The 144,179-nt window shown below is 46.8% G+C and overlaps 1 pseudogene; it reads left to right on the top strand.

Moving 5' to 3' along the window:
- Positions 1–139,679: 139,679 nt before the first annotated feature.
- On the top strand, positions 139,680–143,633 carry LOC146754506 (uncharacterized; annotated as a pseudogene).
- The last annotated feature ends 546 nt before the right edge of the window (positions 143,634–144,179 follow it).

Here is a 144,179-nt window from a genome sequence, read left to right as displayed (position 1 = left end):
CTGCCACTTTCTGCCTCCAATTCGTTTTGCCTCAGAACAGGAAATGGGAATCCCCTGCCTTGGATCTCCTCTTCCAAGGGCCCTAGAAAACAGAGTTGTGCAATGGATCTGTGATCCCCCTGCCCCAGGCAGCAGCTGTGGCAGCACAAGACCTGTTGGGGGGCTCCTTCCCTGCTCACGTCTCCCCGCAGCGCCCTGGGCAGCTCCCCGGGCAGGCTGAATGCTGAGCCTGGCAGGCAGCAGTGTCCCATACCCGGCACAGAGCCCCTGGGGCACAGCACGGACCCTGCTCTGCAGGACAGCCCTGGGCACCTGCCTGCAGCCCCCGCTGCACATCCTGCAGCCGTGCTGGGACACGCGGCCCTCAGGGCTGTGCTCTGACACAGCTGGAGCAGACGGCTTTTTCTGCCTGCAGCCAGATCTGCTACGGGATGTCCCAGATTCAGTTAACCCTCTATGAAAAGCAGCTGCATGGTCAGCAGTGAGACTTACCTTTTCATGGTCTGTGAGCAATGCGCCTGCAGTGAGCTCACAGCCTTTTCATACCGTACACATCCTGTAATCTCTCTCCAGTTTCTCTCCTCTCCTTCTGTCACTTGCAGGCTGTGCTGTGCACAAGAGCTGCTCCTGGGCACAGCTGTCTCTCTGTAGCACTGCCCACTTGTATGAGCTCCCTGTGTCCCAGGAGCTCGGCCCAGCTCAGCAGCAGAGGATGTCATGTTTTATCCTTCCCACTCGTCTCCCCTGACATGTCCCTGCGTCCTCTTGGCCAACAGATATTGAAAAACAACAGCATCATGATTGCACTTTGAAATCTGATGAATTAAACACCAAATGTAGGGTGATCAGTGACTGATTCCAGACCTGATACCTGAGATCCTGTGATGAAACAAAATGGGCAAACAGGCAAGGACAGAGAGAGGTGGACTTCCCCTGTGCGGGGCAGTGATTTAGTTGAGGCAGTGCAGGTGTCTCATCCCTAATGGGAAATCCTGGGGCTGAAATGGGATTCAGCTCCCCATGGACACACAGTATCATTGGGATTCCTCTGGTTCAGCTCAGAAGTGCACAAGGAGTTGCCTGCATGTGAGCTCCTGCTCTGAGTCCTCAGTCCTTCAGCGAGGAGGCAGTTGCTCGCACATAGACACTGGGTGATGCCCAAGGTGCCTGGGCTGCTCCCGATGTGTGCCAGTGCTTATAAACTGTGTGGGAAATCCCTGGGACAGACACCTCTTTCCTGAACATCAGCTGCGGGGCAGAGAAGGAACAGATGTATTCTTGACCATCCTAAATGACAACAGACCCCAGCGCTTTGGGCACTTTATGGTGCCTTTGTCTCCAACTCCACTGAGAATGCAGAGTTACACAGCTGACTAAATAAATGAGCTCACAAAAGAAGAGCCAGATCTTTCTCTGTTCTCCATCCGAGGCATATTCTGGAGCTCAAGGCAATACAAAGATAACATATGTCTTTATTCTTCAACAGACATAACCTCAGTTTTCGGTGGGCTCTCAAGTGAATGGCTTCAGAAGCAGCCTAGTGTCTCTGGGCTCTCCCACACACTCACATGCAACTGTAAATGCAGCACAGGGCCTTCAGGGAAGCCATGCTTGAGGTGTGTCTGTGCTGCTATGTCAACTCCAAGACCCACAATGGATCTAATGCCTGTGTGCCACCTTCTGCACAGTAATGCCATAGATGAGCTCTCCAGTCAGACTCTGTCCAGTGATGCTTTCCAATGAGGATGTTTGCTTCTGTATTTTTGCACTAATGAGAAAAATAAAACTGGAAGAGCTAGAAATCTTTGTAGAGTTACATGCCTGAGCTCCTGTTTGGACCACAGTGGCACAGTTGAATGGCTTCTACAACTGCACTGTAGCACAAGGAGTATACAGATTCTTTATGACAGATTGGCGAGGAGACAAGGAAGGGCAACTGTCCTCTGTGAGAGTGCACTGAGCTGTGCCTGGGGACTGCAGAGTAGCCAGGTCACGGCTAATGGAAATGGCCAACAGAGGAGACCATCAGTGTCTGTTCCTGGCTTCCTGATCAGGGAGAGCAATTGGAAGGTGCCCTCTGCAGACACATTAGAGCCTGATGTTGTCAGGGCATTGTCCCCTTTGGGAGCCTTTTTCACTCCAGTATCTGCTGCAGGGACAGCACAGCATGGCATGTGCCATCCAGCAGATCCGTGGAGAGCACAGATGGGAGATTCTTGACCAAGCCATGGAGGAACCAAAGAGGAGAGGTTCTCTGCTGGATCTCATACTCTCTGGCAATGAAGGTCTGGTGGGAATTGTGAAAGTCAAAGAGGCATCAGGCCAAGTACAAGACGCAAATGGATCTCTTCTTATTTATTTATTTATTTATTTATTTATTTATTTATTTATCTATTTATTTATTTTGAGGCCGTAAGCTTAGAAGATGTTCATAAATGTCAATAAAATTGAGACAAAGGATTGAAGACAAAAATCGAAATCAATGAGAACGTGTTAACCCTTCTCAACATGAGAAATTCTCATGAGTCTTGTTCCATTTTAAGTTGTAAATATGAATCTTTGAGGTGATTTGATGCCTTTTTCTTCTTTTTTTTTTCTTTTTCTTTTTCTGAAACTATGATGTTTTCCAGAACTGTGTTTGTTGGACACAAATGCCTTCAGGTTCAGGGACACAGACAGCGGTGCCAGTGCCAATGCCCTGTGACTAAATCTTGGCGCCCACCGCTGCTCTTCCCTGCTGCCTATTTGATGTCCCTCATCCTCCAGGTGTCTCCAGCTCTCCTAAATAAATGGCCGTGGTTAAGGGCATGTTTTCAGCAGGCCGTTTAGACACACGCTCCTGCCACAGCCTTCCAGATTTCCCCATCCCTTGCTCTTTGTTCAGTCAGATACCTCCCAATTATCTGTCTGATTTCTGACTTTTAGGGGGATGACTCAAATTTGCTCCATCTTGCCAAAGTCTGATGGACTGTGTTGTCAACTCCTTCACCGTGATTCTATCCCTTCCTATCTTTTCATTTTCTCTTTCTTTTTCTTTTGCTATGCCGTTTTCTTCTTCTTTTCCTTTTCATTTTCCTTTTCCTTTTTCTCTTTATCTTTCTTTTTTTTTTTCTTTTTCTCTTTCTCTCTTTTTAATTTTTCATGCTCAGTGTGTGAAATAATCACGAGTCCTGTTCAATTTTACTTTGATACCTCCCAACTCCCTGGCTTATCTATCCCAGGGAGATTACTAGAATTTGCTCCATTCCTCAAAAATCTGTTGTCAAATCCTTCACCGTGATTCTATCTATCCCATCCTATCTGTGTCTAACTCATTTCTTGTGCAAATATTCCCTATGAAAGATAAACCTCAATAAATGCAGCTTGGACGTGGTATGCAATTGATCACTGTGTTTTTCTGTTCATTCAATTGCATCACCTTTCCTACTGTTTGTTGGCCATAAATAAAGGGAATTCTTTCTTTTTCTGTGTGCAGCTGGTTCTCTGTGGAAAGCCAGTGGGAGTTGGTACAAAGGAAGTTTAACACTGAGCGGGTGAGAACAGAGAAGAGTGATGTGAGGAAAAGTGGTGCAAGTCCCATGGGGCCATTGAGAGTAGAAGAGGGGTGGGGAGGTTGAGGAGGAACTTTGTCCACGCAGAAACAGAATAGAACTCATAGGGGACATCCTGGATTGACATCAGTTGCAAAGTGCTTCTTTAACTTTTTGTATAAAACAAACTATAAATAAATAGACAATAAATGCATTTTGGATTCTTGCTCTTTAAGCTCTCTCCATTTTGCTGAACACGTTCTGAAAACCTGAAGAAGAGAACAGGAAGGCACAAGCCACAAGAGGCTCTTTAGTTTATAATGGGCCCCAGGGCACATTTGGTGCTGAGTCCATCAACCTCCAGTGCAGAGAGAAGTTTGCACAAAGAACTCAGCAAGATAAAGGCAGAAGTAACAGTGAAGATTCTTGGAGTATTAATGGGCCCACTGAGGGCCATTAGCAAGCAAGCTTCCCAAGGCACTATTTAGAGCAGATAATTGGAAGAATTGCAGACGTGGGATCAGGAAAGCCAAGGCGCAGGCAGAACTGAACTTGGCAAGGGACGTGAAAAACAATAAGAAAACCTTCTACAGGTACATTGGCCAGAAGAGACAGGCCAAAACAGGCGTACCTACTTTGGTAAATTTAAAAGGAGAAATGGCTTCAACAGATGAAGAGAAAGCTGAGGTGCTGAATGAGTTCTCCACCTCGGTCTTCACTGGTGGCCAGGATTCTAGTCTTTTTCATGTCCCTAAGTCTTGCACCCCCATACCTCTGTGTGGGGACCAAGGAGGTAAATCCCTCCCCACTGTAAGGTTAGAGCAAGTCCGAGAGTGCCTCCTTAGACTGAATGAGTATAAGTCTATGGGGCCAGATGGCGTGCATCCCAGGGTGTCATGGTTCAATAATTTTGTAATTTTGCTATCAGTATTCCACATCATAACATCATATAAAGCATGAATAATTTTACTGAATCTGCAACTTATAGAAGAAGACTACATCTCCCAGAGAACAACACGATAAGTCACGGGACCTGGACTCTATATTAACTCGGTCGCAGAACAGACTGACGTCTTTCGAGTTCTGGAGTTCAGGGGAGTGTGTGGGAGCCTTCAGCCGTCTCGCCTAGATTTTACAGTAGGCCTCTCGGTTATGGGACTCATTCTCTCTCCTATTTTGCTTGATTCGTTAGCTCAATTTTCAATTATATTGTATTATATTGTGTTATCCTGTATTTCGATATAGTATTTAGTAAATAAGTGTGCCTCCTTAGATCGTTGCTGCTGTTTTCTTTTCCTAATTAACTTTTTCCTTTCAGCCTAGGGCCCCTCCGGGGCCCAAGGCCCCTGTCATGGACACAAGTGGATTTTTTGTTAAACCGTGACGGATTTTGGTGGAGAATGCGGGCAAATTGAGTTGCTGTTTTTTTGTGTTTTCTTCTGTTGCTCTTTTAGTTTTTAACAGAGCTACAAGTTTTTTCCCTGTTAAGGAGCTATCTTAGGTTTGCGATTCTGCACCTGCGAGCTTGACCTTGAAAGTCCAGGCGGAATGCCAATACTCCGGTATATTTTATAAACACTGCTGAGCTTTGCTTTTTTACTTTTTTTCCCTCTCTATTGAAAAAAAATAAAAAAAAAAATTAAAAAAAATGCTCCCTCTACTAAGTTTGCTTTATAAGGTACTGCATTTCATTAGTTCCTTTTTTATAATGCTCCAAAAATATTGGACCATGTTTAAGCTAGCCTTTTTTTCCTATGAAGTTATAGGAATGTATATTAGATTGAAAGCATGGTTAGCAACGCTTACTTGGTATTTGCATGCAGCTCCAGAGGGAGCAACTAATGCAACTAATGCAACCAATAGTACGGAAATGGTGGGTTTTGAGCGTGCTCTTCCTTTTTTTTTGCATCCTTTAAGCAGTCTTTGAATGACCAGTTGTCCCAGTGGACCACACTGCCAATCGTATTAATCTCCCTGAATTTACTGTTGGTTATTGTAGTGATCTCACTCAGTATCTGGATTTATAACATTAGGAGGAAGTCTTCCCTAGAATCAGAGAATACTGAGTGGCAGGGAGTGTGGAGAGACTTTGGAGAGACTTTTAGAGGGCAGACATCTCTAGTGTCATGGAGCTTTACTCCTGAACACTTAAAGAATCCTGAGTGTTTGACCGCATATTTGAGACAGGAATGTTGTGGCTCAGGCAGATCTAAGGAGGCACAAATGACTTGGGGCCTAGCTAATGCTTATCGGGCCTTATTCAATACCATTCCCGAGAGGGAAGATTTTGAGGTTGAGAGAGAGAGTCTCAGGGCCGAGAATGAGAGTATGCAATCCAAACTCGACACCCTCCGGTCCGAGCATAACGCCCTCCAGTCTGGGTACAACGCTCTCCAGTCTGAGCACAACGCCCTTCGGTCAGAGCACAGTGCCCTTCGGTCTGAGTGTAACATCCTCCGGTCAGAGCACAACGCCCTCCGGTCCGGGTACAACACTCTCCAGTCCAAGTATGACACCCTCCAGTCTGAGCGCGGCACCCTCCAGCCCGAGCACAATACTCCTCAGTTTGAGCATAACGCCCTCCGGTTCGAGCACAACACCCTCCGGTCCGAGCACAACACTCTCCAGTCCGAGTACAACACTCTCCAGTCCAAGTATGACACCCTCCAGTCTGAGCGCGGCACCCTCCAGCCCGAGCACAGTACTCTTCAGTCCGAGCATAACGCCCTCCGGTCTGATGATAACACTCTCCAGACTGAGGACAATGCCCTCCGGACCGAGCACAACGCTCTCCAGACTGAGCACAATGCCCTCCGGACCAAGCACAACAATCTGCAGACTGAGCACAATGCTCTCCGGACCGAGCACAACACTCTCCAGACTGATTTCTGACTTTTAGGGGGATGACTCAAATTTGCTCCATCTCGCCAAAGTCTGATGGACTGTGTTGTCAACTCCTTCACCGTGATTCTATCCCTTCCTATCTTTTCATTTTCTCTTTCTTTTTCTTTTGCTATGCCGTTTTCTTCTTCTTTTCCTTTTCATTTTCCTTTTCCTTTTTCTCTTTATCTTCCTTTTTTTCCTCTTTTTCTTTCTCTTTCTCTTTCTCTTTCTCTTTCTCTTTCTCTTTCTCTTTCTCTTTCTCTTTCTCTTTCTCTCTTTTTAATTTTTCATGCCTTAAAAAGCATGAATTCTGAAAGATGTTCATTAATGTCAGTAAAAGTGAAAAAAAAGAGTTGAAGACAAAGATAGAAATCAATGAGAATGTGTTAACCAGTCTCAATGTGTGAAATACTAACGAGTCCTGTTCAGTGTTAAATTGATTCCTCCCAACTCCCTGGCTGATCTATCCCAGGGAGATTACTGGAATTTGCTCCATTCTCCAATGTCTGTTGTCAAATCCTTCACTGTGATTCTATCTATCCCATCCTATCTGTGTCTAACTCATTTCTTGTGCAAATATTCCTTATAAAAGATAAACCTCAGTAGAAGCAGCTTGGTCATGGCATGCAGTTGATCACTGTGTTTTACTGTTCATTCAATTGCACCACCTTTCCTTCTGTTTGTTGGCCATAAATAAAGAGATGCCAGTAGGGCATCCTTGAAGAGCAGCCAGCTCTCCTCAACGTCCTTGTCTTTGAGGGCAGTACGCCAGGGGATCTTGGCCAGCATTCCATTGAGTAGCTTGAAGTCTGCTCTTCTAAAGTTCAGCGTCCTGGTCCTGCTCTTTGCCAGGCCCACATCGCTTGAGATCACAAACTCAACCAGGGCATGGTTGCTGGAGCCCAGGCAACCTCCAACCTTGACGCCTTTGATGATCTCCTCAGCGTTGGTGAGCAGCAGGTCCAGCAACGCTTGACCTCTGGTCAGTTTGTCCAATACCTGAACCAGAAAGCTATCATAAATGGATTCCAAGAGACTTCTGGAGCTCTTGCAGCTCGCCTTGTGGTTTTTCCAACAAATGTCCGGATGGTTAAAGTCCCCCACCAGGACAAGAGCCCGTGAGCCAGACACCTCACGCATCTGAAGCAAGAAAGCGTCAGAAGCCTCCCCTTGATCAGGTGGCCTGTAGTATACCCCAAATACCAGCTGACCTTTATTAGTCCCATCTCTAATCCTAACCCACAGGCTCTCAACCTGTTCCTGACAGTTTCTCATACGGAGCTCCTCACAGTTTATCCAGTCTCTGACATAGAGAGCGACTCCCCCACCCTTCCTACCTTGCCTGTCTCTCCTAAATAGTCTATAGCCGTCGATGGCAGTATCCCAATTGTGGGAGTCATCCCACCATGTTTCTGTGATAGCAACAAGGTCATAACTTTCCGAGTGCATCACAGTTTCCAGTTCCTACTCAGGCTCTGTGCATTAGTATAAAGGCACTTCAGCCGGGCTGTCCGTTTCACCACCTTCATAAGGGATCCAGGATCCAGAAGAACAGCAGCATCCCCAGCATCCCCCTGCCCTACTCCCTCCCTTTGCACTCTGCCATCATTGCCCACGGAGTTTGGTACAATCCCTCGAATGACGCGTTCAACCCCAGTAGCCCTTATTTTACCCCTTTCCCCTTTCGTTCCTAGTTTAAAGACCTGTCAATGAGTCCCGCTAATTCTTCAGATAATACCCTCTTACCCCTCAGGCACAGGCTGCTTTCATCAGCAGCCATCATGCCAGGTGCAGTGTACATCGCCCCATGGTCAAAAAAGCCAAAATTCTTTTGTCTGCACCAGCTCTTAAGCCAACTATTTAAGAGTTGGGTTTTTTGGATCCTCCCTGTACGTTTTCCTGACACCACGGGCGTAGAAGAAAAGATCACCTGCACCCCGGCTCCTTCAAGTATTCGCCCCATTCCCCTGAAGTCTTTCTTGATAGACCTCAGGCTTTCCTTGCCAACTTCCTCACCGCCAGGCTGAATTATTAAAAGTGGATAGTAATCTGAAGGCTGAATCAACCTAGGAATTATCTTTGAAATGTCCCTGACCCGTGCCCCAGGAAGGCAGCACACTTCTCTGCAGGTAGGGTCGGGCCGGCATTTAGGGCCTTCTGTTCCTTGCAGAAGGGAGTCACCTATGACAATCACCCTTCTGTCCTTACGGGTAGAAGCAGTCTTGAGGCTTGGGGGCGACCGCTTCACCTGAGGCAACCTCAAGGGTGAACCTGTCTCCACCCTCTCACTAGTCCCCCCCTCAAGTTCCAGGGCCTCAAACCTGTTTCACAGAGGCATCTGGGGAGCCGGGGATGGTCGGGATGGGGGATGCCCCTTCTGCCGAGCAGGCACCCATTTCCACTCCTCCTCCCTTCTCAAATTGCTGCTGGGGGGAAGAGAGAACAGGGGGCTCGCTGCAGTGATGTCATTTGGCTGGTTCCCCTTTACCTCCTGTTTTGAGATGGCAGGTGCTGACATGCTCCATTAGGAGCCTCGGCTGTATGCTGAGAACTTGAGGCTGAGAGGGACTGACACCACCAGTCAATCTCCCTCTCACACTCTTTTATAGTCCTCAGCCTCTCCACTTCCTTTTTCAGGTCAACTACGAGGCTGAGCAAGTAGTTAACCTGGTTGCAGCGAACACAATCACTGCCTCCTTCACCCAGCACTGCAAGGGCCAGGCTCTGGCACTCAGTGCAGCCAGAGACCTGCACACCAGCATCATGGGTTGGGGGCTCAGTCTGAGTCTCCTCAGACATTTTGGCAGCAGCCTTCCTATAAGGCATGTGCAGGACCTCAGTCTGGGTCTCTGCAGTCTTCTTGGTTGCTGCCTCCCGTTTCTGAGAGATCGGGACCCTTGTCTTGGCCTCCTCAGTATTTCTGGCAGCAGCCTTTAGCCGGGGAGCAACCATGTCGATCGGAATACTTACCAGAACTGAAACAGGAAGTCACGAGGTGCATGAGCTTTGCCTCCTCCTGTCCGTCTCCTTGTGCCCGTTTAAATCTCCCTCCGTAGCCGGGGACGTCCACACTCTGCGTCAGCGGCTGCGTCAGCTGCTCCCGTGAGAGCTGCCGGGCTTCTCCTCTGGCCAGGGGTTCCCTGCTTGAAGGAACCGCCCAAGATCCCCCTTGAACCATGCGGTCAGTTGCTGCTGATCGGTCTGGGATGGCTCCGAGTCAGGCGACTTCGGCGATCAAAAGGGCGATCAAAAATCTTTCACATTCTGCCCTGTCCCTTTTATCATACTCACCACTCACTTCAATGAAGCCATAACAAGCAGCCTTCATACACCACAAGTGTGCACCTACTTATATCACATTGGTGTCACCAAATGTTGCCGTGACGCTAAGGACCTGCATTGATTAAAAGGCAAACCAGCTAGGCAAACCTCCTATGTTCTGGACATCCACAGCCCAGGGCACACAGAACAGACACACGCACCAAGTACTCATGACCCATATGTCCCGCACATGTGTCCGCCCACTACTGCATGCAGGCACCGACCACCACTACATCCCACCTGTGTCCACTCGCTGTTGCATGCAGGCACCGTCCGCAACGCTGCAACCCACTGGGACTGGACCTGCGCTGCATCCCGGTGCCCTGCAGCGTTCCACACAGTGATCTTTCCAGATGAGGCATTCACATGTCTGCTAGGCAAACACAGTCTGTTAGGACAACTTGATATAGTAAAAGAGTTCATCTCAAAGTTAGAAGTTATGAATGTGAGCCCATAACCAAGTAGGATGTGCGATTACGATAAGGGAAGAGCATCCTGCACACTAAATGGAAGAAGCCGGCCAGAACCAGACTACTTCCATCAAACATTACAGAATAAAAAGGATGGAGTGAAGAAGACTTTTAGCCTTTGCAAGCAAGATGTCTGATTTCATCCCCACAACCACTGCAGGAAGAACCCAGTTACAAACAGCACATGTGCCAGAGGGAAGGGTGCTGCTGATAGGGTTCACTGTGTGATTGTCATCGAATGGGGAAGCAATACGAACTCAATATGAGTGATCAAGCTTCAACTTTATTGTGACTCTTACACAGCTTATATAGTGCTCCTAATACATGTGTCATTTGTTCACTGGTGAGTAGCTTATAGTTGCCAGACAGAATAGCCATAAGAAGCTAGACGAAAAAGCCGTATGAAGCAGTTATCAAGCAAGACCCATGTGTGGGCTACTGCAGTTAGGACACTTGACAGCTTCTTTAGATTAGTGGACACAAATTCCATTTTTAGTTGTTTATAGCTTGCTTCAAGGGCATTGTGTCCATTGCTTACTGCCTAGTACTTTTCCATGGGTACGCAGTCTGTATTGCGATACCGGCTATGTTCATACACATCTTTGTGGCTACCATTTTCGTGCAGCCATTCTGCAACAGAGGGGCAGAATGTAAATGAGTTCCTAGAAAATAATGAATATGTAGATGAGTTCCAGGAAATTTGTTGAATATGTATGGGCTTGGCTTTTAAATATATAACACTTCTGCTTGCTGGTGCGCAAGATAGGAGTGACCCGTTGTGCACCCAGTGCCAAATACATTCATTCCTGCTTTATAACCTAACTCCGGGTTATAGAGTAATTCTGCAACTCAAAAGAATCTGGAATCAGTATGTCCACTGTTGAAAAATTCATATGATCTCAAGTGCCTTTTTCAGAGATGACCCTGCTGTCTGTCTGGAGCTTTCAGCTCTGGATCCCCAGTGAAATCTCCAGAGGAAGCAGTGAGGAAGATAACCTCAAATTCTCGGGTGTGCTGAACTGGGTCAGGCTCCTGGGACACAGGGAGCTCATACAAGTGGACAGCGCTGCAGAGAGACAGCTGTGCCCAGGAGAAGGTATTGTGCACAGAACAGACTGCAGCTGAGAGAAGGAGAGAAGAAAAAGGGGAGAGAGTTTCCAGGATGTGTACAGTGTGATCAGGCTGTTAGTTCACTGCAGGAGCATTGCTCACAGACCATGACACAGTAAGTCTTACTTCAGGCCATGCAGCTGCTTTTCATAGAGGGTTAACTTAATCTGGGACATCTCGTAGCAGATCTGGCTGCAGGCACTGCATATACTTTTACTGTGTTAAAAGCCTTCTGCTCCAGCTGAGGGCTTCTGTGCTGCAGCGTCAGAGCACAGCCCTGAGGGCTGCATGTCCCAGCACAGCTGCAGGCTGTGCTGCTGGGGCTGCAGGTGGGTGCCCAGGGCTGTCCTGCAGAGCAGGGTCCCTGCTGTGCCCCAGGGGCTGTGTGCCGGGTATGGGACTCTGCCGCCTGCCAGGCTCAGTATTCAGCCTGCCCGGGGAGCTGCCCAGGGCGCTGCGGGGAGACGTGTGGTGTGGGGGGAAGCAGCCCCCCGGCAGGGCTTGTGCTGCCACAGCTGCTGCTTGGGGCAGGGGATCACAGCTCCACTGCACAACTGAATGTTTCTGAGGGCCCTTTGCGAGATGAGAGCCAAGCAGGGATTTTCCATTTCCTGTTCTGAGGGAAGGAAAGAGGACTGGAGGAAGAAATCTAAAAGGACTTGTCAAATTTGAAAACAGCTCTGAGACTCCCAAATATTTCTTGAGTCCTTCAGTTGCTTTCTGATCAGTCACATAGAATGTAGTTTCATCCTCTCCTTCCTAAAAGGATAAAATCAGTTTCAATTCTATTGGTTTTCTGCAGAAATTATGAGTTCACTAATCCTGCAGACAAGCTGATTTCTCGAACACAAAGTGAAGTGTACAGAGGCTGGGGCTGGGGGCTCAAAGACCAGTTGGAGTAGGGAGGATAATATCCAGGAGGCTGGGATATGATTAGGAAATGAGAAGAAAGTAAGAGCTCCCTAATCTTCTACTCATTAAGGGATGGTGCAGCTCATGAAAGTCAGTTCAAGTTCTGGAGTGAAATGATTATTTTCCCATGAGAAAGGAAAAAATTATAGTATACAAGGAGGAGAGTCTCTGAGAATGGTCTTGACCTGTCATTATCTTCTGCACTCTGAACAGGACTCCAAGCCCAACAACAGCAGATGCCCAACAGCAGCTCCATCAGCGAGTTCCTCCTGCTGCCGTTGGCAGACACGCGGCAGCTGCAGCTCCTGCACTTCTGGCTCTTCCTGGGCATCTACCTGGCTGCCCTCCTGAGCAACGGCCTCATCAGCTCAGCCGTAGCCTGCGACCGCCGCCTGCACACCCCCTCAACCTGGCCCTCCTCGACCTGGGCTGCATCTCCACCACTCTTCCCAAAGCCATGGCCAACACCCTCTGGGACAACAGGGCCATCTCTTACACAGGATGTGCTCCATAGCTCTTTTTCTTTCTCTTCTTTGCATCAGCGGAGTATTCTCTTCTCACCATCATGTCCTATGACCGCTACATTGCCATCTGCAAGCCCCTGCACTACGGGACCTTGATGGACAGCAGAGCTTGTGGCACCATGGCAGCAGCTGCCTGGGGCACTGGGGTTCTCAATTCCCTGCTGCACACTGCCAGTACGTTCTCACTGCCTCTCTTACTACGGTAGCAGGAGGAACTCGCTGATGGAGCTGCTGTTGGGCATCTGCTGTTCCTGGGCTTGGAGTCCTGTTCAGAGTGCAAAAAATAATGACAAGTCCAGACAATTCTCAGAGACACTCTTTCTACAGTGTTTTCATTCTCCTATGACAATGTTCATTTAGCACCACAAATAGAATTTCATTTCATGAAGTTCAGCATTCTATAAGCAGAATAAGCATATGGAGCTTTAACCTTCCTTTCATCTTCTTATCTTATCCCATCTTCCTGGATTTTACACATGGTGTAGGGAGCCTGCTTTGGCAGGGGGGTTGGACTCGATGTTCTCTAGAGGTCCCTTCCAACCCCTACAATTCTGTGATTCTGTGATTCTGTGATTTCATCTGTTTTGTGTCTCATAACTTTACCCTCACTGCTCTTAACGCCCTCAGTCCCAACCTTTGTGCCCTTCAATTTCTGTTCAAGAATCATTCGTTGTAAAGAGTGTTTTTTACAGCTAGTTAGCTGAGAAGGGTCGTAAACACGGTGCAGCTAAGCAAGCAGCCATAACACCTGCAAGGACAGCAAGAACAACAGAATACCCTGGGATGGTGAGAAACTAGCCATGGTTCTGGGAACTCAGCAAGGGAGTAGCTTTCAGTTGATAACAACAAGCTGTTAAGATACTCGGGGATGGTATGTAATTGGGAACCAATGATGAGCTCTACTTTTGCAATATGTATGAGCTAATTATCTGTATTATAAAGGTACACGCAGCCAAGGAATAAAGGAGAATAGCTGATCATATGTCAATGACAGGTGTGGTCGTCTGCTTTTCTCCCGCCGTTCTGCAACAATTGGTGACCCCGACATGGCCTACCAGGAAGGATCGAAGCGGCGAAGGTGTTCGGATCCTTAAGCAGCAGGGATAGCATGCGCCAGGAAAAGAAGGTGCAGGTGCTCTACGTGACATTATAGAAGGGCCTAGCCGATACGGGCCGCCGACATCCTTTAAGGCTGCAACAGCGCGCTGACAAATAGGTATGGGAAGGCAAGCGGTTTATGAATTATTTTCTTTCTTTTTTAAAAAAAAGTGTCAGGTATTTTCTTGCTTTTTGAAAAAAAAGAGTCAGGTTAAGGGGACAGACTTGCAAAAGGAACTCCCCGAGTTATTAGCTTATGGGTATGCTAAAGGGTTATTTCAGAATCCGCATTTAGTGTACGATCTTGCTGAGTGGCGTAAATTTGGAGATGCAATTTTTCAGGGAATATTAGATGGGGATAAAACAGCTAAAAAATGCGGGAAGTGGTGGCGTGTGGTTTATAATGATTTGTTGCTACATCAGGCAGAAAAGGAAGCGGCAGAACAAGCTAGTGCTGTGCAGGGGAGGAATAAGAATTATAATGAATGGTCAGATTGCCCGGTGCCCCCTGCTTTGTCCACCGTAAAGTTGCCGCCAGCCTCCGAGCCTGCATTGCCGGTGGCTCCGGAGCCGAGTGCCCTGTCTCCGTCTCCCGGCACGTCTGTATCAGACAAGCCGCCTGCATCGACCATGGCGCTGCAGCCAGCCCCCTCGACCCCCCTTTGCAATGAGCCACTCCCTGGGGCACAGAGTGACCTGGCGGAGGCCGTCACGCGGGAGCGGGGGGGGGCTTGGGCTGCGCTGGCGCGGGCTTGTTTAGAGGCAGGAGACGGTGAGGCATTGGAAGCGGTGCAACAGATGGTGCTGCCGGGGGGGGTATTCGCCTAATGCTGCAGGCGGGACACAGGCTGCTATCAGTGCTTTAGATTGGAAGTTGTTGTCACTATTGCGGTCTACGGTCAGTCAGTTTGGAGTAAAAAGTGAGCCAGCGAGACAGATACTGGATTATATCTGGAATACTCAGGTTTTGTTGCCATCTGATTGTCGGGCTATAGCTAGGTTGATTTTTTCGCAGCACGAACAATTGCTATTTAATGCTTATTGGGAAGAGATGTGCCAACAGAGAGTTGCGATAGTTAGGCAGCCCGGAGATCCCTTGTATAATGTAACCGTTGAAGAACTTTTAGGGGTGGGTCCTTTCATCTGGACGGAGGCCCAGGCTTTATTAGGACCAGCTAAATGTAGGGAGTCAATGTATCTGGCCAGGCAGGCTATGGATAAGATCAAGGCACCAGGTGGGCTGCCGTCTTATATGGGAATCCAGCAGGGAAGAAATGAGGATTTTGGATCGTTTCTAGATAAGGTAGCCAGAGCCATAGAGAAGGCTGGAGTACCAGAGTACATGAGGGAAATAATGCTAAAACATTGTGCACTTCAGAATTGTAATGCTACAGCTCGTGACATTCTAAGTACTTTGAGGAGTAACTGGACAATAGAGGAGGCGTTAGGCAGATTATCGAGTGTGCCCACGGGGGCTCAGGCTTTCATAGTTGAGGCTATTAAAGAGCTAGGGGCAGGATTAAAGGCACAGGCTGAGGCTTCCCAGAATCAAGTGTTAGCAGCTCTTGCACCCTTACAAGCGTCTGCAGTAACCAGTGCAGGCCCAAGCACCTCTTTTAAATGTTAAGGGACATTTGCGACGGAATTGCCAAGCTGTCGGTGTGTGGTGCCAGATCTGCCGCTCGGACAACCACAACACCGTCACCTGCCGTCGCCGGTCAAGAAACCTCCAGCCGAGCGCAAGAAAGAACAGCGGCCGCGCTCCGATACAAGCTACCGTTCCCAGCCAGCGGCCGCCTGCCCACCCGCACACGTCCCTCGCCGCGTTGTCGGCCTCTACGGCGCCTCCGCCCTCTGCTTCGCCCACGTCATTCTCTGCGCCTCGCCATGCCGCCCCCCCCTTGTCGTGCGCGGCTGCGTCTGTGCAGCCCGTGTATAACGTGGTTAAAGATGCGGATGGACCGAAACCAGAGGATCGTTGTGACCCCGGTCCTGTAGATCCAGAAAGCGAATCGGATGCATTTCCTCCTGATGATACTTTGTTTGGAGCAGGAATGACAAATTTCCCTACAGCGTACTGTGATGTCTTAGAGCAATGCAGAAAAGAAACAATATTAAGGGGTGATGCTGACACGTTGCAAACCTTTCCTAATCAGGTCCCCCATTTGGAATCCCTGCCTTGTGAGGCAGTGAAGGAGCTAAGGGAGTCAGTGAGAACATTCGGAGTTCAGTCAGCCTTTACATACAATCTTTTGGTTGCAAACAGTGACAGTTACTCTATGACCCCTCACGATTGGAAAACTGTGTTAAGAATGATCCTCTCTCCTACGCAATACACCGTGTTTGTGACTGAATACCAGCTACATAATTTGACTGATACCTCTTTGCCTCAAACTGGGACAAATCCATGTGGCACAGCACCTCTTCAACTGTGTCAGACAAATGTCACTCACGTTCCTGAATTTGGCTGTCTAAAATATGCACATATAACGATAGATACTCATTCTTCTTATGTATTTGCCACAGCACATACAGGTGAACACAGTCATGACACCCGTAAACACTGGTTATCTGCTTATGCTGCTATGGGAATCCCACATACTACAAAAACAGATAATGGGCCTGCATATACCTCTAAGGCCACTCAAACTTTCCTCCAAGAAGGGTGTGTTAAACATACTACAGCCATTGCTCATTCTCCCACTGAACAAGCTATCACTGATCACATTTATCAAACACTGAAATCCATTCTTATTATTAAACAAAAAAGGGGGAATATGGGAGACACACTACAAGAAATATTATGCAAGTTTTTGCTTGTTTTGCTTGTGCTGAATTTTTTGAAAATATTATGTAAGGTTTTGCTTGTTTTGCTTGTGCTGAAGTTTTTGAATCGTGTTCATACAGATGCAGCTTATGTGGATCGTCATTTTGAGGCTTCCCCAATGCTAAAGGAACAGCCTATGGTTAATGTTTGGAATATGGCCACAGGACTTTGGGACTGTTCCCTACCACTGACAACTTGGGGTCATGAATATGCTCGTATTTCCACAGGGACTGGCCCTATGTGGGTTCCAGCATGATATCTTCGGTCTCATCTGAAGGCAGAAAATAGCATCCAGCCTTTACAGTAATTGTAATTGTGTGTTTCTTACTTAGTGGTATTGCTTTGTAACTTGCTGTGTTACAGATAATATTAGTAATAGTTTGACATAGTGTGTGATAGTGATAGAACTAGAGGGAATGGTTTTAAGCTGCATCAGGGGAGATTCAGGCTGGACATTAGGAAGTATTACTTTTTCGGAAAGAGTAGTCAGGCATTGGAATGCACTGCCCAGGGAGGTAGTGGAGTCACCGACCATGGGAGTGTTCAAGAAACGCTTGGATGTGGCACTGAGGAATATGATTTAGCCAGGAAGTATTGGTAATGGTTGGACTAGATGATCTTCTAGGTCTTTTCCAACCTTGATAATTCTGTGATTCTGTGATTTTGTGTTTTACCAGTGCAGTCTCAAGATTTAGAGTTTAAAGCATTAGCTAGGATGTTGTGTGCTTCTTCTATTTTAGTAATAGATCAGATGTGTATTAAACAGGATTTAATCTAATCAATGCTAGAATCTACAGGAATAGCTCTTTTAATGTTTTAGTACTGTTTCGTTATGATGTTATTAGCCTATTAATTAGCTTTTCTTAATTTGCAAAGACAAAACCTGGAAAGGAATCCCAGGCAAAGAGATGACCCTGTATCATAGAACGGATACCTCTTTTACATCCAATTAATTGGGATCTGAAAATAAAACCATGCATCATTTTAGACAAAAGTGCATGCTAATAGAACTAAATTTGATAGTTTATTCTGTTTTCCAAGCAGGTGTTCCACTTGGGCTCTATATCATGCACTGACCATGCAGATATGGTGTACAACTGGAAGAAATCCTTCAGACCCTGAATGCAGGAGAGAATCTGTGATGGGTGAGAGAGGAAATGTGCACCTTGAATTTTCTTGAAGCAGGGGACGCCCTGCTGGCACTACCTGTTGCATCCACCACCAACATGGCTTGCTGTTTCTCAAGGGTCAATAAGTAATAATGCCCCTAGCGATACTTTAGTACATTTGTCCTCTAAAATTGGTTCTATTTGACATGCTATTCCATTAAATTGTGCGATCATTAATCAATTATTAGCCCGGATAACTCAGTTGGTAGAGCATGGTTATGAGCATCCTAAAATCATTTATTGCACAAATTTTAGTGGTCATTAAAATCAATATATTAGAGTATATGAAAATTGAAGACTTTTCCTGATCAGTTACAGATTAACACAATGGGACCCTCACGGATTTATTTTTAGGTTGCAGAAACTTAGGTTGCAGTACAAACATGTTTGTTCTTTTTAGTAGGTTTAACAGTAATGTTGTTAAGTTGTATTTGACTTGTCTCTTTTTTCACTTTTAGAGAATTGTCAATCGAGGCCTTGATTGAGTTATAATAGTTATGTTATTAATTGTAGTGTTGCTATTCTATAGGCAGTATTGTAAGAAGGATTCTACGGAGCGTCAGTCATGGATCCAGATGAGAAGTTCACAGAACAGCAGCTACGAAGCAGTATAAAACTACATGAGAACTGATTGAACAAATGAACTGAACTGCTTGTTAAATATGATTAATCGGTCGTTAAATCAAACCCTTTTTCATCCTAAAAGAAAACGGGGGAAATGTAGAGAGTGTTTTTTACAGCTAGTTAGCTGAGAAGGGTCGTAAACACGGTGCATCTAAGCAAGCAGCCATAACACCTGTAAGGACAGCAAGAACAACAGGATGCCCTGGGATGGTGAGAAACTAGCCATGGTTTTGGGAACTCAGCAAGGGAGTAGCTTTCAGTTGATAACAACAAGCTGTTAAGATACTCGGGGATGGTATGTAATTGGGAACCAATGATGAGCTCTACTTTTGCAATATGTATGAGCTAATTATCCGTATTATAAAGGTACACGCAGCCAAGGAATAAAGGAGAATAGCTGATCATATGTCAATGACAGGTGTGGTCGTCTGCTTTTCTCCCACCGTTCTGCAACAATTCGTATCTGCAGTATTACTTCCTTATTCTTGTCAACAAAAATTGATAATTTCAACTAGTTCCATCCATGGAATGGCTCCTTTCCATGAAAGGAGAGGCTGAAAACACTTCACATATGACAGTTAACAAAACTAACAATTGACTGAAGAAGAATTGGGAGTCTTAGAGCTGTGTTTATATTTGACAGAATCACAGAATAACAGAATCACAGAATTATCAAGGTTGGAAAAGACCTAGAAGATCATCTAGTCCAACCATTACCAATACTTCCAGGCTAAATCATATTCCTCAGTGCCACATCCAAGCGTTTCTTGAACACTCCCATGGTCGGTGACTCCACCACTTCCCTGGGCAGTGCATTCCAATGCCTGACTACTCTTTCCGAAAAGTAATACTTCTTAATGTCCAGCCTGAATCTCCCCTGACGCAGCTTAAAACCATTCCCTCTAGTTCTATCACTGATTACACAAGAGATGAGGCCAACCCCCAGCTCACTACAACCCCCCTTCAGGAAGTTATAGAGAGCTATAAGGTCTCCCCTGAGCCTCCTCTTAGGAGGAGACAGACCCTTTTAGATTTCTGCTTCCAATTCTTTCCCCTTCCTTCCAAACAAGAAATATAAATTCCCTGCCTTGGCTCTCCTTTTTAAAAAGAACCATCAGAAACATTCAGTTTTGCAGTGGAGCTGTGATCCCCTGCCCCAGGCAGCAGCTGTGGCAGCACAAGCCCTGCCGGGGGGCTCCTTCCCCCCACACGTCTCCCCGCAGTGCCCTGGGCAGCTCCCTGGGCAGGCTGAGTGCTGAGCCTGGCAGGCGGCAGAGTCCCATACCCGGCACACAGCCCCTGGGGCACAGCAGGGACCCTGCTCTGCAGGACAGCCCTGGGCACCTGCCTGCAGCCCCGGCTGCACAGCCTGCAGCCGTGCTGGGACACGCAGCCCTCAGGGCTGAGTTGCAGCACAGAAGCCCTCAGCTGGAGCAGAAGGCTTTTAACACAGTAAATGTATGTGGAGTACCTGCAATCAATTCTGCTACGGGATGTCCCGCATTTTGTACCTCTTTGAAATGATGTACCTCATTTTGTACAACCCTCTTTGAAAAGCATCTGCATGGTCTGCAGTGAAACTTACCTTGCCATGTTCTGTGAGTAATGCTCCTGCTGTGTGCTCACAGCCTGATCACACCGTACACATCCTGGAAACTCTCTCCCCTTTCTCTCCTCTCTTTCTGTCAGCTGCAGGCTGTGCTGTGCACAAGAGCTGCTCCTGGGCACAGCTGTCTCTCTGCAGCGCTGTCCACTTGTATGAGCTCCCTGTGTCCCAGGAGCCCGGCCCAGCTTGGCACACCCAAGGATTTGAGTTTCTCTACCTCACTGCTTCCCCGGGAGATTTCCCTGGGGCTCCAGGGCTGAAAGCTGATGATAGACAGCAGGCTCATCTCTGCTAAATGCACTTGGATGTCAGATCAGTTATTCACCAGTGGAAAGACTGATTCCAGAAGCATGGCTTTGAGTTGTGGAATCAAACTCGATAACCCCGAGTAAGGATATATAGTAGGAATACATTTATTAGGCACCTGGTGTAAGGGGATCACTCCTATCTTGCATACCTGCAAGCAGAATTATTACATATTTGAAAGCCAAGCTTATTCATATCCAACAATTTTCCTGGAACTCATCTTCATATTCATTATTTTCCTGAAACTCATTTACATTTTGCCTGCTTGTACCAGGGGGCGGACACATGTGCAGGACATATGGGTCAAGTGTACTCGGTGCATGTGTCTGTTCTGTGTGCCCTGGGCTGTGGATGTCCAAAACGTAGGGGGATAGCCTAGCTGGTTTGCCATTCAATCAACGTAGGTCCTTAGCATCATGGCAACATTTGGTGACCCTTACGTGATTCAAGTGGGTGCACTCTCATGGTGAGAGAAGGCTGCTCATTATGGCTTCATTGAAGTGAGTAGTGAGTATGCTAAAAGGGACAGGGCAGAATGTGAAAGATCCAGTCCATGAAAAGGAATTGAAGCCGCTAATACATTGGATGATGAAGAAGGGGTTTGGCTCAACCCCTGGGGAATGCATTAGTAAAAGTAATTTAGAGAAGGTGGGAGGATAACTATTCCAGAATTATTCTTGCGCTGGTAGTAAGGAAGCAGCAAATCTGCTTCCAGCCTTTGGGTCATTACGTCTTTTTTCCTGGACGAAGGAATCACAACAGATATGGCAAGCAGCGCATTACTGCTTGTCTAATAAGGTTTGTCCTGAGTCCAAGTCTGACAACCTTGCCAACCCCTCAGACGCGGCACTAGACAAGGGGAATCAGATGGAGCCTGCGGCTGGTGAAATACCAAATACTGATGCCGAAGAGACTTTAGATCAGGAACCATCAACAGGGGTGGGAGAAGTCAAAGAAGTCGGGCGAGAACAATTCAAGAAGAGCCATGGTGGTTGCTGTAACCTCAGCCTTAATGTATCCTAAATCCCTTGTGGATAGCAGTGACTCCCTGGCACTTTGCATTGTCATTGTGTTTGCAGAATCAGACCAGATTGGACAGCCAGGGAGTCCTATACTCCAGACAAAGATGTTTCAGTTCAAGACTAGATTTGTTAAATCCTGAAATACGCTCTTCCAGGAACTCTAGGGTAAGACCTCTACAGTGCCCATCCTTTCTTCTTTCACTTCTGCTCTACCATGTGGCATCTAATTTCTGGAAAGAGTTGGCCACTCTGACTTCCCACCAGGAGAATGGCATGATATGCCTGGCCTTATCATCTGTAGGAGACACTTTCTCGCTCAGCTCATTTGGGGTTCCCCTCCCTGGGTATTTCTTGAAGCCAGGGAACTACAGTGCAAGACTTAATACCTCAGTTATGACCTTCAGTGCGTTGGTAAACACAACCGACTACCTGACATGCCATGACACATCGTGAGCGCGAGCCCTCATTTGCACCTCCTCAGAGGCCATGTCGTGCAACATTCCAGGGGTGTTTCGAATACTGGCAGATGATGAGGATGAGGAAAAGGAGGAGCTTCAGAGGAGTTGAACCCTCCATTGGCCACTAACCAATGTCACCGGGATCACGGTAATGACTGAGGTTCTTAACACGCTCAAAAGGAATAGAACCTCCGATGGGGAAAAGTACACGTGTGCCCCAGTGGCGCAGTGGTTAAGGACGCCGCCTTGCAACACTGGGGCCCAGAGTTCGAATCCCCCCTGTGGCGCAAGTGGTAGAAGTGCCGCTCTGCTACACAGAGGCTCGAATCCCGGGGGCTGGACTCGATGATCTCTAAGGTCCCTTCCAACCCGCATGAGACTATGATACTGTGATAATGATGATACACCACTACCTCCCTACAGCAAGTGAAGGATGCTGAGCAGAGGCTCTTAGAAAAGAAAGGGTACATAAATCGCGACTGGTGTGGCAGCAAGCTGGGTATCTCTGACTTCTGGAATTGGTTGTGGTTCAGTCGTGTTCTCTGCACTGTGCTCACGTGGCTGGGAATTGGCTCTGTGATCTTATGCTTTGCACCAACCAATGTCCGGCTCGTCCAAGGCCTCATCAGGAAACAGATGATGGCCGCGCAATACGTGCTACTTGCAAACCAAGAGTCATAAGTGCTATAGTTGAAGCTGGGACATTATTGTTGTGTTTTGTCACGGAGTTCTCTCTAGAGCTCACTCTGTGAAAGCAGGAACAAACCTGGGGAGAGAAGGAACAAAGTACCTCCCCTCTCTATCAATGCTGTGTGGCGGCCCAGCCACGTGCACTCCAGAATGTGGTGGGTGAACAGTTGGCCAGTTGGTCAAGACCAAAGGACTAAAGTCATTGGGCTCAATGAGGCTGGTAGATGGTCCCTATCAGGAGTCCCCAGGGCATTTTAGGGCCACTTCTTTTTCATGTTTTTGTGGATGACTTGCATGCAAGACTAGAAGATGTTCTGAGCAAGTTTGCTGATGAGACCAGATGAGGAGGTGCTGTTGCCTCGACTGAGGGTGGACAGGACTTGCAGAGAGATGTGGACAAGTCAGAGAACTGGGTACCAGTTGGTACTAAGCACCAAGTGCATAAAATATAACAAGTGCCTGATTGTGCACCTGGGTAGGGGCAACCCTGGACATAAACACAGAATGTATACAGGACACTGGAGAGAGGTCTGACTGAAAAGGACTGGGGGTCCTGGTCAACATCAAATTGAATGTGAGTCAGCAGTGTGCCCAGGCAGCCAGAAAAGCTAACGGTCCCCTGGAGTGCATCAGGCAATTTATTGCCAGCTGGGTGAGGGAAAGGATCGTCCCTGTCTTCTCTGCACTGCCGCAGCCTCACCAGGAGCACTGGGTGCACTTCTGGGCACATAAAGGACATAAAGGACATCAAACTATGGGTGAGTGTGTACAGGAGGGCACTGGAACTGAGAGATCTGATGTTCAGAGTTGCATTGGGATTGACTGCTTGTTCAGACTGGGCCCTTCTCACATCCCACATCCTGCAATGAAACACAGGGTGCATATGGGACATGAACCTCAGAGCGTCCTTGCACCCCATGCAGAGCCTGGGATCTTCTGTCCCCATGTCTTTCATTTAACATAATACAGACTTCCAACTCACTGCCCCAGGAAGAATCCTTAGTCAGCATGAGGTCCTGCCTGCCAAGGGTCTGGGGATCAGGGCTTGGCCTTTCTGCTTCATAAGGCAAAGGAGGGATTTCTCAGCATCAGAGCCACCATGCCAGTGCCTTTGCCTGACTGGAGTCATGGCTTCCAATTATCTTCTCTAACAAGTCCCTTGGGAAGCTTGCTTGGTAATGTCCCTCAGTGGCCTCATTCATACTCCAAGAAACTTGACTGTTACTTCTGACTTTGTCTTGTTGAGCACTCTGTGCAAATTTCTCTCTGCACTGGAAGTTGATGGACTCAGCAGCAAATGTGCCCTGGGGCCCATTATAGCGTTTAGAGCCTCCTGTGCCTTGTGCCTTCCCATTATCTTCTTCAGGTTTTCAGAACTTGTTCAGCAAAATGGAGAGATATCTGGAGAGAGCTTAAAGAGGAAGAATACAGCAGACATTTATAGTCTATTTATTTATAGTTGTGTTAAAACAAGACATTAAAACAGCACTGTGCAACTGATAGTGATCAGGATGTCCCAATGATTTCTATTCTCTTACTGTGTTGACAAAGCTCCTCAACATCCCCACCCCATTTCTACTCACCTGTCCCCATGGGATTTGCATCATTTTTTCTCACATCACTCTTCTCCTCTGTCACCCGCTCAGTGTTAAACCTCCTTTGCACCAACTCCCACTGGCTTTCCACAGAGAACCGGATGCACATGGAAAAGGAGTGACTTCTCTTTTTTTGGCCATCAAACGGAAGGAAATGTGATGCAACTGAATCAACACTAAAACACAGTGATCAATTTCATGCCATGTACAAGCTGCGTCTATTGAGGTTTGTCTTTCACAGGGAATATTTGTACAGGAAATGAGATAGACACAGATAGGATGGGATAGATAGAATCATGGTGAAAGAGCTGACAACAGAATCCATCAGACTTTTGAGGAAGGGAGCAAATTCCAGTAATCTCCCTGGGATAGATCTGTCAGGTAGTTGGGAGGTATCAACTTAAAACTGAACAGGACTCATGAGTTCTTCACACATTGAGATGGGTTAACACATTCTCATTGATTTCTATCTTTGTCTTCAACTCTTTTTTTCACCTTTATTGGCATTAATGAACATCTTTTAGGCATTGTGCTTTATAAAAAAAGTAAGAGAAAAACAATAAGAAAAAGAAGAAGGAAAAAAAAGAAAAAGAAAAGAAAAAGAAAAGAAAAAGAGTAAGAAAAAGAAAAAGAAAAAGAAAAAGAAAAAGAAAAAGAAAAAGAAAAAGAAAAAGAAAAAGAAAAAGAAAAAGAAAAAGAAAAAGAAAAAGAAAAAGAAAAAGAAAAAGAAAAAGAAAAAGAAAAAGAAAAAGAAAGAAAAGGAAAAAGAAGATAGAAAGCGATAGATGGAATCATGGTGAAGGATTTGACAATGCAGTCAATCAGACTTTGGAGAGATGGAGCAAATTCAAGTAATCTCCTTGAAAGCCAGAAATCAGACAGATAATTGGGAGGTATCTGACTGAACAAAGATGGGGAAATATGGCAGGCAGTGGGAGGAGCGTGTGCCCAAATGGTCTGCTGAAAACATGCCCTTAACCACGGCCATTTAGTTACAGGGCATTGGCTCTGGCACCGCTGTCTGTGTCCCTGAACCTGAAGGCATCTGAAGACACCAAATCCTCTCAAATACTCATATTTCTAACTTAAAATGGAACAGGACTCATGAGAATTTCTCATTTGAGATGGGTTAACACATTTTCATTGATTTCGATCTTTGTCTTCAATTCTTTGTTTCATTTCCACCGACATTAAGGAACAGCATTTAAGCTTACAACCTCAAAATAAATAAATAAATTAATTAATTAATTAATAGATCCATTTGCATCTTGCACATGGCCTGATGCCCCTTTGACCTTCACAATTCCCACCAGATCTTCCATGCCGGAGAGTATGAGATCCAGCAGAGAACCTCTCCTCTTTTGTTCCTCCATGGCTTGGTCAAGAATCTCCCATCTGTGCTCTCCACGGATCTGCTGGATGGCACATGCCCTGCTGTGCAGTCCCTGCAGAAGACACTGGAGTGCAAAAGGCCCCCAAAGGTGACAAGGGCCTGAAAACATCAGATTCCCAACAGTCTGCATAAGGCACCTTCCATTTACTCTCCATGATCAGGAAGACAGGAACAGACACTGTTCTCTCCTTCGTTGGCTATTTCCATTAGCTCTGACTTGGCTGCTCTTCCATCCCCAGGCAGAGCTCAATGCACTCTCACAGAGGGCAGTCGCCCTTCCTTGTCTCCTCGCCCATTCATCCTAAAGACTCTGTATTCCCCTTTCGCTACAGTGCAGTTGTGGAAAACATTAAACTGTGTCCCCATGATCCAAACAGGAGCTCAGGCCTGCAGCTCTACCAAGATTTCTAGCTTATTGTGTGTTGGTATTTGCATTAGTGCAAATCCACAGAAGTAAACATCCTAATTGGAAAGCATCACTGGACATAGCCTGACTGGATAGCTCATCTATGGTATTAGTGCGCAGAAGGTGGCACACAGACATTAGACCGATCATGGGTCTTGGAGGTGACACACGGACACACCATGGGCATGGCATTGCTGAAGGCCCTGTGCTGCTTTTGAAGCTGCATGTGAATTCACCAGACAGCTGGTACTACCCCCTCTCTGGCCCTCAGCTGATGCCCAGGAAGGAGGTGTCTATCTCAGTGATTTCCCACACGGTTTACAAGCACAGGCACACATCAGGAGCAGCCCAGGCACCTTGGGCATCACCCAGTGTCTGTGTGTGAGCAACTGCCTCCCAGCTGAAGGACAGAGGACTCAGAGCAGGAGCTCACATGCAGGCGACTCCTCGTGCACTTCTGAACTGAACCAGAGGAATCCTGGCTCCTGTGGGTGTGTAGGGAGCTGAATCCCATTTCAGCTTCAGGATTTCTGTCAAGGGTTGAGACTCCTGAACTAACTCAGCTGGATCACTGTCCTGCACAGGGAAAGTCCAAACCTCCCTGTCCTTGTCTGGGTGCCCTTACTGTTTCATCAAACGATCTCTGGTAGTACTCCCCATATGTCTCCAATCAGTCACTGACAACTGGACATGTGATGGTTAATTGAGCAGAATTCAAAGCACAGTCATGATGCTGTTGTCTTTCAGGAGCTGTTGGCCATGAGGACCCAGGGACATGTCAGGGGAGATGAATGAGAAGGATAAAAATGACATCCTCTGCTGCTGAACTGGGCCGAGCTCCTGGGACACTGTGAGTTCATAAAAAGTGGGCAGCACTGCAGAGAGACAGCTGTGCCCAGGAGCAGCTCTTTTGCACAGCACAGCCTGCAAGCGTGTCACGGTTTAAACAAAAAATCCACCTATGTCCGTGACAGGGGCCGTGGGCCCCGGAGGGGCCCTAGACTGAAAGGAAAAAAAGTTAATTAGGAAAAAGAAAACAGCGGCAATGATCTAAGGAGGAACACTTATTTACTAAATACTATATCGAAATACAGGATAACACAATATAATACAATATAATTGAAAATTGAGCTAACGAATCAAGCAAAATAGGAGAGAGAATGAGTCCCGTAACCGAGAGGCCTACTGTGAAATCGAGGTGAGACGGTGAAGGCTCCCACACACTCCCCTGAACTCCAGAACTCGAAAGACATCAGTCTGTTCTGCGACCAAGTTAATATAGAGTTCAGGTCCCGTGACTTATCGTCTTGTTCTCTGGGAGATGTAGTCTTCTTCTATAAGTTGCAGATTCAGTAAAATTATTCATGCTTTATATGATGTTATGATGTGGAATACTGATAGAAAAATTACAAAATTATTAAACCATGACATTCCATCCCTTATTCTACATCATTACATTATGTTTATACATACATACATACACACTCATACGTATAGTTGTGAACAATCAGCAACCTTATTTTCTCAACAATTTATATTTATTCCATACAAATCCCTAAGTTGAGAACAAAACTCTATAACCTAACCTACTATTTATTAATTTTGAGAAAATGGCAAAACTGCCAGAAAAAGGAAAACATGTCAGTGGTGGTAGAGAAAGGCAGCGCTAGTAGGGCGTCCCCCACATCAAGGTGCACTCATCCCTTCCCAGCCACCACAGCAGATTTCCTTTTGACTTATACTTCTTTCCATGTGTGCTCTACACATGCATGGCCAGAGCACGATATAGAGTCCAGATGGAAAACTTGCTAACAGAATGCCTAATTAATGTATATAGAAAAAAGTGTTTCCTTAACATTCATCCGCTCTATCTTAAGTCCTGTACCTAATTGAACATTCGTCAAATATTTTCTGAGACTCTACCTATATATCTACAAGAAATCATTGGCTGCACTCCCCCAACATCAAATTCCCTTGTGGTACACATTGAACATTCCCGTTTTTGTCCATCACCCACCACGTGCATCCAGGTCCCTGGGCAAAGACAGTACCCCGGAGAGGTTTGCCCTTTCCAGACGCTGGAAGGACCCAAACCGTTTTTCCCAACACGCTCTTTATGTGTACAACAGGAACCTTATCTCCCTCCATGGTACGTAGGGAGCTGGATTGGTTAGGACCATTACGATTACTAGATCCTCGAGTGTTGACCAACCAGGTGGCTTCTGCTAAATGCTTCTCCCAATTTTTATATGTTCCGCCACCCATTGCTTTCAACATAGTTTTCAACAACCCACTGAATCGTTCAATCTTACCAGAAGCTGGTGCATGATAGGGAATATGGTAAATCCACTCAATGCCATGATTTTTGGCCCAAGTGGTTACAAGAGAATTTTTAAAATGGGTCCTATTATCTGATTCAGTTCTCTCCGGAGTGCCATGCTTCCACAGGATTTGCTTTTCCAAACCTAATATGGTGTTTTGGGCAGTAGCATGGGGTACTGCGTATGTTTTGAGCCACCCAGTGGTTGCCTCCACCATGGTGAGTACATAACGCTTACCATTGCGAGATCGTGGCAAGGTGATATAATCAGCCTGCCATGCCTCTCCATATTTATACTTTTGCCATCGCCCTTCCCCTCAAAAAGGTTTCATCCTCTTGGCTTGTTTAATTATAGCGCATGTTTCACAGTCATGAATAACCTGAGCAATAGCGTCCATAGTTAAGTCCACCCCTCGGTCTCTGGCCCACTTATATGTTGCATCCCTTCCTTGATGACCTGAAGTCTCGTGGGCCCACCGAGCTAGGAATAATTCACCCTTGTTCTGCCAGTCCACGTCTATTTGAGCCAACTCAATTTTGGCAGCTCGATCAACCTGATGGTTATTTTTATGTTCTTCAGTAGCCTTACTTTTAGGCACATGAGCATCCACATGGCGCACCTTTACAACAATGTTCCTTATTTGGGCAGCAATGTCTTTCCACAGTTCAGCAGCCCAAACAGGTTTACCCCTTCGATGCCAGTTATCATCTTCCCACTGCTGCAACCACCCCCATAAGGCATTTGCCACCATCCATGAATCAGTATAAAGATGAAGCATTGGCCACCTCTCCCGTTCAGACACATCTAAAGCTAGCTGAACAGCCTTTACCTCTGCAAATTGACTTGATTCTCCTTTACCCTCAGTGGCCTCTGCAACTTGTCGTGTGGGGCTCCATACAGCAGCTTTCCATCTGCGATGCTTCCCTACAATACGACACGATCCGTCTATGAATAGGGCAAATTTCTTTTCGTTTTCTGGTAGCTCATTGTATGGTGGTGCCTCTTTAGCACGTGATACCTCTTCTGTAGGTGGTGTTTCAATTTTTTTACTCTCAGGCCAGTCCATGATCACTTCTAGAATTCCAGGACGACTGAGTTTTCCCATTTGAGCTCGTTGAGTAATTAATGAAATCCACTTACTCCAAGTGGCATCAGTAGCATGATGGGTGGAGGGAACCTGTCCTTTAAATATCCAGTTTATTACTGGCAAGCGAGGTGCTAGAAGAAGCTGAACCTCTGTCCCAACAACTTCAGAAGCAGCCCGAACCCCCTCATACACGGCGAAGATCTCCTTCTCAGTCGGAGTGTAGCGCTCCTCAGACCCTTTATATGCTCGACTCCAGAATCCTAGGGGTCGGCCTCGGGTCTCTCCTGAGGCTCTTTGCCATAAACTCCAGGTGGGACCTTTCTCTCCAGCAGCAGTGTAGAGGATGTTCTTCACATCCTGTCCCGTCCGTACTGGCCCCAAGGCCACGGCACGGGCTATTTCTTGTTTTATCTACTCAAAAACATGCTGCTGCTCAGGACCCCATGAGAAATTATTCTTCTTCCGTGTTACCTGGTAGAGGGGGATCACTATGTGGCTGTAGTTTGGGACATGCATTCTCCAAAATCCCACTTCTCCCAGAAAAGATTAGGTCTCTGTCTTGTCGGTGGACGGAGACATAGCAGTGATTTTGTCAATCACATCTGCTGGGATGTGACGACGTCCATCTTGCCATTTTATACCTAAGAACTGGATTTCCTGGGCAGGCCCCTTCACCTTGCTGCACTTAATGGCAAAACCAGCTTGCAAAAGAATTTGGATTATCTGTTTCCCTTTCTTGAAAACTTCTGCTGCTGTATGGCCCCACACTACAATATCATCAATATACTGCAAGTGCTCAGGAGCATTTCCCTGTTCCAAGACAGCTTGGATCAATCCATGGCAAATTGTTGGGCTGTGCTTCCACCCTTGAGGTAAACGGTTCCAGGTATACTGAATACCTCTCCAGGTAAAAGCAAACTGTGGCCTACATTTTGCAGACAATGGGATGGAAAAGAAGGCATCAGCAATGTCAATGGTGGCATACCATCTAGCTTCTTTTGACTCCAGTTCATACTGGAGTTCTAGCTTGTCTGGCACAGCAGCACTTAATGGAGGTGTGACTTCATTCAGGCCACGGAAATCTACCGTCAGCCTCCATTCTCCACTGGTTTTACGCACTGGCCATATGGGGCTGTTAAAAGGCGAGTGAGTTTTGCTGATCACTCCCTGATACTCTAATTGGCAAATTAGCTTGTGAATGGGGAGCAATGAGTCCCTATTGGTGCGGTACTGCCATCTGTGAACCACTTTGGTGGCAATTGGTACCTCTTGGTCTTTTACCTGGAGCAATCCCACAGCAGAAGGATCATCTGACTGACCAGGTAAAGTTGACAGCTGCTTAACACCGTTTGTGTTAACAGCAGCTATCCCAAAGGCCCATCGATACCCCTTGGGATCCTTAAAATATCCCATCCTAAGGTAATCGATACCCAATATACATGGAGCCTCTGGACCAGTCACAATAGGGTGTCTCTGCCAGTTCTTACCAGTAAGGCTTATTTAGGCCTCCAACATAGTCAATTCTTGGGAACCCCCAGTCACTCCATGGATATATATTGGTTGTGTCCTTTGGTGACTTGAGGGCATAAGGGTGCATTGTACACCAGTGTCCACCAAGGCTTTATATTTCTGTGGTCGAGATGTGCCAGGCCACTTAATCCACACAGTCCAGTATACTCTATTGTCCTTTTCCCCCCCCTGGCTTGGGGCAGGTCCCCTCTATTGTTTACCTCAGTGGCTTGCAGCAACTGGAACTCTCTTTTTCTTGGAAGAGTTCACCTTGGTGGTTGTTTCACCCTGTAATTCTCTCACTCGTGCCTGAAGTGCAGAAGTGGATGAATTACCCCACTTCTTCATGTCCTCCCCATGACTACAGAGGAAATACAACAAGGCAAGATATGTAGTCTTATCGTTGTCATTTGCTTGAATACGAGGTGTCTTAGCGTTGTCATTTGCTTGAGTACGAGGACGTCTCTTTTTTATGGTTGAGATTTTCGATGATACTGGTCGGAAGGAACTCATGTTGATTAGCTTTTTCAATAGGCGATCGTGGAAATCCTGGTCTCCATCATCTTGTACCACCGTGGATTCATCTACATCAGGCACATTAGCCAATTTGTCAATAATGTCACTTTGTGTTCCCTCCATTTTGTTTAATCTTTCCACTATTTTGACAATGGCTGAAGTATACAGATTAACTTCTGTAGCGCTGATAAATAATTCAAGTTCCTGAAGCCTGCTAATTAGTTCATTCACAAGGGGTTTCCTTTCCCCTTTGCCATATACTAATGCAAGTGCACTGGCATGCTTTTCTGGAGCTGCCTTTGTAAAGTCACGCCACATTTGTCGTGGAACGCAGACTGCTTCAGGATCATGTAATTGGTTTGGATCATTACGATTGAATTGGGGGCTGTATAGCATTTCCACCAGAGCACTTTCTCTCAAAAATTGGATACCCTTCTCTATATCAGTCCATTTCTTTTTCTCAGGCTCCAAGTCCCGTTTAAAAGGGAATCTATCTCTTACTGCTATCAAGATCCGCTTCCAGAGGGTCTAGGACCGATTTTGGCATGTGCCAATACCTCTGTCCACACGTGAGTCCTTGGAAATGCTACCCAGTTGGCGAGCTTCACTGCCATCAAGCCACACACTGTTGGCACCATTATCCCAGCAGTGACCATATGTTCTTTTGGATGACGTGTGAAATCCTTTCTTAGATCTCGAATTTCCCTCATTTTAAATGATCGATCAATAATGGTCGTAATACTTTGCTCATCTTTTGCTCTATCAAGAGTCCTGGGTGTTGATGGTGGCATCTGTGTCGATGAGGCTGCCCCATCTCTAAGTTTGGACTCGAGAAATTCTCGTAAAGAAAATCTAACTTTTGGCTCCTCTTCTGACTCTGACCCTGACGCTTGTGTTATTTCCTCCAGGTAACCCTCCTTCTTTTTCCTCTCTCCTAACTTTCTCTGCTCTTCTAACTTCTGCTCCTCTAACATCTTCTAATACCCGTCTAACATCCTCTGCTCCTCCAACTTCCTCTGGTCTTCTGACTCCCCCTGCTCTCCTGAGTCCCCCTGCTCTCCTGAGTCCTGCTCTCCTAACTGCCTCCGCTCTTCCAACTCCTTCTGCATTTTCTCTAACTGAGTTGAAACTCGTTTTGTCTTTCGCCCTCTTACAGGGGCAACCAACATTGTATCTGGTGTCCCCGATGGTTGGCCCAATTGGACTACATGTGCCCCCGGTGGCTGGTCAGATTGGACTACATGTGCCCCCAGTGGCTGGCCAAATCGGACTACATGTGACCCCAATGGCTGATCAAATTGGACTACATGTGTCTCTGGTAGTTGGTTAAATACATTCAGCTCACCCAGGAGGGCACATAGCTGGTCTCGGAGAGCATTCCGCTCAAACTGTACGGCACCGAGCTCAGTCTGGAGGCTGTCGTAGTTGGACTGGAGAGTGTTGTACCCAAACCGGAGAACGTTATGCTTGGCCTGGAGGCCATTGTGCTCAGTCTGGAGAGTGTTGTGCTCAGTCTGGAGAGTGTTGTGCACGGACCGGAGGGCGTTATGCTCAGTCTGAAGAGTGTTATGCTCGGACTTGAGGGTGTCGCAATTGGGTTGGGAGGCATAGTGCTTGGGCTGGAGGGTGCCGCGCTCAGACTGGAGGGCATCATACTTGGACTGGAGAGTGTTGTACCCGGACCCGACGGCATTGTGCTCAGTCTGGAGAGTGTTGTGCTCGGTCCGGAGGGCATTGTGCTCAGTCTGGAGAGTGTTGTGCTCGGTCCGGAGGGCATTGTGCTCAGTCTGGAGAGTGTTGTGCTTGGTCCGGAGGGCATTGTGCTCAGTCTGGAGAGTGTTATGCTTGGACCGGAGGGCGTTATGCACGGACTGAAGAGTGTTGTGCTCGGACTGGAGGGTGTTGCGCTCAGACTGGAGGGCGTCATACTTGGACTGGAAAGTGTTGTACCCGGACGAGAGGGCATTGTGCTCAGGCTGGAGAGTGTTGTGCTCGGTCTGGAGGGCATTGTGCTCAGGCTGGAGAGTGTTGTGCTCGGTCTGGAGGGCATTGTGCTCAGTCTGGAGAGTGTTGTGCTTGGACCGGAGGGCGTTATGCACGGACTGAAGAGTGTTGTGCTCGGACTGGAGGGTGTTGCACTCGGACCGGAGGGCGTTATGCTCGGACTGAAGAGTATTGTGCTCGGGCTGGAGGGTGCCGCGCTCACACTGGAGGGTGTCATACTTGTACTGGAGAGTGTTGTACCCGGATCAGAGGGCATTGTGCTCAGTCTGGAGAGTGTTGTGCTCAGTCTGGAGAGTGTTGTGCACGGACCGGAGGGCGTTATGCTCAGTCTGAAGAGTGTTATGCTCGGACTTGAGGGTGTCGCAATTGGGTTGGGAGGCATAGTGCTTGGGCTGGAGGGTGCCGCGCTCAGACTGGAGGGCATCATACTTGGACTGGAGAGTGTTGTACCCGGACCAGAGGGCATTGTGCTCAGTCTGGAGAGTGTTGTGCTTGGTGCGGAGGGCATTGTGCTCAGTCTGAAGAGTGTTGTGCTCGGTCTGGAGGGCATTGTGCTCAGTCTGGAGAGTGTTGTGCTCGGTCCGGAGGGCATTGTGCTCAGTCTGGAGAGTGTTGTGCTTGGTCCGGAGGGCATTGTGCTCAGTCTGGAGAGTGTTATGCTTGGACCGGAGGGCGTTATGCACGGACTGAAGAGTGTTGTGCTCGGACTGGAGGGTGTTGCGCTCAGACTGGAGGGCGTCATACTTGGACTGAAGAGTGTTGTGCTCTGACTGGAGGGTGTTGCGCTCAGACTGGAGGGCGTCATACTTGGACTGGAGAGTGTTGTACCCGGACCAGAGGGCATTGTGCTCAGTCTGGAGAGTGTTGTGCTTGGTGCGGAGGGCATTGTGCTCAGTCTGAAGAGTGTTGTGCTCGGTCTGGAGGGCATTGTGCTCAGTCTGGAGAGTGTTATGCTTGGACCGGAGGGCGTTATGCACGGACTGAAGAGTGTTGTGCTCGGACTGGAGGGTGTTGCACTCGGACCGGAGGGCGTTATGCTCGGACTGAAGAGTATTGTGCTCGGGCTGGAGGGTGCCGCGCTCACACTGGAGGGTGTCATACTTGTACTGGAGAGTGTTGTACCCGGATCAGAGGGCATTGTGCTCAGTCTGGAGAGTGTTGTGCTCGGCCCAGAGGGCATTGTGCTCAGTCTGGAGAGTGTTGTACCCGGACCGGAGGGCATTGTGCTCAGTCTGGAGAGTGTTGTGCTTGGTCCGGAGGGCATTGTGCTCGGTCTGGAGAGTGTTGTACCCAGACCGGAGGGCATTGTGCTCAGTCTGGAGAGTATTGTGCTCGGTCCGGAGGGCATTGTGCTCGTACTGAAGAGTGTTGTGCTCAGACTGGAAGGTGTCGCAATTGGGTTGGAAGGCATCATGCTTGGGCTGGAGGGTGCTGCGCTCAGACTGGAGGGCGTCGTACTTAGACTGGAGAGTGTTGTACCCGGACCGGAGGGCGTTGTGCTCTGACCGGAGGATGTTACACTCAGACCGAAGGGCACTGTGCTCTGACCGAAGGGCGTTGTGCTCGGACTGGAGAGCGTTGTACCCGGACTGGAGGACATTATGCTCGGACCGGAGGGTGTCGAGTTTGGATTGCATACTCTCATTCTCGGCCCTGAGACTCTCTCTCTCAACCTCAAAATCTTCCCTCTCGGGAATGGTATTGAATAAGGCCCGATAAGCATTAGCTAGGCCCCAAGTCATTTGTGCCTCCTTAGATCTGCCTGAGCCACAACATTCCTGTCTCAAATATGCGGTTCAGGAGTAAAGCTCCATGACACTAGAGATGTCTGCCCTCTAAAAGTCTCTCCAAAGTCTCTCCACACTCCCTGCCACTCAGTATTCTCTGATTCTAGGGAAGACTTCCTCCTGATGTAACAAACGTAATAAATCCAAGAACCAATAAGTAAAAAAGTCAACATTAAGTTCAGGGAGATTGACACAACTGACAGTGTGGTCCACTGGGACAACTGTTCATTCGAAGACTGCTTAAAGGATGCAAAGAAAAAAGGAAGAGCACGCTCAAAAACCACCATTTCCATACTATTGGTTGCATTAGTTACATTAGTTGCTCCCTCTGGAGCTGCATGCAAATACCAAGTAAGCGTTGCTAACCATGCTTTCAATCTATTATACATTCCTATAAATTCATAGGAAAAAAAGGCTAGCTTAAACATAGTCCAATATTTTTGGAGCATTATAAAAGAGGAACTAATGAAATGCAGTACCTTATAAAGCAAACTTAGGAGAGGGAGAATTTTTTTTATTTATTTTTTTTTTTTTCAATAGAGAGGGAAAGAAAGTAAATGATGTGGAATACTGATAGCAAAATTACAAAATTATTAAACCATGAGAAAGTGACTGAAGGAGAGTAGAGAAAGGGGAGAGAGATTGCAGGATATGTACGGTGTGAGCGGGCTGTGAGCTCACTCACTGACAATGACAAGGTAAGTCTCACTGCAGACCATTCAGCTGCTTTTCATAGAGGGTTAATTTAATCTAGGACATCACGTAGCAGATCTGGCTGCAGGCACTGCATGTTTGTTTACTTTGTTAAAAGCCTTCTGCTCCAGCTGAGGGCTTTAGTGATGCAGTGTCAGAGCACAGCTCTGAAGGCAGCCTGCTTGTTGAGCTGCCCAGGGTGCTGCGGGGAGACGTGTGGGGGGAAGAAGCCCCCCGGCAGGGCTTCTGCTGCCACAGCTGCTACCTGGGGCAAAGGGATCACAGTTCCACTGCAAAACTGTATGTTTCCTAGGGCCCTTTGCAACAGGAGAGCCAAGGCAGGGATTTTCCATTTCCTGTTCTTAGGGAAGGAAAGAGGATTGGTGGTAGATATCTAAATGGGTTGTCAACTTTGAACACAGCTCTGAGACTCCCAAATATTTCTTCAGTCCATCCAGAGTTTTGTGAACAGTTGTTCACAGGTTGTTCTTTCAGCCTCTCCTTCCTAAAAGGATGCAGTCTGTTTCAGTTACAGTTGCTTTCTGCAGACATTAATAGTTCACTTGTCCTGTTAACAGGCTGATATCTCTGAGACAATTTAAAGTGCACAGAGGCTGGGGCTGGGGTCTCGAAGAGCAGCTGCAGTAAAGAGGAAAATATCCAGGAGGCTGGAATACAATTATGAAATGAGAAGATAGAAAGAGCTCCCTAATCTTCTACTCCTTAAGAGATGCTGAAGGTCATGAAAATAAATACAAGTTGTGGAGCTGAATGATCATTTTCCCATGGGAAAGGAAAAATTTATAGTACAGCAGGAGGAGTGTCACTGAGAAAGGTCTGGACTTGTCATTATCTTCTGCACTCTGAACAGGACTCCAAGACCAGGAACAGCAGATGTCCAACAGCAGCTCCATCAGCAAGTTCCTCCTTCTGCCGCTGGGAGACACGCGACAACTGCAGCTCTCTCCCCTTTCTATCTCTTTATCTCTTTTGGCTATCTAGGCATTTTTGTTTTGTTCAGCATCATGACAACTATGTGACTAACACAGCCAACAGAGAAGCTGAACAAGCCATGATGCCCCAGCATAGAGTGCCATCACACACATCTATTTACAGCAGACCAGAAGTAGACACGTGTTATTGTGGTCTTTTACTATCAACCCCACTGCACGTGAAGAAAAAAGGGGGGAAGCTGAAAAACTACATGAAAAAAACACGTTCTTCATATACAAGAGGAATTCAGGTTGTCTGCATTAGGTATTAACAATGCGTTGTTCCGGCAAACTAACCCATGACTCCTCCCAAACACTCCCATCGTTCAGACCATGCTTGTGCTCTTCCTAATATCTGTAGGAGCAGGCACAGCACTGCAGAGGGACTTTAATGTAATGTCACAGGTGTGACTGCCAAGATTGTGAGCAGGAAGGGTAAAATGGGGAAGAAAACCCACTAATGTCTTTTCAGAACTTGTTCCTGGTGCTAGAAACCATCTTACCTACATAAATGAATGGACACCACTTTGTGGTGCGTAACACCTGACAACACATCTGAACTGAAAGGCAAAATAAGACACAACTATTTTCAGTGGGATAAAAATATACAAGAAAATAAATAAATAAATCACAAGTAAGGAATCAAAATAAACTTTCAGAATCAGAATTCCATCTCCAGAGGTGAGGGAGCACATGGTTATGGTGCTGCCCCATGCAGGGAGCATGGCAAGAGCCAACACCAAGCTGGTGCCTTGCCCTACAGAAGCCTGTTGGCTGGGAAAACTTGCAGCCAGAGTGCCTAAGGCCAATGATACGTAGGCAGGTGGGTGAGCTGGCAGCAGGCAAGGCAAGCTTGCCTGTCAGACAGCCTAGCCAAGGCCTGATTATTTCCACTGAAAGCTTTGGCGGAATCGAAACGTTTCCGTGGAACATTTCAATTCAGTCTAATCAGCATTTTTGGATGGAAAAGTCTTCTGAAGGAAAATTTACTTCCAACTCATTTATTTCCGTGGCCAATGAGTGTGGTGTGGGTGTAAGGCATGGGCATGTCAGAGAGCTGGCAATTGACACATCCTTTGGCAGGCAAGAATCATCTCCCTCCTCAGTATCAACATACCATGCCACCCTTAGCAAACACCAGAAACTGATTTTGGCCATGATTTGGTGCATTTGGGGAGACAGGCTGGAATGACATGCGTGGGGGTGGATTTTACTGCGAGCAAGTCACCAAAGAGCTTATCAGAGTCTTTGGTAGACCTTATCACTGTGAAACCCTCGAAGACCAGAGTGTGAGAGAAGAGCAAGCAGTGTCTGTTTGCTTCTAAGGATGGACAGGAGGTTCCACTGATATGCATTGTTAATCCTGTTATTCTTAAGAAACCTTTCATCCTTTATCACTGTTGTTTGGGAGAAGCTGGGATCAATTAACTGATTAGAAGAACTGTTTGAGGAACAGGAATGTCTTGCTTGTAAGTGAATGCTATATAAGATGTACGCTGAACACAATAGAGACTACACTGATGCTACAAGAAACTAAGAGAGCTCTCTAACTCGACTGAGCACCGACAGACATGCAGTCAAGAACCCTGGACCTAGAGCGAACAGGAAATCCTGTCTAGGCATGGCAATATGTGTGGCCATCTATTGTCTCTTTGACTGTCTTTCTGTTGTGTTTTTTTTTTAATTATTATTTTGTTCCCCAGAACAGTGCATTTCGGAAATGCACAACCTAATACTTTGTAAATTTGACACCAGATTTAAGTCTAAGACTTTCATCAGTGAAACTGTTTGCTTATGCCAGAATTACAAATACACCCACAGACATGCATAAAAAGGATATTTTTGTCCTACTTTTGTGCAGGTGTTGAAATTACGTGGATGCTATGCTAAGATGGACAAAGTGGGGGTTTCTGTGTGTTGTGTGCGCATGTGCAAAACTCGCCTTCAAAAACCCAGTATCTTTATGACAGTAAACAGGGGAATCACCAAACCAACTGAAGGATGAGAAAAGGGCCCCACAGTAAGGGAGAGAAAGAAACTGTCACAGAAACTGGGACAGGAAGAGTGAAAAGATCGTTTATGTCAAAGCTGTTAGAAGAATGGGGAGTGCAGACACTGAGTGCAATAACAAGGGGGATAAAGGCCATAAGGATGCAACAGCCTGAGAACAGTGAGGTGATTAGATGTCCATAGGGCAAACTGGAACCAGTTTGGGGGCTGCCCCTCCTACAGAGTTGAAAGTTTACAGCGAGGAAGACGATGAGCCTTCATCCCCCACCATCCCCACGACTCACCATGCGCACAAGGGGGGAGGGACTGCATGCTAATGGGGTCTCAGGAATGTAATGAATATGTATTCCAATTCCTGACAGCTATTGATGATGTATTAGTTCAGCCTATATTTGCAGCACACTTTCTCATAATGGTGTGCAAGTGAGGTGGAGCTATCCCCCTTACACCAGGGTGTATGCTCATCACTCATTAAACATACGTGCTTTAGAACTACTTTGTGGTTATGGAGTTCGATTCTGCAAGTCTCCTGGAAGTGTTCAAGGAACAACTGGATGTTGTGTTGAGGGACATGGTATAGTGGCAGCTGTTGGTGATAGGTGAACAGCTGGATTGGATGATCTTTTAGGACTTTTCCAACCTTGGTCATTCTATGATTCTATGATTCCCTGTCCTTGTCTGTGTACCATATTTGTTTCAGCACTCTACGGGAGGACTCACCACATGTCTGGAATTAATCACCAACCACTTGAAATCCGGTGTTTAATTCAACAGATTTCAAAGTACGGTCAGGATGCTGTTGTTTTTCAGGAGTTGTTGGCCAAGAAGACCCAGGGACATCTCAGGGAAGACGAGTGGGAAAGACAAAAATAACATCCTCTGCTGCTGAGCTGGGCCAGGCTCCTGGGACACAGAGAGATCATACAAGTGGGCAGCGCTGCAGAGAGAACTCTGTGCCAAGGAGAAGCTCTTGTGCACAGCACAGCAGGGCTGGGGCATGAGCTGCAGGTGACATGAGGATAGAAGAGAAGGGAGAGAGAGCTCACAAAGTGTGTATGGTGTGAGCAGGCTGTGAGCTCACTGCAGGAGCATTGCACACAGACCACGACATGGTAAGTCTCTTACAGTAGGCAACACAGCTTCTTTTTCAGGAGGGATCACTAGACTGGGGACATCCCATAGCAGATCTGGCTGCAGGCACTTCATGTTTCTTTACTGTGGAAAAAGCCTTCTGCTCCAGCTGAGGGCTTCTGTGATGCAGCGTCAGAACACAGCCCTGAGGGCTGCGTGACCCAGAACGGCTGCAGGCTGTGCAGCCGGGGCTGCAGGCGGGTGCCCAGGGCTGTCCTGCAGAGCAGGGTCCCTGCTGTGCCCCAGGGGCTGTGTGCCGGGTATGGGATTTCCAAAGGGAAAGGAAAACTTTTATAGTATACCAGGAGGAGTGTCTCTGAGAATGGTCTGGAATTGTCATTATCTTCTGCACTCTGAGCAGGACTCCAAGCCCAGGAACAGCAGATGCACAACAGCAGCTCCATCAGTGAGTTCCTCCTGCTGCCATTGGCAGACACGCGGCAGTTGCAGCTCCTGCACTTCTGGCTCTTTCTGGGCATCTACCTGGCTGCGCTCTTGGGCAACAGCCTCATCAGCACAGCCGTAGACTGCGACCAGCCCCTGCACACCCCCATGTACTTCTTCCTCCTCAACCTGGCCCTCCTCGACCTGGGATGCATCTCCACCACTCTCCCCAAAGCCATGGCCAATGCCCTCTGGGACACCAGGGCCATCTCCTATACAGGATGTGCTGCACAGCTCTTTTTCTTTATCTTCTTTGCCTCAGCAGAGTATTTCCTTCTCACCATCATGTCCTATGACCGCTACGTTGCCATCTGCAAGCCCTTGTACTACGGGACCTTGATGGACAGCAGAGCTTGTGCCACCATGGCAGCAGCTGCCTGGGGCACTGGGGTTCTCCTCTCTCTTCTGCACACTGCCAGTACGTTTTCACTGCCTCTCTGCCAAGGCAATGTTGTCAACCAGTTTTTCTGTGGAATCCCCCAGATCCTCAAGCTCTCCTGCTCAGAATCAAATCTCAGGGAAGTTGTATTTATCATTTTTAGTGCCAGTTTATTCTATGGCTGCTTTGTTTTCATAGTGTTGTCCTATGTGCAGATCTTAATAGCTGTGCTGCAGGTGCCCTCTGAGCAGTGATGGCACAAAGCCTTCGCCACGTGTCTCCCGCACCTGACCGTGGTCTCCCTATTTATCATCACAGGCTTTTATGCCTATCTGAATCCCTATTCTGTCTCCTCCCCATCCATGGACCTGATGGTGGCAGTTCTGTACTCAGTGGTGCCACCAGCAGTTAACCCCCTCATCTACAGAATGAGGAACAGGGAGGTCAGGGATGTGGTAAAGTAAGTGATGACCAGATGTGTTTCAACTGCAGTGAACTGCCCATCTTTTGGAATTCATGACTTGTAATGCAGCTTTCTACTGAATCAAGCTCTCCTTTATTGTTTGTTTGTGGGGATACAAGAAAAGCTGTTCAGAGCAGCAGCTGTGGAGCAAGATAAACAGCATGGGAACCAAGGACACCTCTGCAAGGAGAAGAAGAGTCTCACAGCTCTGATTGGATATGTGCCTGCATGGACAGTTGAAAAGTGTTTTGTAGAATGCTTTGTTGACATATAAGGTGTTTGGGAAAGTTGTAAGGGCGGATGGGAAAGCTAGAAAATAACAACTTGTGAAGGTATATAAGGGATGTGAGAACTTGTAATAAACGATTTGGATCGTTCACATCTGAGTCCGTGCCGAGTCGCTGCATTTGTTTTCTTGGTTGTTTTTTTTTTGTTTGTTTGGTTTTTTTTGTTTTGTTTTTTTGTGGTTTGTTTGTGGATGAGCAAGGAGCTCATGCAGAAACTGAAAGGGAAGAAGAAGGTCCTTGAAATGTGGAAAAAGTGTCTGACCACATGTAGTCAGGGCCTGCAGGGATGGAACAAGGAAGTCTGAAGACCACCTGGGATTGAATGTGACAAAAGGATAACGAAAAATGCTTTTTAAAGTACGTTAGCAGTCAAAGGAAGACTAGGGAGACTGTGGGTCCCCTACTAAGTGAGGGGGGTGTTCTGGTAACAAGGGATTCTGAGAAGATGGAGATACTGATGGCCTTCTTTGCTTCTGTCTTGTGTGAAAAAGCTCTCCATCAGGAATCCCAGAACCTAGAGCTTACTGAGAGGGTCTGGGGACTGAGGGACTTCTCTTTAGTCAGGAAAGAGTTTTGCCACACCAATGTTCATAAATTCATGGTACCCGATGGGGTGCATCCATGGGTGGTGAGGGAGCTGGCAGAGGTGATTGCTGAATCGCTCTCTATCATATTTCAGACATCTTGGAGAACGGTGGAGGTGCCTGAAGACTGGAGGATAGCCAATGTCACTCCAGTCTTCAAAAAGGCAAGAAGGAAAATACAGGTAGTTACAGGCCAGTCAGCCTCACCTCTGTCCCTGGAAAGATGATGGAACAGCTTGTGCTGGATGCCATCTCTAGACAACTGGGAGAAAAGGAGGTTATCAGGAGTACCCAGCATGGGTTCACCAAGGGGAGGTCGTGCTCGACCAACCTTGTGGCCTTCTATGATGTTTTCACATCCTGGGTGGATGGGGAGAGAGTGGTGGATGTAGTCTACCTTGATTTCAGTAAGGCATTTGATACTGTCTCCCACGACATCCTTATAACAAAGCTGAGGAAATGTGGAATAGACTAGTGGACAGTGAAGTGGGTCGAGAATTGGCTGACTGGCAGAGCGCACAGGGTCATCGGTGGTGGTGCAGAATCTGGCTGGAGACCTGTAACCAGTGGTGTCCCCCAGGGGTTGGTGCTGCATCCAGTCTTGTTCAACATCTTCATCAGTGACCTTCACAAGGGGATATTGGTCACCCTCAGCATGTCTGCTGATAAAAAAAAGTTGGGAGGATTGGATGACACGCCTGAAGGCTGTGCTGCCATTCAGCAAGACCTGGACAGGCTGGAGAGCTGAGCAGAAAGAAACCAGATGAGGTTTAACAAAAGCAAGTGTAGAGTCTTGCACCTAGGGAGGAATAATTGCATACACCAGGACAGGCTGGGGGATGAGTATCTGGAGAGGAGCTCTGCTGAGAGGGACCTGGGTGGACACCTGATGGATGACAGGTTGGCCCTGAGGCAGCAGTGTGCCCTCGTGGTTAAAAAGGCCAATGGCATTCTGGGGTGCATTAAAAAGAGCGTGTCCAGCAGGTCGAGGGAGGTGATCCTCCCCCTCTACTCTGCCCTGGTGAGGCCTCATCTGGAATATTGCGTCCAGTTCTGGGCTCCCCAGTACAAAAAAGACAGGGATCTCTTGGAAAGAGTCCAGCAAAGGGCCACAAAGATGGTGAAGAGCCTGGAGCATCTCCCCTATGAAGAATGACTAAGTAAGCTGGGTCTGTTTAGCCCTGAGAAAAGCTGACAGAGAGGGGATCTAATCCAGATTTATAAATATCTGAGGTGTGGGGGCCATAGTGACAAGGCCAGTCTCTTTACAGTGGTACATGGAGACAGGGCAATGGGAAAAGGACTAAGCTGGAGCATAGGAAGTTCTGCACGAATGTGTGGAAGAACTTCTTTACGGTGAGGGCGATGGAGCACTGGAACAGGCTGTCCAAGGGTACTGCGGAGTGTCCTTCTCTGGAGATACTCAAGACCATCCTGGACGCCTACCTGGTGTAGGGAACCTGATTTGGAAGGGGGCTTGAACTCCATGATCTATGGACATCCCTTCCAACCCTTATGATTCTGTGATCCTGTGCGTAATGGGCACTTGAGACCGCAGAGTTATTTAGCTGACCAAATAGATGAGCTCACCAGGAGAAGAGACGGATCTTTCTCTGTTCCCCATCTACTGAAAATTCCAGAGCTTAAGGCATTCCACAACTGTGACACACCTACATTCTCTCACTGATGACACCTTCATTTGATCTGGGCTCTCATCTGAATGGCAGTTCCCTGGGGTGTCCAGCACACTCCCAGCCAGCTGGAAAATGCAGCTGAGGACCTTCAGGAAAGACATGCCCTGGTAGTCTCAGTGCTTGATGAACAACTGTGAGCCCCACAATGGGTCTCGTACCTGTGTGCCACTTTCTGAACACCAGTACCACGATGTAGATGCAAGGCCCAGCCAGGCTAAATCAAATCATGCTTCTGGAAGGGGATGCTCTTGATGAGTCTTTACATTAATGAGAGGACCACAAACAATCACTCAGTGAGCTCGAAATCTCTGTGGCTTTCCAGACCTAGGGTCTCGTTTGGCTCACAGAGACATGTTGGGGTGGTTCCCACCTCTGAACTGTACCAACCTGGATATGGACTCTTTATGACGGATGGGCAAGGAAGATGAGGAAAGTCTGCTTTTTGTGAGAGTGCACTGAGGTCTGCCTGGGGATGGAAGAGAAGCCAGCTGGGAACTGATGGAAAGGGCTCAGAGAGGAGAGTGGAAGGTTCTGTTCTGTGTATATATATATTTGGCAAAATTGTTATCCTTTTCTTTTTCTCCATCGTAGTCTGTAGATTAGTCTGATCCCTGGGTCAGGGATATTTCTAGAAAACTCCCCAGCCTTATCCGCTATTCTGATTATTACCCTTCATTGATAGTTCAGGCCGGCAGCAATGGGATTGCTGACAGGAGCCTGAGGATTATAAAAAATGATTTTAGGAGACTGGGGAAGTTAGTTGATGGAGCGGGCATACAAGTAGTGTTTGCCAGTATTCCTTTGGTGGCTGGGACAAACACTGAGATGATCAGGAAAAGTCATCTTATAAATGCATGGCTGAGAGGCTGGTGCAAATGCAAAAATTTTGGATTCTTTGATCATGGGGCAGTCTACTTGGCACCTGGCCTGAGGTTGGCTGATGGGAATTGCCTGTCTCCAAAAGGGAAATGGATACTTGCCCAGGAGCTGGTGGTACTTGTAGAGAGAGTTTTAAACTAGATAGTATTAGGTATTAGGAGAGAGGCGAGGGGCTCAGCTGAGGTGCGTCTACACTAATGCACACAGCATGGGCAACAAGCAAGAACAGTTGGAAGCCATTGTGCGGCAGGCAAACTATGACCTAGTTGCCATAACAGAAATGTGGTGGGATTGCTCCCATGACTGGAGCGCTGCAATGGATGGCTACAAACTCTTCAGGAGGGATAGGCAAGGAAAGAGAGGTGGTGGTGTGGCTCTCTGCATTAGGGAATGCTTTTATGCTACTGAGGCCCTTGACCTTGAAAGTCCAGGTGGACTGCCAATACCCCAGTTTATTTTGTAAACACTGCTGAGCTTTGCTTTTTAGACTTTTTTTTTTTCCTCTCTATTGAAGAAAAAAAAAAAAAAGTTTTCTCTAGTAAATTTGTTTTACAAGGGACTGCATGTCATTAGTTCCTCTTTTGTGATGCTCCAAACATATTGGACCATTCTTAAGCTAGCCATTTTTTCCTATGAAGCCATAGGAATGTATAATGGATTGAAAGCATGGTTAGCAACGCTTACTTGGTATCTGCATGCAGCTCCAGAGGGAGCAACTAATGCAACTAATAGTACAGAAATGGTGGGTTTTGAGCGTGCTCCTCCTTTTTTCTTTGCATCCTTTAAGCAGTCTTTGAATGACCGGTTGGCCCAGTGGACCACACTGTCGATCGTATCAATCTCCCTGAACTTACTGTTGGTTATTGTAATAATCTCACTCAGTATCTGGAATTATAACCTCAGGAGGAAGTCTTCCCTAGAACCAGAGAATACTGAGTGGCAGGGAGTGTGGAGAGACTTTGGAGAGACTTTTAGAAGACAGACATCTCTAGTGTCATGGAGCTCTACTCCTGAACACTTAAAGAATCCTGAGAGTTTGACCGCATATTTGAGACAGGAATGTTGTGGCTCAGGCAGATCTAAGGAGGCACAAATGACTTGGGGCCTAGCTAATGCTTATCAGGCCTTATTCAATACCATTCCTGAGAGGTTGAGAGAGAGAGTCTCAGGGCCGAGAATGAGAGTATGCAATCCAAACTCGACACCCTCCGGTCCGAGCATAATGTCGTCCAGTCCGGGTACAACGCTCTCCAGTCCGAGCACAACGCCCTTCGGTCAGAGCACAGTGCCCTTCGGTCTGAGTGTAACATCCTCCGGTCAGAGCACAACTCCCTCCAGTCCGGGTACAACACACTCCAGTCCAAGTACGACGCCCTCCAGTCTGAGCGCAGTACCCTCCAGCCCAAGCACGATGCCTTCCAACCCAAGTGCGACACCATCCAGACTGAGCACAACACTCTTCAGTCCGAGCATAACGCCCTCCGGTCCGAGCACAACACCCTCCGGTCCGAGTACAACACTCTCCAGACTGAGCACAATGCCCTCCGGTCCGAGCATAACGCCCTACGGTCCAGGTACAACACTCTCCAGTCCAAGTACGACAATCTCTAGTCTGAGTGCGGCACCCTCCAGCCCATGCACCACAGGGGGCACATGTAGTCCAATTGGACCAGCCATCGGGGGCACCAGATACAATGTTGGTTGCCCCTGTAAGAGAGCGAAAGACAAAATGAGTTTCAACTCAGTTAGAGAAAATGCAGAAGGATTTAGAAGAGCAGAGGGAGTTAGGAGAGCAGGGGGAGTCAGAAGAGCAGGGGGAGTCAGAAGACCAGAGGAAGTTAGAGGAGCAGAGGATGTTAGAGGAGCAGAGGATGTTAGAGGAGCAGAGGATGTTAGAGAAGCAGAAGAAGTTAGAGGAGCAGAGGAAGTTAGGAGAGAGGAAAAAGAAGATGGGTTACCTGGAGGAAATAATACAAGAGTCAGAGTCATAAGAAGAAGAGGAGCCAAAAGCTAGATTTTCTTTACGAGAATTTCTCGAGTCCAAACTTATAGATGGGGCAGCCTCATCAACACAGTTGCCACCATCAACACCTGGGACTCTTGATAGAGCAAAAGGCAAGCAAAGTATTATGACCATTATTGATCAATCTTTTAAAATGAGTGAAATTCGAGATCTAAGAAAGGATTTCACACGTCAGCCAAAAGAACATATGGTCACTTGGTTACTTTGATGCTGGGACAATGGTGCCAGCAGTGCGTGGCTTGATGGCAGTGAAGCTCGCCAACTGGGTAGCATTTCCAAGGACTCACGTGTGGACAGAGGTATTGGCACATGCCAAAATCAGTCCTACACCTTCTGGAAGAGGATGCTGGTAGCGGTAAGAGATAGATACCCCTTTAAACGGGACTTGGAGCCTGAGAAAAAGAAATGGACTGATATAGAGAAAGGTATCCAATTTTGAGAGAAAAAGTGCTCTGGTGAAAATGCTATACAGCTCCCACTTCAATTCTACCGATCCAAACCAATTACATGGTCCTGAGACAGTCCGTGTTCCACGACAAATGTGGCCTGACTTTATAAAGGCAGCTCCAGAAAAGCATGCCAGTGCACTTGCATTAGTATATGGCAGAGGGGAAAGGAAACCCCTTGTGAATGAACTAATTAGCAGGCTTCAGGAACTTGAATTATTTATAAGCGCTACAGAAGTTAATCTGTATACTTCAGCCATTGTCAAAATAGTGCAAAGATTAAACAAAATGGAGGGAACACAAAGCGACATTATTGACAAATTGGCTAACGTGCCTAATGTAGATGAATCCACGGGACTCATTGCTCCCCATTCACAAGCTAATTCGCCAATTAGAGAATCAGGGAGTGATTAGCAAAACTCACTCGCCTTTTAACAGCCCCATATGGCCAGTGGGTAACACCAGTGGAGAATGGAGGCTGACAGTGGATTACCGTGGCCTGAATGAAGTCACACCTCCATTGAGTGCTGCTGTACCAGACATGCTAGAACTCCAGTATGAATTGGAGTCAAAAGAAGCTAGGTGGTATGCCACCATTGACATTGCTAATGCCTTCATTTCCATCCCATTGGCTGCAAAATGTAGGCCACATTTTGCTTTTACCTGGAGTGGTATTCAGTATTCATGGAACCGTTTACTTCAAGGGTGGAAGCACAGCCCAACAATTTGCCATGGGCAATGCTCCTGAGCACTTGCAGTATATTGATGATATTGTAGTGTGGGGACATACAGCAGCAGAGGTTTTCAAGAAAGGGAAACAGATAATCCAAATTCTCTTGCAAGCCGGTTTTGCCATTAAGAGCAGCAAGGTGAAGGGGCCTGCCCAAGAAATCCAGTTCTGAGGTATAAAATGGCAAGATGGACATCGTCACATCCCAGCAGATGTGACTGACAAAATCACTGCTATGTCTCCGCCCACCAACAAGACAGAGACCCAATCTTTTCTGGGAGTAGTGGGCTTTTGGAGAATGTACGTTCCAAACTACAGCCACATAGTGAGCCCCCTCTATCAGGTAACACGGAAGAAGAATAATTTCTCATGGGGTCCTGAGCAGCAGCAGGCTTTTGAGCAGATAAAACAAGAGATAGACCGTGCCGTGGCCTTGGGGCCAGTCCGGACGGGACAGGATGTGAAGAACATCATCTACACTGCGGCTGGAGAGAAAGGTCCCACTTGGAGTTTGTGGCAAAGAGCCTCAGGAGAGATCAGAGGCCGACCCCTGGGATTTTGGAGTCGAGCATTGTCACGGGTTACTTAGATTTACCTATGCCCGTGACAGGGGAAGCCACCCCGTAGGGCCCCCCGGGGCCCGGAAAGGAGGGGGAAAAGGGGAATGGGATAAAAACAGCGGCAATCTAAGCAGGAAAAAATTCTTTTAATAAATATGATATCGAAATACAAGATAACACAATATAATATAATTGAGGCTAACAAATCGAACGAAACAGAGAGAGAGAGTCCCCGAAAACTGAGAGGCCTACTGTGAACACTAGGCGACACGGCTGGAACGGTTCCCACTCTCCGAGAAGTTCGAGAGAAGAAGAAGAACACTCCAGCTGGGGAACAAGATTATATAGCGTCCTGGTCCCATGACTTATCACTGGCCGTGTTGTTCTCTAGGATATGTAGTCTTCTTCTGTGGACTGCACATTCAATATAAGTATCCATGCTTTACATGATGTTATGATGTGGAATGCTGATAGCAAAATTACAAAATTACAAAACCATGACATTCCACCCCTTATTCTACATTATTACATCATGGTTAATATATATATACATATATATACACGTATGTAAAACTCTGATAGCTAAATTGCATGTAACATAACTAAATGTATAACTATAATAACTAAAATACACTACACATGCAAACATATATATATATATATATATACATAAAATTATTGTCTGCACTCCCCCAGAATTAAATTCCCTTGTGGTACACATTGAACATCCCCATCCTTCTGCATTACCCACCAAGTGCACCCAGTTCCCTGGGCAAAGACAGTTCCACGGACAGGTTTGCCCATTCCAGAAGCTGGAAGGACCCAAACAGCTTTTCCCAACATGTTCTTTACATGTAGAACAAGGACCTTATCTCGTTCTATAGTGTGTAAGGGGCTAGATTGGCTAGGACCATCACGATTGACAGATCCTCTAGTATAGACCAACCAAGTGGCTTCTGCCAGATTCTTCTCCCAGTGCTTAAATGTTCCACCACCCATTGCTTTCAACATAGTTTTCAACAACCCATTATATCGTTCAATTTTACCAGAAGCTGGTGCATGGTAAGGAATATGGTAAATCCACTCAATGCCATGATCTTTGGCCCAAGTGGTTACAAGAGAATTTTTGAAATGAGTCCCATTATCAGATTCAGTTCTTTCCGGAGTGCCATGTCGCCATAGAACTTGTCTCTCAAGACCCAATATGATGTTTCGAGCAGTAGCATGGGGTACTGCATATGTTTCAAGCCACCCAGTGGTTGCCTATACCATGGTGAGTACATAACACTTACCACTGCGAGATCGTGGCAAGGTGATATAATCAACCTGCTACGCCTCCCCATGTTTTTACTTTTGCCATCGCACTTCCCTCCAAAAAGGTTTCATCCTTTTGGCTTCTTTAATTATGGCACATGTTTCACAATCATGAATAATCTGCGCAATAGCGTCCATGGTTAAGTCCACCCCTGTCTCTCTCCAATTTGTAGGAGGGAGGCAAGGTCCTTTGATATGTGTATACCCGGCGTGAGATTAAGAAGCAATGGTTCAAATGTTGGTCCAACCAGTTTATTAAAGTCCTAGGCGTTTTTAGGGAGATGGGGAAGGGAAGGTAGGCGATAGGGAAAGTAGGAAATATAAGCAAGGAGTCTTTGCAGATAGCAAAAGAGATATAGTCACCACCGTGGGTTCAGCGAGGTACACAGATCAGATCTCAGGAACTCGTCTGATCACCGCAGAGGATGGGAGACAGCCAGGGAGCTCTGCAGCAAGCTGGTCCCGGGGTTCTTCCGACAAAGTTTTCCCCTCAGGGAATTCTCCATCAAAGGTGTCTTTGGAAGTTTGTCTCCAAAGTCCCCAGTTTAGCGAGGGTCTTTTATCCCCCATTTCGGTGGGGGTTCTTCTTCTTCTTAACAAACGCTTCTTTGTAAAAAGATTTAAAACTAACTTTTCTGACATTCCTGTCCCACAGATAAGCCAGCAAGGGTTGGAGGTCTCTGTTGCCAGACACAAGATTTACCACCTTCTGCAGGGGTCTGCTCCTCCCGGCAGCACTCCTGGAAAAGACTGCTTGTCTTGTTCCTGCTTATCTTTGCAGTCCTAAGCAGGGATGGCACGATAACACCCACCATTCACCCTCCTGGATAGTTAGCAGTTGCCTGTCAGAGTCTTATAATCAGAAAGGCCTCACAAAAGCAAACTTTGAGACAATAAAAGAAAAACAGTCTGTCTTTCACACCACCCCGTGGCTCAAAGGTTGCTTGAAATTGATGCGCAAATGACCATTCACGGTGGTGAGGAAAGAAAAAAAAAAAAGCATAAGGGAAAAGAGGGATAGGTGATATGGGGGAATTAAATGTTAACAATCATCATCATTCAATCAAAACCTTGATTGATAATGCACTAACTTAACATGAGGTTACATGTAAGGTCATAATTTTTTGAGTTGACATATACACACTGATTCCAGCTTTCATTTTAGACAATCCTATAAATGGAAATTTCAAAGCTAATGTATTATTACTTATCAAAAACTATGAGGTGGCAAACCACCAAAAGAAGACAGAAGGAACACAATAGCGGTGAATGTGATAGGCAGTGCCTGCAGGGCGTCCCCTGCTTCAAAGTGCACTTTGCCTTTCTCACCCATCACAGATTCTCTCCTGTTTTAATTCTTGCTAGAGATTGTAAGGTTTTTTTCACATGTGCTCCATATCCGCATGGCCAGTGCATGATACAGAGCCCAGGTGGAACACCTGCTCTTAAAAGATAACAAACCACTATATTAGATCTCTCTACAATACAAACTACTCAGAAAAGTTATTTAGAGCTACAGTTACTTATTCCTATTGTTTGTTACTTGCTTTACCCTCAGCTTCCTTTCTTTATTTAATTGGTAAGCTTTTTCTTGTTGACCTACTCCTACTATTGTTACAAAAAAAATCATCTAAGGGTGGTAATTCTTGATGCAGTACAGAGTGAGATGCACCCATATCTACCAGAAAACAAACATCTTTACACTGCTGTGTGCACATTGCATTCAGTCCACTGGGGGCAAAACTCATCCTGGGATCTTCAGGTCCTGCTCTAGTGCAGCTGCTATTATTCTTCCCAATTCTTTCATTACAATCCCTCTTTCTATACAATTTCCAAGCTCCATCCACATACCCTCAATTATACTTCTGTATCATTAACAGTTCTTATACCATCAAAGCAGTTTGTCCCATTCCCTTCAGAATCCACAGATCAAACAACACAGTTCTTCAGTTTCCACAACACCCTTAGTACCATATAACTTTCCTTTAGCAATCCATACTTATATAGATATACCATAAACATTTAACAATCACAAAGACAGTGACAATAACCAATAGTATCAAATAAAATAAATAAATGGGGGTATTTGTGTCAACAGAACTTTCCACTTGAGTATTTCCAAAGCAGTTCAATTGTTGACAGATATAAATGCTAGTTTGGCAAGTTAAAGTACTGTAATAGTCTACCAAACTTTTCACAGGACAGTGTGTGTGTAGGATACCCCACAGTATAAACCATAAGAGGGATAATCCCAGAAACATACACGTCTCTTATCAAAACTTAGACATTTTTCAACAACCATGTTTTGTATGGAACTCCTGAACTTATGTGACACTGCAAAACATCAGTGCAAAGGTTTTATGATAGATTTCATTTGTGACCACATCTAACAGATATTAGATGGGTCCCCTGGCTCATTTCCCAATTTGTTAGGAATTTGGAAACACCATGGAGGAGTTACATGCAAATCATAATCACTTTGACAAAAAAAAGGGGTAAAAGAAGGGATCAGAAGGAATGGTTATCACTGTGCAGAAAGTACCAGAAATCCAGAATGACCTGAAAAAGAAACTATGAACCAAATTGTGAAGTTTTAACAGATCCAAGGACTGATATCAATCACAATCCACAACAACAACAAGCAAAAGCATAATATTATTGCAACCAAAATATGTAACAAAGAGGTATATCAGTATTCTAGCAAGATCACATCTTCAGTTTTTTTCTGTCACAAAACACAAATGGTTAAAGTCAGCTATCAGTCATTCTGTGTTCAGTAAAGGTCCCATGGGGATCTTCTGAAAAATAAAACAAGACAACAACTTGCCCTTTGGAGGCTTTGTTAATACAATTAAAAAATGAGAGAACAGTCCATCGAGGAGTATATTTTACATTCCTTTTTCGGGGTGTCCTTAGCCTTCTAAGGATATTTGTTAAGGGATTTCATTAAGATTAGGGAAACACCTCGTTAGCTGAGTCAGTGGACACAGGCTGGCCAGGGAGATAAGTGTTTCCCTAGCTTATCAGCAACTGGATCGTGACTCACAGGGGCAATTGGCAGGAGTGGGGAGGCCTTGGGACAGAAGGTGTTAAATCGAGGATCTCCTTTTGTGGTGAGCTTTCTAATAAACATCCACCCTTCACTGCCTTCCCCACCCTGCCCCCCCACCTCCCTCTCATCTGGGGGAGGGGGTGAAAGCATCAGCTTTCCTTGAGCTTTTGTTCTGGCCACAAGTTAACTAATTTCTCTAACCTGACTGTGGGTAATCCATTCATCAAATCTCGTGGAACACCCTTTTGCCAGCCCAGTGTCCAGAGACGATTACGTTTATGATCAATATTTCGCCTACCCGTTCTTACTGGCAATGAGACCCTTCCAGTTCCACTGAGCTTTGGACTAGGTGGCCTAGGAGCAAGGGTGGTTGCTGCGAGCCTTACTTCCTCTGGTTCAGATATACTGGAAGAAGCCACAGGTCCATATTTCCTTTCATAATTAATCAACTCTTGGGCAACCTCCCCCCATGTCCATACTTTATACCCCGACTGCAAATGCCCGGAGATGCCGGTTCCTTCTAATGCTGGCTGGGTTCTTTCTCCCTGAGGCACAGATTGTATCTTTACTTGTAGTTGTATACCTATAGGTTTCAGTGATTCTGGAAGCCCCCTGATTAAAGGAGTCATCCTTTCAGTATCCACAGGCATCATCATAGGTGATTCATGATGTGGCTGCAGATTTCTATCATACATCATTTGCAGACAAGCAGCTTTTTGAACACTTTCAACCAATTGATCAGCTGTCCCATTAATGGCAAGAGGGTCTCCCCTTTCTAAAGGGTTAAGACCACCTGCCCAATAGGCAGCCCTTTGTGTTAGGGACCAGGGAGCACGGTTGTTACCAGTAGTTAAAAATACTCCTGGCCCCCAATAACCTTCAGCTTCCTTTTCAGTTAACATTATTTGGTCTCCACCAGTGAGGCTAACCCTCCAAACATACTCTGTCTCTGATTCCTTTGGAGAGCGGCTAAAATCTTTCTTCAGTTTTGCTAATTCAGTGGCAGAAAAGGGAATTTCTTTAACATTCATTTGAGGGTTCAGATTCTCACTGTTATCAAACGTATATTCAGTTTTTATCAAAGGACGCAATTGGGTTGGCGAGTCCTCTAATTTGCCAAGCCCTTCCTTTATTCCTTGTAGTTCCTTCTGAGGAAAAGTTTTTTCTTGAGGCAAATTATGGACAACAGTATTGCTAGTATTCTTATATGTCAATAGTTCCTTAAAAGCCATTTGCAACAAAACTGTATTATGTTGCTCTCTTTGTAATTGTTCCTCAAGGTTCACTATTTGATTCTGCAGAGTTTTTACCAATTCTTGCATTACTTTAACTGATTCCTGTAATGCTTGTATGGTTTGGGTTTCTGCCGAATGCTTTTCATCTCGGAACTCCACGGCAGCTTTTAAAGCAGCACCGAGTACCGCACAAATAAACGATTTCCCTTTCCCGGCTCGGGTATGAGCATTCCTTTGCAGAACACTAATACGGTCTGAAACACTCTGCAAGTTATGCCAGTTTTGTCGTGCCCAATCCACCCCTGATAAAGAGGGCCGAGCACCATGCTTTTCTAAAAGGTCAAATAGCACATTTTCACTTTTCATAGTGGCAATAATTTCACTCATTTCTCGATACCCTAAAAGACACACAATAAGGGAAGAGAAGGTACACTTAACTCCTTACCCCTCCCCAGGGAAGCACACACCTATCAAACAAATGCAAATGCTACAATCATTCCTCCCTTTCACAAAAGACCTAGAAGTCCAATCAACACTTACAAAGAAAGTGTAAATACCTAAATTGCTCCTGGCTATCCTGTCAGTCCAGAAAAACTTCAAGCTTAAAACCACACAAGTTACAAAACACTTCTAGGTTTCTCAGAAAGGAATAAACTTCTTGGAGAGGCACAAACGTCAAAAAATTACTTCCTCACTTCCCCAAGAGGTGCACACACAAAACTTTCAAATTCCAAAATACGTTACTAGATACTTAAACCACAAAAATGCGAAATAGTCTTCCCGAGGAGGCACACACGTATAAAACAGAAGTAAATAGTCAAAATTAATTCATACGTCCCCGAGAGGTAAACACATAAGCAGTAAAGTTTCAGAATATGGAGCGGTCTTCCTGGAGAGGTGCTCACATCTAAGTTATCAAAATTATCGGTCCTTGCAACTCCAGGAGGTACATACAGAAAAATTTTGGAGTTTTTGGAAGGACAACACTCTCACGGCGGGCATCCTGCCGACTACGCCAATAAAAAATGTCTCGCTCCAATTTGTAGGAGGGAGGCAAGGTTCTTTGATATGTGTATACCTGGCGTGAGATTAAGAAGCAGCGGTTCAAATGTTGGTCCAACCAGTTTATTAAAGTCCTAGGCGTTTTTAGGGAGATGGGGAAGGGAAGGTAGGCGATAGGGAAAGTAGGAAATATAAGCAAGGAGTCTTTGCAGATAGCAAAAGAGATATAGTCACCACCGTGGGTCCAGCGAGGTACACAGTAGGTCCGTTGATCTCAGGAACTCGTCTGATCACCGCAGAGGATGGGAGACAGCCAGGGAGCTCTGCAGCAAGCTGGTCCCGGGGTTCTTCCGACAAAGTTTTCCCCTCAGGGAATTCTCCGTCAAAGGTGTCTTTGGAAGTTTGTCTCCAAAGTCCCCAGTTTAGCGAGGGTCTTTTATCCCCCATTTCGGTGGGGGTTCTTCTTCTTCTTAACAAACGCTTCTTTGTAAAAAGATATAAAACTAACTTTTCTGACATTCCTGTCCCACAGATAAGCCAGCAAGGGTTGGAGGTCTCTGTTGCCAGACACAAGATTTACCACCTTCTGCAGGGGTCTGCTCCTCCCGGCAGCACTCCTGGAAAAGACTGCTTGTCTTGTTCCTGCTTATCTTTGCAGTCCTAAGCAGGGATGGCACGATAACACCCACCATTCACCCTCCTGGATAGTTAGCAGTTGCCTGTCAGAGTCTTATAATCAGAAAGGCCTCAAGAAAGCAAACTTTGAGACAATAAAAGAAAAACAGTCTGTCTTTCACAACCCCTCGGTCTCTGGCCCACGTATATGTCGCGTCTCTTCCTTGATGACCTGAGGTCTCATGAGCCCATCGAGCTAGGAATAATTCGCCCTTATTCTGCCAGTCCAAGTCGATTTGAGCCACCTCAATTCTGGCAGCTTTATCTAACTGATGGTTGTTTTGCTGTTCTTCAGTAGCCCGACTTTTGGGTACATGTGCATCTACGTGACGCACCTTTACAACCATATTCTTTGTATAGGCAGCAATGTTCTTCCATAGTTCAGCGGCCCAAACAGGCTTACTCCTCTGTAGCCAGTTATTTTGTTCCCACTGCTGTAGCCACCCCCATAAGGCATTTGCCACCATCCATGAGTCAGTATAAAGATACAGCATTGGCCACCTCTCCCGTTCAGCAACATCTAAGGCCAGCTGGACAGCATTTACCTCTGCAAACTGACTTGATTCTCCCTTACCTTCAGTGGCCTCTGCAACCTGTCGCGTGGGGCTCCATACAGCAGCTTTCCATTTGCGATGCTTCCCTACAATGCAACATGATCTGTCAGTGAATAGGGCATATTTCTTTTCATCTTCTGGTAATTCGTTGTATGGTGGGGCATCTTTAGCACGTGACACCTCTTCTGCTGGTGATGTTCTATACTTTTTATCTTCAATACAGAATTTCCTGGGCAGGTCCTTTTACTTTGCTTTGCTTAATAGCAAAGCCAGCTTGTAGAAGAATTTGGATTATCTGCTCTCCTTATGTGAAAACTTCCTCTGCTGTATCGCCCCACACAACAATGTCATCAATGTACTGCAGGTGTTCAGGAGCACCTGCATGTTCCAATACAGTTTGGACCAACCCATGGCAAATAGTTGGGCTGTGTTTCCACCCCTGGGGCAAACGGTTCCAAGTATACTGAATGCCCCTCCAGGTGAAGGCAAACTGTGGCTTACATTCTGCGGCCAAAGGAATAGAGAAGAAGGTATTGGCAATGTCAATGGTGGCATACTATTTGTCTGCTTTTGACTCCTGCTCGTACTGGAATTCCACCATGTCCGGCACAGCAGCGCTCAATGGGGGTGTGACCTCATTCAAGCAACGGTAGTCTACTGTCAGCCTCCATTCTCCACTGGCTTTAAGCACAGGCCATATTGGACTGTTAAAAGGTGAGTTTTACTGATCACTCCCTGATACTCCAACTGGCGAATCAAATCATGAATGGGGAGCAAGGAATCCCTGTTGGTGCGATACTGCCGTCTGTGCACTGTCTTTGTAGCAGTCGGTACCTGCTGCTCTTTTACTCGTAGCAGCCCCACAACAGACGGGTCCTCTGACAGGCCAGGCAAAACAGACAGCTGCTTAATGTTGTCCATATCTACAGCAGCTATCCCAAAGGCCCATCGATACCCCTTAGGATCCTTGAAATGCCCCCTTCTGAGGTAATCAATACCCAGTATACATGGAGCCCCTGGGCCAGTCACAATAGGACGTTTTTGCTAGTCTTTGCCAGTGAGGCTTATTTCAGCCTCCAGCACAGTCAATTCTTGAGAGCCCCCAGTCACTCCAGAAATATGGATTGATTCTGTCCCTTCATGACTGGAGGGCATTAGGGTGCACTGTGCACCGGTATCCACCAGCGCCTTATATTCCTGTGGTTCTGATGTGCCAGGCCATCGAATCCACACAGTCAAATAAACTCTATTTTCCCTTTCCCTCCCCTGACTGAGGGCAGGGCCCCTCTATTGGTTACCTGTGATGACTGGAGCAACTCCACTGGTGGTTGGTTTGTCTAGTAGTTCTTTCACCCGTGCTCATAGTACAGAAGTAGACTGATCATTCCACTTCCTCATGTCTTCTCCACGGTCACGTAGGTAGCGCCATATGGAAACACGTGGTGCAATCGTACTGTTGTTCTTTGCTCGAGCTGGGAAGCGTGTGCGTTTAATAGCTGAGACTTTTGATGATACAGGTGAGGAGTAGGACTGGAATACTTTGATCAGATCCTTCATTAGACCTGGTGGCCCGTACGAGGATTGACCTTCATCAGTTGTTTCTGATACTATTACGGGATCATTACGATTAGTTGATGGAAACAATTTCTTGTACATTTCATCTAGTCGGTCTTCTAGCCGTGAGATGGCAAAAACCGTGGCACGCAGTTGGGGGAGCTGCTGATCGACGGTTTGAAGCATTGTAATCAGCTTAAAAACTCGGGGCCATCTGTCCTCGAATCCTCTAGATGCTGTTACCAATGACTGCAATTTTCTCTGGTGCTGTACTTGTGATTTTCTGCCACATGTCAGGATCGGCCCTCACTCTCTCCGGATCATGTTCGCTTGGATCAGGGTTGTACAACATTTCCACCGTGGCCAATTCCCTCAGGTACTGGATACCTTTTTGGACGGTATTCCAACTAGTAATTTTAAACTTCAAAGCATCCCTGTAGGGGTACCTTTCTCTCTCAGCTTCTAACAGCCGCAACTAGAGAGTGGCAGCTCCATCCGTACATCTGTTAATCCCTCTGTCAACACCTGCATCTTAGGCAAGGCTTCCTACTTGGCGAGCTTCATTACCATCTAGACACAAGCTGTTGGCCCTGTTGTCCCAGCAGCGAAGCAACCAAGCAAGGATACCTTCATCTTGGCGCCATGTAAACTCCTTTCTTGAGCCTTGGATTTCAGTCAGCTTCAGAGGTCAACGATAAGTGATTTCCTCCTCATCATCAGTCTCTTCTTCATGCCTCTTGGTTTTTCCCTTTGCTTATTTCGGTACTGCTCCATGCCCGGCACCTGGGTCTTCTGCTGCGCCCCCCTCTGCTTCTCCTTCTTTTCGTTCTAGACGCATGGACACCCGTTTCCATTTCTTGCCTTCCTCAGGGGTGACTGATATTGCTACTGATGCCTCCTGTGACTGATCAGAGATAACTTGGGCTTGAATCTCATATCGGAATCTCTCTCTCTCCAGAACAGTATGATACAAAGCACGGTATGCATAAGCCAAACACCATATAAGGTTTACCTCCTTAGATCTCTGACCCAAATACTCACTTAATTTCTCAGGGTCCCTTAGGTGTTCAAGAGTGAAATCCCATGACACTGCGGGTCCCCATGCTTCTAAGACTTTTCCTAAACCATTCCATATTTCCTGCCAGTCATCATTCTCTTATTCAGGAGGAGACTTTTGCATGGAACGAATGTATAGGATTACACATACATTCATTAATATTGATAACATGGATACAAGTATGAACCCTATCTCAGTTATTGAAAGGCATGCGGAAATCTGAGAGTACAGCCTACAAAAAGCAGGTTTTTTTAGCTTGTACACTGAATTAAACATGGTGATGTTTGTAAAATTGCCTATTCCATCTGGGATGCAAGTATTTGTAAGATTCGCAATTCCATCTGCAATGGAAGTGTTTGTAAGATTTGCAATTCCATCTGGGGTGTAGATGCCAAAATTCGGACCATACCACATCTCATATAAGTACCAGGCAGGTGTCTCCATCAGTATCCACCTTATTAGGCCATATACCTGCACAATTCCACAACAACAAATTATGGTGTTAATAGTTGATCAATACTTTGAGAAGATCTTAATTGCTTTCAATCCCTTAAACAGAGCAACTGGGATGGAGAGTGGATTCATAGCTGGTAGGTTCTGTAAAAGTCAGAGCTAGCTAGCTTTGCTCTAAGGGAGAAAGAAATCCCTTTGTTTTCTATACAAAAGTTAGATAGCAATGCTGAGAATGTGCAGCTGCCCTTGATGTTGACAATTCGTCTGGTATTTCAAGGTCACGTTCTCAGTGAGCAGCTACAAAAAGATAACACTCCCGTAACACAGCTAACGATGCTCATTGGGAGCTAAGAGAGAGTCGTTCTAAAAGCTAAAAATCTCTATGCCCACATTCTCCACCAATAAATCTGTCACGGGTTACTTAGATTTACCTATGCCCGTGACAGGGGAAGCCACCCCGTTGGGCCCCCCGAGGCCTGGAAAGGAGGGGGAAAAGGGGAATGGGATAAAAACAGCAACAATCTAAGGAGGAAAAACTTCTTTTACTAAATATAATATCAAAGTACAAGATAACAGAATATAATATAATTGAAGCTAACAAATCGAACGAAACAGAGAGAGAGAGTCCCCGAAAACCGAGAAGCCGACTGTGAACTCTATGCGACACGGCTGGAACGCTTCCCACTCTCCGAGAAGTTCGAGAGAAGAAGAAAAACACTCCAGCTGGGGAACAAGATTATATAGCGTCCTGGCCCCGTGACTTCTCACTAACCGTGTTGTTCTCTGGGATATGTAGTCTTCTTCTGTGGACTGCACAGTCAATAGAAGTATCCATGCTTTACATGATGTTATAATGTGGAATGCTGATAGCAAAATTACAAAATTACAAAACCACGACAAGCATATAAAGGGTATGAGGAGCGCAACACTCCAACTGAGAAGGAGATCTTAGCCGTGTATGAGGGGGTTCGGGCTGCTTCTGAAATAGTTGGGACAGAGGTTCAGCTTCTTCTAGCACCTCGCTTGCCAGTAATAAACTGGATGTTTAAAGGACAGGTTCCCTCCACCCAGCAAGCTACTGATACCACTTGGAGTAAGTGGATTTCATTAATTACTCAACGAGCTTGAATGGGAAAACTCAGCCGTCCTGGAATTCTAGAAGTGATCGTGGACTGGCCTGAGAGTGAAAAAACTGAAATACCACCTGCAGAAGAGGTATCATATCATATCATAGTATCATAGTCTCGTGCAGATTGGAAGGGACCTCAGAGATCATCGAGTCCAACTCCCGGGATTCGAGCCTTTTGTGTAGCAAAGTGGCACTTCTACCACTTGCGCTACAGGGGGATTCGAACCCAGGGCCTCCGGTGTTGCAATGTGGCATTCCTACCACTTGCGCCACTGGGGCACACGTATCACGTGCTAAAGAGGCACCACCATACAATGAGGTACCAGAAAACGAAAAGAAATTTGCCCTATTCATAGACGGATCATGTCGTATTGTAGGGAAGCATCGCAGATGGAAAGCTGCTGTATGGAGCCCCACACGACAAGTTGCAGAGGCCACTGAGGGTAAAGGAGAATCAAGTCAATTTGCAGAGGTAAAGGCTGTTCAGCTAGCTATAGATGTGGCTGAACGGGAGAGGTGGTCAATGCTTCATCTTTATACTGATTCATGGATGGTGGCAAATGCCTTATGGGGGTGGTTGCAGCAGTGGGAAGATGATAACTGGCATCGAAGGGGTAAACCTGTATGGGCTGCTGAACTGTGGAAAGACATTGCTGCCCAAATAAGGAACATTGTTGTAAAGGTGCGCCATGTAGATGCTCATGTGCCTAAAAGTAAGGCTACTGAAGAACATAAAAATAACCATCAGGTTGATCAAGCTGCCAAAATTGAGGTGGCTCAAATAGACTTGGACTGGCAGAACAAGGTTGTTCCTAGCTCGATGGGCCCATGAGACTTCAGGTCATCAAGGAAGGGATGCAACATATAAGTGGTCCAGAGACCGAGGGGTGGACTTAACTATGGACGCTATTGCTCAGGTTATTCATGACTGTGAAACATGCGCCATAATTAAACAAGCCAAGAGGATGAAACCTTTTTGGGGGGAAGGGCGATGGCAAAAGTATAAATATGGAGAGGCATGGCTGGTTGATTACGTGTATCATCGACACAGCTGCCACCATCAACACCCAGGACTCTTGATAGAGCAAAAGATGAGCAAAGTATTACGACCATTATTGACCGATCTTTTAAAATGAGTGAAATTCGAGACCTAAGACAAGATTTCACACGTCATCCAAAAGAACATATGGTCACTTGGTTACTTCGCTGCTGGGATAATGGTGCCAACAGTGTGTGGCTTGATGGCAGTGAAGCTCGCCAACTGGGTAGCATTTCCAAGGACTCACGTGTGGACAGAGGAATTGGTACATGCCAAAATCAGTCCTACACCCTCTGGAAGCGGATGTTGATAGCAGTAAGAGATAGATTCCGCATTAAACAGGACTTGGAGCCTGAGAAAAAGAAATGGACTGATATAGAGAAAGGTATCCAATTTCTGAGGGAAAGTGCTCTGGTGGAAATGCTATACAGCCCCCAGTTCAATCGTAACAATCCAAACCAATTACATGATCCTGAAGCAGTCCGCGTTCCACGACAAATGTGGCGTGACTTTACAAAGGCAGCACCAGAAAAGCATGCCAGTGCACTTGCATTATTATATGGCAAAGGGGAAAGGAAACCCCTTGTGAATGAACTAATTAGCAGGCTTCAGGAACTTGAATTATTTATAAGCGCTACAGATGTTAATCTGAACACTTCAGCCATTGTCAAAATAGTGGAAAGGTTAAACAAAATGGAGGGAACACAAAGTGACATTATTGACAAATTGGCTAATGTGCCTGATGTAGATGAATCCACGGTGGTACAAGATGATGGAGACCAGGATTTCCACAATCGCCTATTGAGAAAGCTAAACAACATGAGTTCCTCTCGACCTGTATCATCGAAAATCTCAACCATAAAAAAGAGACGTCCTCGTATTCAAGCAAATGACAACGCTAAGACACTTCGTATTCAAGCAAATGACAACGATAAGACTACACGTCTTGCCTTGTTGTTTTTCCTCTGTAGTCATGGGGAGGACATGAAGAAGTGGGGTAATTCATCCACTTCTGCACTTCAGGCACGAGTGAGAGAATTACAAGGTGAAACAACCACCAAGGTGAACTCTTCCAAGAAGGGGAGAGTTCCAGTTGCTGCAAGCCACCGAGGTAAACAATAGAGGGGCCCTGCCCCCAGCCAGGGGGGGAAAGGGACAATAGAGTATACTGGACTGTGTGGATTAAGTGGCCTGGCACATCTCAACCACAGAAATATAAAGCCTTGGTGGACACTGGTGCACAATGCACCCTAATGCCCTCAAGTCACCAAGGGACACAACCAATATATATCCATGGAGTGACTGGGGGTTCCCAAGAATTGACTATGTTGGAGGCCGAAATAAGCCTCACTGGTAAAAACTGGCAGAGACACCCTATTGTGACTGGTCCAGAGGCTCCATGTATACTGGGAATCGATTACCTTAGGATGGGATATTTTAAGGATCCCAAGGGGTATCGATGGGCCTTTGGGATAGCTGCTGTTAACACAAACGGTGTTAAGCAGCTGTCAACTTTACCTGGTCTGTCAGACGATCCTTCTGCTATGGGGTTGCTCCAGGTAAAAGACCAAGAGGTACCAATTGCCACCAAAGTGGTTCACAGAAGGCAGTACCGCACCAATAGGGACTCATTGCTCCCCATTCACAAGCTAATTTGCCAATTAGAGAATCAGGGAGTGATCAGCAAAACTCACTCGCCTTTTAACAGCCCCATATGGCTAGTGCGTAAAAGCAGTGGGGAATGGAGGCTGACGGTAGATTACAGTGGCCTGAATGAAGTCACACCTCCATTAAGTGCTGCTGTGCCAGACATGCTAGAACTCCAGTATGAATTGGAGTCAAAAGAAGCTAGGTGGTATGCCACCAATGACATTGCTAATGCCTTCTTTTCCGTCCCATTGGCTGCAAAATGTAGGCCACAGTTTGCTTTTACCTGGAGAGGTATTCAGTACACCTGGAACCGTTTACCTCAGGGGTGGAAGCACAGCCCAACAATTTGCCATGGATTGATCCAAGCTGTCTTGGAACAGGGAAATGCTCCTGAGCACTTGTAGTATATTGATGATATGGTAGTGTGGGTCCATACAGCATCAGAAGTTTTCAAGAAAGGGAAACAGATAATCCAAATTCTTTTGCAAGCTGGTTTTGCCATTAAGCGCAGCAAGGTGAAGGGGCCTGCCCAGGAAATCCAGTTCTTAGGTATAAAATGGCAAGATGGACGTCGTCACATCCCAGCAGATGTGATTGACAAAATCACTGCTATGTCTCCGTCCACCGACAAGACAGAGACCTAATCTTTTCTGGGAGTAGTGGGATTTTGGAGAATGCATGTCCCAAACTACAGCCACATAGTGATCCCCCTCTATCAGGTAACACGGAAGAAGAATAATTTCTCATGGGTTCCTGAGCAGCAGCATGTTTTTGAGTAGATAAAACAAGAAATAGCCCGTGCCGTGGCCTTGGGGTCAGTACGGACGGGACAGGATGTGAAGAACATCCTCTACACTGCTGCTGGAGAGAAAGGTCCCACCTGGAGTTTGTGGCAAAGAGCCTCAGGAGAGACCCGAGGCCGACCCCTAGGATTCTGGAGTCGAGCATATAAAGGGTCTGAGGAGCGCTACACTCCGACTGAGAAGGAGATCTTAGCCGTGTATGAGGGGGTTCGGGCTGCTTCTGAAGTTGTTGGGACAGAGGTTCAGCTTCTTCTAGCACCTCGCTTGCCAGTAATAAACTGGATGTTTAAAGGACAGGTTTCCTCCACCCATCATGCTACTGATGCCACTTGGAGTAAGTGGATTTCATTAATTACTCAACGAGCTCGAATGGGAAAACTCAGCCGTCCTGGAATTCTAGAAGTGATCATGGACTGGCCTGAGAGTAAAAAAATTGAAACGCCACCTACAGAAGAGATATCACATGCTAAAGAGGCACCACCATACAATGAGCTACCAGAAAACGAAAAGAAATTTGCCCTATTCACAGACGGATCATGTCGTATTGTAGGGAAGCATTGCAGATGGAAAGCTGCTGTATGGAGCCCCACACAAAAAGTTGCAGAGGCCACTGAAGGTAAAGGAGAATCAAGTCAATTTGCAGAGGTAAAGGCTGTTCAGCTAGCTTTAGATGTGGCTGAACGGGAGAGGTGGCCAATGCTTCATCTTTATACTGATTCATGGATTGTGGCAAATGTCTTATGGGGGTGGTTGCAACAGTGGGAAAATGATAATTGGCAATGAAAGGGTAAACCTGTTTGGGCTGCTGAACTGTGGAAAGACATTGCTGCCCGAATAAGGAACATTGTTGTAAAGGTGCGCCATGTAGATGCTCATGTGCCTAAAAGTAAGGCTACTGAAGAACATAAAAATAACCATCAGGTTGATCGAGCTGCCAAAATTGAGTTGGCTCAAATAGACTTGGACTGGCAGAACAAGGGTGAATTATTCCTAGCTCGGTGGGCCCACGAGACTTCAGGTCATCAAGGATGGGATGCAACATATAAGTGGGCCAGAGACCGAGGGGTGGACTTAACTATGGACGCTATTGCTCAGGTTATTCATGACTGTGAAACATGCGCCATAATTAAACAAGCCAAGAGGATGAAACCTTTTTGGGGGGAAGGGCGATGGCAAAAGTATAAATATGGAGAGGCATGGCTGGTTGATTATATCACCTTGCCACGATCTCGCAATGGTAAGTGTTATGTACTCACCATGGTGGAGGCAACCACTGGGTGGCTCGAAACATACGCAGTACCCCATACTACCGCCCGAAACACCATATTAGGGTTGGAAAAGCAAATCCTGTGGCGGCATGACACTCCGGAAAGAATTGAATCAGATAATGGGACCCATTTTAAAAATTCTCTTGTAACCACTTGGGCCAAAAATCATGGCATTGAGTGGATTTACCATATTCCCTATCATGCACCAGCTTCTGGTAAGATTGAACGATTCAATGGGTTGTTGAAAACTATGTTGAAAGCAATGGGTGGCGGAACATATAAAAATTGGGAGAACCATTTAGCAGAAGCCACCTGGTCAGTCAACACTTGAGGATCTAGTAATCGTAATGGTCCTAATCAATCCAACTCCCTACGTACCGTGGAGGGTGATAAGGTTCCTGTAGTACACATAAAGAGTGTATTGGGAAAAACAGTTTAGGTCCTTCCAGCGTCTGGAAAGGGCAAACCTCTCTGGGGTACTGTCTTTGCCCAGGGACCTGGGTGCACGTGGTGGTTGATGGACAAAAATGGGGATGTCCAATGTGTACCACAAGGGAATTTGATGTTGGGGGAGTGCAGCCAATGATTTCTTGTAGATATATAGGTAGAGTCTCAGAAGATAGTTCAATTAGGTACAGGACTTAAGACAGAGTGGATTAATGTTAAGGAAACACTTTTTTTTTTCCTATATACCTTAATTAGGCATTCTGTAAGCAAGCTTTCCATCTGGACTCTATATCATGCACTGGCAATGCATGTGTAGAGCACACGTGGAAAGAAGTATAAGTCAAAAGGAAATCTGCTGTGGTGGCTGAGAGAGGATGAGTGCACCTTGATGTGGGGGACACCCTACTAGCACTGCCTTTCTCTTCCACCGCTGACATGTTTTCCTTTTTCTGGCAGTTTTGCCATTTTCTCAAAATTAATAAATAGTAGGTTAAGTTATAGAGTTTTGTTCTCAACTTAGGGATTTGTATGGAATAAATATAAATTGTTGAGAAAAAAAGTTTGCTGATTGTTCACAACTATACGTATGAGTGTGCATGTATGTATAAACATAATATAATGATGTACAATAAGGGGTGGAATGTCATGGTTTAATAATTTTGTAATTTTGCTATCAGTATTCCACATCATAACATCATATAAAGCATGAATAATTTTACTGAATCTGCAACTTATAGAAGAAGACTACATCTCCCAGAGAACAAGACGATAGGTCACGGGACCTGGACTCTATATTAACTCGGTCGCAGAACAGACTGACGTCTTTCGAGTTCTGGCGTTCAGCGGAGTGTGTGGGAGCCTTCACCGTCTCGCCTCGATTTCACAGTAGGCCTCTCGGTTACGGGACTCATTCTCTCTCCTATTTTGCTTGATTCGTTAGCTCAATTTTCAATTGTATTGTATTATATTGTGTTATCCTGTATTTTGATATAGTATTTAGTAAATAAGTGTGCCTCCTTAGATCGTTGCCGCTGTTTTCTTTTCCTAATTAACTTTTTCCTTTCAGCCTAGGACCCCTTCGTCACGGACGCAGGTGGATTTTTCGTTCAAACCGTGACACTGGGTCCTGAAGGAGCTGGCTGAGGTGGTTGCTGAGCCGCTCTCCATCATATTTGAGAAGTCATGGCTGTCAGGTGAGGTCCCGGATGATTGGAGGAAGGGTCACGTCACTCCTATTTACAAGAAGGGGAGCAGGGAGGACCCGGGGAACTACAGGCCGGTGAGTCTCCTCCGTGCCTGGGAAGATTATGGAACAGATCCTTCTGGACAACATGCTTGATCACATAAAGAACGAGCACGTGATCCTAGACAGCCAGCATGGCTTCACCAGGGGATGGTCATGCTTAACTAATCTTGTGGCCTTCTATGATGGAGTGACTGCGTTGGTGGACGAAGGGAAGGCGACCGATGTCATTTACCTGGACCCGAGCAAGGCCTTTGACATGGTCCCCCACCACATCCTCATCTCCAAATTGGAGGGAAGTGGATTTGATGGGTGGACAACTCGATGGATAAGCAATTGGTTGAAAGACCGCAGACAGAGGGTGGTGGTCAATGGCTCTATGTCCAGGTGGAGGCCGGTAACGAGCGGTGTCCCTCAAGGGTCTGTCTTGGGATTAGTGCTCTTTAACATCTTTATTAATGACATCGATGAGGGAATGAAGTGCACCCTCAGCAAGTTTGCTGACGACACCAAGCTGAGTGGTGCAGTCGATACGGTGGAGGGAACGGATGCCATTCAGAGGGACCTCGACAGGCTGGAAAGCTGGGCTCGGGTGAACCTAATGAGGTTCAACACGGCAAAGTGCAAGGTTTTGCACTTGGGCCGGAAGAACCCCAGGGACCTGTACAGGCTGGGAGGAGTGGTCCTTGAGAGCAGCTCGGCAGAGAAAGACCTAGGGGTCGTGATAGATGAGAAACTTAACATGAGCCAGCAGTGAGCTCTGGCAGCCCGGAAAGCAAATGGGATCCTGGGCTCCCTCAGGAGAGGGGTGGTCAGCAGGGATAGGGAGGTGATTGTCCCTCTCTACTCTGCCCTTGTGTGTACTGTGTCCAGGTGTGGAGCCCTCAGTACAAAAAAGACATGGAGATTTTGGAAAGGGTCCAGAGGAGGGCCACAAAGATGATCAGGGGGCTGGAGCACCTCCCCTATGAGGACAGGCTGAGGGAGCTCTGCTTGTTCAACCTGGAGAAGAGAAGGTTGCGGGGTGACCTCATTGCAGCCTTTCAATACCTGAAGGGAACTTACTCCCAGGAGGGGAGTAAACTCTTCGAAAGGGCTGACAATAGCAGGACACAGGTGAAAGGTTTTAAGTTAAAAGAAGGAAGATTTAGGTTGGATGTTAGGGGGAAGTTCTTTACTAGGAGAGTGGTTAGGTCCTGGAACAGGCTGCCCAGGGAGGTTGTGGATGCCCCGTCCTTGGAGGTGTTCAAGGCCAGGTTGGACGGGGCCATGGGCAACCTGATCTAGTAAATGTGTATGTTTGGTGGCCCTTCTAGGCAGGGGGGTTGGAACTACATGATCCTTGAGGTCCCTTCCAACCCGGGTGATTCTGTGATTCTGTGATTCTGTGATTCTGTGATTCTGTGATTCTGTGATTCTGTGATTCTGTGATTCTGTGATTGGAAGCCATGACTCCAGTCAGGCAAAGGCACTGGCATGGTGGCTCTGATGCTAAGAAAATCCTCCTTTGTCTTAAAAAGCATACAGGACAAGACCTGATTCCCAGACCCTTGGCATGGAGATCCTGTCTCTCGTGTTGGCTCAGGGCCCTTCCTGGGGCAGTGGAATGGAGGTCTGTATGATGTTAAATGAAAGACATGGGGACAGAGATCTCAGGCTTTGCATGTGGTGCAAAAATGCTGTCAAGTTCATATCCCACTTGTGCCCTGTGTCTCATCACATGATGTGGGATGTGAGAAGGGCCCTGTCAGAACAAGTAGTCAATCATAATGTAACTCTGAACTTCAGATCTCTCAGTTCCAGTGCCCTGCTGTGCACACTCTCCTATAGTTTGATGCATTTTATCTTCTGCGGTTCCCAGAAGTGCACCCAGTGCTCCAGGTGAGGCTGTAGCAATGCAGAGCAGACAGGGACGACCCTTTCCCTCACCCAGATGGCAATAACTTGCTTGATGCACTCCAGGGGACTGATGGCCTTCCTGTCAACTGTTATGACCCTTGACTTTCTTAGATGTAATTGAAATGAGAGCCCAGAGCATACTAAGATGTCATCATTGAAAGTACGTAGATGTGCCATAGCTTTGAAATGCCTTGAACTTCATAGTATGCCAGAGATGGAGCAGAGCAGAAGATTTGCCTCTTCTGTAGTGAGCTAATCCATTTGGTAAGCAGAATAACACTACATGCTACATGGGGACAGTGTCTCTGCACTGCTCTGCTCACCGAGGAGTGGTGCGGGGGCTTACTCACGTCTGTGCAGATAAACTCACTTTCTCTTTAACCCTTTTTCCTCTGTAAACTATTCCATTATTTGTACCCTCAGATACCCTTCCACATACCCTCAAGTACACTTCCATATGCCATCTACTATTACACTTTCTTATACCATCAAAACAGTTTGTGAAACAATACTGTTTTTTAGTTTCCATATACACCCTTAATGCCTTCTGTAAAACATTGTGTATTGTTCACTTATAAACACCTCGCCACAGAACCAGCACTGATTGGCCTACCTCCTTCACATGCTTGCTCACAAGCAGAACATAGTATTACATAAATGGGTTGACACTCATTGAAGAGGATAATAAAATTTTTTTTTAAAGTATGTTAAAAGTAAAAGGTAGACTAGGGAGACTGTGGGTCCCCCACTAAGTGAGGGGTGTGTTCTGATAATGAGGGATGATGAGAAGGTGGAGATACTGAAGGCCTTCTTGGCTTCTGTCTTCATCGAAAAAGCTTTCCCTCAGGAATCCCAGACCCTGGAGCTTAGTGTGAGGGTCTGGGGAATGGAAGAATTCTTTTTAGTCAGTGAAGAGCTGGTCCATGAGCGCCTAGGCCACACCGATGTTCATAAATACATAGGACCGAATGGCATGCATCCATGAGTGCTGAGGGAGCTGGCAGAGTTGATTGCTGCACCTCTCTCTACCATCTTTGAGAGGTCTTGGAGAATGGGGGAGGTGCCTGAGGAATGGAGGATAGTCAGTGTCACTCATTTATTCAAAAAAAGAATGAAGGAAGATCCAGGAAATTACAGGCCAGGCAACCTCACCTCTGTCCCTGGAAAGGTGATAAAACAGCTAGTCCTGGATGCCGTCTGCAGACAATTGGAAGAAAGGGAGGTTATCACGAATAGTCAGCATGGATCCACCAAGGGGAAGTCATGCTCGAACAAACTGGTAGCCTTCTACAAGATCTTCTACAAGATCTGGATGATCTTGTAGGTCCTTTCCAACCTTGTGATTCTATGATTCTATGGAAGTATCCTCCCTTATATCCTCCATAGCCAGGCTCCCTGAGGAGACAAAGTAAAGGTGTTATTACTAATAATATCTGCAAGCATAGAATCATAGAATCATACAATCATAGAATCATAGAATTAATTACCCAGGTTGGAAAAGACCTCGAAGATCATCAAGTCCAACCACAACCTAACCATAGTACCCCAACTCTAACAACCCTCTGCTAAATCATATCTCTCAGCACCACATCCAAAAGGCTCTTAAACACATCCAGAGACAGTGAGTCAACCACCCCAGGGAGCCTATTCCTGTGTTTAACTACCATTTCTGTAAAGAAGTGTTTCCTAACATCCAAACTAATCTTACCTTGGTGCAACCTGAGGCCTTTTCCCCTCGTCCTGTCACTTGTCACCAGTGAGAAGAGACTTGCCCCACTCTCACTGTAAGCATCCTTCAGATACTGGAAGAGAGCTTTAAGGTTTCCCCTCAGCCTCCTTTTCCCCAGACTAAACAGCCCCAGCTCCCTCAGCCTCTCCTCATAGGGCTGATTTTCCAAGACCCTCACAAGCCTCGTTGCCCTTCTCTGGACCTGCTCCAGTACCTCCATGTCTTATTTGTACTGAAGTGCCCAAAACTGAACACAGTACTCGAGGTGTGGCCTCATCAATGCTGAGTACATTGTCAGGATGACTTCCCTGGTCCTGCTCACCGCACCATTTCTGACTGAAGCCAGGATGCCATTGGCCTTCTTGTCCAACTGGGAACACTGCTGGCTCATATTCAGCCAACTGTCCATCAGCACACCAAGGTCCTTTTCCATCAGGCAGCATTCCAGCCACAGCTCCCCAAGGCATTAGGGTTGCCTGGGGTTGTTGTGACCAAAATGCAGGACCCAACACCTGGTGCTACTGAAACTCATGCCCTTAACCTTGGCCCATCGATCCAGTCTATCCAGGTCCCTCTGTAGTGCCCTTTGTCCCCTCAGGCAGATAAACACTCCCTCCCAACTTGTTGTCGTCTGCAAACTTATGGAGGGTGCACTCAATCCCCTCATCAAGATCATCAATGAAGAAATATAGAAGCTATACCATATGGCTTCCAAAACCCAAAGATCACATAGTCACAGAATTATCAAGGTTGGAAAAGTCCTAGATCATCCAGTCCATCCATCACCAATACTTCCCAGCTAAATCATACCCTTCAACACAACATCAGCTTGAAACCATTGCCTCTAGTTCTATCACTATCCACACGAGAGAAAAGGCTGACCCCCAGCTCACTACAACCTCCCTTCAGGAAGTTATAGAGAGCAATAAGGTCTCCCCTGAACCTCCTCTTCTCCAGGCTGAACAATCCCAGCTCACTCAGCCGCTCCTCATAAGGCCTGTGCTCCAGACCCCTCACCAGCTTCGTAGCCTTCCTCTGATTGCGTTCCAGGGCCTCAATGTCTTTCTTGCAGTGAGGGGCCAAAAATGAACACAGTACTCGAGGTGCGGCCTCACCAGTGCCGAGTACAGGGGTACAATTACCTCCCTGTTCCTGCTAGTAACACTGTGTCATGGTTTAATAATTTTGTAATTTTGCTATCAGTATTCCACATCATAACATCATATAAAGCATGAATAATTTTACTGAATCTGCAACTTATAGAAGAAGACTACATCTCCCAGAGAACAACACGATAGGTCACGGGACCTGGACTCTATATTAACTTGGTCGCAGAACAGACTGATGTCTTTCGAGTTCTGGCGTTCAGGGGAGTGTGTGGGAGCCTTTGCCGTTCGCCTAGATTTCACAGTAGGCCTCTCGGTTACGGGACTCATTCTCTCTCCTATTTTGCTTGATTCGTTAGCTCAATTTTCAATTATATTGTATTATATTGTGTTATCCTGTATTTCGATATAGTATTTAGTAAATAAGTGTGCCTCCTTAGATCGTTGCCGCTGTTTTCTTTTCCTAATTAACTTTTTCCTTTCAGCCTAGGACCCCTCCAGGGCCCACGGCCCCTGTCAAGGACGCAGGTGGATTTTTTCGTTCAAACCGTGACACACTGTTTTTCATGCAAGCCAGGATGCCGTTGGCCTTCTTGGCCACCTGGGCACACTGTCTGCTCAAGATACTGAAGAGGACAGGCCCCAGCACTGACCCCTGGGAAACACCACTCATGACTGGTCGCCAGCTGGATTGAGCTCCATTCACCACCACTCTCTGAGCCCGGTCCTCCAGCCAGCTCCTTACCCAGCCAAGAGTGTACCCATCCAAGCCACGAACTGCCAGCTTCTGTAGGAGAATAATGTGGGCGACAGTGACAAAGGCTTTGCTGAAGTCTGGGTAGACCACATCAACAGCCTTTTCCTCATCCAGCAGATGGGTCACTAGATCATAAAAGGAGATCAGATTGGTCAAACAGGACCTGCTCTTCATGAACCCATGCAGGCTAGGCCTGATCCCATGGCCATCCTGCACAGGCAGCATGATCTCCCTCGAGAAAATCCGTTCCATAACCATCCCTAGAAACGAGGTCAGGCTAACAGGCCTGTAGTTCCCTGGATCCTCCTTACAACCTTTCTTGTAAATGGGAGTCACATTGGCAAGCCTCCAGTCTTCTGGGAACTCACCAGTCAACAAGGAGTGCTGATAGATGATGGAAAGCAGCTCGGCTATCACCTCTGCCAGTTCCCTCAGCACTCTCGGGTGGATTTCATCCAGCCCCATGGACTTGTGGCAGTCCAGCTGGAGTAGTAAGTCTCTGACTGTTTCTTCCAGAATCACAAGGGAGTCAGCATGCTCCCCAGCCGAGACTACCAGGTCAGAGAGAGGAGTACCCTGAGGATAAGTGGTCTGACTTTTAAAGACAGACGTAAAGAAGGCATTCAGAACCTCCGCCTTTTCCTTTACAAACTCCACGATGTTCAATCCATTTTCCAGGCTGTCTTCCCAGATTGCCACACGTTTTTGGAAAGCCGAGTTAGTGTTCATACTCTTATTCATACTCACATTCATGTTATCAATATCAATGAATGTACTCCTCTCCATTTGTTCTATGCAGAAGTCTCCTTCAAAACCAGAGAGTGCTGAATGGCAGGGTATATAGAAAAGTTTAGGAAAAATCTTAGAAGCGTGGGGACCCTCAGTGCTGTGGCATTTCACTCCTGAACACCTGAGGGATACTGAGAAATTAAGAGAGTATTTGAGTCAGAGATGGTGCTGCTTACAGAGATCTAAGGAGGTAAACCTTACTTGTGGTTTGGCTTATGCTTACCGTGTACTGTATAATACTATTCTGGAGAGAGAGAGTTTCCAAGCTGAGGTTGAAGCCAAAAAAGAAAATCCCCAAGTTAACTCTGATCAGTCACAGGAGGCACCAGTAACAATATCAGTTGCCCCTGTGGAAGGCAAGAAATGGAAACGGGTGTACATTCAACGGGTGAGGTTTAACAAAAGCAAGATAGAGTCTTGCACCTAGGAAGAAATAATTGCATGCACCAGTACAGACTGGGGGATGAGCTGCTGGAGAGGAGCTCTGCTGAGAGGGACCTGGGCGTCCTGGTAGATGACAGGTTGGCCCTGAGCCAGCAGTGACCCACTGCAACCTGTCATGTGGGGCTCCACACAGCTGCCTTCCATTTGCGATGCTTCCCTATAATACGACATGATCCATCAGTGAACAGGGCATATTTCTTTTCATTTTCTGGTAATTTGTTGTATGATGGGGCCTCTTTAGCATGTGACACCTCCTGTGTTGGTGATGTTCCAAACCTTTACATTCAGGCCAGTCCATGATCACCTCTAAAATTCCTGGACAACTGAGGTTTCCCATTCGCGCTCGCTGTGTAATCAGCGTAATCCACTTGCTCCAGGTGACATCGGTAGCATGATGGGTGGAGGGAACCTGTCCTTTGAACATCCAGTTCAGCACTGGCAGTCGAGGTGCCAAAAGGAGCTGCGTTTCAGTCCCAACTACTTCGGAAGCAGCCCAAACCCCCTCATACGCGGCTAAGATCTCCTTTTCAGTTGGAGTGTAGCGCTCCTCAGACCCTTTATATGCTTGAATCCAAAATCGCAGGGGTCGGCCTCAGGTCTCTCCTGAGGCTCTTTGCCACAAACTCCAAGTGGGACCTTTCTCTCCAGCAGCAGTATAGAGGATGTTCTTTACATCCTGTCCAGTCCGTACTGGCCCCAGGGCTACAGCACAGGCAATCTCTTGTTTAAACTGTTCAAAAGCCTGCTGCTGCTCAGGGCCCCATGCAAAATCATTCTTCCTCCGTGTGACCTGATAAAGGGGGCTTACAATGAGGCTGTAGTTTGGAATGTGCATCCTCCAAAAGCCCACTGCACCCAGGAAAGATTGTGTCTCTTTCTTGCTAGTTGGTGGAGACATTGCAGTGATTTTGTCAATCACATCTGTTGGGCATGTGACGACATCCATTCTGCCACTTTATAAATAAGAACTGAATTTCCTGGGCAGGCCCTTTTACTTTGCTTCGCTTAATAGCAAAGTAGAAGAATTTGGATTATCTGCTCTCCTTTTGTGAAAACTTCCTCTGCTGTATCACCCCACACAACAATGTCATCAATGTACTGCAGGTGTTCAGGAGCACCACCCTGTTCCAGTACAGTTTGGACCAACACATGGCAAATGGTTGGGCTGTGTTTCCACCCCTGGGGCAAACGGTTCCAAGTATACTGAATGCCCCTCCAGGTGAAGGCAAACTGTGGCTTACATTCTGCAGCCAAAGGAATAGAGAAGAAGGCATTGGCAATGTCAATGGTGGCCTACCATTTGGCTGCTTTTGACTCCAGCTCCTACTGGAGTTCCAACTAGTCAGGCACAGCAGCGCTCAATGGGGGTATGACCTCATTCAGGCCACGGTAGTCTACTATCAGCCTCCATTCTCCACTGGCTTTAAGCACTGGCCCTATGGGACTGTTAAGAGGTGAGTGAGTTTTAGTGATCACTCCCTGATTCTCCAACTGGTGAATCAAATCACTAATGGGGAGCAAGGAATCCCTGTCGGTGCGATACTGCTGTCTGTGAACTGTCTTTGTAGTAACTGGTACCTGCTGCTCTTTTACTCGTAGCAGCCCCACAACAGACGGGTCCTCTGACAGGCCAGGCAAAACAGACAGCTGCTTAATGTTGTCCATATCTACCGCAGCTATCCCAAAGGCCCATCGATACCCCTTAGAATCCTTGAAATGCCCCCTTCTGAGGTAATCAATACCCAGTATACATGGAGCCCCTGGGCCAGTCACAATAGGATGTTTTTGCCAGTCTTTGCCAGTGAGGCTTATTTCAGCCTCCAGCACAGTCAATTCTTGAGAGCCCCCAGTCACTCCAGAAATATGGATTGATTCTGTCCCTTCATGACTGGAGGGCATTAGGGTGCACTGTGCACCGGTATCCACCAGCGCCTTATATTCCTGTGGTTCTGATGTGCCAGGCCATCGAATCCACACAGTCCAATAAACTCTATTATCCCTTTCCCTCCCCTGACTGAGGACAGGGCCCCTCTATTGGTTACCTGTGATGACTGGAGCAACTCCATTGGTGGTTGGTTTGTCTAGTCGTTCTTTCACCCGTGCTCATAGTACAGAAGTAGGCTGGTCATGCCACTTCCTCATGTCTTCTCCACGGTCACGTAGGTAGCGCCACATGGAAACACATGTTGCAATCGTACTGTTGTTACTTGCTCGAGGTGGGAAGCGTGTGCGTTCAATAGCTGAGACTTTTGATGATACAGGTGAAGAGTAGGTCTGGAATACTTTGATCAGATCTTTCAATAGACCTGGTGGCCCGTACGGGGATTGACCTTCATCAGTTGTTTCTGATACTATTACGGGATCATTACGATTAGTTGATGGAAACAATTTCTTGCACATTTCATCTAGTCGGTCTTCTAGCCGTGAGATGGCAGAAACTGCGGCATGCAGTTGGGGGATCAGCTGATAGATGTTTTGAAGCATTATAATCAGCTCAACAACTCGGGGCCATCTGTCCTTGAATCCTCTTGATGCTTTACCAATGACTGTGCAATTCTCTCTGGTGCTGTACTTGTGATTTTCTGCCACATGTCAGGATCGGCCCTCACTCTCTCAGGTTCATGTTCGCTTGGATCAGGGTTGTACAACATTTCCATCATGGCCAATTCCCTCAGGGACTGGTTACCTTTTTGGACGGTATTCCAACTAGTAATTTTAGGCTTCAAAGCATCCTTATAGGGGTACCTTTCTCTCACAGCTTCTAACAGCTGCATCCAGAGAGTGGCAGCTCCATCTGTACATCTGTTAATCCCTCTGTCGATACCTGCATCTTGGGCAATGCTTCCTACTTGACGAGCTTCATTACCATCTAGAGACAAGCTGTTGATCCCGTTGTCCCAGCAGCGAAGCAACCAAGCAAGGATACCTTCATCTTGGCGCCGTGTAAACTCCTTTCTTGAGCCTTGGATTTCAGTCAGCTTCAGAGGTTGACGATAGGTGATTTCCTCCTCCTCATCAGTCTATTCTTCATGCCTCTTGGTTTTTCCCTTTGCTTTTTTCGGTACTGCTCCCTGCCCGGCACTTGGGTCTTCTGCTGCCCCCCCCCTCTTCTTCTCCTTTTCGTTCTAGACACATGGACACCCATTTCCACTTCTTGCCTTCCTCAGGGGTGACTGATATTGCTACTGATGCCTCCTGTGACTGATCAGAGTTAACTTGGGCTTGAATCTCAGATTGGAAACTCTCTCTCTCCAGAATAGTATGATACAAAGCACGGTATGCATAAGCCAAACCCCACATAAGGTTTACCTCCTTAGATCTCTGACCCAAATACTCACTTAATTTCTCAGGGTCCCTTAGGTGTTCAAGAGTGAAATCCCACGGTACTGCGGGTCCCCATGCCTCTAAGACTTTTCGTAAACCTTTCCATATTCCATGCCAGTCATCATTCTCTGGTTCTGGAGGAGACTTCTGCATAGAACGAATGTATAGGATTACATATACATTCATTAATATTGATAACATGGATACAAGTACGAACCCTATATCAGTTATTGAAAGGCGTGTGGAAATCTGAGAGTACAGCCTAAAAAAAGAAGGTTTTTTTAGCCTGTACAATGGATTAAACATGGTGGTGTTTGTAAAATTGGCTATACCATCTGAGATGCAATTGTTTATAAGATTAGAAATTCCATCTGAGATGTAATTGTTTGTAAGATTCGCAATTCCATCTGGGGTGTAGATGCCAAAATTCGGACCATACTACATCTCATATAAGTACCAGGCAGGTGTCTCCATCAGTATCCACCTTATTAGGCCATATACCTGCACAATTCCACAACACCAAATTATGGTGTTAATAGTTGACCAACACTTTGAAAAGATCATAATTGCTTTCAATCCCTTAAACAGAGCAACTGGGATGGAGAGTGGATTCATAGCTGGTAGGTTCTGTAAAAGTCAGAGCTAGCTAGCTTTGCTCTAAGGGAGAAAGAAATCCCTTTGTTTTCTTTACAAATTTAGGTAGCAATGCTGAGAATGTGCAGCTGCCCTTAATGTTGACAATTTGTCTGGTATTTCAAGGTCACGTTCTCAGTGCGCAGCTACAAAAAGATAACACTCCCGTAACATAGCTAATGAAGCTCTTTGAGAGCTAAGAGAGAGTCGTTCTAAAAGCTGAAAAGCTCAATGCCCGCATTCTCCACCAAAAAATCTGTCACGGGTTACTTAGATTTACCTATGCCCGTGACAGGGGAAGCCACCCCGTAGGGCCCCCCGGGGCCTGGAAAGGAGGGGGAAAAGGGGAATGGGATAAAAACAGCGGCAATCTAAGGAGGAAAAACTTATTTTACTAAATATAATATCGAAATACAAGATAACAGAATATAATATAATTGAGGCTAACAAATCGAAAGAAACAGAGAAAGAGAGTCCCCGAAAACCAAGAGGCCTACTGTGAACTCTAGGCGACACGGCTGGAACGCTTCCCATTCTCCGAGAAGTTCTTCACTCTCCGAGAGAAGAAGAACACTCCAGCCTGGGAACAAGATTATATAGCGTCCTGGTCCCGTGACTTATCACTAACCGTGTTGTTCTCTGGGATATGTAGTCTTCTTCTGTGGACTGCACATTCAATAGAAGTATCCATACTTTACATGATGTTATGATGTGGAATACTGATAGCAAAATTACAAAATTACAAAACCATGACACCATGGTTTTGGGAACTCAGCAAAGGAGTAGCTATCAGGTCGATAACTGCAAGTTACAAAGATAGTTGGGGTGACATGGAATTGGGAACCAATGATGATCTCTGCTTTTGCACTGTGTATGAGCTAATGATCTGCACTAGAAATGTACACGTAGCCAAAGCAACAAAGTAGATGAACTGATCATATGTCAAAGACAGTTCTGGTACTTTGCTCTTCTCCCGCCGTCTCCGACACTTGTGCACCAGGAGCTGCTCTCGTACGATGGCGGCCACCACATCCCAGACGGCAACTCGCTCTGGAGATGAAAGGAAATCAGGTCACACTCTGCATCTGCCGCTTCCCGGCACCCCTCCCACTGCTGGGCAGGATGGAGGTGGCAGATGGAAAGTGCCATCTCCATCCCAAGACTGGCTGCAGCACCACTCCTGTAGTGGCTGTGGACACGTGTACATTCAGTGTCACTGAATATTTGTCCAGAGGTATGGCCCACCATGGGGCTGTTCTCGCTCATCCCAGGTTGCTCCTTGTTGGCGCCGGCCATGCTGGAGCTCATCCTTCAGATGCGTCTGCTCTGAGCAACGTGGTGACATCATGGCCAGCTGCCCATGATGATGCTGGCACTGCTGCCTGCCCCGCCTGGCAGTGCTGACCCATCTCTGCTTTCTCCCTCTCCTGGAGCTGTGAGTTGAGGGGTGACCCTGGGGCAAGGATGGGGCTGGGATGTGTTGCTGTTCTCTCAGTTCCCCTGGGCCTTGGGGACACCCCTGGGGCCCCAAAGCCTCTGTTGGGCTCCCTCTTGCTATGGGTGGGCAATGGGCAGGGGAAGGATGCAGTGGGGGGCAGTTGGGGCTCAGCAGACTACAGGACCATGACATGGCCACGTTGTTCTAGTGCTCACAATGGGCCCCTGCACCACAGGGCACTTGTGGGACCCTGGGTGTCTCCACAGCCCTGAGGATCGGGCATCAGGGGCTGGGAATTAATTGATGGCATGGAGGGGACTGTCTATGGCCTGTTCCAGCAGGACCTGGGCACTGTCACCTCCAGCCCTTCCCTTGCGCTCTATGGGGCTGTGCAGAGGAACGGATCTGGAGGGGGCAGGCTCAGGGTGCCCTATGGATGGGCCAGAGTCACCATGCAGGTGGGATAGGGGCTGTGGCTTCTGTCCCCAGGGGACTCAACGTCCTGCCCTGGGTCTCTTGGCTGCTGCCAGTCCTTCTCCTGCCCTGAGTCCTTGGGGACGAACCCTGCAGGGACAAGGCTCCTCCTTGCCAGTGCTGCCCTCTGGTGCCCAGTGAAGACCCTGATGACCAGTGACGTCCTGTTATGATCAAGAAATCCCTCAGCAAAGCTACACACTGTGTGAAAATATGGGCCAGTGATTTCTTCCACCAGTAAATCTGAGCCAAGGGGAGTGAGGCTTGCAGCAGTCAGCCTTGCCCCTGGGCCACCCAGCCCAAAGCTCAGTGGGGCTGGAGGGGTCTCATTGGCAGTAAGAACAGGTAGGTGAACTAGAAACGTAATTGTTTCTGGACACTGGGCTGTCAAGAGGGCGTTCCACGAGATTGCACGGGTGGATTACCCACGGTCAGGTTAGAGAAATCAGTTAACTGGTGGCCAGAAGAAAAGCTCAAAAAGCTCAAGGAAAGCTGCTGCCTTCGTCCCCCTCCAGCCCAAGGTGGGCAGGAGGCGGGGGAGGGCAGTGAAGGGTGGATGTATCAGAAAGCTTACAACAAAAGGAGAGGATCCTCGATTTAACACCTTCTGTCCCACCCTTGCCATTTGCCCCTGTGAGTCACTATCCAGTTGCTGAGAAGCCAGGGAAACACTTCTCTCCCTGGCCAGCCTGTGTGGCTTGATCCAGCCAACCTGAGGCCACCTTCCCTAACCTTAATGAAATCCCCCAAAAAGGAATCTAAAATTAACACTTGCTGGGTTATTCCCTCATTTTAAACATATGAACAAAGCCCCCAAAGGGCGAGTTGGGGTCTTGTTCTATTTCAGAGAAGATCCCCGTGGGATCTTGACTGAACACAGAATGGCTGAGAGCTGCCTTTACTCATTTGTGTTTTGTGACAGAAAAACATGACAGTACCTTGTGGTACACATTGAACATCCCCATCTTTCTGCATCACCCACCAAGTGCACCCTGGGTAAAAATGGTTCCAAGGAGAGGTTTGCCCTTTCCAGAGGCTGGAAGGACCAAAACAGCTTTTCCCAACATGTTCTTTACATGCACTGCAGGGACCTTATCTCCCTCAACAGTATGTAGGGAGCTGGATGTGTAGCACCATCTCTACTGACAGATCCACTTGTGTTAACTAGCCACATTCTTAATTCTTAAATGTTCAGCCTCCCATTGCTTTCAACATGGTTTTTAACAACCCGTTGTAGCATTCAATCTTACCAGAGGCTGGTTTATGATAGGGTATATGATAAATCCACTCAATGCCACTCTGGCCAAGGTATCCAGAAGTGAATTTTTGAAATGAGTCCCGTTAGCAAACTGAATTCTTTCTGGGGTGCCATGTCACCACAGGATTTGCCTCTCCAGACCCAGGATGGTGTTTTGGGTGGTAGCATGGGGTACTGCGTATGTTTTGAGCCACCCAGTTGTTGCCTCCACTGTGGTAAGCACATAACACTTAGCATTGCGAGATCGTGGCAAGGTGATATCACATCAACCTGCCGTACCTCCCCATATCTATACTTCTGCCATCTCCCTTCCCCCTCTAGGTTTCATCCTCTTGGCTTGTTTAATTATGGTACATGTTTCGCAGTCATGAATAATCTGCACAATAGCATCCATAGTTAAGTCCACCCCTTGCACTGTGGCCCACTTATATGTCGTGTCTCTTCCTTGATGGCCCGAGGTCTCATGAGCCTCATCGGGCTAGAAACAGCTCTCCCTTGTTCTGCCAGTCCAAGTCGATTTGAGCCACCTCAATTCTGGCACCTTTATCTACCTGATGGTTGTTTTGTTGTTCTTCAGTAGCCCGACACTTGGGTGCATGGACATCTACACGATGCACATTTATAATCATATTCTTTGTTTGGGCAACAATATCCTTCCAAAGTTCAGCAGCCCAAATCTGTTTACCCCTCCGCTGCCAGTTATTCTGTTCCCACTGCTGTAACCACCCCCATAACACATTCTCAAACATCCATGAATTAGTATAAATATAAAGCATTGGCCACCTCTCCTATACAGCAACATCTAAGGCCAGCTGGACAGCCTTTACCTCTGCAAACTGACTTGATTCTCCTTTACCTTCAGTGGCTTCTGCAACCTGTTGTGTGGGGCTCCACACAGCAGCTTTCTATTTGCAAAACTTCCCTACAATACGACATGATCCATCAGTGAACAGGGCATTTTTCATTTCATTTTCTGGTAGTTCGTTGTATGGTGGGACCTCCTTAGTACATGACACCTCTTCTGCTGGTGATGTGCTTAATTTTTTACCTTCAGGTCACTCCATGATCATCTCTAAAATTCCTGGATGACTGAGGTTCTCCATCCCACTCATTGTGTAATCAGAACAATCCACTTGTTCCGAGTGGCATCAGTAGCATGATGGGTGAAGGGAACCTGTCCTTTGAACATCCAGTTCAGCACCGGCAGTCGAGGTGCCAGAAGGAGCTGCGTCTCAGTACTGACTACTTCAGAAGCAGCCCAAACACCCTCATAGGCAGCTAAGATCTCCTTCTCAGTTGGAGTGTAGCACTCTTCAGACCCCCTATATGCTTGACTCCAAAATCCCAGGGGTCGGCCTTGGGTCTCTCCTGAGGCTCTTTGCCACAAACTCCAGGTGGGACCTTTCTCTCCAGCAGCAGTGTAGAGGATGTTCTTTACATCCCATCCTATCCGTGCCCCAGGGCACAGCACAGACTATCTCCTGTTTAATCTGTTCAAAACCTTGCTGCTGCTCAGGGCCCCATGTAAAATCATTCTTCTTCATCGTCACCTGATACTGAAGGCTTACAATGAGGCTGTAGTTTGGAATGTGCAGTAGTAGTTCTCACACCCGTGCTTGTAGTACAGGAGTAGGCTGGATCCTTGAAATGCCCCCTCCTGAGGTAATCAATACCCAGTATACACGGAGCCCCTGGGCCAGTCACAATAGGATGTTTTTGCCAGTCTTTACCAGTGAGAGTTATTTCAGCCTCCAGCACAGTCAATTCTTGAGAGCCCCCAGTCACTCCAGAAATATGGATTGATTCTGTCCCTTCATGACTGGAGGGCATTAGGGTGCACTGTGCACCGGTATCCACCAGCGCCTTATATTCCTGTGGTTCTGATATGCCAGGCCATCGAATCCACACAGTCCAATAAACTCTATTATCTCTTTCCCTCCCCTGACTGAGGGCAGGGACCCCCTATTGGTTACCTGTGATAACTGGAGCAGCTGTACTGGTGGTTGGTCTGCTTTGTAGTTCCCTCACCCATACTCGTAATACAGGAGTAGTCTGGTCATGCCACTTCCTCATGTCTTCTCCGCAGTCACGTAGGGAGTGCCACATGGAAACACGCGGTGTAATCATATTGTCATTCCTTGCTCGAGCTGGGAAGCATGTGTGTCTAATAGCCGAGTTTTTAATGATAAAGGTGAGGAGTAGGACAGGAATATTTTGATCAGTTCCTTCATTAGACTTGGTGGCCCATTCGGGGATTGACCTTCATCAGTTGCTTCTGATACTATAGGGGATTGACTTGCGGAAACAAACTCTATAATCCAGAGATGGGTTATAAAGCAGGTATGTTTATTCCAGCGTTGCGCAGCTCCGGGTGCAAGCGTGATAGCTCCTCAAAACTTGCACACCGTAAGGAGAAAAGTGTGTAACAGATTGTCACGGTTTGAACGAAAAATCCACCTACGTCCGTGACAGGGGGCCGTGGGCCCCGGAGGGGCCCTAGGCCGAAAGGAAAAAAAGTTAATTAGGAAAAGAAAACAGCGGCAACGATCTAAGGAGGCACACTTATTTACTAAATACTATATCGAAATACAGGATAACACAATATAATACAATATAATTGAAAACTGAGCTAACGAATCAAGCAAAATAGGAGAGAGAATGAGTCCCGTAACCGAGAGGCCTACTGTGAAATCGAGGCGAATGCCTGAAGGCACCCACACACTCCCCTGAACGCCAGAACTCGAAAGACGTCAGTCTGTTCTGCGACCGAGTTAATATATAGTCCAGGTCCCGTGACCTATCGTCTTGTTCTCTGGGAGATGTAGTCTTCTTCTATAAGTTGCAGATTCAGTAAAATTATTCATGCTTTATATGATGTTATGATGTGGAATACTGATAGAAAAATTACAAAATTATTAAACCATGACATTCCACCTCTTATTCTACATCATTACATTATGTTTATACATACATACACACTCATACGTATAGTTGTGAACAATCAGAACCTTATTTTCTCAACAATTTATATTTATTCCATACAAATCCCTAAGTTGAGAACAAAACTCTATAACTTAACCTACTATTTATTAATTTTGAGAAAATGGCAAAACTGCCAGAAAAAGGAAAACATGTCAGTGGTGGTAGAGAAAGGCAGCGCTAGTAGGGCGTCCCCTACATCAAGGTGCACTCATCCTTTCCCAGCCACCACAGCAGATTTCCTTTTGACTTATACTTCTTTCCATGTGTGCTCTACACATGCATGGCCAGTGCATGATATAGAGTCCAGATGGAAAGCTTACTTACAGAATGCCTAATTAAGGTATATAGGAAAAAGTGTTTCCTTAACATTAATCCACTCTGTCTTAAGTCCTGTTCCTAATTGAACTATCTTCTGAGACTCTACCTATATATCTACAAGAAATCATTGGCTTCACTCCCCCAACATCAAATTCCCTTGTGGTACACAATGGACATCCCCATTTTTGTCCATCACCCACCACGTGCACCCAGGTCCCTGGGCAAAGACAGTACCCTGGAGAGGTTTGCCCTTTCCAGACGCTGGAAGGACCCAAACCGTCTTTCCCAACACGCTCTTTATGTGTAGTACAGGAACCTAATCTCCCTCCACGGTACGTAGGGAGCTGGATTGGTTAGGACCATTACGATTACTAGATCCTCGAGTGTTGACTAACCAGGTGGCTTCTGCCAAATGGTTCTCCCAATTTTTATATGTTCCGCCACCCATTGCTTTCAACATAGTTTTCAACAACCCATTGAATCGTTCAATCTTACCAGAAGCTGGTGCATGATAGGGAATATGGTAAATCCACTCAATGCCATGATTTTTGGCCCAAGTGGTTACAAGAGAATTTTTAAAATGGGTCCCATTATCTGATTCAATTCTTTCTGGAGTGCCATGCCGCCACAGGATTTGCTTTTCCAACCCTAATATGGTGTTTCGGGCGGTAGCATGGGGTACTGCATATGTTTCGAGCCACCCAGTGGTTGCCTCCACCATGGTGAGTACATAACGCTTACCATTGCGAGATCGCGGCAAGGTGATATAATCAACCTGCCATGCCTCACCATATTTATACTTTTGCAACCGCCCTTCCTCCCAGAGAGGTTTCATCCTCTTGGCTTGTTTAATTATGGCGCATGTTTCACAATCATGAATAACCTGAGCATTAGCGTCCATAGTTAAGTCCACCCCTCGGTCTCTGGCCCACTTATATGTCGCATCCCTTCCTTGATGACCTGAAGTCTCATGGGCCCACCGAGATAGGAATAATTCACAGTTGTTCTGCCAGTCCAAGTCTATTTGAGCCACCTCAATTTTGGCAGCTCGATCAACCTGATGGTTATTTTTATGTTCTTCAGTAGCCTTACTTTTAGGCACATGAGCATCTACATGGCGCACCTTTACAACAATGTTCCTTATTCGGGCAGCAATGTCTTTCCACAGTTCAGCAGCCCAAACAGGTTTACCCTTTTATTGCCAATTATCATTTTCCCACTGTTGCAACAACCCCCATAAGGCATTTGCCACCATCCATGAATCAGTATAAAGATGAAGCATTGGCCACCTCTCCCGTTCAGCCACATCTAAAGCTAGCTGAACAGCCTTTACCTCTGCAAATTGACTTGATTCTCCTTTACCTTCAGTGGCCTCTGCAACTTGTCGTGTGGGGCTCCATACAGCAGCTTTCCATCTGCGATGCTTCCCTACAATACGACATGATCCGTCTGTTGAATAGGGCAAATTTCTTTTCGTTTTCTGGTAGCTCATTGTATGGTGGTGCCTCTTTAGCATGAGATATCTCTTCTGTAGGTGGTGTTTCAATTTTTTTACTCTCAGGCCAGTCCATGATCACTTCTAGAATTCCAGGACGGCTGAGTTTTCCCATTCGAGCTCGTTGAGTAATTAATGAAATCCACTTACTCCAAGTGGCATCAGTAGCATGATGGGTGGAGGAAACCTGTCCTTTAAACATCCAGTTTATTACTGGCAAGCGAGGTGCTAGAAGAAGCTGAACCTCTGTCCCAACAACTTCAGAAGCAGCCCGAACCCCCTCATACACGGCTAAGATCTCCTTCTCAGTCGGAGTGTAGCGCTCCTCAGACCCTTTATATGCCCGACTCCAGAATCCTAGGGGTCGGCCTCGGGTCTCTCCTGAGGCTCTTTGCCACAAACTCCAGGTGGGACCTTTCTCTCCAGCAGCAGTGTAGAGGATGTTCTTCACATCCTGTCCCGTCCGTACTGGCCCCAAGGCCACGGCACGGGCTATTTCTTGTTTTATCTACTCAAAAACATGCTGCTGCTCAGGAACCCATGAGAAATTATTCTTCTTCCGTGTTACCTGATAGAGGGGGATCACTATGTGGCTGTAGTTTGGGACATGCATTCTCCAAAATCCCACTACTCCCAGAAAAGATTAGGTCTCTGTCTTGTCAGTGGACGGAGACATAGCAGTGGTTTTGTCAATCACATCTGCTGGGATGTGACGACGTCCATCTTGCCATTTTATACCTAAGAACTGGATTTCCTGGGCAGGCCCCTTCACCTTGCCGCGCTTAATGGCAAAACCAGCTTGCAAAAGAATTTGGATTATCTGTTTCCCTTTCTTGAAAACCTCTGCTGCTGTATGGCCCCACACTACAATATCATCAATATACTGCAAGTGCTCAGGAGCATTTCCCTGTTCCAAGACAGCTTGGATCAATCCATGGCAAATTGTTGGGCTGTGCTTCCACCCCTGAGGTAAACGGTTCCAGGTGTACTGAATACCTCTCCAGGTAAAAGCAAACTGTGGCCTACATTTTGCAGCCAATGGGAATGGAAAAGAAGGCATTAGCAATGTCAATGGTGGCATACCACCTAGCTTCTTTTGACTCCAATTCATACTGGAGTTCTAGCATGTCTGGCACAGCAGCACTTAATGGAGGTGTGACTTCATTCAGGCCACTGTAATCTACCGTCAGCCTCCATTCCCCACTGGTTTTACGCACTGGCCATATGGGGCTGTTAAAAGGTGAGTGAGTTTTGCTAATAACTCCCTGATTCTCTAATTGGTGAATTAGCTTGTGAATGGGGAGCAATGAGTCCCTATTGGTGCCCTACTGCCGTCTGTGAACCACTTTGGTGGCAATTGGTACCTCTTGGTCTTTTACCTGGAGCAATCCCACAGCAGAAGGATCATCTGACTGACCAGGTAAAGTTGACAGCTGCTTAACACCGTTTGTGTTAACAGCAGCTATCCCAAAGGCCCATCGATACCCCTTGGGATCCTGAAAATATCCCATCCTAAGGTAATCGATTCCCAGTATACATGGAGCCTCTGGACCAGTCACAATAGGGTGTCTCTGCCAGTTTTTACCAGTGAGGCTTATTTCGGCCTCCAACATAGTCAATTCTTGGGAACCCCCAGTCACTCCATGGATATATATTGGTTGTGTCCCTTGGTGACTTGAGGGCATTAGGGTGCATTGTGCACCAGTGTCCACCAAGGCTTTATATTTCTGTGGTCGAGATGTGCCAGGCCACTTAATCCACACAGTCCAATATACTCTATTGTCCCTTTCCCCCCCCCCGGCTGGGGGCAGGGCCCCTCTATTGTTTACCTCGGTGGCTTGCAGCAACTGGAACTCTCCCCTTCTTGGAAGAGTTCACCTTGGTGGTTGTTTCACCTTGTAATTCTTTCACTCGTGCCTGAAGTGCAGAAGTGGATGAATTACCCCACTTCTTCATATCCTCCCCATGACTACAGAGGAAAAACAACAAGGCAAGACGTGTAGTCTTATCGTTATCATTTGGTTGAATTCAAGGTGTCTTATCGTTGTCATTTGCTTGAATACGAGGACGTCTCATTTTAATGGTTGAGATTTTCGATGATACAGGTCTAGAGGAACTCATGTTGTTTAGCTTTCTCAATAGGCGATCGTGGAAATCCTGGTCTCCATCATCTTGTACCACCGTGGATTCATCTACATCAGGCACATTAGCCAATTTGTCAATAATGTCACTTTGTGTTCCCTCCATTTTGTTTAACCTTTCCACTATTTTGACAATGGCTGAAGTGTTCAGATTAACATCTGTAGCGCTTATAAATAATTCAAGTTCCTGAAGCCTGCTAATTAGTTCATTCACAAGGGGTTTCCTTTCCCCTTTGCCATATAACAATGCAAGTGCACTGGCATGCTTTTCTGGAGCTGCCTTTGTAAAGTCACGCCACATTTGTCGTGGAACACAGACTGCTTCAGGATCATGCAATTGGTTTGGATCATTACGATTGAATTGGGGGCTGTATAGCATTTCCACCAGAGCACTTTCCCTCAGAAATTGGATACCTTTCTCTATATCAGTCCATTTCTTTTTCTCAGGCTCCAAGTCCCGTTTAATGCGGAATCTATCTCTTACTGCTATCAACATCCGCTTCCAGAGGGTGTAGGACCGATTTTGGCATGTGCCAATACCTCTGTCCACACGTGAGTCCTTGGAAATGCTACCCAGTTGGTGAGCTTCACTGCCATCGAGCCACGCACTGTTGGCACCATTATCCCAGCAGCGAAGTAACCAAGTGACCATATGTTCTTTTGGATGACGTGTGAAATCCTTTCTTAGATCTCGAATTTCACTCATTTTAAAAGATCGGTCAATAATGGTCGTAATACTTTGCTCATCTTTTGCTCTGTCAAGATTCCCGGGTGTTGATGGTGGCAGCTGTGTCGATGAGGCTGCCCCATCTCTAAGTTTGGACTCGAGAAATTCTCGTAAAGAAAATCTAGCTTTTGGCTCCTCTTCTGACTCTGACCCTGATGTGTGTGTTATTTCCTCCAGGTAACCCTCCTTCTTTTTCCTCTCTCCTAACTTCCTCTGCTCCTCTAACTTCTGCTCCTCTAACATCTTCTTATACCCTTCTAACATCCTCTGCTCCTCCAACTTCCTCTGGTCTTCTGACTCCCCCTGCTCTCCTGAGTCCCCCTGCTCTCTTGAGTCCTGCTCTACTAACTCCCTCCGTTCTTCCAACTCCTGCATTTTCTCTAACTGAGTTGAAACTCGTTTTGTCTTTCGCCCTCTTACAGGGGCAACCAACATTGTATCTGGTGTCCCCGATGGTTGGTCCAATTGGACTACATGTGCCCCCGGTGGCTGGTCAGATTGGACTACATGTGCCCCCGGTGGCTGGTCAAATTGGACTACATGCGCCCCCAGTGGCTGGCCAAATTGGACTACACGTGTCCCTGGTAGTTGGTTAAAAACATTCTGCTCACCCTGGAGGGCACATAGCTGGTCTCCGAGAGCGTTCCGCTCGAAATGGACGGCACCGAGCTCAGTCTGGAGGCTGTCGTAGTTGGACTGGTGAGTGTTGTACCCGAACCGGAGGACGTTATGCTCGGCCCGGAGGGCATTGTGCTCAGTCTAGAGAGTGTTATGCTCGGTCCGGAGGGCATTGTGCTCAGTCTGGAGAGTGTTGTGCTCGGACCGGAGGGCATTGTGCTCAGTCTGAAGAGTGTTATGCTCGGACTGGAGGGTGTCGCAATTGGGTTGGGAGGCATCATGCTTGGGCTGGAGGTCACTTATGGGGCGCAGTGCTCCCCCCTACTCACTTATGGGGCAATTTGGGACCCACTTATGAAGCTGGAGTTCGCTTAAGGGGCGATTTGGGACCCCCAACTCACTTATGGTGCAATTTGGGACCCCAACCCATAAGAAATAGGGTCTATGGGGGAATTTGGGACCCCCAAACCCACTTAAGGGCCAATTTGGTACCCCAAAGACCCCAACCCAAAAGAAATGGGGTCTATGGGGGGTTTTGGGATCCACTTATGGGGCTGGAGGTCACTAATGGGGCGATTTGGGACCCATTTATGGGGCTGGAAATGACTTATGGGGCGCTGTGTGCCCCCCAAACTCATTTATGGGGCGATTTGGAACCTCAAAGACCCCAAACATTAAGAAATGGGGTTTATGGGGGGATTTGGGACCCACTTATGTGGTGATTTTGACCCAATTATGGGGCTGGAGGTCACTTATGGGGCGATTTGGGATCCATTAGGACCCCCAGAACTCACTTATGGGGCAATCTGTGCCCCCCCCAACTCACTTATGGGGCCATTTGGGACCCACTTATGAGGCTGGAGGTCACTTCTGGGGCACTGTGTGCCCCCCAACTCACTTATGGGGCCATTTAGGACCCACTTATGGGGTTGGAGGTTACTTATGGGGCGCTGTGCGCCCCCCAACTCACTTATGGAGTAATTTGGGACCCCCAGACCCACTTACGGTACTCAGTAGAAGCCCTTTTGATCGCCAAAGTTGCCTGACTCGGAGCCATCCCGGACAGATCAGCAGCAACTGACCGCGTGGTTCAAGGGGGATCTCGAGCGGTTCCTTCAAGCAGCGGCGTTCCCTGGCTACGGAGGGAGATTTAAACGGGCACAAAGAGGTTAGCGACTAGACGGACAGCAGGAGGCGGGCAGGGATCGTGCACCTCGTGACATCCTGTTTCTGTTCTGTTAAGTATTCTGCTTGACATGGTTGCTCCCTGGCGGAAGGCTGCTACCGGAAATACTGAGGAGGCCCAGACAAGGGTCCCAAGCTCTCAGAAACGGGAGGCAGCAACCAAGGAGACTGCAGAGACCCAGACTGAGGTCCTGTACATACCTTGTAGGAAGGCTGCTGCCAAAAAGTCTGAGGAGACTCAGACTGAGCCCCCAACCCGAGATGCTTGTGTGCAGATCTCTGACTGTACTGAGTGCCTGAGCCTGGCCCTTGCAGTGCTGGGTGAAGGAGGCAGTGATTGTGTTCGCTGCGACCAGGTTAACTACTTGCTCAGCCTCGTAGTTGACCTGAAGGAGGAGGTGGAGAAGCTGAGGACTATAAAAGAGGGAGATTGACTGGTGGTGTCAGTCCCTCTCAGCCTCAGGTTCTCAGCACACAGCTGAGGCTCCTATTGGAGCACGTCAGCTCCTGCCACCTCAAAACAGGTGGTAAAGGGGAACCAGCCAGCTGACAGCGCTGCAGCAAGCCCCCTGTCCTTTCTTCCCCCCAGCAGCAATTTGAGAAGGGAGGAGGAGTGGAAACAGGAACCTGCTCGGCGGAGGGGTCATCCCCCATCCCGACCATCCCCGGCTCCCAAGGTGCCTCTGCATAACAGGTTTGAGGCCCTGGAACTTGAAGGGGGGACTAGTGAGAGGGTGGAGACAGGTGCACCCATGAGGTTGCCTCAGGCGAAGCGGTCACCCCCAAGCCTCAAGACTGCTTCTACCCATAAGGACAGAAGGGTGATTGTCGTAGGTGACTCCCTTCTGCAAGGAACAGAAGGCCCTATATGCTGGCCTGACCCTACCCGCAGAGAGGTGTGCTGCCTTCCTGGGGCACGGGTCAGGGACATTTTAAAGATAATTCCTGGGTTGATACGGCCTTCAGATTACTACCCACTTTTAATAATTCAGGCTGGCCGCGAGGAAGTTGACAAGGAAAGCCTGAGGTCTATCAAGAAAGACTTCAGGGGAATGGGGCGAATACTTGAAGGAGCCGGGGTGCAGGTGGTCTTTTCTTCTATGCCTGTGGTGTCAGGGAAAGGTACAGGGAGGATCTGAAAAACCCAACACTTAAATAGATGGCTTAAGAGCTGGTGCCGACACAAGAATTTTGGCTTTTTTGACCATGGGGCAATGTACAGTGCACCTGGCATAATGGCTGCTGATGCAAGCAGCCTGTCCCTGAGGGGTAAGAGGGTATTATCTGAAGAATTAGCGGGACTCATTGACAGGTCTTTAAACTAGGAACGAAGGGGGAAGGGGTAAAATAAGGGCTAGTGGGGTTGAACGGGTCATTCGAGGGATTGTACCAAACTCCGTGGGCAATGACGGCAGAATGCAAAGGGAGGGAGTAGGGCAGGGGGACAAGGACATTGAGGAGAGCTGGCTGCTCTTCAAGGATGCCCTCCTGGAAGCACAAGAGGTCTCCATTCCTCTGAATAAGAAAGTGGGCAGGCGAGGTAGGAAACAGGCATGGCTCAGCAAGGACCTGCTGAGAGAACTGAGGGCGAAGAAAGGGGTGTACAAGCTCTGGAAACAAGGCTGTGTCACCTGGGAAGAATACAGGGATGCCGCCCGGACATGCAGACGTGGGATCAGGGAAGCCAAGGCGCAGGCAGAACTGAACTTGGCGAGGGACGTGAAAAACAATAAGAAAACCTTCTACAGGTACATTGGCCAGAAGAGACAGGCCAAAACGGGCGTACCTACTTTGGTAAGTTTAAAAGGAGAACTGGCTTCAACAGGTGAAGAGAAAGCTGAGGTGCTGAATGAGTTCTTCACCTCAATCTTCACTAGTGGCTAGGATTCTAGTCTTTTTCACGTCCCTAAGCCCTGCACCCCCATACCTCTATGTGGGGACCAAGGAGGTAAATCCCTCCCCACTGTAAGGGTAGAGCAAGTCCGAGAGTGCCTCCTTAGACTGAATGAGTACAAGTCTATGGGGCCAGATGGTGTGCATCCCAGGGTCCTGAAGGAGCTGGCTGAGGTGGTTGCCGAGCCGCTCTCCATCGTATTTGAGAAGTCGTGGCTGTCAGGCGAGGTCCCGGATGATTGGAGGAAGGGTCACGTCACTCCCATTTACAAGAAGGGGAGTAGGGAGGACCTGGGGAACTACAGGCCGGTGAGTCTCACCTCTGTGCCTGGGAAGATGATGGAACAGATCCTCCTGAACAACATGCTCGATCACATAAGGAATGAGCATGTGATCCGAGACAACCAGCACGGCTTCACCAGGGGAAGGTCATGCTTAACTAATCTTGTGGCCTTCTATGATGGAGTGACAGTGTTGGTGGACGAAGGGAAGGTGACCGATGTCATTTACCTGGACCTGAGCAAGGCCTTTGACATGGTCCCCCACCACATCCTCATCTCCAAATTGGAGGGAAGTGGATTTGATGGATGGATAACTCGATGGATAAGCAATTGGTTGAAAGGCCGCAGACAGAGGGTGGTGGTCAATGGCTCTATATCCAGGTGGAGGCCGGTAACGAGCGGTGTCCCTCAAGGGTCTGTCTTGGGACCGGTGCTCTTTAACATCTTTATTAATGACATCGATGAGGGAATTGAGTACACCCTCAGCAAGTTTGCTGACGACACCAAGCTGAGTGGTGCAGTCGATACGGTGGAAGGAACAGATGCCATTCAGAGGGACCTCGACAGGCTGGAAAGCTGGGCTCGGGTGAACCTAATGAGGTTCAACACGGCAAAGTGCAAGGTTTTGCACTTGGGCCGGAAGAACCCCAGGGACCTGTACAGGCTGGGAGGAGTGGTCCTTGAGAGCAGCTCGGCAGAGAAGGACCTGGGGGTCCTGATGGACGAGAGACTCAACATGAGCCAGCAGTGTGCTATGGCAGCCCGGAAAGCAAATGGGATCCTGGGCTCCCTCAGGAGAGGGGTGGTCAGCAGGGATAGGGAGGTGATTGTCCCTCTCTACTCGGCTCTTGTGAGGCCCCATCTGTTGTACTGTGTCCAGGTGTGGAGCCCTCAGTACAAAAAAGACATGGAGATTTTGGAAAGGGTCCAGAGGAGGGCCACAAAGATGATCAGGGGGCTGGAGCACCTCCCCTATGAGGACAGGCTGAGGGAGTTGGGTTTGTTCAGCCTGGAGAAGAGAAGGTTGCGGGGTGACCTCATTGCAGCCTTTCAATACCTGAAGGGAACTTACTCCCAGGAGGGGAGTAAACTCTTCGAAAGGGCTGACAATAGCAGGACACAGGGAAATGGTTTTAAGTTAAAAGAGGGAAGATTTAGGTTGGATGTTACAGGGATGTTCTTCACTAGGAGAGTGGTTAGGCCCTGGAACAGGCTGCCCAGGGAGGTTGTGGATGCCCCATCCTTGGAGGTGTTCAAGGCCAGGTTGGACAGGGCCATGGGCAACCTGATCTATGAGGTCTCTATGGAGATCTGTGGGGTCTCTATGGGGATCTATGAGGTCTCCTGGGAAACCTGATCTAGTAAATGTGTATGTTTGGACGCCCTGCTAGGCAGGAGGGTTGGAACTACATGATCCTTCAGGTCCCTTCCAACCTGGGTCATTCTGTGATTCTGTGTGAAGCCTGTATGGGGTTGTGGGGCCTGTATGGGGTCTATGGGGCATTTATGGGGTTGTGGAACCTGTATGGGCTCTATGGGGCCTTTATGGGGTTGTGGAACCTGTATGGGCTCTATGGGGCCTTTATGGGGTTGTGGAACCTGTATGGGGTCTATGGGGCCTTTATGGGGTTTTGGAGCCTGTATGGGGTCTATGGGGCCTTTATGGGGTTGTGGAACCTGTATGGGGTCTATGGGACCTTTATGGGGTTGTGGAACCTGTATGGGGTAGTGTGACCTGTATGGTGTCTATGGGGCCTATATGGGGTTGTAGGCCCTGTATGGGGTTTATGGGGCCCATATGGGGTTGTGGGGCCTGTATGGGATTGTAGGGCCTATATGGGGTTGTGGGGCCTGTATCGTGTCTGTGGGGCCCATATGGCTTTGTGGGGTCCATATGGATTTGTGGGGCCTTTATGGAGTCTATGGGGCCCATATAGGTTTGTGATGCCTGTATGGGCTTTATGGGGCCCATATTGGGTTGTGAGACCTGTATGGGGTCTATGGGTCTTATATGCTTTTGTGGGGCCTGTTTGGGGTTTTATGGCCTGTATGGGGTCTATGGGGCCCATATGGGGTTGTAGCGCCGTTATTGGGTCTATGGGGCCCATATGGATTTTTGGAGCCTGTATGGGGTCCATGGGGCCCATATAGCGTTGTGGGGCCTGTATGGAATCTATGGGGCCCATATGAGGTCTATAGGGCCCATATGAGGTCTATAGGGCCCATATAGGTTTGTGGGGCCTGTATGGGGTTGTATGGCCTTTATGAGGTCTATGGGTCCCATATGGGGTCTGAGGGGCCCATATAGAATTGTGGGACCTGTATGGGGCCTATGGGGCCTGTATGGGGTCTATGGGGCCAGTATGGGGTTGTGGGGCCTATGTGGGGTCTATGGGTCGCATATGGGGTAGTGGAGACTCTATGGGGTCTATGGGGCCCATATGGGGTTGTGGGGCATGTATGGGGTTGTGGGGCCTGTATGGGGTCTATGGGGTCTTTATGGGGTTGTGGAACCTGTATGGGGTCTATGGGGTCTTTATGGGGTTGTGGAACCTGTATGGGGTCTATGGGGCCCATATGGGGTTGTGGAGCATGTATGGGGTTTTGGGGCTGTCATGGTTTTGTAATTTTGTAATTTTGCTATCAGTATTCCACATCATAACATCATGTAAAGTATGGATACTTCTATTGAATGTGCAGTCCACAGAAGAAGACTACATATCCCAGAGAACAACAGGGTAATAATAAGTCACGGCACCAGGACGCTATATAATCTCGTTCCCAGGCTGGAGTGCCCTCCTTCTTCTCTTGAACTTCTCGGAGAGTGGGAAGCGTTCCAGCCGTGTCGCCTAGACTTCACAGTAGGTCTCTCGGTTTTCGGTGACTCTCTCTCTCTCTCTTTTTGTTCGATTTGTTAGCCTCAATTATATTATATTGTGTTATCTTGTATTTCGATATCATATTTAGTAAAATAAGTTTTTCCTCCTTAGATTGCCGCTGTTTTTATCCCATTCCCCTTTTCCCCCTCCTTTCCGGGCCCAGGGGGGTCCTACGGGGTGGCTTCCCCTGTCACAGGCATAGGTAAATCTAAGTAACCCATGACAGATTTTTTGGTGGAGAATGAGGGCATTGAGCTTTTTAGCTTTTAGAACGACTCTCTCTTAGCTCTCAAAGAGCTTAGTTAGCTATGTTACGGGAGTGTTATCTTTTTGTAGCTGCTCACTGAGAACGTGACCTTGAAATACCAGACAAATTGTCAACATTAAGGGCAGCTGCACATTCTCAGCATTGCTATCTAACTTTTGTATAGAAAACAAAGGGATTTCTTTCTCCCTTAGAGCAAAGCTAGCTAGCTCTGACTTTTACAGAGCCTGCCAGCTATAAATCCACTCTTCATCCCAGTTGCTCTGTTTAAGGGATTGAAAGCAATTATGATCTTCTCAAAGTATTGGTTAACTATTAACACCATAATTTGTTGTTGTGGAATTGTGCAGGTATATGGCCTAATAAGGTGCATACTGATGGAGACACCTGCCTGGTACTGTTATGAGATGTGGTATCGCCCTAATTTTGGCATCTACACACCAGATGGAATTGTGAATCTTACAAATACTTGCATCCCAGATGGAATGGGCAATTTTACAAACACCACCATGTTTAATCCATTGTACAGGCTAAAAAAACCTGCTTTTTTTAGGTTGTACTCTCAGATTTCCACACGCCTTTCAATAACTGATATAGGGTTCGTACTTGTATCCATGTTATCACTATTAATGAATGCATATGTATTCCTATGCATTCGTTCTATGCGGAAGTCTCCTCCAGAACCAGAGAAACCAGAGAATGATGACTGGCAGGAAATATTGAAAGGTTTAGGAAAAGTCTTAGAAGCATGGGGACCAGCAGTGTCTTGGGATTTCACTCTTGAACACCTAAGGGACACTGAGAAATTAAGTGAGTATTTGGGTCAGAGATCTAAGGAGGTAAACCTTATGTGGGGTTTGGCTTATGCATACCGTGCTTTGTATCATACTATTCTGGAGAGAGAGAGTTTCCGATCTGAGATTCAAGCCCAAGTTAACTCTGATCAGTCACAGGAGGCATCAGTAGCAATATCAGTTGCCCCTGTGGAAGGCAAGAAATGGAAACGGGTGTCCATGCGTCTAGAACGAAAAGAAGGAGAAGCAGAGGGGGGGGCAGCAGAAGACCCAGGTGCCGGGCAGGGAGCAGTACCGAAAAAAGCAAAGGGAAAAACCAAGAGGCTTGAAGAAGAGACTGATGATGAGGAAGAAATCACCTATCGTCGACCTCTGAATCTGACTGAAATCCAAGGCTCAAGAAAGGAGTTTACACGGCGTCAAGATGAAGGTATCCTTGCTTGGTTGCTTCGCTGCTGGGACAACGGGATCAACAGCTTGTCTCTAGATGGTAATGAAGCTCGCCAACTAGGAAGCATTGCCCAAGATGCAGGTATCGACAGAGGGATTAGCAGATGTTCGGATGGAGCTGCCACTCTCTGGTTGCGGCTGTTAGAAGCTGTGAGAGAAAGGTACCCCTATAAGGATGCTTTGAAGCCTAAATTTAATAGTTGGAATACCGTCCAAAAAGGTATCCAGTACCTGAGGGAATTGGCCATGGCGAAAATGTTGTACAACCCTGATCCAAGCGAACATGAACCTGAGAGAGTGAGGGCCGATCCTGACATGTGGCAGAAAATCACAAGTACAGCACCAGAGAGAACTGCACAGTCATTGGTAACAGCATCTAGAGGATTCGAGGACAGATGGCCCCGAGTTGTTGAGCTGATTATAATGCTTCAAACTGTCGATCAGCAGCTCCCCCAACTGCATGCCGCAGTTTCTGCCATCTCACGGCTAGAAGACCGACTAGATGAAATGTGCAAGAAATTGTTTCCATCAACTAATCATAATGATCCCGTAATAGTATCAGAAACAACTGATGAAGGTCAATCCTAGTACGGGCAACCAGGTCTAATGAAGGATCTGATCAAAGTATTCCAGTCCTACTCCTCACCTGCATCATCAGAAGTCTCAGCTGTTAAACGCACACGCTTCCTAGCTCGAGCAAAGAACAACAGTACGATTGCACCGCGTGTTTCCATGTGGCGCTACCTACGTGACCGTGGAGAAGACATGAGGAAGTGGCATGATCAGCCTACTTCTGCACAACGAGCACGGGTGAAAGAACTACTAGACATACCAACCACCAGTGGAGTTGCTCCAGTCATCACAGGTAACCAATAGAGGGGCCCTGTCCTCAGTCAGGGGAGGGAAAGGGATAATAGAGTTTATTGGACTGTGTGGATTCGATGGCCTGGCACATCAGAACCACAGGAATATAAGGCGCTGGTGGATACCGGTGCACAGTGCACCCTAATGCCCTCCAGTCATGAAGGGACAGAATCAATCCATATTTCTGGAGTGACTGGGGGCTCTCAAGAATTGACTGTGCTGGAGGCTGAAATAAGCCTCACTGGCAAAGACTGGCAAAAACATCCTATTGTGACTGGCCCAGGGGCTCCATGTATACTGGGTATTGATTACCTCAGAAGGGGGCATTTCAAGGATCCTAAGGGGTATCGATGGGCCTTTGGGATAGCTGCTGTAGATATGGACAACATTAAGCAGCTGTCTGTTTTGCCTGGCCTGTCAGAGGACCCGTCTGTTGTGGGGCTGCTACGAGTAAAAGAGCAGCAGGTACCGATTGCTACAAAGACAGTGCACAGACGGCAGTATCGCACCAACAGGGATTCCTTGCTCCCCATTCATGATTTGATTCGCCAGCTGGAGAATCAGGGAGTGATCACTAAAACTCACTCACCTTTTAACAGTCCCATATGGCCAGTGCGTAAAGCCAGTGGAGAATGGAGGCAGACAGTAGACTACCGTGGCCTGAATGAGGCCATACCCCCATTGAGCGCTGCTGTGCTGGACATGTTGGAACTCCAGTACGAGCTGGAGTCAAAAGCAGCCAAATGGTATGCCACCATTGACATTGCCAATGCCTTCTTCTCTATTCCTTTGGCTGCAGAATGTAAGCCACAGTTTGCCTTCACCTGGAGGGGCATTCAGTATACATGGAACTGTTTGCCCCAGGTGTGGAAACACAGCCCAACCATTTGCCATGGGTTGGTCCAAACTGTACTGGAACAGGGTGGTGCTCCTGAACACCTGCAGTACGTTGATGACATTGTTTTGTGGGGCGATACAGCAGAAGAGGTTTTCACAAAAGGAGAGCAGATCATCCAAATTCTTCTACAAGCCGGCTTTGCTATTAAGCGAAGCAAAGTAAAAGGACCTGCCCAGGAAATTCAGTTCTTAGGTATAAAGTGGCAGGATGGACGTCGTCACATCCCAACAGATGTGATCGACAAAATCACTGCCATGTCTCCACCAAATAGCAAGAAAGAGACACAATCTTTTCTGGGTGCAGTGGGCTTTTGGAGGATGCACATTCCAAACTACAGCCTCATTGTTAGCCCCTTTTATCAGGTGACACGGAAGAAGAACGATTTTGCATGGGGCCCTGAGCAGCAGCAGGCTTTTGAACAGATTAAACAAGAGATAGCCCGTGCTGTAGCCCTGGGGCCAGTATGGACTGGACAGGATGTAAAGAACATCCTCTATACTGCTGCTGGAGAGAAAGGCCCCACTTGGAGTTTGTGGCAAAGAGCCTCAGGAGAGACCCGAGGCCGACCCCTGGGATTCTGGAGTCGATCATATAAGGGGTCTGAAGAGTGCTACACTCCAACTGAGAAGGAGATCTTAGCCGCGTATGAGGGGGTTCGGGCTGCTTCTGAAGTAGTTGGGACTGAAACACAGCTCCTTTTGGCACCTCGACTGCCAGTGCTGAACTGGATGTTCAAAGGACGGGTTCCCTCCACCCATCATGCTACCGATGTCACCTGGAGCAAGTGGATTGCGCTGATTACACAGCGAGCGCGAATGGCAAACCTCAATCATCCAGGAATCCTAGAGGTAATCATGGACTGGCCTGAAGATAAAAGGTTTGGAACATCACCAGCAGAAGAGGTATCACGTGCTAAATAGGCACCACCATACAATGAATTACCAGAAAATGAAAAGAAATATGCCCTATTCACAGACGGATCATGTCGCATTGTAGGGAAGCATTGCAAATGGAAAGCCGCTGTGTGGAGCCCCACACGACAGGTTGCAGAGGCCACTGAAGGTAAGGGAGAATCAAGTCAGTTTGCAGAGGTAAAAGCTGTCCAGCTGGCCTTAGATGTTGCTGAACGGGAGAGGTGGCCAATGCTGTATCTTTATACTGACTCATGGATGGTGGCAAATGCCTTATGGGGGTGGTTACAGCGGTGGGAACAGAATAACTGGCAACGGAGGGGTAAATCTGTTTGGGTAGCTGAATTATGGAAGGACATTGCTTCCCGAACAAAGAATATGGTTGTAAAGGTGCGTCATGTGGATGCACATGTGCCCAAAAGTCGGGCTACTGAAGAACAACAAAACAACCATCAGGTAGATAAAGCTGCCAGAATTGAGGTGGCTCAAATCGACTTGGACTGGCAGAATAAGGGCGAATTATTTCTAGCTTGATGGGCTCATGAGACCTCAGGTCATCAAGGAAGAGATGCGACATATAAGTGGGCCAGAGACCGAGGGGTGGACTTAACCATGGACGCTATTGCGCAGATTATTCATGATTGTGAAACATGTGCCATAATTAAACAAGCCAAAAGTATGAAACCTCTCTGGGAGGAAGGGCGGTGGCAAAAGTATAAATATGGGGAGGCGTGGCAGGTTGATTATATCACCTTGCCACGATCTCGCAATGGTAAGTCTTATGTACTCACCATGGTAGAGGCAACCAGTGGGTGGCTTGAAACATATGCAGTACCCCATGCTACTGCCAGAAACACCATATTAGGTCTTGAGAAACAAGTCCTATGGCGACATGGCACCCCAGAAAGAACTGAATCTGATAATGGGACACATTTCAAAAATTGTCTTATAAATACTTGGGCCAAATTTCATGGCATTGAGTGGATTTATCATATTCCCTACCATGCACCAGCTTCTGGTAAAATTGAACGATATAATGGGTTGTTAAAAACTATATTGAAAGCAATGGGTGGTGGAACATTTAAGCACTGGGAGAAGAATCTGGCAGAAGCCACTTGGTTGGTGAATACTAGAGGATCTGTCAATCGTGATGGTTCTAGTCAATCTAGCCCCCTACACACTATAGAAGGAGATAAGGTCCCTGTTGTACATGTAAAGAACATGTTGGGAAAAGCTGTTTGGGTCCTTCCAGCTTCTGGAAAGGGCAAACCTATCCGTGGAACTGTCTTTGCCCAGGGACCTGGGTGCACTTGGTGGGTAATGCAGAAGGATGGGGATGTTCAGTGTGTACCACAAGGGAATTTGATGCTGGGGGAGTGCAGTCAATAATTTTATGTATCTATATATATATGTTTGCATGTGTAGTTTACTTAATTATTATAGTTGTACATTTAGTTATGTTACATGCAATTCTACTATTTAGCTATCATAGTTTTACATACGTGTATATATATATATGTATATATATTAACCATGATGTAATAATGTAGAATAAGGGATGGAATGTCATGGTTTTGTAATTTTGTAATTTTGCTATCAGTATTCCACATCATAACATCATGTAAAGTATGGATACTTCTATTGAATGTGCAGTCCACAGAAGAAGACTACATATCCCAGAGAACAACAGGGTTAATGATAAGTCACGGGACCAGGACGCTATATAATCTCGTTCCCAGGCTGGAGTGCCCTCCTTCTTCTCTCGAACTTCTCTGAGAGTGGGAAGCGTTCCAGCCGTGTCGCCTAGAGTTCACAGTAGGCCTCTCAGTTTTCGGGGACTCTCTCTCTCTCTGTTTGTTCGATTTGTTAGCCTCAATTATATTATATTGTGTTATCTTGTATTTCGATATCATATTTAGTAAAATAAGTTTTTCCTCCTTAGATTGCCGCTGTTTTTATCCCATTCCCCTTTTCCCCCTCCTTTCCGGGCCCCGGGGAGGGGGCACGGGGTGGCTTCCCCTGTCACGGGCATAGGTAAATCTAAGTAACCCGTGACAGAGGCCTGTATGGGGTGTAGGGGCCCATACGGGGTTGTGAAGCATGTATGGGGTTGTGGGGCCTGTATGGGGTCTATGGGGACCATATTGGGTTGTGGGGCTTGTATTGGGTTGTGGGGCCCATATGGGGTCTATGGGGCCTATATGGGGTTGTGGGGCTATACGGCGTTATCGGGCCTGTATGGGGTCTATGGTCCCGTATGAGGTCTATGGGGCCTGTATGGTTTTGTGGGGCCCATTTGTGGTTTTGGGGACTGTATGGGGTCCATGGGGCCCATATGGGGTAGTGGGGCCTGTATGGGTTCTATGGGGCCCATATGGGGTTGTGGGGCCTGTATGGGGTCTATGGGGCCCATATGGGTTCTATTGGTCCCATAAGGGGTTATGGGACCTTTATGGGGTCTATGGGGCCCATATGGGGTTGTGGGGCATGTATGAGGTTGTGGGGCCTGTATGGGGTTTATGGGTCTCATATGGGGCAGTGAGACCTGTATGGGGTCTATGGGTCCCATATGAGGTCTATGGGGCCTATATGGTTTTGTGGGACCCATATGGGTTTGTGGGGCCTATATGGGGTTTATGGGCCTCATATGGGGTAGTGAGACCTGTATGGGGTCAATGGGGACCATATTGGTTTGTGGGGCCTGTATGGGGTTGTGTGGCCTTTATGGGGTCTATGGGGACCATATGGGGTCTTTGGGTCCCATATGGGGTCTATATGGGCTTTTGGGGCCCATATGGGGTTGTTCAACCTTTGTGGGGACTATGGGGCCCATCTTGGGTTGGGGGGCCTGTATTGATTTGTGGGGCCTCTATGGGGTCTATAGGGCCCATATGGGGTTGTGGGGTCTGTATGGGGTCTATTGGGCTCATATGGGGTTTTGGGGCTATATGGGGTCTATGGGGCCCATATGGGGTTGCGGAGCCTGTATGGGGTCTATGGGGCCCATATGGTGTTGTGGGGCTATATGGGGTCTATGGGGCCCATATGGGGTTGCGGAGCCTGTATGGGGTCTATGGAGCCCATATGGGGTTGCGGAGCCTGTATGGGGTCTATGGGTCCCATATGGTGTTGTGGGGTCTGTATGAGGTCTATGGGGCCCATATGGGGTTATTGGGCCTGTATGGGGTCTATGGGCTACATATGGGGTTTGTGGGGCCTGTATGGGTTCTATGCGGCCCATATGCTGTCTATAGGGCCCATATAGGTTTGTGGGGCCTGTATGGGGTGTATGCGGCCTATATGGGGTTGTGGGGCCTGTATGGGATTGTATGGCCTTTATGGGCTCTATGGGTCGCATGTGTGATTTGTGGGCCTTGTATGGGGTCTATGGGGCCAGTATGGGGTTGTGGGGCCTGTGTGGGGTCTATGGGTCGCATATGGGGTAGTGGGATCTGTATGGGGTCTATGGGGCCCATATGGGGTTGTGGGGCATGTATGGGGTCTATGGGGCCAGTATGGGGTTGTGTGGCTATATGGGGTCTATGGGGCCCATATGGGGTTGCAGAGCCTGTATGGGGTCTATGGGGCCCATATGGGGTTGTGGGGCCTGTTTGGGGTCTATGGGGACCATATTGGTTTGTGGGGCTTGTATTGGGTTTTGGGGCCCATATGGGGTCTTTAGGTCCCATATGGGGTCTTTAGGTCCCATATGGGGACTAACGGGTCTATATGGTCTTTTGGGGCCCATATGGGATTGTTCGCCCTTTTTGCGGTCTATGGGGGCCATCTTGGGTTGTGGGGCCTGTATTGCGTTGTGCAGACTGCATGGGGTCTGTGGGACCTGTATGAGGTTGTGGGACCTGTATGGGGCCTATGGGGCTTATATGGGGCCTTGGGGACTGTATGGGGTCTATGGAGCCCATATGGTGTTGTGGGGCCTGTCTGGGGTCTGTTGGGCCCATATGGGGTTGTGGGACGTGTATGGGGTCTATGAGGCCCATATGGGTTTGTGGGGCCTGTATGGTGTTGTGGGTCCTGTATGGGGTGGTGGGGCCAATATGGAGTCTTTAGGGCCCATATGGGATTTTGGGGCCTGTATGGGGTCTATGCTGCCCATATGGGGTTGTGGGGACTACATGGCGTCTATGGTGCCCATATGGGGTTTTTGCACCTTTATGGGGTCTATGGGGACCATATGGGGTTGTGGGGCCGTTATAGGGTATATAGTGCCCATATGGGGTTGTGGGGCCAGTATAGGGTCTATGGGGCCTTTATAAGGTTGTGGGGCTTGTATGGGATCCATAAGGGGTTGTGGGGCCCATATGTGGATTTGGGGACTATATGGGGTTGTAGGGCCTGTATGGGTCTATGGTGCCCATATGGGGTTTTGGAGCCTGTATGGGGTCTGTGGGGCCCATATGGGGTAGTGGGGCCTGTATGGGTTCTATGGGGCCAGTATGTGGTTGTGGGGCTTGTGTGGGGTCTATGGGTCCCATATGGGGTTATGGGACTTTTATGGGGTCTATGGGGCCCATATGGGGTTGTGGGGCCTGTATGGGGTTGTGGGGCCTGTTTGGGGTCTTTGGGGACCATATTGGTTTGTGGGGCTTGTATGGGGTTGTGGGTCCCATATGGGGTTATGGGACCTTCATGGGGTCTATGGTGCCCATATGGGGTTGTGGGGCCTGTATGGGGTTGTGGGGCCTGTATGGGGTTGTGGGGCCTGTATGGGGCTTATGGGTCTCATATGGGGTAGTGGGACCTGTATGGGGCCTATGGTCCCGTATGAGGTCTATGGGGCCTATATGGTTTTGTGGGACCCATATGGGTTTGTGGGGCCTTTATGGGGTCTATGGGGCCCATATGGGGTTGTGGGGCCTGCATTGGGTTTATGGGTCTCATATGGGGTAGTGGGACTTGTATGGGGTCTATGGAGACCATATTGGTTTGTGGGGCCTGTATGGGGTTGTGTGGCCTGTATGGGGTCTATGGGGCCCATATGGGGTAGTGGGACCTGTATGGGTTTGTGGGGCCTGTATGGGGTCTATGGAGACCATATTGGTTTGTGGGGCCTGTATGGGGTTGTGGGGCGTGTATGGGGTCTATGGGGCCCATATGGGGTAGTGGGACCTGTATGGGTTTGTGGGGCCTGTATGGGGTCTATGGAGACCATATTGGTTTGTGGGGCCTGTATGGGGTTGTGGGGCGTGTATGGGGTCTATGGGGCCCATATGGGGTCTTTGGGTCCCATATCGGGTCTATATGGGCTTATGGGTCTCATATGGGGTAGTGGGACCTCTATGGGGTCTATGGTCCCGTATGAGGTCTATGGGGCCTATATGGTTTTGTGGGACCCATATGGGTTTGTGGGGCCTTTATGGGGACTATAGGGCCCATATGGGGTTGTGGGACCTGTATGGCATCCATGGGGCTTGTATGGGGTTATGGGACCTGTATGGGGCCTATGGGGCCTGTATCGGGTCTATAGGGACCTTATGGGGTTGTGGGGTCTGTATGGGGTCTATGGGGACCATATTGGTTTGTGGGGCCTGTATTGCATTGTGGCGCCTGTATGGGGTCTATGGGGCCCATATGGGGTTGTGAGGCCTGAATGGGGTCTCTGGGTCCCGTATGAGGTCTATGGGGCCTATATGGTTTTGTGGGACCCATATGGGCTTTTGGGGCCTGTATGGGGTTGTTCGGCCTTTTTGGGGTCTATGGGGCCCATCTTGGGTTGTGGGGCCTGTATGGTGTCTATGGGGCCTATATGGGCTTGTATGTCCTGTATGGGGTGTATGTGGCCCATATGGGGTTGTGGGGCATTTATGGGGTTGTTAGGCCTTTTTGGGGTCTATGGGGCCCATCTTGGGTTGTGGGGCCTGTATGGTGTCTATGGGGCCTTTATGGGGTTGTAGGTCCTGTATGGGGTGTATGTGGCCCATATGGGGTTGTGGGGCATTTATGGGGTTGTTAGGCCTTTTTGGGGTCTATGGGGCCCATCTTGGGTTGTGGGGCCTGTATGGTGTCTATGGGGCCTTTATGGGGTTGTAGGTCCTGTATGGGGTGTATGTGGCCCATATGGGGTAGTGGGACCTTTTTGGGGTCTATCGTGCCCATATGGGGTTGTGGGCCCTGTATGGGGTCTATGGGGCCCATACGGGTTCTATGGGTCCCATATGGTGTTGTGGGGGCTGTATGGGGTCCATGGGGCCCATATGGGGTTGTTGGGCCTGTATGGGGTCTATGGGCTACATATGTACGGGCTGGGGGAAGACCTGCTGGAGAGGAGCTCTGCTGAGAGGGACCTGGGCGTCCTGGTGGACGACAGATTAACCATGAGCCAGCAGTGTGCCTTTGTAGCCAAAAAAGCCAATGGCATACTGGGGTGTATTAAAAAGAGTGTGTCCAGCAGGTCGAAGGAGGTGATCCTCCCCCTCTACTCTGCCCTGGTGAGGCCTCATCTGGAATACTGTGTCCAGTTCTGGGCTCCCTAGTACAAAAAAGACAGGGATCTCTTGGAAAGAGTCCAGCGGAGGGCCACTAAGATGGTGAAGGGCCTGGAGCATCTCCCCTATGAGGAGAGACTTAGGGTACTGGGTCTGTTTAGCCTTAAAAAAGAAGGCTGAGAGGGGACTTGATCCAGGTTTATAAATACCTGAGGTGTGGGAGCCATAGTGGTGAGTCTGGTCTCTTTTCAGTAGTGCGTGGGGATAGGACTAGGGGTAATGGGATGAAAGTACAGCATAGGAAGTTCCGCACAAATGTGCGGAAGAACTTCTTTACAGTGAGGGTGACGGAGCACTGGAACAGGCTGCCCAGGGAGGTGGTGGAGTCTCCTTCGCTGGAGATATTTAAGACCCGCCTGGATGCCTTCCTGTGTGACATGGTGTAGGGAGCCTGCTTTGGCAGGGGGGTTGGACTCGATGATCTCTAGAGGTCCCTTCCAACCCCTACAATTCTGTGATTCTGTGATTCTGTGATATGGGTTTGTGGGGCCTGTATGGGTTATATGGGGCCCATATGAGGTCTATAGGGCCCATTTGGTTTGTGGGGCCCGTATGGGGTGTATGTGGCCTATATGGGGTTGTGGGGCCTGTATGGGGTTGTATGGCCTTTATGGGGTCTATGGGTCACATATGTGATTTGTGGGCCCTGTATGGGGCCCATATGGTGTCTATGGGGTCAATATGGGGTTTTGGGGTCCATATGGTGTTGTGGGGCCTTTATGAGGTCTATAGGTCCCATATGGGGTCTGTGGGGCCCATATAGGATTGTGAGACCTGTATGGGGCCTATGGGGCCTGTATGGGGTCTATGGGGCCCATATGGTGTTGTGGGTCCTGTATGGGGTGGTGGGGCCTCTATGGAGTCTTTAGGGCCCATATGGGGGTCTATGGTGCCCATATGGGTTGTGGGGACTACATGGGGTCTATGGTGCCCATATGGGTTGTGGGGACTACATGGGGTCTATGGGGCCTATATGGGGTAGTAGCACCTTTATGGGGGCTATGGTGCCCATATGGGGTTTTGGAGCCTGGATGGGGTCCATGGGGCCCTTATGGGGTAGTGGAGCCTGTATGGGTTCTATGAGGCCCATATGGGGTTGTGGGGCCTGTGTGGGGTTTTTGGGTCCCATATGGGGTTGTGGGGCCTGTATAGGGTATATAGTGCCCATATGGGGTCTTGGAGCCTGTATGGGGTCCATGGGGTCCATATGGGGTAGTGGGGCCTGTATGGGTTCTATGGGGCCCATATGGGGTTGTGGGGCCTGTGTGGGGTTATTGGGTCCCATATGGGGTTGTGGGGCCTGTATAGGGTATATAGTGCCCATATGGGGTCTATTGAGCCTGTATTGGGTCCATGGGGTCCATAAGGGGTAGTGGGGCCTGTATGGGTTCTATGGGGCCAGTATTGGGTTGTGGGGCCTGTGTGGGGTCTATGGGTCCCATATGGATTCTATGGGTTCCATATGGGGTTTTGGGACTTCTATGGGGTCTATTGGGCCTATATGGGGTTGTGGGGCCTGTATGGGGTTTATGGGTCTCTTATGGGGTAGTGGTACCTGAATGGGGCCTATGGGTCTTGTATGAGGTCTATGGGGCCTATATGGTTTTGTGGGACCCATATGGGTTTGTGTGCCTGTATGGGGTCAATAGGGAACTTATGGGGTAGTGGGGTCTGTATGGGGTTTATAGGGCCCATATGGTGTTGTCGGGCTGTCATGGTTTAATAATTTTGTAATTTTGCTATCAGTATTCCACATCATAACATCATATAAAGCATGAATAATTTTACTGAATCTGCAACTTACAGAAGAAGACTACATCTCCCAGAGAACAACACGATAGGTCACGGGACCTGGACACTATATTATCTCTGTCGCAGGCTAGACTGACGTCTTTCGAGTTCTGGCGTTCAGGGGAGTGTGTGGGAGCCTTCACCGTTTCGCCTAGATTCAAAGTAGGCCTCTCGGTTTCGGGACTCATTCTCTCTCCTATTTTGCTTGATTCGTTAGCTTAATTTTCAATTATATTGTATTGTATTGTGTTATCCTGTATTTCGATATAGTATTTTTAGTAAATAAGTGTGCCTCCTTAGATCGTTGCCGCTGTTTTCTTTTCCTAATTAACATTTTTTTTTCATTCGGCCTAGGGCCCCTGTGGGGCCCACGGCCCCTGTCACGGACGCAGGTGGATTTTTAGTTTGAACCCTGACAGGGGCCTATATCGGTTCTATGGGGTCCATTGCGAATCTTACAAGTATTGCATCCCAGATGGAATGGGCAATTTTACAAACACCACCATGTTTAATCCATTGTACAGGCTAAAAAAAACTGCTTTTTTTAGTTTGTACTCTCAGATTTCCACACGCCTTTCAATAACTGAGATAGGGTTCGTACTTGTATCCATGTTATCACTATCAATGAATGCATATGTATTCCTATGCATTCGTTCTATGCGGAAGTCTCCTCCAGAACCAGAGAAACCAGAGAATGATGACTGGCAGGGAATATGGAAAGGTTTAGGAAAAGTCTTAGAAGCATGGGGACCCGCAGTGTCATGGGATTTCACTCTTGAACACCTAAGGGACCCTGAGAAATTAAGTGAGTATTTGGGTCAGAGATCTAAGGAGGTAAACCTTATGTGGGGTTTGGCTTATGCATACCGTGCTTTGTATCATACTATTCTGGAGAGAGAGAGTTTCCGATCTGAGATTCAAGCCCAAGTTAACTCTGATCAGTCACAGGAGGCATCAGTAGCAATATCAGTTGCCCCTGTGGAAGGCAAGAAATGGAAACGGGTGTCCATGCGTCTAGAACGAAAAGAAGGAGAAGCAGAGGGGGGGGCAGCAGAAGACCCAGGTGCCGGGCAGGGAGCAGTACCGAAAAAAGCAAAGGGAAAAACCAAGAGGCTTGAAGAAGAGACTGATGATGAGGAAGAAATCACCTATCGTCGACCTCTGAATCTGACTGAAATCCAAGGCTCAAGAAAGGAGTTTACACGGCGTCAAGATGAAGGTATCCTTGCTTGGTTGCTTCGCTGCTGGGACAACGGGATCAACAGCTTGTCTCTAGATGGTAATGAAGCTCGCCAACTAGGAAGCATTGCCCAAGATGCAGGTATCGACAGAGGGATTAGCAGATGTTCGGATGGAGCTGCCACTCTCTGGTTGCGGCTGTTAGAAGCTGTGAGAGAAAGGTACCCCTATAAGGATGCTTTGAAGCCTAAATTTAATAGTTGGAATACCGTCCAAAAAGGTATCCAGTACCTGAGGGAATTGGCCATGGCGAAAATGTTGTACAACCCTGATCCAAGCGAACATGAACCTGAGAGAGTGAGGGCCGATCCTGACATGTGGCAGAAAATCACAAGTACAGCACCAGAGAGAACTGCACAGTCATTGGTAACAGCATCTAGAGGATTCGAGGACAGATGGCCCCGAGTTGTTGAGCTGATTATAATGCTTCAAACTGTCGATCAGCAGCTCCCCCAACTGCATGCCGCAGTTTCTGCCATCTCACGGCTAGAAGACCGACTAGATGAAATGTGCAAGAAATTGTTTCCATCAACTAATCATAATGATCCCGTAATAGTATCAGAAACAACTGATGAAGGTCAATCCTAGTACGGGCAACCAGGTCTAATGAAGGATCTGATCAAAGTATTCCAGTCCTACTCCTCACCTGCATCATCAGAAGTCTCAGCTGTTAAACGCACACGCTTCCTAGCTCGAGCAAAGAACAACAGTACGATTGCACCGCGTGTTTCCATGTGGCGCTACCTACGTGACCGTGGAGAAGACATGAGGAAGTGGCATGATCAGCCTACTTCTGCACAACGAGCACGGGTGAAAGAACTACTAGACATACCAACCACCAGTGGAGTTGCTCCAGTCATCACAGGTAACCAATAGAGGGGCCCTGTCCTCAGTCAGGGGAGGGAAAGGGATAATAGAGTTTATAATAGAGTGAGCACATCAGAACCACAGGAATATAAGGCACTGGTGGATACCGGTGCACAGTGCACCCTAATGCCCTCCAGTCATGAAGGGACAGAATCAATCCATATTTCTGGGGTGAATGGGGCCTCTCAAGAATTGACTGTGCTGGAGGCTGAAATAAGCCTCACTGGCAAAAACATCCTATTGTGACTGGCCCAGGGGCTCCATGTATACTGGGTATTGATTACCTCAGAAGGGGGCATTTCAAGGATCCTAAGGGGTATTGATGGGCCTTTGGGATAGCTGCTGTAGATATGGACAACTTTAAGCAGCTGTCTGTTTTGCCTGGCCTGTCAGAGGACCCGTCTGTTGTGGGGCTGCTACGAGTAAAAGAGCAGCAGGTACCGATTGCTACAAAGACAGTGCACAGACGGCAGTATCGCACCAACAGGGATTCCTTGCTCCCCATTCATGATTTGATTCGCCAGCTGGAGAATCAGGGAGCGATCACTAAAACTCACTCACCTTTTAACAGTCCCATATGGCCAGAGCGTAAAGCCAGTGGAGAATGGAGGCTGACAGTAGACTACCGTGGCCTGAATGAGGTCACACCCCCATTGAGCACTGCTGTGCCGGACATGTTGGAACTCCAGTACGAGCTGGAGTCAAAAGCAGCCAAACGGTATGCCACCATTGACATTGCCAATGCCTTCTTCTCTATTCCTTTGGCTGCAGAATGTAAGCCACAGTTTGCCTTCACCTGGAGGGGCATTCAGTATACATGGAACTGTTTGCCCCAGGTGTGGAAACACAGCCCAACCATTTGCCATGGGTTGGTCCAAACTGTACTGGAACAGGGTGGTGCTCCTGAACACCTGCAGTACGTTGATGACATTGTTGTGTGGGGCGATACAGCAGAAGTGGTTTTCACAAAAGGAGAGCAGATAATCCATATTCTTCTACAAGCCAGCTTTGCTATTATGCGAAGCAAAGTATAAGGACCTGCCCAGGAAATTCTGTTCTTAGGTATAAAGTGGCAGGATGGACGTCGTCACATCCCAACAGATGTGATCGACAAAATCACTGCCATGTCTCCACCAAATAGCAAGAAAGAGACACAATCTTTCCTGGGTGCAGTGGGCTATTGGAGGATGCACATTCCAAACTACAGCCTCATTGTAAGCCCCCTTTATCAGGTGACGCGGAAGAAGAATGATTTTGCATGGGGCCCTGAGCAGCAGCAGGCTTTTGAACAGATTAAACAAGAGATAGCCCGTGCTGTAGCCCTGGGGCCAGTACGGACTGGACAGGATGTAAAGAACATCCTCTATACTGCTGCTGGAGAGAAAGGCCCCACTTGGAGTTTGTGGCAAAGAGCCTCAGGAGAGACCCGAGGCCGACCCCTGGGATTCTGGAGTTGATCATATAAGGGGTCTGAAGAGTGCTACACTCCAACTGAGAAGGAGATCTTAGCCACGTATGAGGGGGTTCGGGCTGCTTCCGAAGTAGTTGGGACTGAAACACAGCTCCTTTTGGCACCTCGACTGCCAGTGCTGAACTGGATGTTCAAAGGACAGGTTCCGTCCACCCATCATGCTACCAATGTCACCTGGAGCAAGTGGATTGCGCTGATTACACAGCGAGCGCGAATGGCAAACCTCAATCGTCCAGGAATCCTAGAGGTAATCATGGACTGGCCTGAAGATAAAAGGTTTGGAACATCACCAACACAGGAGGTGTCACATGCTAAATAGGCCCCACCATACAACGAATTACCAGAAAATGAAAAGAAATATGCCCTATTCACTGACGGATCATGTCGCATTGTAGGGAAGCATCGCAAATGGAAAGCCGCTGTGTGGAGCCCCACACGACAGGTTGCAGAGGCCACTGAAGGTAAGGGAGAATCAAGTCACTTTGCAGAGGTAAAAGCTGTCCAGCTGGCCTTAGATGTTGCTGAACGGGAGAGGTGGCCAATGCTGTATCTTTATACTGACTCATGGATGGTGGCAAATGCCTTATGGGGGTTGTTACAGCGGTGGGAACAGAATAACTGGCAACGGAGGGGTAAATCTGTTTGGGTAGCTGAATTATGGAAGGACATTGCTGCCCGAACAAAGAATATGGTTGTAAAGGTGCGTCATGTGGATGCACATGTGCCCAAAAGTCGGGCTACTGAAGAACAACAAAACAACCATCAGGTAGATAAAGCTGCCAGAATTGAGGTGGCTCAAATCGACTTGGACTGGCAGAATAAGGGCGAATTATTTCTAGCTTGATGGGCTCATGAGACGTCAGGTCATCAAGGAAGAAATGCGACATATAAGTGGGCCAGAGACCGAGGGGTGAACTTAACCATGAACGCTATTGCGCAGATTATTCATGATTGTGAAACATGTGCCATAATTAAACAAGCCAAAAGTATGAAACCTCTCTGGGAGGAAGGGCGGTGGCAAAAGTATAAATATGGGGAGGCGTGGCAGGTTGATTATATCACCTTGCCACGATCTCGCAGTGGTAAGTGTTATGTACTCACCATGGTAGAGGCAACCACTGGGTGGCTTGAAACATACGCAGTACCCCATGCTACTGCCTGTATGAGGTCTATGGGGCTTATATGGTTTTGAAGGACCCATATGGGTTTGTTGGGCCTGTATGGCGTTTATGGGTCGCATATGGGGTAGTGGGACCTGTATGGGGTCTATGGGGCCTATATGTGTTTGTGGGACCCGTATGGGTTTGTGGGGCATGTATGGTGTCTATTGGGACCTTATGGGGTTGTGGGGTCTGTATGGGGTCTATGGGGCCCATATGGGGTTGTGGGGCCTGTATGGGGTCCATGGGGCCCATATGGGGTAGTGGGACCTTTATGGGGTCTATGGGGCCTATATGGGGTTGTGTGGCATGTATGGGGTCTAAGGGGACTGTATGGGGTCTTTGGGTTCCATATGGTGTTTATGGGGTCTGTATGGGTTTTTGAGGCTTATATGGGGTTGTTCGGCCTTTTTAGTTTCTGTGGGGCCCATCGTGGGTTGTGGGGCCTGTATTGCATTCTGGGGCCTGTATGGGGTCTATGGGGCCCATATGGGGTTTTGAGGCCTGTATGGGGTCTGTTGTATTAGGCGGCTCGAACTCTTGGGTTGTTACGCGGTAGGCCTTTCCCTGCTCGGTAATGTATATGTATGAGACTGAAATACGAGCCCTATATAAGGGGCTCACGCGGTTGAATGAACGCCATTTTACAGCTCACCATATTGGTGTAATCATCGTGTAACTTGGTCATGGGGTCGTCTGACGCACGTTCTCAATGATGGACGTAGTTCTTTAGGTTACCTCGCACAAGGCAACAATTGGTGCCCCGTGTGAGGACGTCCTGAGATTGAGTGTGCGACGGCTAACTGCGCGACGGACACGAATCCTATGGTTAGATCCCGTGGAAGCGCCTGGGGGGCGATGTTGAATGCAGCTGCTGTTTATCCTGCGGTGAGACCGTGGAAGACCGTGGGACTTTGGGCCTGGCTATATACAAAGGGTGCGAGGACGTACCAGAAAAAACATGGAATCCATCATTAAGGTAGTATTACGAGTTTGTAAAACTCATTGCGGTAGGAATGCTCCTTCTAAGAAGGAGATTGCTGCAGTTATTTCTTGTTTGCAGAAAGCTCAGCTTTCACCCTCCCCTAGTAATCTACTTGATTCGGAGCAGTGGGAATCTTTCACCGCTGCCCTGCTCCAAAGAGCAATGCACGAGTATAAAGCGGAGGAATTAAAAACCTGGGGTTTGGTCCTGGGTGTGCTCAAAGTGGCTAAGGAGGAGAGTAAATCGTTTGCTCCAGGTAATGCTTTGCTAGGGCCGGGGAACCAAGGGTTGGAGTCGGGGAGCGCACTTCTTTGCAGACCCCCGGAGGGAGAACAATGGCTTAAGATGGCGACGACCACCCCGACTGCCCCCCCAACTCCACATGTGCAGCAGTTAAGAGATAAGCGGCAGGACAGCGAACAACAATCTACAACAACAATCTACGGTACCCTTATCAGAACGTAACCTCGCAACAAAGTATCCTGCATTCCTTCGCCCATCCTTGGGGGTGGGGAGGGGGAGTGAACAGTGGTGAGAAAGAAGCCAATCCACATCAGCGGGGGCGGAGGTGGAGGTGGCCCCGGTCATCACAACCCTTCCCCAGAGGGGGTGGGTTGCACGTTCGGCTCTACCCTGGGGGGAGGGGAGGATTATAGTAACAGAGTCACGGATTGGTCAGAGATAAGGGAGGCATTCCCTGTTATCGTTATGGCCCCGGGCTCCAGTGGAATCTCCGAAGCTGAAACAAGACCAGCTGACGAGCGAGCCACAGCAGCCCGAGACGGCGTCAGAAAAACAGCCGCTTACAACTTTGAGAAGTCTTGTTTTATCTATGTTTTTGTTTGTTGTGGTTGTGGGTTGTGATTGATATATCTGTTAAAACTGCACAATCTGGTTCAGAGTTTTTTCAGGTCATCTTGGACTAATGGTACTCCCTTCACAGTGAAAACCATTCCTTCTGATCTTTTCTTTCCAAACTGATTATGATTTGCATGTAATTCCTCCACAGTGATTCCAAATTCCTAACAAATTGGGAAATGAGCCAAGGGATCCATCTAATATCTGTTAGTTGTGGTCACAAAAGAAATCTATCATAAAGACCTTTGCACTGATGTTTTTCAGTGTTAGCACCAGCCCAGTGGTATCGATGAAAACTATATTAATTAAGAAAAAAAAAAAAAAAAGAAAGAAAGAAAGAGGGAATGGAGATGGCACTTCCAGCAGGAAGGTTTGCTAAAATGACATATGTATTGAACCTTTTAAATCAAGGATGTGATGATGGGCAACAACCAGTAGCCCTCACTTCATTTCAGTTAACGAGGAAAGAGTGAAAATTCATGGAAAAAAATATGATAATATTAAAGAATTTGGAATCAGGTCAATGGGAAGGCCCATTCCTGATGACAACTTGGAGGAGAGGAAGAATGCTTAGGATAAACTGTATTGGTTATTGTCACTGTCTTTGTGATTGTTAAATGTTTATGGTATATGAAAGTATAAATGCAAATGGTATATGGAACTGTTAATGTTATAGGGATGTGTAAACATGAATGCGATATGGAAGTGGAATTATTAATGTTACATGGAAGTGTAATTGAGGGTACGAGTAGTGGAATTGTGAAAAACAAAAAACAGGAAAAAGGTTACAGAAGAACAGTGAGTTAAAATATTGAATGTGATCTGCTCTAGCCAGAGAAGTGCCAGCAAGAGAACGCAAACCCCCGTGCTGCCCCCCTCACTGCCTACCCCCCCCCATCCTCCACAGCTTGTGAAAGTAAACAAATCGTTACTTCCAAATGGGGACAAAAGCAAAACATTCTGAGTGCTCCTGTCCCTAGTTTAGTGTTAACCACTGCCCCTTCTGGGAACCGTATTACAGAAAAAGTAAGAGTTTCTCCCTCTTTGTCTGCAGAGCTGTTTGCACCTCTGAAGGTCTCTTGCTAGTCCGAGCAAGAATGTCTTCATTTTCTCCCAATAATATACACATTTAGGGAACTAGGGTAGGGTACTTGGACAAATTTGTTGATGGAGCTTGGAAATTGTATGGAGGGGGAGTTGTGGTGGTGGAGTTGGGAGGAACGTTGGCAGCTGTACTGGAGCGGAATCTGAAGACCCCAGGATGAGTTTTGCCCCCAGCGGGCTGAATGCAACGTGCACACATTGGAGCAAAGACCTTTGTTTTCTGATAGGTAGGGGTGCATCTCACTTTGGATTGCATCAAGAATTACTACCAATTGATGATTTTTGTAACAATAGTAGGTCAACAAGAAAAAGCTTACCAATTAAAATAAAATAAAATAAAATAAAATAAAATAAAATAAAATAAAATAAAATAAAATAAAATAAAGGGTGGGGGGGTGGGGGGGGGGAGCTAAGGGTAAAGCAAGTAACAATAGGAATAAGTAACTATAGCTGTAAATAACTTTCTGTGAGTAGTTTGTATTGTAGAGAAATCTAATATAGTGGTTTGTTCTGCTTTATGAGCAGGTGTTTCACCTGGGCTCTGTATCATGCTCTGGCCACGCAGATATGGAGTACATGTGAAAAAACCCTGCACAGGAGAGAGTCTGTGATGGGTGAGAAAGGCAAAGTGCATTTTTAAGCAGGGGACGCCCTGCAGGCACTGCCTATCACATCCACCGCTATTGTGTTTTTTCTCTCTCCTTTTGGTGGTTTGACACCTCATAGTTGTCGATAAGTAATAATACATTAGCTTAGAAATTTCCATTTATAGAATTGTCTAAAATGAATGCTAGAATGAGTGTGTATATGTCTGCTCAAAAAATTATGACCTTACATGTAACCTTATGTTTAGTGCATTATCAGTCAAGGTTTTGATTGAGTGATGATGATTATGTTAACATTTAAGTCCCCTGCAGCTCAGCGACACTGGGCCACTGCCATCGCGGTCCTTGGTGTGCCGCAACACATCAAGACAGACAATGGCTCGTGCCACATCTCGCGATCTACTCAAGAATGGCTCGAGCGTTGGGGAATATCTCACTCGACAGGCATCCCTGGGAATTCCCAGGAACAAGCAATTTTGGAGAGGGCCAACCATCTCCTGAAGGACAAGATATGTGTCCTTGGGGAGGGGGAAGGTTACAGAGGTAGGATTCCGGTAGCCCAGCAGGCAGAAGTATTGGCATAGCACATTATGCAATCAATCATTTTGAATGAAGAGGTTATGCCACAGTAAAGGATAGAGAATCGGGAAAAATTTTATGGGTCCTGTCGAGAAAAATAAAACCTGATACAGTGATCACCCAAAAGGGCTGTCTGGGAGAAACGGAAAACTAATTGAAAGCTGAGTACTTTTCTTTCAGGCATGCTGTTTTACAGAATAGGGCTGCAATAGATTTCCTGCTGCTGACTCAAGGGCACAGGTGCAAGGAATTTGAAGGGTTGCTTACAACATATGATGGAAAGAGTGTTTAATGAGAAAATGGAGTTCCAGCGGATATACAAGAAGCTTTGAGCAGAAGGATGAACTGAATAATATAATCAAAGATGCCTTGGACATACTGATTAGAACACCACTAACATTGTTAGACATTGCACCACTTATCTCTGCATGCTTTGCAACCTGTATTCCTCACTTTATAGATAATCTGTGACAAAGTTTAAATTATATAAGGACTAACACTTTTATATATTAGGATTAGGATCGGCGCTTGCGTTGTAACGGGTCATGGTTTTGTTAAGCATGGGGAGGGGGAGATGTTGTATTAGGTGTGCAGGAACACCCGGGATGTAATGCGATAGGCCCTCCCCTGCTCGGTTATGCATATGTAGAAGGGGTGTATACGAAGTAGACAGTGGCTTATTTAAACCGTTAACACGCATAATAAAATGCCATTTAGCTATTCACCATGTTGGTGTGAACGTGTAGTTAAATGGTCCCCGGCTGGACCAGGTCGGATTCGTGAAGGCTTAACGCTAGAATCCTGACGTGAAATGAACCACAAGTAACACGTGGGGGCCCGCAATGTCATGGGATTTCACTCTTGAACACCTGTGGGACCCCGAGAAACTAAGCCAGTATTTGAGTCAGGGATGGTGCAGCCTAGATAGGTCTAAGGGGGTACTACTTATTTGGGGCTTGGCTTGTGCTTACCATGCTCTATATAACACTATTCTGGAAAAAGAGAGTTTCCAAGCTGAGGTTCAAGCCAAAAAGGGAAATCCCCATGTCAATTCTGATCAGTCACAGGAGGCACCAGTAACAATATCAGTTGCCCCTATGGAAGGCAAGAAATGGAAATGGGTGTCCTCACGTCTAGAACGGAAAAAAGAAGCAGAGGAGGAGGCAGCAGAAGATCCAGGTGACGGGTCTGGATCAGCACCGAGAAAGGCAAAAGGAAAAGTTAAGAGGCACGAAGAAGAGAATGATGAGGTGAAATCTCTATTACTGTTTGTTGACCCCTGAAGATGACTGAAATCCAAGGCACAAGAAAGACTTTACACGGCGCCAGAAGGAATCTCTTGTTACCTGGTTGCTTCACTATTGGGACAGCTGGGCTGGTAGCTTGTTTCTAGATGGTAACAAAGCTTGTCAATTAGGAGGCATTTCCAGAGACCAACTATTGACAGAGGGATGAACAGATGTATGAATGGTGCTGCCACCATCTGGGAGCAAATGTTAGTGGCTGTGTGGGCAAAGCTTCCCTTCAAAGTCATTCTGAAGCCTCTGATGAAAAAGTGGGATACAATTGAAAAAGGCATTCGGTACTTGAGGGAAATAGCTGTGGTGGAAATGTTGTATAACCCTAATTTTGATCCTAGCTACCTCTGCCAAGAACATGACCCTGAGAGAGTGAGGACGACATATGGCAGAAACTCACCAAAACAGCACCAGAAAGGTATGCCATTACTTTAGCAGCAATGTTTCAAAGGTACAAGGAACAAGATAGACCCCCAGTTTTCTAATTGGTTCTTACACTGCAAAACATTGAACAGCAATTACCTCCAACCCACGTCTCCATTTCAGCCATCTCAGAAGTAACAAACAGACTGTATGAAGTGGAAGAGCTAGTGTCTCAGTTCATTAATCGTGATGATCCCGTAATAGTATCAGAAGCAACTAATGAAGGTCAATCCCCGTACGGGCCACCATGTCTAATGAAGGAACTGATCAAAATATTCCAGTCCTACTCCTCCCCTTTATCATTAAAAACTCGGCTATTAGACACACATGCTTTCCAGCTCGAGCAAGGAACAACAGTATGATTACACCGTGTGTTTCCATGTGGCGCTACCTACGTGATCACAGAGAAGACATGAGGAAGTGGCATGACCAGCCTACTCCTGTACTACGAGCACGGGTGAGGGAACTACAAAACAGACCAACCACCAGTACAGCTGCTCCAGTTATCACAGGTAACCAATAGAGGGGCCCTGCCCTCAATCATGGGGGGAGAGGGATAATATTATTGGACTGTGTGGATTCGATGGCCTGGCACATCAGAACCACAGGAATAAAAGGCGCTGGTGGATACCGATGCACAGTGCACCCTTAATGCCCTCCAGTCATGAAGGGACAGAATAAATCCATATTTCTGGAGTGAATGGGGGCTCTCAAGAATTGACTGTGCTGGAGGCTGAAATAAGCCTCACTGGCAAAGACTGGCAAAAGCATCCTATTGTGACTGGCCTAGGGGCCAGATTACCTCAGAAGGGGGCATTTCAAGGATCCTAAAGGATATCGATGGGCCTTTGGGATAGCTGCTGTAGATATGGACAACATTACGCAGCTGTCTGTTTTGCCTGGCCTGTCAGAGGACCCGTCTGTTGTGGGGCTGCTACGAGTAAAAGAGCAGCAGGTACCGATTGCTACAAAGACAGTGCACAGACGGCAGTATCGCACCAACAGGGATTCCTTGCTCCCCATTCATGATTTGATTCTCCAGTTGGCCTTTTTGTTAGGAAAGATCTATTAGCTGTGTATTTCTACATAGTTCAGCATTTTTATTTTTTTTCGGACTGAAAGTTGTAGATTAATAGTCAAGTACGTCACTCTTTCAGCCAAGAGTTGGGACATAGAATCCTATTGCCCTCATGTAATCACTACGCAAACAGGAAACAGTGAGATTCATTGAGATATTTAGTCTGAACTCTTCCAGTGGGGTCATGACTGAATGAGTTCCAAACTTGTGCTGAATGTCATTGCTGAATTCCTTTCCTTCCCATTCAGTACTGTAGCCAACTAGAATAAAAAACAGCAAAGTTCAGATGGGGATAATCCAGGGTGGAAACCAGGACAAAGTGGAGGCAACAAATGGTATATTGTTCATATCAAATCTATGCAGTTCTTAGAGCATCAGCAGTAAGAAATTTGGATGAGATTAAATTTCTGTAGCTGTAGTAACCGTTTTGAAAATGGTCCTCAGAGATCCCTAGCTGGAAAGCACTGGGCCTATTCATCCTATTTTAAATCTACGGGAAGAAATTATTCTGAGTGTTGAAAGAGTGTAAAAATAAAATATTTATAGTTTATTCACCTCCTTTTAAAGTACTTTCAGATGTGGTCTGTGATACTACCTTAGATTTCTTTGTATATTTAAATAAGGGTGGTTTGATGCTGGCACAATCACCTTAAAAGACTCTTCAAGATAATTTGCCTCTGCCTTAGAAATCTATCAAAAATGCCAAGAATTAAACTGTAGGATTAGGAAGCCTGCCATTTCTAAGATTTGTGGTACTAGCAATTGACTTACATTTTGCCTTGGTGGAGAACAGGCTGTGCATGGATACACACATGATTTCTCTAATTGTTTGTTAAGGAAAGAATTTCCTCAGCCTTTGCGAAAGCCAGCCTAAGTATCAAAATGGACCTCAGGAGCAGCAGTTACTGGTTACTGAATGCCTTTAATGCTTGTGGTGCTTTACAAAGTTCAACTTGCTGAGTATCATACTGCTTTCACATTATATTTAATGCAAATTTTGGGAACCCATTGCTGGTGGCAATGGAACAGAAAGGTATGGGGTAAGGGCACAGTAGGTTTTGTATTCAGACACCTGTGATGCAATCCACAGACATATGGTAGGTATTGAACTGTCTTGCTAACACAGTATTCCTTGGCAATATGATTGATGGTTGGACTTGATCTTTTGAGGTCTTTTCCAACCTTAATGATTCTTTAATTCTGTGAATACTGAAGACTTCTTTTCAGTATGGCTAGGAAAACACTGGCTAAGTTGTTTGGTTTGCATATATGAAGTTGGGACTGCCAATGGCACAGCTGTGTCATTAGAAAGGGTGGCAGGAATACCCTGAACACGTCTACTCCCTTTCTGTCTTCTTCATCTCAACTCATGCTCCCTATGACACTAACAGACAAGACTTAGCAGGCTGATGGCTGGATGGTTGGATTAGATGATCTTAGTGCTCTTTTCCAACCTTAACGCTTCTGTGATTCTGTAGATATGCCATACAAGTCTTACCATTATATTAAATTTAGCTAGAGATTGTTGGGAATTAACATTTTTGCCTGAAATTTCTCAGAGAATCCCTTGTGCAGGGCCAACGAAAGACAATGTGCTCAATGGGATTTCAGCAATCTAATGAAAGAATGGGAGGTAGTTGTTTGAAGAGTTACTTTGCTCTGTCAAAAAGCTGTACTAAGACTATATCTAAAACTATGGGATGCACATAAGAATGTACCCTACCTCTCTGCCTAGGACTGGTCTACATAGGGAGTCAGAAAAAGATGAGCAGGAAGACAATACCGTGAGTATTGATTTGCCTGCTTAAATTGGCAGGCATTTCAAGTGTAGAGATCAACCCATCTCTCATAACAAGGATGGCAAGCTTCTCTCTACGAGACTACCTTACAGGGACATGTCTTTGACTGGGCTGATTTTGCCTTCTGAATTTTACTCCACAAAAGAATTTCAACGGGTAAAAGTTGAAATGACTGCAATGCTCGTTTATACAGTGGTGTATCCATACACCCATGTTGACATTTCTGTCTTCAAGGTTATTGTGAGATGGGAATCACCAATTATATAATTATTTGAAAGAACGAGGTGGAATGGACAGTGCCTGATAATATATTATTTATTATACCTTATATTTATTCTGCCTTGACTTCATACTTTGTGCTTTTTCCAGTGAAAGGAAAAGCTGAAGAATCAGTTGAAGAGTGAGCCTGGGGAAGGTGGGGTGAAAAAAGCAGATCACACTGAAGCAAAAGTGAACTTTAATAAATGATTTCAGTAAAAAACACGCTAGGAAGGTTTGTTCTGTGATATATGTGTCCACAGCAGTCAGATCTCCCTGTACATAACTTTAGATATACCAATCAATTGCCATTCATTTAATCTCTTTCTAGCAGAAAACTGAACAACAGTAACAACAACAAAAAGAACCTAAGCGAAACAAACTACAAAGGAGGCCAGAATGAATGCCTTCTAAACTGAGTATCACTGAAAGTTTTTCTTTCTTGGCTACAATGTGATATTTTTCTCCACGTTTTCTGCTCCGATTAAAAACACTTTCATCTTCTGTGATGTTAGCAGTGCGTGGGCCTGTAGAAAAGCATGCACACAAATGAAGACTAAAGCTGCATCTCTGCTCAGCAGTGCTGGCAGTTTACCATCAGTCTTGTCTCTGTGTAACACAGAGAGAGAAACAAGAAATGATGCATTGTCTCGGCTGTTCAAGGCATATCATAGAATCATAGAATTGCCTGGGTTGAAAAGGACCATAATGATTATCAATTTTCAACTCTGTGCATGGTCGCCAGCCACAAGAGCAGGCTGGCCAGAGCTACATCCAGCCTGGCCTTGGCCAAAATATGGGCAATTAATATTCTCACTAAGCTGCAGCTTCACTGCTGAGTTTCCTGATGTCATGTGAAAGTGTCTAAATTATACCCTATGGAGTGCACTGGAACGCTGCAGTATTGCCTGTAGTTTGCCTTATCTGTCAGTTCATACATGAGGCAAGTGGGATTTGAAGAACAAAACTTTTGTTCTTTTATGTTGTGGGACACCCACCCCATCCCTGGTAATCAGTGAATAAACTACAAAAAGGATCAGGCTTGTCTAGAAGGCACTCCTATATATCTGCTGTTAGAGAGCTCAGCCATAAAGCAGAAAAGCAGCTTCTAACATCTCTCCAGCCTCCCAAGAGAGCACTTGCTCAAAGTTGTAATTTAATTGTTTTCCTCTTAGACAAAGCTGATTTAAGAAAAGAATAGATTGGCTGGACTAAAATTTTCGAGTTGCCTAGAGCTTCTTTAATATATTTCTGTCTGCAGACTAACATTTATGATTGCTAAAGGCACAGCTAAACATTTAGGAATGGGGAGCACAACCTGACAGGAAAAGGCACAAGAAAGCACCTACATGGCACGGTGGATGAGCTGTTCATTCACTGTTTTCAGGGCTACTGAGCTAACAGGAAAAGAGTGCTAATGACTGCACATACATGGTGCTTATGACTAGCAGCTGATAATATTTGCCAACCCAAAGCTGTACCAATGAAGACACATCTCCGGAAGTGATTCACAGATGTAATTTGCAGTGATTTAAAGACTTAACTTAAAGAACTTAATGCTTTGTTGCTGTTGTTGTTGTTGTTTATTTGTTTATTTGTTTATTTTATAAAAGAAAAAATAGAAATATTTTAAGTATATGAAATATTTTAGCAAAGAGAAAGTACTGGGTACTAAAGGACGCTTTAGCCTAGCAGGGAAACACATTGCAAGAAGGAGCAGAATGCAGTGACAGCCAGGCTAGCACTGATAGCCAACATGTTTTTAACAGTAGGGGCTATTAGTCACTGCAATAAACAAGCAAGGGAAGCTGCATGTTCCCTATTTCTCAGTAATGTCAAATCGCCTGAACATTTTGCTGGAAAACATGCATTTGTCACGCAGAAGTGTGAACCAGTTAGAGTGAGAGAAAAGAACTCAGAGCTAAAAAAGATTAAGAGAAGAACAATTTGTACTTCCAGTGGAAAGAAGAAGCTGTTCTGTGAAGAAAGACAATAAAGTTGCAGAGTTCAATGATATTAAAGGTCTCTTCCAAAGTAAGATTAAAGGTCTCTTCCAATCAATCCTATTCTACTATAATATTATTATATTTAAATAGTCTGTCAATGAACTTCTGGAGTTTTGCTACCAGAGGGAGCTGTGAAGACTCAAAATACCAAAACAGCATGGCCAAAATCATGTATGGGGTTATCTGGGAAAACAGTGTGGAAGCAATAGTGAACTTTGACTTTGGGCTAAGACAAATAGTGTCATCAGTACGGAAGACCCTGACCATTCAAACGGAAAGTGTCTTATTTGACAGACTAGGTGACCTCTAAGGGTCCCTTTCAACTCAAATGATTCTAAGGTTCTACAATTCTATGATGGTGAATTCAGAAAGCTAGTAAAAGTCAGAAGTGGGGAGAGAGAGACCAGAGGTGTGCAAGGGATGATCCTTTTGCTTCAGATGCCACAACACCTTGCTAACATCACATGCTGAGAAGTCTTTTGCCCTCATTCCAATCAGGGCAGCCTCCTGACTGCTTGCACTGATAGCTCATAAAAGCTATATCCACTTGTGAGAGTTTAAGGATTCCTTCTGATTTGAGTCTGAACAGAACTGAGGAATCGACAGCTTTGCAGTGTGTTTGTGTCAGACATGGTGGGGAAGAGTTAAGGCATTCAAACGTTTGTGTTTTTTATAACTTTTAAAGAAAAAAATCAAAATACTACTAGAAAAAAACATAATAGAAACTAAGGAAGACTTAGCTATACATTCAACATATCATCTCATACATACAAACATACTCATATCTTCAACATAGCACAATTATTCCTAAAGGTCTTTTCCTCTGTATTTCCTGTGGAATTCTAAGCACAGTTTTCTATCAGATTTCTCATAAGCAACCAAAACCATTTCCAGTTAGCCTCAAAGTCCATCAGTTCTAATGCTCATGAGTGTTATACCAGCACACTGTTTGTTTTCTTCTTCCACAGAGCCATCATGTCACATTTTACTTCACATTAAATCATGGAGATGAAAAATGAGTGTTCTTGTGGATTAACACAGGACTTAGCCCCAGGAAATGTTGGTTCTTTTCTCATCGTGGTCACATATGCAGCAAACACATCATAAGCCTCTTGATCTATCTGGAATCAGATTTGCTGGCAAAATGGCAAAAAAACCTTCAGGTCTCATTTCTCTATTTGTATCACAAAGCAATCATGGTATTCTAATCCCTTGGGGAATCTGAGGGTAGCCATTCACCCCAATACCCAGATTATGCTTATACTTAGTGAGTGTTATATAAGAATCAGGAGAGAAACACTAATCATACATGAGATAAACAAGTAGCAAATGGATTATAAGAGAGTAATTCCATGTACAGCATAGTCTAATAAAATTAACATTTGAGTGGTTGGAGATAGAGAGCCTTTGGGGATGAGAGCATTGGAAACAACGAAATATTGTAGAGATTCCTTGGAGTTGAGAAATAAAACAAAACAAACTCAGTTTGAATTATAAATGATAGAAGCAGAAAGAAAATTGGTCTGCCTCTGTGCCAGACTTCATTAAATATTGGCCATAGCAGTATATAAAGCCACAGAAAGGTAAAGTAAATGCAAAGTACTGAATGAGAGAAATGACGTTTTACCATATGCACCATCACAAGAAGTAATTTCCTGCCTTCAGGGGTAATGAGAGAAATGACATCTTGACTTCAGATGTTTCTGTCTAGACAAGAAAAGTAGACCTGTGGAAGGAGGGAGAGATTTCCTGAAGTTGAGGATCAACCACTGTGAGACTGAGGGTGACTCTGTAGTGAAGGGATGTGGATAAGATCTGTGGATGTCAGAAGCTCTCACAAGCTTGTCCAGTCAGCAGTGTGGTTCTTACTCTTTTTATTTTTATTTCCAGTACAATCCACTTGGAGAAGAGCAGGATTCACAGAGTTATCAAAGTTGGCCATTAGATTGATTGTGCAAGGACATTTCATGAAGGCTACACGGAACTTGTCTCCTGCATTCTCTACAAGCCAAGGTGCTGTCTTGAAATGCAGAAATCCCTTCTATCAAAAGTGGAAGACATCAAATATTGATTCTTTTCCATATTAAAAGTAAAACACCATTTGATATCCTGGAGGAAAAGGAGAGTTGATAAGAAAATGCAAGTTCCTGCCTCCTGTTAAGATTTAAAGATAGGGAAGGACAGGTTCTCATTTCAGCCAGTGCCCATACCATTAAACCAATGATCAATCTGTGTGTCTCCCTAGGCTTCCTTTCCAGAAGACAAATCTATGAAACAAAGAAACTTTCCTATTACCATATTTCATTAAAATATAACTGTCTGGAAGAAAAAAATCAAGAAATCACGTTTATCCATCAGAGCAGAACTGACTAATCGTGGAGGTGGAACCTAGAGCAGAGAAAGAATGTGTGGCCCTGTGCAAAACTGCTACATCCTGCTCTGCTTTTGTGTGGTTCATATTGGTTGAATACTTTTCATCTTGCAGTAGGTATGACTTTAATTTTATGGAAGACCTTATGAGAACTGGACTGGCTTCGGGGCTCATGGCATTTTCCCCAGCTAAAAGTAAATGTTTTCTGGGTTGTTTACTAATGCACTTGACTTGCTCTTATTGAGTAAAGGTGGGATCCCAGGATGCCCTGTTCATACAATGACTCCTTTGCTGAAGGCATTCTTGGCTAGTTAGAAGAATAAGCTCACTGAGGGATGGGCAACTGCAAATCATCTGTGCCTTTAAGAAGTTTCCTTACTGACTGTGTTGCTAAATATCCTAATGGAAATCTGTAAGTTCATGCTCCCTACTGAGACATCTCTGCTTCTGCACAGAAGGAAAAAAATGCATGAGTTGATGAAAATATATTAATCTCTTAATAATGCAGAGAGAGGTAAAACTATTCCTGATCTACCATAACATACCCCAGGAGTCTGGAATATTAGAATCTGATTTTGTGTATATACCCAGTGATGCATTTATTTTGATCAAGACATTATTGTGACAATGCCCCTTGATAACGTGTTCTCCTGTTGGCCATGCTTCTTTTGATGCAGCCCAGGATATGGTTAACTTTCTGTGCTGTGAGAGCACACTGCTGGCTCATGTTCAGCTTCCCACCAACAGTAACCCCAGGTATTTTTTGTCAGGACTTTGCTCAATCCTTTCCTCCACCAGTTTGTACTGGTAATGGGGGTTGCCTTGATCCAGGTGCAAGATGTTACATTTGGATTTGTTGACCCTCATGAGGTTCACCTGGGCCCACTGCTCAGAACTGTCATGGTCCCTCTAGATGGCATCCAGTCTGAGGTATCTTTGCTTACAGTCAAACATGTTAGCAACCTTGACCTTCAACTTGGAGCAATCAAACACTGTAACTACTTCTGAAAGTACATGTGAAGTGTTGCCTTCAAACCCATCACTGAGCCTTTGTCCATTCTGTTATTGCTCTAAGATATTTTCAATAAGAATGCCTCTGCAGAAGAGGAAGAAATATTTCAACCTCTTCCTCTGCATTCTGAATTTGGTCTTTTCCTTCCTTAGACTGCTTGATAAGACAGAAAATCTCTAAGCTGAATTACTTTGAGTTGTGAGTCAGCCCACAACATAAATACAGCTGGAGAGTATACAGATGACTCTGCTCATTGCAGTGGTGCAATTTCCCATTACTTCTAATTAAAGCTTCCTCTTAAGAAATCCTACTATCTGAAGAGCTACAAGCTCGTGTTCTTATTACTACAAAAGGACAGTAGTGTGGGTGAGGGCTGCCCCATTCCTACTGAATACATTCAATCAGGCATTTCCCTTCCACTGAAAGCTTGATCCAGGATCTTGCCTTGTTCATGTGCACGGTGCTTTCTCACTTCATTGTGTACATAGTGCTTTCTCACTTCATTGTGTGCACGGTGATTTCTCAAATAAGACATGATTTGCAGCATTTCCTTTCCAAAAAGAATTGAAGGGGGGGAATAAAGTGGGGAGGAGAGAGATAGATTACAGCTGTATCTGCTGATACATCTTTGCCTCATAGCAGGAAATAATCAAACACTTGTCTTAGTTCCTGGTGTTGTGCAAAGAGGAGCTCCTCATGAAAGATGAATTTCTTCCTCAAGTTCTATTGATCACAATACCGGTCTGTTTATCAGTTTTCTGTTTTGGACCCCTCACTGTAAGAAAGATATTGAGGCCCTAAATCTTGTCCAGTGAAAGGCAACAAAGCAGTGAAGGATCTGGAGCATGTCTTATGAGGAGTGGCTGAGGGAACTATGAATGTTTAGTCTGAGGAAGAAGAGCCACATAGGAGATCTAATTGCTCCCTACAACTTCCTGAAAAGAGGTTGTAGCAAGATGGGGATCTACCTCTTCTCCCAGGTAACAGTGATAGGATGAGAAGTCATGGCCTCAAACTCTGTCAGTGATGATCAGGTTGGACATCAGGAAAAAATTATTCTCAGAAAGAGTGTTGAGGTATTGGAATAAGCTGCCCATGGAGACACCATATCTGGAGGTGTTCAGAAACACGCAGATGAGGCGCAGGCAGGCATGGTTTTGTGGGAATGGTGGTGATGGGCTGATGGTTGGACTAGATGATCTTAGTGGTCTTTCCAACCTTAATGATTCCATGATCCAGTGATTCTGTGATACATGTGTTATAAAGCCAAACATTCTTATTCTCTCTCCCTTTGACACAGAGATATCAGACCCATACATGTCATACACTCTACACAATTGCCCCTTTTCCAGTCTACTGGTACCTGGGGAAAAAATCCCCACCATCTCTGACCGCATCAGACACGATTCTGAGACTCCTGAAAGCAACTACAAATCTTGATGTCTTCTTTGTGATGTATTTCTTAGGCCTGGGATTGCAGATGGTCACTTCCGCCAAACTGCACCAGCTGTACCTTCCTCTCTCTATTAGGGTTAAGGTGGGCAAAATTAATCTGGGCAGTTCTTTTTTTTTTTTTTGAGAACCAAAGCAATAATATTTTTGTTTATTTATTTATTGCTTACATTCCACTGAATGCAGCAAGAATATTCAGAAATATAAGTGTGAGGTGCCACTTCTCTCTTGCTAGTGTAAAAGCAGATCAAACCTCTGCAAATCAGGAACAAAAAGAGACAGATTTTGCAGAGCACTCCATAGCTGGGACTGCAGGAGGGCTTAGCCTGCTGTGCATATCAAAGTTTCTCTTGTATGCCTGGTCTCACTGCAGCTTTAAGAAATTCCCGAGGAGGGGAGCTGCCTTAATAGCAAGTTGTACCACTTTTAAAGCTGCGTTTGTATCGCTCACACAGCAAGAGCTCTTGTCACATGGAAGCCATCGAATGAAAACACTGACATGGCAAGAGAATAAGGTGAGATAATGAAATGAGAAATTAAGAGCATGAAAAATAAATGCTCTAGAAAAGCTGACACTTCATAACACTTCAAGTGAACACTTATCTGTATTTCAAAGTCGACTGATAAGAAATTATTTGCTTTTCTTATGTAACAGTAATAGATAAAGAATTCTGTTTGGACAGGAAAAGATTCCACTAGGCTGCAATTTACGTATGAATGCTCAATATTTAAGGAAATTGCTTCTGTTACTTTGTCTTCTGGCATAAATTTATGTTAAAGAGGGATTCATTAGAAAAAAACCATGCAGCACATGAGCTCATCTCAAATCATCCTGATCTCTCCAGGCAGGTGTTTTGCATCCTATTAGGAGATGGCACATTGAACTGCAGGAAGCTTACCACATGGATTGTGTTGTACTCCCCTAAAAACACAGCACAAAGATCTCACCCCTCCCCCTCAAAACAAGTTTCCATTTGCTGTACATGCACTCACTGTGTAGATAGTCATTCGAGCTACCAGGCATGTAGTTGTCCAGAGATTAATGACTTGAACAAGGCTTGTGAAGGGCTTGGAGAATATGCCCCACAAGGAGCAACTGAAGGAACTAGGGCTGTTTATTCTGGGGAAAAGGAGTCTGACGGGAGACCTTATTGCTCTCTGCCAATATCTGAAAGGTGCTTCCAGCGAGAGCAGGGTTGATCTCTTCTCACTGGTGGGTGACAGGACGAGAGAAAATGGCCTCAAGGAGCACCAGGGTAAGTTTAGGTTGGATATCAGGAAAAGCTTCTTTACAGAAAGGGTTATTAAGCACTGGAATAGGCTCCCCAGGGAGGTGGTTGAGTCCCCATCTGTCACGGTTTTAACGAGAAATCCACCTGCATCCGTGACAGGGGCCGTGGGCCCCGCAGGGGCCCTATGCCGAAAAGAAAGAAAAAAAAAAATTAATTAGGAAAAGAAAACAGTGGCAACGATCTAAGGAGGCACACTTATTTACTAAATACTATATCGAAATACAGGATAACACAATATAATACAATATAATTGAAAATTGAGCTAACGAATCAAGCAAAATAGGAGAGAGGATGAGTCCCGTAACCGAGAGGCCTACTGTGAAATCTAGGCGAGACGGCTGAAGGCTCCCACACACTCCCCTGAACGCCAGAACTCGAAAGACGTCAGTCTATTCTGCGACCGAGTTAATATAGAGTCCAGGTCCCGTGACTTATCGTGTTGTTCTCTGGGAGATGTAGTCTTCTTCTGTAAGTTGCAGATTCAGTAAAATTATTCATGCTTTATATGATGTTATGATGTGGAATACTGATAGCAAAATTACAAAATTATTAAACCATGACAGTCTGTCTGGCAGGAATAGTTATAATCTTTCGTTTTTCTCCCTCCTTGTCTGCTGAACTGTTTGTACCTTTGAAGGTCTTTTGCTAGTCCGAGCAAGAATGTCTTTATTTTCTGCCATTGGTTCCTGCTGTGTGTCCTCTATTAATGTCATACGTTTTTACCCTGTTATTTAGGGAAATTAACAGTGCTTGCTTTAAATCACACCTCTTGGATGCAGTTAACACAAAACCGTACTGTAGCTCATAGAACACGACGTATAAAGGATAGAGTATAAAGGATTTACAAAGGGCTGTGATGACGAAGTCCAGTTATGGAGTGTTTCCACATGCATTTTCACTTGAGCTGCTTGTCTTTGTATGCTTCTCAATCTGTGCACCTTGCTTCTTAGGCTGTCTACAGCAAAGCTTAAATCAAATGATGACTAACACTTTTGATATAAGATAGTAGGGTTAGAATTTGAGTTTGTTGTAGTAGGCATGAATGAACACTCGGGCTGTGACGTGACAGGACCTCCCCTGCTCTGTGATGGGCTATTATTATGCATAGCTTAAGGGGGTGTAGACGAAGTAGAGCCTGTATATAAACAAACACCACAAAAGCAATAAAAGAAGCCATTTTTCACTGTTCATGAAATTAGTGTCTGTGTGTAGTTATTAGTCTTGACCTGATAATTGGTCACTTACGCAAAGCAGAGCATGAAGAACATGTAGTCTTAGATTCTACAATAGCTGCGTGCTTCTTCGGGAGGCAAGATCGTAAAGTCATTAACGATCGTAAAGCCTTCACCCCTCACTGCAAGAAAGGCATTGAGGCTCTGGAACGTGTTCAGAAGAAGGCTACGAAGCTGGTGAGGGGTCTGGAACACAGGCCTTATGAGGTGAGGCTGAGGGAGCTGGGATTGTTCAGCCTGGAGAAGAGGAGGCTCTGGGGAGACCTTCTAGCTCTATATAACTTCCTGAAGGGAGGTTGTAGTGAGCTGGGGGTTGGCCTCTTCTCTCGTGTAATTGGTGATAGAACTAGAGGGAATGGTTTTAATCTGCGCCAGGGGAGATTCAGGATGAACATTAGGAAGTATTACTTCTCGGAAAGGGTAGTCAGGCATTGGAATGCACTGCCCAGGGAGGTGGTGGAGTCACCGACCATGGGGGTGTTCAAGAAACGTCTGGATGTTGTGTTGATGAATATGATTTAGCCGGGAAGTATTGGTAATGGTTGGACTAGATGATCTTCTAGGTCTTTTCCAACCTTGATAATTCTGTGATTCTGTGAAGAGAGCTGGTTGCTCTAAAAGAATGAAGTCTTGAGGGCACAGGAGCAGGCTGTCCCCTGAGCCGCAAAATGAGTTGGCGGGGAAGAAGACTGGCATGAATGAACAGGGAGCTATTCTTGAGGCTCCAGGAGGAAAAGAGAATCTACAGCCTGTGGAAGGAGGGATGGGCAACTGAGAATGAATACAAGGAAGTTGTTAGGATGTGTAGAGTTGAAATCAGAAAGGCAAAAGCCCTGCTAGAATTTAACCTGGCCGCTGGGGTGAAAAGGAATAAGCAAATATTTTATAAATACATCAACAGTAAGAGGAGGACAAAGGAGAATATCCACTTTTTGCTGGATGAGGCTGGGAATGTGACCACTGAGGATAAGGAAAAGGCGGAGGTTCTGAATGCCTTCTTTATGTCTGTCTTTAAAAATCAGACCAGTTATCCTCAGGGTACTCCTCTCTCTGACCTGGTAGCCTCGGCTGGGGAGCAAACTAACCTCCCTGTGATTCTGGAAGAAACAGTCAGAGACCTACTGCTCCAACTGGACTGCCACAATTCCATTAGGCCGGATGAGATCCACCCGAGAATGCTGAGGGAACTGGCGGAGGTGACAGCCGAGCTGCTTTCTATCATCTATCAGCGCTCTTTGTTGACTGGTGAGTTCCCAGAAGACTGGAGGCTCACCAACGTGACTCCCATTTACAAAGAAGGTTGTAAGGAGGATCTGGGGAACTACAGGCCTGTTAGCCTGTCCTCGGTTCCAGGGAAGGTTATGGAGCAGATTGTCTTGAGGGAGATCATGTGGCATGTGCAGGATGGCTGGGGTATCAGGCCTAGCCAGCATGGGTTCGTGAAGGGCAGGTCCTGTTTGACCAATCTGATCTCCTTCTATGATCTAGTGACCCATCTGGTGGATGAGGGAATGGCTGTTGATGTGGTTTACCTAAACTTCAGCAAAGCCTTTGACACTGTCTCCCACAGTATTCTCCTGCAGAAGCTGGCAGCTCATAGCTTGGATAGGTACACTCTTGGCTGGGTAAGGAGCTGGCTGGAGGGCCAGGCTCAGAAAGTTGTGGTGAATGGAGTTCAATTCAGCTGGCGAACGGTCACGAGTGGTGTTCCCCAGGGGTCAATGCTGGGGCCTGTCCTCTTCAACATCTTTACTGATGACCTGGATGAGGGCATTGAATGCACCCTCAGTAAGTTCGCGGATGACACCAAATTGGCTGGGAGTGTGGATCTGCCTGGGGGTAGCGAGGCCCTGCAGAGGGATCTGGACAGGCTGGAGAGCTGGGCCGAAGCCAATGGGATGAGGTTCTGAACAGTGAAGCAGAAAACAGATGCTCTGCTGGAATTCAGAATAAAGGGGGGCTACAAGGGGGATAGTTAAAGGTAGTTTACAGAAAATGATTTAGTTAGTTAGAATAACAAGGAATGGAGACAATGGGTCTGGGAGAGCAGGAAGGATGCAGATAAGGAGTGAGAACTCCCTGAGACACCTGGCAAGGAGGGGATTAGGTGTTGTAAATATCAAAAGAGGAGTTGCATCTCCCTGACAAGATGGGCGATAACAAGAGGGGGTCTGCATGATAAAGAATATGTATCAGAATTACGGGAAATCAATGACTATGCATGAGGTGTACCTATATCTGTATCACGGTTTTACAAGTCGGTGTGCAAGTTTGGAGGAGCTATCCCCCTTGCACCCAGCGCTGTGCAACGCTGGAATAAACATACCTGCTTTATAACCCATCTCTGGATTATAGAGTTTGATTCCGCAAGTCATTTTGGCGACCACGAAGGGACCCTCTCTGTTTGGCTGCAGGACCGGCTGAGAGGGGGGACACCTTTGGCGCGCCCCGAAATTTCTCGGAAGGACTCCCTTCCCTCATCCGATCACTGCGGGAGCAGACAAGGACCCTCTATCGGCGGATAAGGTATGTTTAATGGGTAAAGGGGAATCCGTAAGTCGTGAGGAGACGTCCTACGCGGGAGGTGTGAGCTGTCAAGCTCTTCCCTTTGGTAAAGGGCCCGGGTGGTTGGTTGTGTAATCACGATCAGAGGCCGTGTACATCGTGGGTTCGAGTCCCACTGAAGCGGTCTCTGAGCCGTTTCAATTGTGGGTTTAAGTCCCACTGAAGCGGTCTGAGCTGTTCTAATTCTGGGTTTGGGTCCCACTAAGGCAGTTTCAGCTGTGGGTTCGAGTCCCACCGGGATTACCATGCGTGAACGAGGAGAGCTATTTTTGCTCCCCCTTAAGGGGTTGGTTGGTGACGAAGTAACCTGGGTTTTCCTAGCTGTATTAGCAGGAATTGTTGTATTTGGCCATTATTGACATCTCTTATTAGCATTTGTTACTGTAAGTGTTGAACCAACAACTTTGATATTTTCTGAGAAATGTTGTACCTTGAACTGTGTAAAGACCGGTCTTGTGTGAGTGTGGTTGTGAGTGAGACGCAGCACAGCTGCGGGGCGAGTTAGGAGTCCCGACCCGCGGTTCCATCCTCCCGCGAGGGAAACAGCCGGGGACGGACGAAGCGAAAGGCCTCTGTGTTCTATATGTTGCGATGTTTTTGTATTTGTTACGATGTTTTTGTCTTATTAATTGTTGTTAGTATTGTGGCAATTGTAACGCACATAATAGTGAAGTGCATATGGAGTCGGGTGGGGGAAAAAGCCCACAGAAGGCAAACCACAATTAGTATCGAGACCCTGTTGCTTTTGTTGTAGAAAATAATGCGGTTTAAATGTGACAATGATCCAGATTAGAGAAACAATAGGGTTGTGTTACCTCCGCTTTAACATGTTAACTTTACGAAATTTGTTTTTGAACCATTGTTCCCCCCCCCTCCTTGTGTGTGTATGAACACAAGGGAAAGAGATACCTAAGAAAATCTCTTAGGATGTATATTGGCATATTGGAGGGATATTGCTGGGGAACCGGGAGGGACTCTTAAGCAAGAACACCCTCATCAAATAATGTAATCATTGGTGGTTAGTGTATAAGTTGGAGGACGGGTTAAAATGATCCCAAAACCAGGAAAAGAATAGGGAAGAGATGTTTAAATATTGTGTTAGATATGGCCTAGAGAGCCACTACAGGAAAAATCAATATTTGGCCAAAATATGGATCTGATGAAGGTTGGGTTTGTCAGATCTCGAATTTATATGTAAAGAACAAAACCCTTTTCAAAGGAGGAATCAGAATATGCTGCTTGTTGGATACAAGAAATCAGCCTGTTATTAGTAAAAAGAAAAGGCCTGGACCAGGAAGGAGAGGAATTAGAAAAAGGAACTAATCAATGGGACCCTCCTGAGAATCTCCCCCCCCCACCCATATAACCCCAGTGTAGCACAAAGGGAGACAGGCACTGCCCCAGTAAGAGGAAATGGTAAAGCACACAGGGACATTTCACAGAAAAGGGGGGCATGCTGGGCTCGGGAGAGAATTAAAACAATGTGAAAGGGATATCAAAAGAACTTTTCCCAAACACCAGTTGTACCGGCACCTCAGTGCACCCTTTATGGGAGGCTCCACTGGGACAAGGACAAATACGCTATGTAAACTCCCCACTCACTAGTGGAGAAATTAGAAATTTTAAGAATAAATTCTTTAATTGAGGATTAATTAAATAAGAGTGGCTTTCAAAATTTTGGACCCACCAGGAGTCCCTGGTAAATATAACAGTGGGACCTGAGGGGGAATAAGTTGTGGTATAGTTGACATGGGGGAAGCTTATTCATTGCTGGCCCATAAGGTGTCAAGACTCAAATTAAGAAATGAGGCCTTAAAGATAATAAGAACCTGGATGACAGTACCACTTTTTGAGAATACTGAATTAAAACTAGGAGATAAAGATGAAATTGGGAATCAGGAAAAATGTGAAATAAGGTCATAAAATTAAGGGTGGAACAGCCCAAGGAACTGAATGCTATGGATTACTAAGGGAAAGTTATATGGTACTAAAGGTGTTTTTGGAAACTGAAGAACTGTACTGTTTGATCTGTGGGTCCTGAAGGGAATGGGACAAGCTGCTTTGATGGTATAAGAAAGTGCAATTGTTAATGATATAATTGAGGGTATGTCGAAGTGTAATGGAGGGTACAAATAGTTTACAAAGGAAAAAGGGTTAAAGAGAAAGTGAGTTTCTGCGCTGGTATGAGAGCAAACCCCCTGCACTATTCCCCCCCCCACAAGAGACAGCCAGAGACTGCTGCTGTAAACCACAGAGGGGGAGGTGGAAAGGGAAGGTGTAGAGGACAGGGCACTGGAAGTGAGAATAGCCTTCATGTGCAGAGGTCTGGGAAACCTGAAATTCCAGTGTTAGCACTGGACACCTCTGGAGAGAAGGAGATGAAACTGAAATAGGATGTTAGTAGTTAATGTAATGATGAGAGTTTGGAAAGTGAGAAAGTTTGGAACAGACACAGGCTGAAGAAGGCAAAGATGTAACAGGGATATCAGGACTGAAAAGAGGTGAACGATATGAAAACAAAACAAAACTAATTGACACACAGATAGTAAGGGAATTGGTGATAATAACAACTGTTACTGTTGTGGTACCAGAATAGGGCCGTAGGACCCAGAGATCCCCTCAGGAAGAGGTGGGGGGAGTGGGGGCTTGAATAACCGAGGGAGGGCTTTGCCCCACTGGAAGGAAAGCAGTGTGCAAACTACAATGGGAAACTGCATCTAGGGAAGCAAGATAAAGAGGTTTATTTTCTGGTGGATATGGGTGCTTCTTACTACTCATACATGGTTTTGTAACAGTAATAGAAGCTACTGCCCAACAAGAAAAGGTTTACGTTTTTTGGATTAATTAAATATAAGCTAAGTAGGAATGCAGAAATTCTTGTACCTGCCAGGTTACTCTGGCAAGAAATTTAGTAAAACTGGAGCTAAGGGTCCAACAATATTGACTGATTAAAAACTGTAAGTCTGACTTTAACACAAACAAGGAAAAACAATGTCATACCCCAGGAGTCACAGCAATATCAAACATGATGCACTTAGGGGTGTGGGCATCAGGGCCACACGTGAAGCCCTGAATAGAAGTTAAAGCAAGAGATTGCCCAGTCAGGATAAAGTGGTACCCTATAAGGATATGTAACTGTAGAAGGATAGAAGACTTTCTGGAGTTTGGACTCCAATTTTGCAAAAATTTTGATAGCAAGTGCTGTAGTTTGGTACAACGCTTGAAGGCAAGTAATAGAATTGTTGAATGCATACACTCAGTGGTGGCAAATCCATGCACTTTATTAACCCAATTAAGGAATGAATAGGTGGAGTAGTTTACCTTCTGGATTTGAAGGATGTTTCTTCTGCCTGCTTTGGCCAATATGGGGAGAAGAGACACTCAGTTAACCAGGACAGCGTTACCCGGGGTTCTGAGAACAGATTAATGATTTTTGAGAACTGGTCAGCTCTGAGCCTGAGACCTGGGATCCTCCATCCCAAGGTGGAACTTTACTGCAGCACGTCAGTGCCACAGCGACAAAAGAGAACTGTGCAATGGTCTGTGAGTTTGCTGAATTTCTTGGTTTACAGAAAGCACATATAACTCAACAGCAAGTGAACCTTAAGGACTGCCAGGGGGGAAGCCATCTGCCAAACCCATGAGCCGCAAATTGCCAAGGAGGAGAGTAAGGGATGGCCAGGGTGCCTGAGGGTGGTGACTGCACTAGTGCTCAATATTCAAGAAGCCTGTAAATCTACACTGGGCCAAAGGATACCAGTTTTAATATCTCATACAGTGTTTACTGTATTGGAGGCACAAGGGGGACATGTCAGTCAGACCTGAAGGACAAACCCTTAGAAGATGCAGAACACAAACATCATCTTTGAAACTTCCAGTTCACCCATTTCAAGCCAGGGACTGGATCCTGATACAGACTGGGAAGGAGACAAAGCTGCAACCTGACTGGGAAGGACCATTCCAAGTACTCCTAACAACTGAAACAGCTGTGAGGACAGCCGAGAAAGGATGGACTTATGACACACTGGTAAAGGCATCCACTAGCCCTGAGGTGTGGAAACTGTTGAGACAGAAAAACCTTTAAAAGATAAGAATTAGAAGGAAATAATGAAAAGCTTTTATATGCATATTTTTATTATTATTATTTTAAATAACCTTTAACTTTTCCTCGAATAGGTAAATAAATTGTGTATTTAAGTATTTAAGTAGGAGAGTATTATAACCTATATAGAACTAATGCTCACAAAAGTTTTCCTTGTTGTAACAAAAAGTTTTTACTGCTGTACCCATTTGTTATCCTGATGATTATCTAGAAAAGGTGAAATTTGACAATAATGCGGGGGAGGGACCAACTGATGGAATGATGTATGGTGGACAACTGCCAATTGAGACTGGACAGGTACACTCCTTGAAAATACCCAGAATGTCCAGGATAGGGAAGAGCTTAAAAAGGGGTTAGAAAATCATCTTGAAAACCCTGCAATTGTGACAGCTGAGGAGATAAAAGATCTTAGATAAACATTTGAAATCAAAACAGGATATGGGGACAGTAATGCCTGGGTAGAATGGATTAAGTATATTGTCCAGAGTCTCAACCATAGCAATTGCTGTGCTTGTGCATCCGGATGGCCCATAGCTCAGGTGGTACCCATTCTGCTGGGATCACCAAGGACCCAAAGGGAATACGATGCATGATTGCCCTGTACCAAGAGAAAACTGCCTGGGGAAATAGAGACTGCAGATCTCTCTCCCTCTTGTCTCCTCCAATGCCTGATACAGATGTCAAGATCCCTCCTGCGATCTCTACAGCGGTAGGTAACCATACAGCTTGCCTCTCATGGTAGGGTGTGAAGGCTACCAGGCCTATGGGAAACTTTTCCTTGTGCAGTGAGGTCTTGAATGTTATGGAGGATTCAGTAGGAAATTATTCAAGACTGGGAATCTCCAGGGAAGATCTCTGGTGGTACTGTGGGGGAAAGGTTTTATGGTCCACCCTACCATCTAACTGGGGAGGCACCTGTGCACTTGTTCAATTAGTTATACCATTCACCCTGGCATTTGAAAAAGGCATATCCAAAAATTCTGGAAGAACCAAAAGGGGTTTAGGGATATCATTTGACGATGCAATATATATAGATTCAATCAAGGTACCTAGAGGAGTCCCTGATAAATTTAAGGCAAGAAATCAAAATCCTGCAAAATTTGAGTCACTGTTTTGGTGGGTGACAATCAACAAGAACGTAGATTGGGTTAACTGCATATGCAATATACAAAAGTGCAATTAAGAGAATAGCAGAACAGCTAGCCACACACCAGAAAAAGAATGATCTAGCAGGAGAGAAATCCTGCTAGATTAAAGAAAAGGGGGGAATGAACAGTGAAGCAGAAAACAGATGCTCTGCTGGAATTCAGAATAAAGGGGGGGCTACAAGGGGGATAGTTAAAGGTAGTTTACAGAAAATGATTTAGTTAGTTAGAATAACAAGGAATGGAGACAATGGGTCTGGGAGAGCAGGAAGGATGCAGATAAGGAGTGAGAACTCCCTGAGACACCTGGCAAGGAGGGGATTAGGTGTTGTAAATATCAAAAGAGGAGTTGCATCTCCCTGACAAGATGGGCGATAACAAGAGGGGGTCTGCATGATAAAGAATATGTATCAGAATTACGGGAAATCAATGACTATGCATGAGGTGTACCTATATCTGTATCACGGTTTTACAAGTCGGTGTGCAAGTTTGGAGGAGCTATCCCGCTTGCACCCAGTGCTGTGCAACTCTGGAATAAACATACCTGCTTTATAACCCATTTCTGGATTATAGAGTTTGATTCCGCAAGTCAGTTCAACAAGACCAAATGCCGGGTCCTACACTTTGGCCACAACAACCCCAGGCGGTGCTATAGGCTTGGGGCGGAGTGGCTGGAAGACTGCGTAGAGGTAATGGACCTGGGGGTACTGATTGATGCTCGGCTGAACACGAGCCGACAGTGTGCCCAGGTGGCCAAGAAGGCCAACAGCATCCTGGCTTGCATCAGGAACGGTGTTGCCAGGAGGAACAGAGAGGTGATTGTCCCCCTGTACTCAGATCTGGTGAGGCAGCACCTCGAGCGCTGTGTCCAGTTTTGGGCCCCTCACTGCCCCTCCCCAACAGGCCCCAGCCCGGTCTGAGCCATGTGACAGGAAGTGCTTCCTGCAGGCGGCGGAGAGCACTTCCGGGCCATGGCGGGCATGGAGGGGCTGTCAGGGGAGGAGCTCGCAGCGCTGCGGGCACCCAGAGGCAGCTCCCGGGCAGCTCCACGGTCTCGCTGTGCTGCGGAGTCACCCGGCCGGCCCCAAAAGCCTGGAGGCAGAGCCTGAGCCGGCCCCAGCCCGGATCGTGTGGTGCGGCTCCGACCATGCTGGGCTGTGCGGCAGGAAGAGGAAGACGGCCGTTTGTTTGCCAGCCGCTCGCTGGCTGTAAGATCCGGGTGGCGCCGAGGCCCGGTTAAGAAACGGCATGGATGAAGGTTTGTACGGATGGAGTGGGTCTGGATTGCAGTGAGCGGGACGAGTCCGGGCTGCGGTTTGGCGTGGTTGTGTTGGTTGCTTTGAAGGGCTGCCGTCATAGGGCGGAGGGAGGGAGAGGGAGCTTTTTAACAGTGCAGGCAGTCAGGAGCATGTTGCGTTTCTGCCTGCTGTGTTGGCGCTGCCATAAGTCTTTGGGTCCCCAGGGAGGCTCTGCGGTGTCCCGATTCGAAGGCAGGATTCAATCCCTCCGCAGCCCGTCCATCGCAGGCAGATGCTTCTCTCATCTGCTCTTCGGACTCAGCAGTGCCAGGGGTTTCACAGCGCGTGTTGCAGTGGCTGGCAGCCTCCGTGTGTTTTTCTATTGCAAACAGGGTCCCATCATGGAGCCGCATTAGAAGCAGACGTTGGTGTCTTGTGGCAGGAGCAAGGGCAGTGGAAGCACTGCCCAGGGCGGTGATGCCAGCAGCGAGCTGCCAGAGCTGCAGGAGCATTTGAACAATGCTCTGGGAGCTGGGGTTTGCATTTGGGTGTTCCTGTGCGGGGCCAGCAGTTGGACTGGGTGGCCTTGGTGGGCAGTCTGCGTCCCGCACCAGGTCTCTGCCTGTTGGCCTGGTTTTCCCTGGCACGAGAAAGTGCAAAGGGGAGAAGCTGTGTGGGAGCTGGCAGAAGCTGCCCGGGCTGATGTAGGCTGGCCCTGCGGCAGCTGCGCCCCTGGGCACGGAGCCACAGCACCAGCGTGTGCCTGTCCCCTCGGTGCAGCTGAAGTGTTGCTGGGCTCGGTGTGAGCCTCCCACAGCTGTTCTGCTGATAGCTCTGTGTCCCAGATGCTGCCTCCCTGCTCCCGGCTGCCGGCTGCCTGCTTCGTGGCAGGAGGAGATGGAAGTTGAGTCCTGCAATACTTCCCTAGCCCGTCTTTGCCAGCAAGGCTGCCTGAGATGCTCTGGCGAGCAGTGGGGGTGTGATTTTGGGGTTGTTGAATGCAAGGGCTTTCTAAGCCAGGCGAGTAACAAGCAGCCTTGTGGAGGAAGCTCATAGGGAATGAGGTCTTCCCTCAGAGACTCTGAAGCTTTTGTTCAGAACTCAGTTGGTCGTATTTATTGTAGGTGATGTTTGAATGCCCAGAAGTGACCTGCAGGAAGAGGCGCTGGGTGCTGAAATGGAAGCCAGGATTCTGTGTAGCAGCAGGCAGGCGTAGTTAGGTCCCCTTTGGAGCCTGCTGTTGTTGGTACTGACTTCAGGAGATCCCTGAGTGTGCTGCTGTGTGCTGCGTGCCCCAGCCCCAAGGGGGGATTCCCTTGTGGAAGGAGGGGGAGGGTGAAGGAGGCCGACGGCCCTTTTCTCAGGGCCGGCTCTTCTGTGCCCTTTTGCTGGCTGGAGAGAAGGGCTGCCTGCTGGGCACAGGGAGCGCCTTTTAGCTCCCGTGCCGTGCCCTGCCCTCTAGCCCCCTCCTCATCCTATGTGGAACGCCAGTGCCAGCAGTTCAGCCGCCATTTTAGAACCCTCTCCACGTCACCTTGGTCACCGCTGCCGCGCGCAGTGCACTCACATCTGACAGCTGTGACATGTAACAGCCATGTCAGCAGCGAAGAGGGCGAGGGTGGAAGTTTTCCCTGTTTCAGGCGGGAGGATGGAGCTGGAGGCCCCAGAACCGAAGAGGAGGAGGGGGCCCACCTTGACCATCAGGCAGAGGAGGGGTAAGAGAGCCATTTTTCATCATGCCTGCACCAGCCTGGTGACCACCACCCATGTGGAGCCAATGGAGGTGGATCCGCCTCTGGATGAGCCAATGGAGGTGGATCCACCTGCAGAGGAGCCCATGGAGGTGGATCCACCCGCAGCATAGCTGGCCTGGCACCACACCACCGTGCCAGGCCCTGCGTTGGCACCATTGCAGCTCCACCGTGGCTGGTCCAGGCGCTGAGCTCCTTACCCACTGTGCGGCCCCCGCCCCCGGCATTAGCTGGGTGGCATTTTTGTAACATCTGCTCCTCCTTTGGGCCTCTTCTGCAGCCACGTTCTGTGGGCACCCAGTCCCATCTTTACTCTCTTTGTCCCCGTTCCAGTTATTCTTGTTGGTTTTAGTGTTTAGTTTAGTTTTAGTTAGGTGTAGGTAAGTTGTTCATGTTCTTGAGTTAGGCGTAGGTTATTGTTCATGTTTTAGTGTTAGGAGTAGGTATTGTTGGTGTTTTCCTGTTAGGAGTAGGTTCCTGTTCGTGCTGTAGTGTTAGGAGTAGTTGATTGTTCCCATAGTAGAGTTAGGCATAGGTTACTGTTGGTACTGTAGGGTTAGGCGTGGGTTCCTACCAGCAGCTGGCAGCAAACAGCGCTCGCTCGGTAAGCACACGTCTGCTTTCTCCCCCGGAGCCGTGAGTGCGACTGCCATGAGAGCGGAGGTCTGATGCCATCTGCAAGGGATGGGATTTGCATCTGGTGGCTTTTCCGTTGCAGAATGTCCAGCAGCAGAGAGTGAGTGGCCGTGAAATGAAGCTGGGCCTCAGGAAAGCAGTCTGGAGCTGCGTCACGTGCTTCCTGCGTGGCCAGCACAAGGTAGGTGTGCTTTACTGTAAGTGTGCGCTGAAGCAGTTGCTTTTGTCACGAGTCATCTGGAAAGATTTCCATAGTCGAGTGGTTGGAAACATAGCGTTTTAACTTAAAATTGTTTGCACAGATTGAAGGTTGTAAATAAAATTAGAGTACAGTTATACAGTGCTCTATCCCCAGAACTTTCCAGCATTTTTCTTAACACAGCTTACGCTTCGTTTCAAAACAAACTAACAAAGATGAACTTGGGTTAGCGTAGCCCATTTTAAATGATCCTTCTGTATCTTTTCCAGGCTGGTAGCAGAATGGAGACTTTCCTGAGGCGTAGAGGAACAGACACAAGCTTTTTTTGAAGGCTTCAGTGAAATTCTGCCACAGCGGTCCTTTGATGCTAAGGAGCTGGAGGTAGAGGATTCTTTGACTATTGCCAGATTCAGGCGGCTACATGTAATACTTGAATTTCAGTCAGTGTCTGAAGAGCAGAGTTCATTGAGGCTGGTGGTTCTGTTTTCAGGATGTGTGAGAGAAGCCTTATGTATCAGTTAGTATTTGGTTACTGTGTTCATCTTCACTTTCTTCTTTGCAACCAAATTACACGTTTCTAAGGTTAAGATTCTGCCAGCATAATTTTTTTTGGCTAACAGTGTTTTTGTAATCCTTGACCATGTGATTTGCGTGTGTCTAAAGAGTGAGCAATTGGAAAGCAAGGGAGATAAGAACCAAATATCAGCAGATGGTCAAATTACAGAGTGGAGCAGGTTTTAGCTGCTTTTGGTCTCTGCAAATTATACTCTGCAGCAGAACATCGTATTTCTAGCACAGAATGGTACAGTTAGGCAATGAGAAAGTATGGTTTATATGTCTAAGTACATTCATTTTCACGACTGGGGTATCTCCTTTGTTGCCACTCTACATTTTCTTTGTGAACGGATGTTATTTGCTGTGGAAGTTTAAGAGTTTAATATTAAAACCAAGCGTACTGTGATTGCGGGTCTTTGAAGTACAGTAGTATTTAAGTACAATAGTCTTGCTGTAGAAGCAAAGTAGTAGCTTGTAGTTTCCATGTTCATGATCCTTTTTCTTCCCTAAAGGTGCTCCCATGCGGAATGCAAGAAATTGATCTGAATGACTGGCAGAGGCAATACCATCTACCAGCATGATACCAGAACCAGCAGAAAGATACTGTGGATCTGGCAGGTTTGTAGACTTCTTTTTTCCTCACAAGAACACAGCTACAGCTTAGTGAGCAACAGTCAGAATTACTCAACAGATAAGTAGCATGTAAATGTAAATGATAACTGCTAATCCAGCTGTCCTAGGGGTGATGGGGAAGTGATCACATAAATATTAAACTTTACATCAGTGTTAATTATTATCTTTCAGTTTGTGAAAGAAATAGATAACGAGAAGAGAATGAGACTTCTACAGTTCGTTACTGGAATGTGCAGATTACCAGTGGGAGGATTTGCTGACCTCACGGGTAATGAGCCCTCTTTAATGCATTTTATGCTCATGTTATTTCCTTTTTTCTTAATAAGGACCAAACTGTGTTTTTAAGTGTATTTTTAATGAATCTATGTGGAATCTTTTCTGAGTCTTGCATATTGGTAGAGCTGTGACAGAAAAATGAATGGAGGGAATGTGAACACGCCTTGCATCAGTGACTTGATC

The sequence above is a fragment of the Coturnix japonica genome, chromosome W, assembly GCF_054131305.1.
Source record: "Coturnix japonica strain WE chromosome W, WE-NBRP24, whole genome shotgun sequence".
NCBI classification, from domain to species: Eukaryota; Metazoa; Chordata; class Aves; order Galliformes; family Phasianidae; genus Coturnix; species Coturnix japonica.
This window is presented reverse-complemented; position numbering and strand designations above follow the sequence as displayed.